Here is a 119764-nt window from a genome sequence, read left to right on the forward strand (position 1 = left end):
TGTAACCACAACTTTAACTTTTCTGCTGTTAATTTCCTTTACTTAGAGTCACGAGGTACAATGGGGTTATTCTCTGTTTCTCCGGTTCCCGTGTCCCATTAGGTTTATTCTTATGTAACGTCATGGGATCGCATGAGTGGTTTTAACATTCACTTTTCATTGTGCTGGTCTATTTTTAAAATTAACTTTCTGATCTGTTAAGTAAGTCACAAGACAAAACAACCATATTTTCACTAATATTTAGTCAATTCAAACTTTAAATTCCGTTTCTGAACATTTACATTTTTAGTAACATTCTTCGTCACATGGAGTGCGTCAGGCTTCGACAGCCGGCACAATTCCTATTCTCGCCACTAGATGGGGCTTTATTCCATTCCTATAATGTGTCTACTGAACTAAAATGAATATATAATATTATATATAACCAAATTTATTTAGAAGAAAGCGCAAACAGATAATTAAAAATTATCCGTATTGTTAAAAGTCTGTACTTTCTAAACCTGTGACTGCAGTTCGATAAATTCAGTACATTAAGAACATATTCCAAAATGTCCAGTGAAAGTTTCATACCTGTAGTGGTTTCTGAAATAATGGGAAGTAAATTAACAAAATTTAACACTGTCGATATGGGGCTCCGCCTCTGTGGTGTAGTGGTTAGCGTGATTAGCTGCCACCCCTGGAGGTCCGGGTTCGATTCCCAGCTCTGCCACGAAATTTGAGAAGTGGTACGAGGGCTGGAACGGGGTCCACTCAGCCTCGGGAGGTCAACTGAGTAGAGGTGGGTTCGATTCCCACCTCAGCCATCCTGGAAGTGGTTTTCCGTGGTTTCCCACTTCTCCTCCAGGCAAATGCCGGGATGATACCTAACTTAAGGCCACGGCCACTTCCTTCCCTCTTCCTTGCCTGTCCCATCCAATCTTCCCATCCCTCCACTAGGCCCTTGTTCAGCATAGCAGGTGAGGCCGCCTGGGCGAGTTACTGGTCATTCACCCCAGTTGTATCCCCCGACCCAAAGTCTGAATCTCCAGGACTCTGCCCTTGAGGCGGTAGAGGTGGGATCCCTCGCTGAGTCCGAGGGAAAAACCGACCCTGGAGGGTAAACAGATTACGAACGAACGATATGGGGCTTCTCAACTCCCCTTTAAGTGTACGAGAGAGATAGCCGTCCCTAACTTTGCCAAGGTAAATGTATTATCTGTCCATCTATCTACCATCAAAAGTAGAAAACAGTTGACTATTAACATTATATAAAGCAAGAACGATAACCTTGTAGTAAAATATGGAGGTATTTAAAAGAATTTTATTTCCTCATATCATAACCATAAGTCATAAGTAAGGCGAGGATTTTGTCATAAATGCCTATTTTTATCCTCAACCCAAAATTGTAGGCTCAAAGTACAAAAACTGTTTCAGATGATTTTTGGAGGAAGTACCTGGATTTTATAGTGCCAATAAATGAAGATATTTGCATGTTAAGTGCCGAAAACGCCAAATAGTAAGTTTCTAAACAGTTTTTTATCACCCATCTCTACTTTGTTAGTTTTCTTTACCAGATAGCCGCTGGAAAGAGGAATTCTTTGCAGGTAGCTACCAAAGACAGACACTTAAATGTGGTTAAAGGAGAACAGCATTCTTTCTGTCCTCTGATTCTGCTTGGAGCGAGCTGGCTTTGAATCTGCGCTCTGCACTGGCCAATCCCAAGTGGTCTCACGTACATTAATTTCTTCCAAGTTGGAACAGCTGCCTTCCACAACAAAGCCGCTACAAGAGAGAGAATTATCTCTTGTGAAGGCTGTAGGGATTGTTCTTGAGGTGGAGGCGACCATTGCTAACGTTAATGGAGCGATAGGAGTTGAGATCAGTGCCAAATTTCACAGTATAATGCAGAGGAATCCCGGCTGGAAAGATGCTTCGGCCATTGCTGCTCTTACACATACTTTTCCTAACCTCATGTGAAGTGGGAAGATCATTTTCTGAATTTAAAATATATATTGGCCGACAACAGGCAAAGTTTTACTGTACAAAATTTGGAACAATATCTGGTTGTCCATTGTAACGTGCTGACTAAGATTAATTTGACATAATTATTGTCTGGAGTATATTCAATTGTAGGAATAATAATAATAATAATAATAATAATAATAATAATAATAATAATAATAATAATAAATTTATTCAATTAGTTTTTAAGTCCATGTTACATCCAATGATTCTACGCATTTGTATACACACTTCTTGCACACCATTTACGGTACCAGGACCGCTTCCATCTGGTCCATCATTGTTTGCAAGTCCTCCGTCCACAACTCGTTATCCAAGTTGCCTCGTCTGAAGTCGATTAGCACACTCTCACATGTTCTTTTTAGTACAATGGTCTGTAGTTAGGCCTGTAGCTGTTTGCTCACTTCCAGTTTGTTCATGTGCTTCTTGAACAAGTTGGTAACTAGCCCGTCCCACGTTATTACCACAGGGACCATCGTCGCTTTGGCTCCAATGTACATAAGTGAGAGTTCGTTGGCTAGCATCTCGTACTTTCTTCCTTTAGTGGTTTCAGTCTGTTTTAGGATGTTTTTGTTTGTGATTCCAATTTCAATTAATAGGATTTCATTCTTTACAAGGTCATGTATCATCAGATCCGGTTTATTGTGTTCAATGCGAAGCTCAGTCTGTATGATGACGTCTGACTTTATTCTAATTCGCTGATTGGATATGACATTTTCCACTTTATAGTTCTTTATTTTCTTAGAATTATTCAGCCCATACTTTTTGGTGAACATGAAATGCAAGCATCTGACAACATCATTGTGGCGTTTCTTGTAATCCAAATTAAGCATTCGTCCACATTGTGTTGCCAGGTGATCTAGTGTCTTATTGCCCTGGTTGCAGTGTGGGCACCTCTGGAATATACTCCCATGACTAAAGAAGATGTTTCTGTCTTGTATCTTACAGAACATTCCTTCTTCCTGTGGAGATATATTCCCCCTCATTAGCCATAACGATGACTGTTTTACGTCAACAAATTTCTCCTGTTGTTCACGGAACAATGTGGAATGCATTGACTTAGCCATGATTCGATCCATTCGCATCTGTTTTTGTTTCTGTTTAACTACTTTTACCGTGACATCGTTTCCTTCCTCAATTAGGTACTTCCGTTTCAAATGTTCTTCAATCAGTCCAAGATGGGTTGCATTTCTTCTTTCACTTTCTGCGATAAACTTCGTTCTTGTGTTTGTTGCCAAATATTTACATAGTTCTAGTAAAATCAATTCGGCCTTCTCAGAAATATTTTGTAGTCCTCTTCCTAACTCATGTCTTTTCAGGTACAGTCGTTCCATATTACCTGCTGTTCTGACGATATTATGCTCTCTCAAGATTCCTCTCACCTTCAGATCAATGTTGTTAAATTCTTCGTGCTCGTACGGGATCAGGCCAATATAATAGTTAATAGTTGATAACGCGTACTCATTTATTGCTGCAAACAGGTTTCTCGCGTTCAACTTTGTTTGGCATACATTTGTTACCCGTGATTCGATCTTGTTGGCTATGATAACTTTATTCTCGGGTTTAATTACATTTCTCGAGTCTTCTAATATTCCTAGGTATTTGTATCCTTTCACGTCATTTACCTTCTCTCCAAAGATATGGTTCGAATTGATATTGTTCGCTGACTTTTGCTGATTGATTGTAAAACCCATGTTGTTGAGACATTGATTCGTCCACTGGCTCAGCTCGTTCAATGTCTGCACATCTTTGGCGAACAATTTAATGTCATCGATGAAAATGAGGTGGTTGCACTCAATTCTTCCATGTTCATCTGCTTGGATCGTCTCGCAGTTCTTATTTAGAATTCTGCTTAATGATTCCATATCAATTACGAACAACTTGGGTGATAGAGCATCTCCTTGTAATATTCCTCTATTTATTTTCACGCCACCGACCACTTTATTTCCACATATTAATGTTGTTCTCTGTTTGTCAAGTGTTCTATTGACAAATTTAATGATGTTTTCTGGCATATGTATCTTCCGTAGGCATTCAATTAGGTATTCATGTGACAACGAATCATATGCTTTCTGAATGTCCACCCAAGCAGTACACAATTTATTATTGTACTTTTCATTTATGGTTTTGCTTATAAGTGCTTGTTCCTTAGCGCCTTGACATCGGTTGCGTGTTCCCATTTGATTACTTGAGATAATATTGTTCACGTCACAGAAATCATTGACTATTACCGTGAACACTTTGCTGATTAATTTGAATAAATTTGAAAGGCATGTAATTGGCCTCAGGAGCTGCGGTATGTTTGCATTCGGGACTTTTGGAATCAAATATGTTATCCCAGCATAAAGCTCTTCATCGATCAAGTCTGGGTTTTGGATTATTTCGTGGATTAGTTGTTCTAACCTCTCATGTAGTGCATACATTCTCTTAATAAAGTAATTATATACAAAATCAGGTCCTGTTGCTTTCCAGTTCGCAAGGTACTTTATACAACTGGATATGACCTCTTTTATCTTATCTCTATCCATATCTACCTCCACTTCCGCTGGACTTAGTTCTTGGATCAGTTGTTCATAATCTTGTCTTTCATCATATTGCCAAATTGTAGTCCAAAAGCGTTTGGTTTCTTCAAGATTAATATCTTCACTTACTGTAAATCTGTCGCCTTCAAGGTCACGATAGAAGGTCTTCCTATTAAACTCAAACTTTCGGTTTGTGTTTCTAGATGCTATACGATTTTCAGCTATCACTGTCTTCTTCTTGTAAATAGCTATTTTCTCAAGAATCATATCACGCATCTTCTGAATATCACTACTCTTGTTTGAATGAATTCGATTTTCTCTACACATTCTAATCAACTCTTTACTTGCTCTTTCATTTGGGCGGTGGGCATCAATTATTTCCAATTTTCTATTCAATTTGTTGATCTTGGCTTCGATAGAGCTTTTTCAGACAGATGCCTTCTTTTCTTTAGCTGTCACCATCTCATACGTCTGTTGGCATGCATACAACACATCATTCATTTCGGCGATCGTGGTTATTTGCTGTTCTACTCGTTCCGATTTTATGATTACATTCATCATTTCGAATATTTCTTGATTTATTTCCTGGCTAAATATTTTCTTAGTTCTTGTTTTTGCCTCTTTCTTCTTACAGTATTCATCAATATTTGTCAATAACGTTCGTTTCACTTTGAGGAACAAGTCTGTGTTCTTCACCATAGATGGCATTTGTATTGCATTATTTTCTTTGAGGTTATCCGTTTCACATGCATTAATATTCTGACTCTTGTGTCTGAATCGATTGTATAAATTCCTGACATCAATTTGACGAGCTCCTTGGTCAAAGCGTTGTTGAAACTCTTTGGTTATTTTCGGCCACCATCCTCGGGGCATCCTGCTAAACCGTGCATCAATCATCTGCTGCAATCTTTCGATCCATTTTACTTTGTCGCATTCTTTAATCTCATTGACTAATGTTACAAATATAAGCTCTTTGTTTTGTACTTCTGCCGTCTCGACCATGTTTGGGTCATCTTCCCCCTCTCCTTCACCTTGTTCCACAGCTGTAGATAGGATAATTAGGTCGGTATCTCGCGAGGCATCGTTTGATTCTTTCAGTTTATTCGATGATTCGATGCTCGGAGTAACCATTTGATTTTGATCACGCGTGATTGTGTTAGTAGATGTTTCCATTTATCACCAGAACATTACGCGAACGACCCACATTAGCACTAGGTGTATAACTGCGCTCTAGTGTTGTTTCCTCACAACTCAAGTGATAGTACCACAAAATTATTGTTCCAATACGCCTTTAGCGGTGATCTTGTGAACTACTTATTACGTTTCGATGTTGTCTAAGCTTCGAACCTAACTCTTATTCGTTTAGGTTAAGTACCTTCATGCAACCGTAGTTCGTGATTCTTAACGACACTAAACATTTCACACAGACTCACCTTAACGTCCGTTGATCAGCGTTTGCTTCTTACACTCTTCACAACTAATACAGTCTGCATTGTGAAATATTGCTCTTATAAGTACCAATTCACTATCACTCGCAAACGATACGTCCTATCACACAGCCGCCATCATTGAATAATAATAATAATAATAATAATAATAATAATAATAATAATAATAATAATAATAATAATAATAATAATAATAATAATAATAATAATAATAATATAGTAATCAATCCAGAAAAATGAACTTGAGTTGGCCTTCCAAATAACAAAAGATACATACAACAAGAAATCCCTTTCAAGGGTGTCCAACATTAAACACTATAAAACAGTGATTAAACCAGAATCACTATGCGCAGCAGAAACAATAAACATGAATTGTAAAGGTCAGATGGAGAAACTCGAGATAAAATTGAAAGGGAAATTTTAAGAAAGATCATAGGACTAAAATTTCAGGTTAATCAAGAATGAAACACTCTACAAGAAAATTGAAAAACTCTCAGATACTATGCGGAAAAGAAGAACATATATTTTGCGGTCATCTTCTCAGAATGAACTCTAATAGATTAACCAAAAAAATATTTGACTTCTTCCGTAACCGCAAAACAAAAACCCAACTGGTTTAAAGAAACTGAAAAAGAGCTAGTAGAATTAAAAATTGCAGAAAATTCACTATTCCATCGAACAGCTAAAGTAATAAATAAAGACGAAGATATAAGGTTCCAAGAAAAATCTAAACTAGAAACTAAACTTATTATCTCGAAAGATGAGAGAAAACGAGGATCAGAAAGAATGAAGAAATAATGGGCATTAATAAAATAAGAACACACAGAGAAATGATTAATTCAATGTACCCCAAAGAATCAAACCTGAGGCTTTATAAGCAGGAGAACCTATAACTCTTCATGAAAAGGGCAAGCTGGAAAATATCCTAGAAGAAAAGCGAAAAATCATGAGGAAAATTTTAGGAGCAAGACACATGGAAGAAGGGTACCGCCTCCAAACCAGAAAATCCACAGAAAAATTATCTAAACATTGCGGCAGACCTCAGGAAAAGAAGAGTGAAATTTTATGGACATGTTAAGGGGTTTCCAGAAACCAGACTAACCCACCAAGTTCTTGAAAGAGTTGATAAACTGAAGAATTTCGCTTGGATACAACAAACAAAAGCAGACATGAAGAACACACAAATTCAACCTGAAGAACTTGTGAATCGAAATATATATAGAAAGAAAATTGACAAGTGAGAAGTTACTCCAGAGAATGAAGTATCAAAAAGGGCAGGTACCAAGTGCACGGAAGAAAGGAAGAGGATCTTTAGTCAACAGATGGAAGCATCCTGGATCCTCCGCGAACGAAATCATAAATAAAGCTTCGTGTGTTCCGAAAGGGACTATTCAAGTATAATAATAATAATAATAATAATAATAATAATAATAATAATAATAATAATAATAATAATAATAATAATAATTATAATAATAATAATAATAATAATAATAATAACAATAATAATAATAATAATAATAATAATAGTATTATGCAGCTGAATGTTTGAACGTGATAAAGGTAGGATTGGTCAAGAAGTTAGAACTGGTGGAGCGAAAAATTCTAAGGAAGATACTGGGAGCCCAAAGAACAGAGGACGGATCATACAGAAAGAAAGTAAACCAAGAACTGTACCGTAAGATAGAAAAGACCTCAGACACCATCCAAAAGAGGAGAGCCATGCTCTTTGGACACATCTACAGAATGGACCCGGGAATACTGACCAATCAGATAGTAAGGTTTTCTGAGACTAGGAAAACTGGAAGTGAAGAAGGATCTGACAGAAATGGGAATAAAAGGATCGGAAATAAGCAACAGGGAAACTTACAAGTCGAAAATAAAGAACACAAAGAGTTTCCAAAAAAAGTTATTTTGCGGTCCCAAACACCGTGGACGGAAGAGAGAAGAAGGTTGCAGAGTGAAAGAATGAAGGATTACTGGGCGCAGGTCAAAGCCCAGAAGCAGCTGAAATCGAATTAACGTGATCCAAACTTGGCCAAACCGAAAGGAAGAAAGAAAGAATAATTCCTTTTACCTTTTCCTGAATTTAGTGACCATTTTCCCTTTGGCGTAAAAACTTTAGCTGAGAACAAAGTGGCATGATTCACATATATCCAGTAATTTTAAATGCTATAGAGATGGCATATTCAGGTTGTTCTTTAGTGCCTATTTTTGGTATTTTAGTGCCTATAAATGCTCACCCTAGTTACAATAAAAGAAATACAGGAAAATTTTCGTACGTTTAATGCATCGATACTACTAAATCTTTTATGGATATTACATGTTTTTTACAGTTAGAAGCATGGGAAGATGAGGTGGAACAATGTGGAATTAAAATTAATTCCGAAAAAAAAAAGGAGCGAGATAGTGATCACAACGAGAAAGAAGGAAGACCTACGAGAGGAATAATGCTTGGAGGGGAACAGCTTAGGAAGGTAGAAAGAGTTTTAAGTACCGGGGAAGAATCACAGAGGAAAGTGGAAGAAATGATAAATAAATAATCGAGCGTGAAAGACAACGAGGAGCGTTCCTGAAGAGTGTCAGAAGTCACGTCACAAACTGATGGAAAGGAGACGAAAGAAAGTGTGAAAAACCGGAAAACAACTTTTTTCGGGGGACCGAAACTTAGGGGTCAGTAGCAAAAGTACCTAGCGCTCGGGATTTCTACACCCCTGTTCTAACCTGTTAGTGTCTAAAAAAATCATTAAATTTAGGATCTATCAGTCGATCATTCACCCAAGTGTCGGGTTCTACCCGAACAGTTCCCTTGTTCTCCATTCCAAGAACGCAGCAGGGCTAAGCCTCCAGGAAGTGCCGTGTGATCCTGTTAGTGTATGGATACATATTTTGTGGCGGCTAATAGTTTTACACGCTTATTACATTAGACGTGCTGTGGACTATATAAGAGGCAGCTTGAAGGGAGCCCCGTCGAGCCGCACCTCGCTAGAGGGATAAACAAGTACTTCTCGGCTTCACAGCAACAGCATCAATTATCCAGCAGTCTGAAGTAGTTCGTCTTGCTACGATTTTCTTCAGTTTTCTGTTGTTGTTGTTCCAACGAAAACAGGTAAGCAACTGATTTCTAGGTAGTGAATTGAAAAAAAAATCTGCACAGTTTTCCAGATTCAAACCGAAACTGGAAGGTTTACAGTCAAGCGGTGACAATACATCCAACAAAAACTTCATAACATATTGTTTATTAGGAAATTTGAATACTTTCGTGTATCCCTTTCAAACTGGATGGAACAGTTTTTACAAAGAACATTAATTTACTGTCACCCCAGTGCAACGAGGCGATGTTCAGAGACAACGCTAATTGTTAGAGCCAAACAACATCATCGTACATGCAAACGTTTTGTCTTTCATTGTGGGAAAAAGTGACAAATTACAAGAAAATTTAACGTAATCTTTTTTAAAACAAATTTACGACCTGCACATTCGTATACTGTGAGTTATAACATCAATTAATAAAGCCCGGATTTTCATGCCGTAACAGGTTAGATTGCAAACTAAATATGGTTAGTAAGAAGTGTTGGCCACCCGCTCTTCCATAATGCAGCAAGAGTAACATAAATTATAGGAGTTCTGATGGGCCGTACCCTTATGTTTATGCAAACCCCATAGTACAACCGTTGTGAAGGTTGACTACACTTGCTGCTCGCTTCAGAAACTTTGCATTCTAACCTATTAATGCATACAAATCCGGGCTCTATTAATTAATATTAATTTACACTGATTCATCTCCGTACATAAAACGAAGGCCCTTCGAGGGGTGGAAAGTAAAGGCTTTCACTACTTGTAACTTCGGCACCTGGTGGGGTAGATTTTGTTTACAAGTTGCGTTACGTCGCACCGACACAGGCAGGTGTTATAGCAACGATGGGACAGGAAAGGGTTAGCGGTAGAAAGGAAGCTGTCGTAGCCTTAATTAAGATACAGTCCAATAATTTGCCTGGTGTGAAAACGGGAAACCATGGAAAACCATCTTCAGGTCTGCCGACAGTGGGGTTCGAACTTACTATCTTCTGAATGAAAGATTCCAGCTACGGAACGCGAACCGCGTAGTCAATTCACTCGGTAGGAAGAGAGAGAGAGTAAACACTACACAAAGTCTGTCACAGGTTTGAAATAGGAATCCAGAAAGTAGCATGTCCCTAACCTTCATTTACATGTGTGGGAAGGGTTTGAAACGGGTATTCTGGACTCAGGGTTTATAGGTTCGAATCTCGGCATTTAAGGGTGTTTAATTGTGAGGAACAAATTTACATCAATCAAACATTTTCAGGATATTTTTTAAAGTACTCTTGGTCTCAGTTGAATCTTCTAATTATTGTAAGTGCGACACACCTTGATTTCATATTTATTTTCTGACCCCTGTTGGAATTAGATTTGCAAACGATCCCCCAAGATGTTTTGATTCCGTTTCTAATTTAGAGTTCGGCTGTGTGAGTCTTCATATCGTGTTACACTGATCTCAGTGTCTAACATATCCAACCCATCTTTGCCTCACAAATTGCTAAGTTGATAATATTCATCTAAATTCAAGAGGACAAATTGGGGCAAATATTCGTTTGTAGGAACGGGAGTTAGGGATTGGAATAACTTACCAAGGGAGATGTTCAATAAATTTCCAATTTCTTAGCAATCATTTAAGAAAAGGCTAGGAAAACAACAGATAAGGAATCTGCCACCTGGACGACTGCCTTAAATGCATATCAGTAGTGATTGGTTGAAAACGCTCATGTGCCTTCCAATATTTTGCTAAATAATGTCATCCCCTTCCTCATTCTGTGAGTTAAATTTTAAAATTCGTTTTTTCTAAATCGTGTCTTGCATTTAATTCGGTCTCTGGCGTCGCTAATGCTAGATGTATCCTCTCAAAGCAGACCCAGCCCCGCTTCTTTTATCGCCTTCTGAATCATCGTCCACCAGAGACTAAGCTAGAATGGATGTTTCTCAAAAGACAATGCATCCCAGTTTCCCTTCCTCATCTGTTCTGGTATGGAAGCGACTATGATGGTGTTACAATTATGGTCCGATGGTGTGATTCCTTCAGAGACCATCGTAGCATCCTAATTTTTATCTTTTTCTTTTCCACCTCCTGGAAGTCAGAATGTTAAATCTACATTTCTACACACTGCCTTCAATTCAGCGGTGGAAAAGCGAGCGTCTACACTACACATATTATCTCCTTCTCTCATGCTTTTCTGGATCACCGTCCATCAGATGCTAAGAACGAACAGATGTTACAAGAAGGACTTTTTATCTATTCGAACAATGCAATCTCCCCTGTCTCATCTTTTCTTGTATGGCGAGGACTGTGATGGTGAAACGGTTATGGTTCAGCGGAAGGGTTCCATCAGGGAACATAGTAACATTTGAATTGTATCGAGTATCAGTTGATGATCAGTAGGGCCCGGATTTTTATGCAGTAATAGGTTAGAATGCAAACTTACTGAAGCGAGTAACAAATAGAGTCTACCTGCACGACGGTAATGTTGTGAGGTTTGCATAAACATTAGGGAGTACTAATGGGCCGAACCCCTAATGTTTATGCAAACCTCACAACATTACCGTCGTGCAGGTAGACTCTATTTGTTACTCGCTCCAGTAAGTTTGCATTCTAACCTATTACTGCATAAACATCCGGGCCCTAATGATCAGCGTTCTCCTCTCTCGTGGAGGATGTGTGTGACGTAACACAACTGTAATCGATCATCCGAGAGTCTGATGCTGCCAAATGTCCCTTTCAATAAATAACTAACAATTTGTGTTAAGAAACTAAATTAATGTTGCAGTAACTGATATTAATTAAATATTGTTATACAAGTAACAAGATTCTGGATAGTCCCTGGTGCATCCTTAATCTTGGAAACATTGCCACTTCATAGTTGGTATCACGGGTTTAGAGGTTAAAACTAATCGTAATATTAAGTTCTGTATATAAAGGAGGAAGATGGTCATCTTAAGCAATGTGATAAACCTGCCTTCACTTAGGAAAATCAAATAATTTTTTTCGAAGTACTTTCAAGGGACAAATATTATTAAGTCTCATAGTTAAATTAGTGTCCATGAAGGATTATGATTTATCTGGGTTCTTTAATTTACTGATGTGGCTCAAGATGAGCTTGCCACTGAGGCATAGAAACAATATTTTATATTTTCAACATATTATAAGAAATAGTGTTGTTCCTTCTAGAGTAGTTCATATCTCAATATAGCTACCAAGTCATTTATAATGCTGTTTTGAATGCCACCTTGCACTTTACTTATCAATCTGCAGCGTCGTCGCCAATCCACGTCAAAACTAATATTGGCAATTCTCCTGCAATTCACGATTTCAAAACCCGTTCTCCTGGTGATCCTTACGTTGAATTCCATTCACAGAAGTTCATCCCACTATTCAAGGATATAGTTGCATTTAAAATTACCTTCATTAAATATTTCGAGGACCTAAACTAAACATTTAACATCTGAACCTCACATAGTTCATATTAATATTATAGAGAATGTATGTAGAAATCAACTGAAGTTTAAAACTAAAATATTTAGAATATCTGTCTCTGTAACATGAGATGATGAATCTGATGAACACTGGCAGTCTATTAGACTGATATTCAAAGCGTGGTTTATATACGAGTATTTTTTATTGATTCGTTATGCGCGTTTGAGCTTGTTAGCACATTTTTAGTTTTTCTTCTTCTCTTCCCAATATCTCCTCATTCTGTCGCTGTATTCCTTTTTACGTTTTACGTTCTTCACTCTATCCTGTATTTAGTCGGGTGGGCTTTACAGAAGTTTTGTGTTTATGAATTAAGGTTCGGAATTTTGTTTGTGAGCCTGTTATTATCCATTTTATGACCATCGTCCTTTCCTGATTGTATCTGTAACTTGATAGCTTTCATGTGGTTTCTTTTTCATCCAAATTCCGCTTTAGCATTTTGGTCCTAAGAGTTTCCTGAGGATTTTTCTTTTTTTTCTTCGATCATGTTTATTCGAAATTCACCACCAGATTCATAAAGTGCTTCTGTTTTAACTACTGCGTTATAATGTCCTAATTGGTAGTATTTAGGAAAGGAGGAAGACTCACTGAAGCAGAGAACATCAAATGCAATGGCAAACTACTCAAGAGGGCTAACAATTTTAAATATCTAGGTATAACAATTCAAACAATGGGAAAGAGTTTCAGTTTACATATAAGATCTAGAGCAGTGGCGGCCACTAGAGCTATGAATGAAATCAGAAACATCACACAACTATCGATTAGCACAGCTATGGACCTGTTTAGGTTAAAGATACTACCTGTTCTGACGTATGGCCTAGAATTAGTGGGAGAATAGCTCACGTACAAACAGCTGGAAGAATTGGAGCGAGTAAAGGCTAGATACCTGAAGAGAATTTTAGGAGTCCCGCAGAATGCAAGATCGAGGCTAGTGTATGAGCTTACCAGGGAGACCTTTCCAATAGAGGATCTGAGATGCGAGCTCATACTTCCAGCTAGTACCAGCTTCAAACAGCTTATACAAGATCTGCATGAGAAGAAAAACAACATACCAGAGGACTTCTATGCAACATCTGCTATGCAAGACAGGACCTGGATGGAAGCTAATCATGATATGCGACACGTGACGACGAGGTTGGCGATCCATGGTTTCCACCACAAGGTGTGCTGTAACAAATTATTTCACGAACCAAATAACGAATGTGTGTGTGAGTTGTGCTTGGAATTCTGTAATAGATACCATATTGTAAAATGCAGGAATAGACAGAAATCCATCGTAGCTTATATCAAAGAAAAGTAATGTGTATGTAATGTAAATGTAATGTAAATGTAATGTAATGGTATTCTGCACGGCATGTGCGCGTTTCCAATAATAATAATAATAATAATAATAATAATAATAATAATAATAATAATAATAATAATAATAATAATAATAATAATAATAATAATAATAATAATAATAATAATAATAATGTCCTAATTTTGCCCTGTTTTATATAGCTCTTTTATTGTATTGTATCTGTTCCAAGTAATTTTGTATGCTCTTTGAAGTTTTGCTATCCTTTTTATCTTGCTGATTTAACCCTGCTGGTTCAATAATTTCACCTAGATACGAGTATTTTGATATTCCGTAACTTTTTAACCCTGTCCAGGCCTATGATTCCAATTGGAATTACTAACTTTCATGCCTTCTCTGAATTTGCTAAATCAATCTTTCATATTCCCCAATGATTTCATTTGTAATCACCGAGCTCGATAGCTGCAATCGCTTAAGTGCGGCCAGTATCCAGTATTCGGGAGATAGTAGGTTCGAACTCCACTGTCGGCAGCCCTGAAAATGGTTTTCCGTGATTTCCCATTTTCACACCAGGCAAATGCTGGGGCTGTACCTTAATTAAGGCCACGGCCGCTTCCTTCCACTTCCTAGCCCTTCCCTGTCCCATCGTCGCCATAAGACCTATCTGTGTCGGTGCGACGTAAAGCAAGTAGCATTTGTAATCATGGTTCCATTTTCCTTATTTTAAGTAAAATTGTATGGCATTTTACACAGGAGCTTTCTTCTTCTTCTTCACAGTACCATATCAGGTCCCCCTGACGTTGGCAATCACTGTGGCGAATGCAGTACGATCTCTTGCTAGGTGGAAAAGTCTTTCAACACTGTGAATTCCAGTCCATTCTTTGATGTTTCCAAGCCATGATGTTCGCCTCCTCCCGACACTTCTTAGACCCTGTATTTTTCTTTGTACAATCCGCTGTAAGATGAGGTAACGGTCATTTCTAAGGATGTGGCCAAGGTAAGAGATCTTCCGGAGTTTTATTGTTTGAACGAGTTCCCGACTTGCTCTTGCCCTTCTGAGTACTTCTTGGTTCGTTAGTCGTGCAACCCACGAAATCCTGAGCATCCTACGGTGGATCCACATTTCAAAGGCTTCCAAGCGTTTCACTGATATGTTCTTCAGAGTCCATGTTTCCACACCATATAGCAAGGCTGACCATATATAGCACTTGACCATCCTCTGTCTAAGTTTTAAATTTAAGTAGTCATTGCAAAAGAAAGATTTCATTTTTGTAAATATTTTTCGTGCTATTGCTACCCTCTGTTTCACTTCTTTCTCGGGATCAAGTTGTTCAGTGACAATGGCACCCAGATATTTAAAAGTGGTTACTCTCTCAATCTGTCGGTTGTTTAGTTGTAAGATTGCCTCAGCATTGGCACGTCTGCTGAAGATCATGAACTTGGTCTTGTTTACATTTATTTTTAGTCCCATGTCCTCACTTACTGCACTGATATTATCGAGCAGGAGTTGGAGACCTTCAAAATTGTCACACAGGATGACTGTATCATCCGCATATCTTATGTTGTTAATTATGCCGCCATTTACTTTTATTCCATATTGTTGATTTTCTAAAGCTTTAATCAACCTATTTGAAGGGAATTTCCAAGAATTTTCTTCTTCATGTTTCAAATAAGTTTGGACTGGAGATGGAATGTCTGCGAAGACTGGTTAAATTACAACGTGGATTAGATATGTTCTGCAGACCGCCATCTGGGCATCACTAATCCACTGTACTCTTGTGAAAAACGATTTCTTCAGAGCGACATATTTAAAGTACATCAAATTTGTCTGAGTTAGCAGTGATGAATAATTCGCAGTGGAAGAGTGATTCTACAGATACCACATAGGGTAAGACTGTGTTTTTCTAAGAGAGGCTCCTATTGGCTGTAATGTTGATGATCTAATTAAATTAATTAAATTCAATTAAATTCAATAGAATAAGTAAAAATGACTTTAAAATATTGGCCAAACCGAATTCTGATGACTGTTTGACAATGGTATTACAAGCAATATCACTGTTCTATTCACAGCACAGCTTTTGTTTTTACAAACATAATTATCTCCTAATTTACTTTGAAGTGTGATGGTTTCACGTTTGATATTTTTCTTTTTTGCACAGAATTACTTGCTAGGATAGTTCTGTTCTGAAATGGAAAGTTATGTGATTGTTGTTTCCATTCCCTTCTCGTTTCCATTTGCGCTTGGCTTTGAGGTTCGCGGAGGTGAATGGCCGGCTGTAGCAGTGGGGGCGAAGGCTGGTACATTACTTGTGTTTGAGACATGTTAGGAAATACTTTAACCTAATTATTCATGTATTTATTTATTTAGTTATTTATTGTATGCAAATATACAGGCGTTAGCCCAATTACAATATTTGTTCATAACTTCTAACCTTATTAAACATGATTAGAAACATATTATTTCATTCTTTCTTTCTTTATCTTGTTACCCTCCAAAGTCGGTTTTTCCCTTGGACTCAACGAGAGATCCCACCTCTACCGCCTCAAGGGCAGTTTCCTGGAGCTTCAGATTTTTGGATCGTGGATACAACTGGGGAGAATGACTAGTACCTCGCCCAGGCGGCCTCACCTGCTATGCTGAACATGGGCCTTGTGAGGGGATGCGAAGACTGGAAAGGATAGACAAGGAAGAGGGAAGGAAGCGGCAGTGGCGTTAAGTTAGGTACCATCCCGGCATTTGCCTGGAGGAGAAGTGGGAAACCACGGAAAACCACTTCCAGGCAATTTTAAGTGTATAACTCCCTCTAAAACCTCAAATCCAGGATGGCTGAGGTGGGAGTCGAACCCACCTCTACTCAGTTGACCTCCCGAGGCTGAGTCGACCCCGTTCCAGACCTCGTACTACTTTTCAAATTTCGTGGCAGATCCGGGAATCGAACCCGGCCCTCCGGGGGTGGCAGCTAATCACGCTAACCACTACACCACAGAAGACAATTAGAAACATACACGAAACAAAATAGACACAAAATAGAGTATGAAATAAAAAATTTTACATAACTACAGTGTAACAGCAATAATAAAGATAAAGAACACAATAAAATGAAGAATAAAAACAAACCAAAAACAGGCATCATTCATCTAGCTAATTCTGTGTAATAAATGCTTCCAAGATTTCAAAAAGTCGGATTCCTTATTTTGAAATAAATCTATATCCATAGGATGTAATTTATTATACAGTGGCATCATTATGTATAGGAGTGAATTTACATGTTTGTTTGTGTTAACTCTCGGCTAGAAAAACAAATTCCTAAATTTACCTGCCGGTTTCCTAGGTTCATACAATAGGAGTTGACAAGTTAGATCAATACTGTCTATTTCATTGTTAACTAGCTTATAGAGAAAAATAATTGACTGGCATTTTCTTCTGATATCAAGCCTTTCAAAATCAAACATTTCAATCTTCTTATGATATGATAAATATTTAGGATATTTTCCGCTTTTCCTGAAGTATATATATTTCAAGGGTTCTATATTGTGTTTCTGCACATATCATGTAACCACAAGGCTCGCAGGTATAAATCCCTTCTTTACCCTTTCTTAATCACCAACAACTGATGGACGGTTTGCTTGGTCATGAAATCTAGATTATGGTTGGAAACAGCATAAACAGCGTATACGAGCGTTAGACGGTTGGTCATACTGATTGAAACATTACGACGATCAGCTACTGAAGTTAGCCAATAAGATCACTTCGCGGGCAAATTCGAACATAACTTACAGACGGCGTGAGCACGCACCCGACCCCCCCACCCCCCGCAATAATTGAAAATGGGCCCCCCGTTTCCTGATAAGGAAGGTTACAAGTTTATTTGGTAATACAGAGTTGTATATCATCATTACCATGAACAACAACGACGCAACGATAATAATAACAATAATAACAATAACTGCTATCGAGCCAAACTCTGACACTCTAATACCGTGGTGAAACCTGAATGCCTCTATACAGCAGAGACAAGTGCTAGAAATGGGATTACCGAAATAGAAAGAAAGTTTTTACGGCGACGATGGGACAGGAAAGAGCTAGGAGTGGGAAGGAAGCGGCCGTGGCCTTAATTAAGGTACAGCCCCAGCATTTGCCTGGTGTGAAAATGGGAAACCACTGAAAACCATTTTCAGGGCTGCCGACAGTGGGGTTCGAACCTACTATCTCCCGAATACTGGATACTGGCCGCACTTAAGCGACTGCAGCTATCGAGCTCGGTATAGAAAGAAAGAAAGAGCGTAAATTTCTGAGGAAAATTCTGGGACGCAAGAAAGCAACAACAAATGAGTTTACCTTCCGTTTGAGATCGAACAAAGAGCTGCGTGAAAAATATGAAAATATTTTAACCTCGACAAGAAAAAGGCGACTGACTTTCTGGACAGCGGAGAAGAATGGGACTGGAACACCTAGCAATTAAGATCCTCATCTTACAGGAAAGAAGAAAGACCCAAGAAAGAAAGAAAGAAAGAAAGAAAGAAAGAAAGAAAGAAAGAAAGAAAGATTCATCAGGATCTTAAAAAATGTGGCACTGAGGAGGAAAATTGTAGAGGTGACGGATCGGTTCGTAGAGAAACCCAGGAGAACAAAAAGGGTTTTCTCGGATGAGGAGCGTGCAAAAGCGAGTCAGAGAATGAAGGAGTATTGGCGTAAAAATAAAGAACATCAACAGTCAAGGAAGTTGTGTAATCGTAACCCACAGGAGGTTGAAACGATCCATAATAAAATAATAATAATAATAATAATAATAATAATAATAATAATAATAATAATAATTACATAATTTGGTTCTCAAATCCGAAGAAATTAAAATAATAGTCTACGCATCCATGGTACGAGCACACACACACACACAACAAATGCATATTTCCATGATAGTAACCAAAACACGCTGACCGTCACAATATTAAGAAATAATCTCATTCCTAGGACCGAATAATTTACAACTCAACAGTCCATCGTAGGGCTACTTAGCTACACTGACTGCCGAGTGTTATAAATAGGCTCGGCCGGCCTGAGTGGCTCAGACGGTTGAGGCGCTGGCCTTCTGACCCAAACTTGGCAGATTCGATCCTGGCTCAGTCCGGTGGTACTTGAAGGTGCTCAAAAACGTCAGTCTCGTGTCGGCAGATTTACTGGCACGTAAAAAGAACTCCTGCGAGACTAAATTCCGGCACCTCGGCGTCTCCGCAAACCGTAAAAAAATTAGTGGGACGAAAAGAAAATAGCATTATTATTATTATTATTATTATTATTATTATTATTATTATTATTACTATAAATAGGCTCGAAACTTCAGTATTTGGAGTTTAGATGAGGAGGATGTCTTTGTCATCGCATCTTCGCTGACTACTGGGTTCTAATTACTTCAAAAGCCTTGTTGATTGTTGTGAGTGGCAGCAAGGGATGGTTATTATTGGAACAGGTTGGGAAATCCACATTCTTTCAGAAATAACTACCGTACTCCTATTGACGAGAGAAGCTCTGCACAACGACGGCCTAAGTTTGGAATAACAATACAAATAATACTGTGTTGTGTGCTGTATCTTTATCAATATGTAAATTCACTCTTCAGCCATGGGACCGGGCGAGTTGGCCGTGCGGTTAGGGGCGCGCAGCAGTGAGCTTGCATCTGGGATATAGTGGGTTTAAACTCTACTGTCGGCAGCCCTGAAGGTGGTTTTCCGTGGTTTCTCATTTTAACACCATGCAAATGCTGGGGCTGTGCCATGATTAAGGCCACGGCCGCTTCTTTCCCACTCCTAGGCCTTTCCTGTCTCACCGTCGCCATAAGACCTATCTGTGTCGATGCGACGTTAAGCCAATCGTAAAAAACAAGCTATCCCCCCCCCCTTGACCAGTAGGGTTTGCGGGGCCCTTATCGCCGATGTCACGGAAGCGGTCCTGTCACGTCGGAGGTCTGTATTCTAGCTCTGCCCTCATGCCAGTCTTAAGTAACGTACAGGTTTAGCAACAGCGACGCCCAAAGCCCGCGAAGAGATCTGATTGGTTAAATTCAGCACCTGATTAACCTCTTCATGCACGAATTATTTTAAAATATCATTAAACAATTTTTTTTCAGTTTTTGGTTACCTATGGCCTTTTTTTTTCTTTGCGTTTAGGCCATCTGTGGACCACGGTGCTTGTGTTCTAGCTGTGTTTTTGTCGTCGTCTGCCCCTTTTAGCGTACTGGATTGTGTTCTTAGTGGCCTCTTGAGCCTTCCTGTTGGCCCAGTATTCCTTCATTTTCTCGCTGAATTCTTTCCTGCGCTCCTCTGATCAATCCCTGGCTCCTTTGTGGCTAGCTGATGTAAGGGATGTTAGGAAAGGTTTAGTTTTGACCATTAAACGGTATGCATTTCTGTCAGTAATGGCGGCTTGATTAATATTAAGCTCTGCAAGATCTTTGTCCACTTGTTTGGTCCAGGGGAATCCAGTAGCTTTGCCTTTGTTAGCAACCTTGAAGATCTCATGGGATAATCTATTAGGATCCATTCTGTATAGGTGTCCATAGAAAGTCAGACGTTTTCTCCTGATGGCATCTATGAGGCTTTCTTGATGCTGGTAGAGCTCATTGTTGGGTTTCTACCATCGCCTTCCATCTGGTAGGATCGTTGGCCCTATTATTCTTCTCAGAAATTTCCGTTCTTGCACTTCCAGGGCTCAGAGTGGGTTTTTTTTTAGTTAGGGATAGGCATTCTGCTGCGTAGAGGCCTTTTATAACACAACACAAAAATATATATATTTTTTTTGCTAGGGGCTTTACGTCGCACCGACACAGATAGGTCTTATGGCGTCTATGGGATAGGAAAGGCCTAGGAGTTGGAAGGAAGCGGCCGTGGCCTTAATTAAGGTACAGCCCTAGCATTTGCCTGGTGTGAAAATGGGAAACCACGGAAAACCATCTTCAGGGCTGCCGACAGTGGGATTCGAACCTACTATCTCCCGGATGCAAGGTCACAGCCGCGCGCCTCTATGCGCACGGCCAACTCGCCCGGTACAAAAATATTAATTTTGAATGTTCCGATGCCTAACATCCGTAAATACAGATGTGGCGTCATATGACACCTCCATGCAATAAGGGGTTATGCATAAAAGAAGACTCTTTCGTACGAAACATGATTTTTATTCCGAATAAAACAGTTAAACAATTTCTTTATTATATACTATAGGTAAATATTATCATGATTAATTTTTTTCATTTCATTTCTTCTTCTGCATCTGCTGCTGAAAATCCTTCTTTTCGAGTTCCAATAATACGGGAGATGGTTGGTTCGAACCCCACTGTCGGCAGCCCTGAAGATGGTTTCCTGTGTTTTCCCATTTTCCGTTTCATTTGTATCTATGCTAGTAGCTTCAACACTTTCACGATTGTTACACTGATATTCTTCTATTGTGCCCTACTGCACTTTAAAGTTCCGTCCAGGCGAAGGCCGGTCTCGAACCCAGAGTACAGTAGTGAACGAACTCTCACAGACGTGAGCTGGTGCACATAGTCTTACCTGAATACAGTCCTCTTCAATCAGCCGGGAGAGCGCTCTTCTCAGGGATAACATGGGTATAACGGGGCAACATAAAGATAATACACTAGGACATGTACCTACTCAGGTAAGAATTCGGCTAAATTAAAAATTTAAATATCTAACAGAAAACACCGCTGCATTCAAAGTTTAACAAATAGGGATTTATTACATAATCTTGAATTATTTACAAATGAAAGAGCTTTTCAATATGAGATGGTAAAATGACGCTGAGCCGATGACTACCAGTTTACTGCCTTCACGAAAACACGTGAGCTGCAACAAGCATGTTACAATAGTGTAAGTAACGAAGTTTAGAAAGATGGATATCTGCTTAATTACACAAAAACAATGATTCCCATAAAAATTTACAATGCCTCGCGCCGTCGAACCCCGGTGCAAACAAAAATCACCACAAAATTTACAATGACCTGACTCGGTCACGAACCCTAGTCCCATGACGAGTAAGGCGTCCAAGATACCTATGCACACAATATAAAAGGACCCAATCAACACATACATGGGTGTCAGGATAAAACGGGCCAGTGTTAAAATATTACGTAAAACAAATAGGACATAAAACAAATCTCTCTCTGCTCTCCAAAACATGAAGGTCGTTTCTTCCCCTCTCGGCATTCTTGACATACTGCAGACGACCAACCCACAAGCCTGTGACGTCAAGCTCAATGACCTCCACCCTCACCATTCCACTTGCGGCAGTCCCCTAATTTATGAGCTCAAACGGGGTGACAGGCTAAAGTCTTGCCTTTCAAAAGAACGCTTCACGTAGTCAGCTGCTAAAGCCCTCATTTAAATATACCGGGGCTATCTGCCCTCGTCTCAATACTTCCAGCAATCTCGCTCATCTTACTTATGCCTCTCATGGGCTAAATCCTGGTGCTACAAAACACTAATCATTAAGCGATCGTCACATGGCCATACTAGGCATTTCCAAAATATATTCAATAAACTTTCAATGGTTGGGCTCTCTCATGCCAACTGCAAATTTTACTTCTGCCTCTCATGGGCTCAAATCTCTTAAATATTTGGACTCGCTCGCTCTATCAGTGAATCTGGGTGAATTACTGGTCACGACTTGGTCACGACTTGGTCATAACGATACACTTCTACGTCTGCAGAAACAAATGCCTAAATGCGATCTAATCAAAGTACCTATCAGTAGACTACCTCCTATGCCTAAATGAGTTCGATCAGACCCTTACAAGAACACGTACGTTACAATAACGCAATCAAAATGAACTATAACTTCGCTAACAAGGACTCTACAAATAACATCTACCTTAAAGTACGGGGTTCGAGTTTGAGGCCTAGCTCTAAATTACAAGGGAAATTTTCCTACTACCACAAATATGTTGACTGACGGCCCCCATATTCCTATCTAAATTTAAATGAAATGCTTGAAACAGAATTGGAAAGCTCTGACCTTAATTTATCGGGGACATAGCGGAGCGGCCATCCCTGTGGACCACTGGATCTACCACATTCTGATAGACTGCAGAGCTGGCATCAGATAGTGTTGACCACTTGGAGACATTCTTGCTTGTGTGGCGTCTTCGTACAGCTCCCTCTGTAGTCGGAAGGTGTCCCCTTCGATGTTGTGCTGATCAGGTGCTCCCAACGTTCCTGGATCGATGCCCGTTGTTGCGTTGGCTTCAGCTCCTGGTTGTGGCTTCTTTGCAATGATGCTGTCAAACACTCGTTCTGACTTGATGCTGGGGTAATTCCTTGCAGAAATAGCAGTACGGGTAGTCGGTGTAGCTCGAAGACAAATCGTTGTTCTCAGTACCAACACGCAGTATGACGATTCGTTCACGCAGCCTCTCGGTCCACGAATGACTCTGATATGCCCTGGCGGCCTTAATTTATAATTCCGGGTAGCGTCATCACGCCGCTTGACTGCGTGCAATCTTAGCGCGCCCGGGAAACTTTCCCGCATAAATTATATCATGAGCTCAAATTAGCGAATGCATTAATGAATGCAGCTCTAATTTCTATCAAAATAAAGCAGAAATAATACAGGTTGCAATTCTTGTCTCAAATCCAATGCAACTCTTCCGTAACCAAAGATATTAATTTATTTCATTCTTCCCTCCTATAATAAGTTTAGCCGGGAACTGGAAAGCGTCCCCAATCTTCATCAAGAGGCTTGGCTTGGGACATAACTCCTTTTAATGAGTTCTGGAGATTTCTCATAATGACGCTCGCGCTCACTTCACATAAGAACGCTTCTTCTGGACCCCTTTATGACATATACTGTAAGACATCGGCTTCGTGGGTGGTCTTGTGTGATTCCAATATCCAATACTCAAATTAATACAATTGTTCCAATGAACAGAATGGTTCACTATAATGTGCTCCAACTCATCAATAGAAACGAGTTAATCATTTGAAAGGCTACAGTCATCAGCTTCATATTCTGAGGGGATGTCATCTTCGCACCTCAATTGATGTAAATATGTCTTAATTTTAAAGTTAAAGTCACCTAAAATAAACAAGCAAAATGTGTTTAGTCATACAACCTTAAAAATTAGGTGGGAACTTCTGTTTACCATAATTGCATGAAGGTATCATATGTCACCACACATATTTATAGACATGCACTACGTTTAGTGCAACATAAATCACTATTATTATTTCTGTTGCCTTTAATACTCTATATAGATGAACAAAATAATGTTTCTTACCAAAAAAATACGAACTGTTTGTGTTGCGAAGCAGCTTCAAACTACCTTGACAACAGTTACCATCAAGGAACATATTTCAGTTGGTAAAAATGAGGGAAACCATGACTGATTCAAGATATCTTTATGCCATTCGACACCATAATGCAAGAAGAGCCTAAATGATACCGCTGCGAGATATCGAATTACATTTTTCAAATTTTGTACCAGTATGACCAACCCTCTAAAGCTGATATAGCACCCTGTATTTAGCAAATGTTACCATATGTAACAAAAATGTATAATATTCAACGTTATCACGTTGAACTAACATGAGTCTGACAATAAAGAATACATGCATACATTTTTAAAAAGTGATCTAAAAATTCTTCAAAATACTATGGATTGACCTAAATCCTTTGTAAAATTTAAAATAATGACTAATCATCCGAAATCGGCAAAAGCATGCAAAAGAATGTAAAATGAAAATGTGCCATTATAGTTTGTTACTTCGCTGCATCGATTCCTACACTAATGAGCAAAGTCCTAATGCAAAGGGAAGAGAACATTTCAACAACATCCGTCCCTTAATAATGACAACACCGTTCAAGCACAAAGGGTAGTAAAAGTTATTTCTAAATGTTATTTTATTTTGTCTACAAGTATTCTGTTGATATGTTTCAGCCGCAAAAATGACTCTTATACATGAACCAAGTTTCAGCGCGTACTCATGGGGACAAAGCAGCATCAGCAACATGACCGTCGTGGACAAAGTGCCGCCGGAGATGCTGCATATGGTTGACAGCCACTGGTAAGTCTTTCTCCTCTCTATCCACAGATCTTTTTTTCCTCTCCTTCCTTCATTTCATATTGATTTGTTCAGATTCCCTAATGCTATCTTTCAATCTCGGCATTTCCAAATAATTTCCCCTTAGGAAAAACTAAATCCAACCATCTCGATAACAAGTAGGGAAAGAATTTTAACAATAATACGTTAGAATGCTGAAGTATTGCAACAAGGCGCAAAAGTTATCTACCCGCACAACAGTTCTGCAGTGAGATTTGCATAAATATGGGCGATCTTAACTAGTGATGGGATAATCGAATACTTTTAATAATCTAATAACCACCATCCGATTATTTAATTAATCGATTACATAATCGAATAAAATAATCGAATGACCAATTAATGAATAATTGAAAATTTAATCGAATGGGAAATATAATCGAATAAGCTATTATTTTGTATTCCATTATCCCATCAGTAATCCGAACCCCTAAAATTCATGCACCTCAAGCTACACAACTGTAGAGCGGCTAGCTGACACTTCCGCCTTGTTCAAATACTTTCTCATTCTAACATATTAGTGTCTAACAACCATTTCCCTAGTTATAAACCATGGATCAGTGGATGGTAAACTCGGCACTAGGTGAGATGGAGATTCTAGGATACTCCTCAGTCGTCTTTGTCCTCATGGAGTAATGGAAGGCAAAGACATCTAGGCAGTCCATTAGCCTCTTAAATACGTAAATTTGCAAGTCTCATTTTTCACAGTGCTGGCAACGTCCACTCGTGTCCCAAATCGTCTCCTGCGCAAAGGTTCTTTCATTTTCGAGACGAAGTCAAAATCGCACGGAGACATGTCCGGTGAATATGGCGGGTGTCCCCGTAATTGCTTCGTCACATCCTTTCTGTACGAAGCTTGACTCACTACTGCAGTCATATCGCCCTGTGCATGGTATCTATCAAATACACCGCCATCTCGTGCAGTGTCCATGTACTATGAGTGTCATGCTTTCCATGACATATGATCATTGTATGGTAACACAATGCACATGTGAGAAACAAAATAGTTGCCATGACTTATGCAGCAAGCATCGTATGTCTTTTGATAGTCCGTGACTTTATCAATGTCTGGGAGAACTGATTAGATGCTTACGTGGGTCAGATGTTGCTATTTTCTCCACGTCGCACCGACACAGATACGTCTTATAGCGACGAGGGGATAGGAAAGGCCTAGGAATGGGAAGGAAGCGGCCGTAACCTTAATTAAGGTACAGCCCTAGCATTTTCCTGATGTGAAAATGGGAAGCCACGAAAAACCACCTTCAGGGCTGCTGACAGTGGGGTTCGAACCCACTATCTCCCGAATGCAAGCTCATAGCTGCGCGCCCCTAATCGCACGGCCAACTCGCCCAGTCAGATGTGATCTGCGGACAACCAGCTGATCATCACTAATCTACTGTAGTGAATGTAGGCCTACTCTTCCAGAGAACGACTTCATAAAAATAATTCTAACAAATGTACTGTAAAAAAAGTTCATAAAATATTATAATTCTCAATATTTAAAAAATATAATTTCGACATTAATATTGGTATAAAATACTCAAGTATTTAAGGGGCATGCGGCAAAGGCTAAGCATTAAGTAGGGCACAATGGTTAATTCTGTGTCTTCATGGAATAATGGAATGTATAAAGATTACCACTGACCTTAATCTCGGCAGTAAGTGGGATACAGTAGTTAGTTCTGTATTCAATGAGTAGTGAAAGATAAAAATCACTACCACCCTAAACCAATTATCTTTCCTTGACGTAGCAGAGTCATCAAGTTTGTGGACTGCCGTGACAGTTCTTCGCTAGTCTCAACATTAGATAGTTGCGTGCATACAGTATAAGCAGAACTACGGTCTCTGTTGTGAAGGGTGGTTGAATGTCAGTGGCGGAATTTGTGAATGTAGTAGTTTGAGCAACGGGAAAATTTCAAGTTCTACTAAAAATTAGGCAAATCTTATAGCGAAACGTTTGAGGTGATCAAGTCGAAATCGCTCGGATCACCACGATGAGAAAAAGTCGCGAAAAGGCAGGTCAAAAAAAGACTGTGTGGTCTTTGAACTGTTAGCGACAGTCCACGAACATATTGACTGTAGTACACAGGTGAACACTGTGTTGCCTACACTGCAGGCGTCAGTCCACGAACATATTGACTGTAGTACACAGGTGAACACTGTGTTGCCTACACTGCAGGCACGAACATATTGACTGTAGTACATAGGTGTACACTGTGTTGCCTACACTGTAGGCGTCAGTCCACGAACATATTGACTGTAGTACATAGGTGTACACTGTGTTGCCTACACTGTAGGCGTCAGTCCACGAACATATTGACTGTAGTACATAGGTGTACACTGTGTTGCCTACACTTCAGGCGTCAGTCCACGAACATATTGACTGTAGTACACAGGTGAACACTGTGTTGCCTACACTGTAGGCGTCAGTCCACGAACATATTGACTGTAGTACATAGGTGTACATTGTGTTGCCTACACTGTAGGCGTCAGTCCACGAATATATTGACTGTAGTACACAGGTGAACACTGTGTTGCATACACTGTAGGCACCAGTCCAAGAAGTTATTGACTGTAGTATATGAGTGTACTCTGTAGGCGCCAATACACAAACTTATTCTCTTCTGGAACACTTTGTTGAATGGAATAGCATTCTTCTCACATAGTATCGATTCAATCCTCTGTTCAACTGTTTATTTTTCAGGTACCAGTTCCCTCCAATGAACCCTATGTGGCACGGCCTGTTGGGTTTCGTGATCGGGTGCCTAGGTGTCGTCTCTGTGATCGGTAATGGAATGGTAGTGTTCATCTTCTGTTCTACCAAGAGTCTGAGGTCACCATCCAACCTACTGGTCGTTAACCTCGCCTTCTCAGATATGCTCATGATGTTCACCATGTCTCCAGCTATGGTCATTAACTGCTACTACGAGACCTGGGTACTTGGTGAGTGAACATGTCTTTCAAAAACTCTCTTGCACTGCACGATCGCCTGCCATGTAATAACTTTCCAAGACACACGCAAAAAATTCACTGCAAAAGAAAGAATACACTTTTTAACCAAATTGTTTGACATAAATATGTCTTAGAGTTGTGAGTCATTTGTGTAAAGAAATAGTATCATGTAACAAATGTGTGCTGGAAGTGTAACCCAGCAACCGTGCAGTCTGTGATGTAAGGTATTGTTACCTAGCAACTGTGCAAGCTATGTCGTACGGCTGGCGGTCACCTGCAATTAGCAATCGTTGATGGATGACCATGAGCGAGATACATATTTTTGATCATTCGACTTTCCCGTTGGGAAATTTGACTCCATTTTTAAACATTTTCAAACAAAATCTGACTTGCTAAAGTAGTACATAAAATTCTGAATGTTTGAAAAATAAAATGTAACAAAAATATCTGATAAAAATTCAAGAATGGATTAATCTATACTAATATTATAAAGAGGAAAAATTTGTATGTTTGTTTGTAACGGATAGACTCAAAAACTACTGAACCGATTTTAACAATTTCTTCACCTATAGAAAGCTACATTGCAAGTGAGTAACATGGGATGTATTTTATTTTCAAAATAATTCGAGGTGGGGGCACGAGGGTGGGAGATATAAAAATAATAGTCTAATATAGGCAAAATATCGAATTTGTCGTATTAGGATGAGACAAAGCTCAATTTAATCCTCTTGACGCAAAGAAAAAACTCGGTAAGCCATACGGGCCCGAGAAACATGTTTTAAGGCCCTAAAACCAACCGTTACGGAGATATTGGCACCACACTACCCCTGCTCTAGGAATCGGATAAAAGAAATGAACTGCCGTAACCATGGTAACTTCAGCTCCAGGATTCTAGAGCAGCGAGATTATGCATGCACGTTTGGTCATAGCTGCCAACCAAAATTAGTACACGTAAGACTTACTATCTGGAAAATTCGAGCTTCCGTAAAGACGAAGTTTTACTCGAAAATTAAATAATCTAAAACTTGAAATCAAACACATCTAAATAATTCTAAAACTACATAATAGATCGTAACATATAAATCTGCAACTCAAAAAGGAATTCTATAAAAATTCATTTCACACATAACTAACTGGTAATGCAAATCTTAAAAGGCAAATATTCAGAAACTACCAAGAATACTTGACAAAATTTCTACAGTGGGTTCACCAAACATAATGAAGAAAAATGGGTCATATCAAACTATGCCCAGAAATGCTCAGTTTCTGAGTTATCCGTGTAACTTCTTTCATTTTAGAGTATTCGAGCAAGGGCATTCATTGGTGTCTGTTTGTTGCACTTCATATTTAGATTCCACACGTTACTACATCGCAGAAAGCTCTGAGAGTTTACAGGTGGATCTAAACGGTTATATGACTTTTCCACAATCGGTGTTGGCTTTAAGAGGAAATCTTTCTTTCTTTCTTAATACATTTACAGTCCAGTTTTGGTTTCTCCCCGTAATCAGCGAGCGATCCTACTTCTATCGCTTCAAGGGCAGTGTCCTGGAGCGTGAGACAATTGGTCAGGGATACAACTGAGGAGGAGGAACAGTACCTCGCCTAGGCTGATGTGGGATGGGAAGATTGGAAGGGATAAGCAAGGAAGAGGGAAGGAAGCGATTTTGGCCTTAAAATAGTAACCATCCCGGCATTTGCCTGGACAAGAAGTTCGTAGTCTCGATATTTTTATTAACGTATAATCATTTTTCAGGCCGTCTCTGTGGCGTAGTGGTTAGCGTGATCAGCTGCCACCCCCGGAGGCCCGGGTTCGATTCCCGGCTCTGCCACGAAATTTGAAAAGTGCTATGAGGGCTGGAACGGGGTCCACTCAGCCTCTGGAGGTCAACTGAGTAGAGATGGGTTCGATTCCCACCTCAGCCATCCTGGAAGTGGTTTTCCGTGGTTTCCCACTTCTCCTCCAGGCGAATGCCGGGATGGTACCTAACATAAGGCCACGGCCACTTCCTTCACTCTTCCTTGCCTACCCCTTCCAATCTTCCCATCCCTCCACAAGGCCCCTGTTCAGCATAGTAGGTGAGGCTGCCTGGGCGAGGTACTGGTCATTCTCCCCAGTTGTATCCGCGACCAAGAGTCTGAAGCTCTAGGACACTGCCCTTGAGGCGGTAGAGGTGGGATCCCTCGCTGTGTCCGAGGGAAAAGCCGACCCTGAAGGGTAAACAGATGATGATGATGATGATGATCATAATAATTTTAATTTGTTGGGATAGTGGTTGACTTACGAGACCTCAAAAAAAAAGACTTTACGTCCAAACCTTGTCCCGTTATGCCTTACATTTAAACATTGTTCTCTTCCAGGGCCCTTCATGTGTGAGCTGTACGGCTTTTTCGGTTCCCTCTTCGGCTGTGGCTCCATCTGGACTATGACCGTGATCGCTCTTGATAGGTACAACGTCATCGTCAAGGTAAGGCCCGTGATTTATAAAGTATCTTTCTCAATAAAGAACAACGATAGAAGTGTAACCTTACACGATGTGATTCCAGGGATTGTCCGGCACACCTCTGACGAACAAGAGAGCCTGCATGTGGCTTTTCCTCGTGTGGGCCATGGCGCTAGGCTGGACACTGGCTCCTCTCTTCGGCTGGAACAGGTGAGAATTCATTTTATAGAATTGTTGAGTAAATGACGTTAAAAATCATTTAAGATGAAAATAAAATTTTGCTTAGACCTGAAGATGTCTGCTACTATTGAGGGTGAAACATCGGCAAGAAGAAAAATTTATGGTCCCTGGATTTCTGACGCTAGTACTTGGCTATTAGAGTTGTCATGCTGGAAACGCAAAAAAGGAAACTTTTAAAACACCTGAAGATGTCTGCCACTATTGAGGGTGAAACATCGGCAAGAAGAAAAATTAATGGTATCTGGATTTCTGACGCTAGTACTTGGCTATTAGAGTTGTCATGCTGAAAACGCAAAAAGGAAGCTTCTAATACACCTGAAGATGTCTGTCACAGTTGTCGAAGAAATATCAGCAAGAAGTGGGACTGATAATTTCTAGCTTTCTCTTAGTGAAGTGTGACACAGGTAAGATAAAGAAGAACTGTGTGCACTGGGAAAGTTGGCCGTGCGGTTCGGGGCGCGCTGCTGTGAGCTTGCATCCGGGAGATAGTGGGTTCAGACCCCACTGTCGGCAGCCCTGAAGATGGTTTTCCGTGGTTTCCCAATTTCAAAATAGGCAAATGCTGGAGCTGTGCCTTAATTAAGGCCGTTTCCTTCCCACTCCTAGTCCTTTCCTTCCATCGTCGCCTTAAGACCTATTTGTGTCGGTGAGACGTAAAACAAATTGTAAAAAAAGAACTGTGTGCTCCTTCTTGCCGTAACACCGGTCTGCCAGTTTAGAACGGTTGTATTCCTAGCGACAGTAGTGGAAGAGATACAATCACGGATACGCATAAAAATGTTTTATATATACCTCCAAGTCCTGAATAAATAAATAAATAAATAAATAAATAAATAAATAAATAAATAAATAAATAAATAAATAAATAAATAAATAAATAAATAAATAAATCAACACTGAACTGCTTTTACCTAGTCTTTTCTTAAATAATCGCAAAGAATTGGGAAATTTATTGAACATCTCCCTTGGTAAATTATTCCAGTCCCTAACTCCCCTTCCTATTAAAAAATACATGCCTCAATTTGTCTTCTTGAATTCAAAATTCATCTTCATATTGTGATCTTTCCTACTTTTAAAAGCTCCACTCAAAATCATTCGTCTACTAACGTCATTCCACGTCAACTCTTCACTGTTCGTCTACTAACGGCATTCCACGCCATCTCTCCACTGTTCGTCTACTAACGGCATTCCACGCCATCTCTCCACTGTTCGTCTACTAATGTCATTCCACGCCATCCCTCCACTGTTCGTCTACTAATGTCATTCCACGCCATCTCTCCACTGTTCGTCTACTAATGTCATTCCACGCCATCTCTCCACTGTTCGTCTACTAACGTCATTCCACGCCATCTCTCCACTGTTCGTCTACTAACGGCATTCCACGCCATCTCTTCACTGTTCGTCTACTAATGTCATTCCACGCCATCTCTCCACTGTTCGTCTACTAACGTCATTCCACGCCATCTCTTCACTGTTCGTCTACTAACGTCATTCCACGCCATCTCTTCACTGTTCGTCTACTAACGTCATTCCACGCCATCTTTCCACTATTCGTCTACTAACGGCATTCCACGCCATCTCTCCACTGTTCTTCTACTAATGTCATTCCACGCCATCTCTCCACTGTTCTTCTACCAATGTCATTCCACGTCATCTCTCCACTGTTCGTCTACTAACGGCATTCCACGTCATCTCTCCACTGTTCGTCTACTAACGGCATTCCACGTCATCTCTCCACTGTTCGTCTACTAACGGCATTCCACGTCATCTCTCCACTGTTCGTCTACTAATGTCATTCCACGGCATCTCTCCACTGTTCGTCTACTAATGTCATTCAACGCCATCCCTCCACTGTTCGTCCACTAATGGCAGTCAACGCCATCTCTCCACTGTTCGTCTACTAATGTCATTCAACGCCATCTCTCCACTGTTCGCCTACTAATGTCATTCCACGTCATCTCTCCACTGTTCGTCTACTAACGTCATTCCACGTCATCTCTCCACTGTTCGTCTACTAACGGCATTCCACGTCATCTCTCCACTGTTCGTCTACTAATGTCATTCCACGGCATCTCTCCACTGTTCGTCTACTAATGTCATTCAACGCCATCCCTCCACTGTTCGTCCACTAATGGCAGTCAACGCCATCTCTCCACTGTTCGTCTACTAATGTCATTCAACGCCATCTCTCCACTGTTCGCCTACTAATGTCATTCCACGTCATCTCTCCACTGTTCGTCTACTAACGTCATTCCACGTCATCTCTCCACTGTTCGTCTACTAACGGCATTCCACGTCATCTCTCCACTGTTCGCCTACTAATGTCATTCCACGCCATCCCTTCACTGTTCGTCTACTAATATCAGTCAACGCCATCTCTCCACTGATAGCTCGGAACATTCCATAACATCTCTTCTGCGGACTGAAGGACAGAACTGGCGATATCGTGAGAATGAAACCGCGCTGATAGATTTAAAACGATGTTCTTAGCAATGGTAGTAGACCGACCATTGACTTGACTTATTCCCTTTAATTCCTAGGTGAAACATAGGGCCTTGACGAAATACCTCCAGTTTATTCTATCTACCGAAAATGCTTCACATCCCTCCATGTCTTGTTGACTCCAGCTGTCTCCCTGTCTATAGTTCTGTTCCAGGTCATCCTCGGTCTGCCATTAAATAGTTCTGAGGCCAATAAGTCGGACAGCATCAGTAGTTCTACTAGACTATGGCTCTGTTTCACTTCATTTAAAAAAAGAGTAGGCTAAATTCCTCCCACAAATAAAAGACATCATTCAGGTGAGACAAGTGTTTTCGTAATTACCATATTTACTTCATTTTTCCACCTTTTGCAACTTTCCCACAGTTTACAGCTTTAATGGTGTTGTACATTGTTCAGTAGATGATGTTAAAAATATCACACCGATGACTCAGAAGAAAATTTTTGAAAGACCTGAAGATGTCTGGCACCGCTGTGGACGAAACATCACCGAGATGAAAAATCTATTGATCATCGACGTTCTCGGAGGACTTCACACTTAAAGAAGAAGAAGAAGAAGAAGAAATAAATCTGCAGCAGTGAGGCATTATGTTGGCGAGTCAAAGGGCGTTTCAGTGAAACGCACTACTTCTGTGGGAACAAGAGACCGCAAATCAAGTAAGATGTTGTAAAATGTGATTTTCACTGTTTCCAGGTATGTACCAGAAGGCAACATGACCGCTTGTGGAACTGACTACTTGTCCAAGAACTGGCTCAGCCGCAGTTACATTCTCGTCTACTCCTTTTTCGTGTACTTCCTGCCTCTCTTCACCATCATCTACTCATACTATTTCATCGTCCAGGTACGGAGAAATGAGAGAGATATCAATCATGTTTATATTCCCCGTTTATTCTGGCTGAGTACTTTCACATTTCTCTTTGTTTTCCGCAGGCTGTTTGCGCTCACGAGAAGGGCATGAGGGAACAGGCCAAGAAAATGAACGTCGCTTCCCTGAGGTCGCAGGAGAACGCTAACACCAGCGCCGAATGCAAGCTGGCCAAGGTAAGAGCACAAGCCATTGACATCTTCTTTTTCTTCATAGAGAAATCGTTACCGATTGTAACTTTCGTTGACTGTAGTTTGAAGTAGTACTGTTCACCTCACTCCATACCAGGTCATGATATTGATATTTTGTGACGCAGGTTGCCCTGATGACCATTTCTCTGTGGTTCTTCGCCTGGACTCCATATCTGATCATCAACTGGGTTGGTATCTTCGAAGGTATGAAGATCAGCCCCCTGGCTACCATCTGGAGCTCTCTGTTCGCCAAGGCTAACGCCGTGTACAACCCGATCGTGTATGGCATCAGGTGAGTGATCATCCAGTGGACGGGGGATAGAATATGAATGATCCGTTTTATTATCAACTGGGGACAGTAATCACTAACTAAAGCTCCCGCTGTTCGTACGGATTTATAAGTAAGGATTGAAGTGGTTAAAAGAAGGTGACATCTTACAGCAGCTCTCGTAGAGGATATTTTCACCCTTCAGTTTCTGTTTCCTTCATATTTTGAAACTCGGGTTACAGGCAGTGCATGTCTTAGATCAATCAATCAATTGATACGGGTCGTGGGCAAGTCCGAGTTCGATAATAGAGTGCAAGAACGGAAATTCCTGAGAAGAATAATAGGGCCAAGGATCCTACCAGATGGAAGGCGATGGTACAAACCCAACAATGAGCTCTACCAGCATCAAGAAAACCCCATAGATGCCATCAGGAGAAAACGTCTGACTTTCTATGGACACCTATGCAGAATGGATCCTAATAGATTATCCCATAAGATCTTCAAGGTTGCTAACAAAGGCAAAGCTACTGGATTCCCCTGGACCAAACAAGTGGACAAAGATCTTGCAGAGCTTAATATTAATCAAGCCGCCATTACTGACAGAAATGCATACCGTTTAATGGTCAAAACTAAACCTTTTCTAACATCCCTTACATCAGCTAGCCACAAAGGAGCCGGGAATTGGTCAGAGGAGCGCAGGAAAGAATTCAGCGAGAAAATGAAGGAATACTGGGCCAACAGGAAGGCTCAAGAGGCCACTAAGAACACAATCCAGTATGCTAAAAGGGGCAGACGACGACAAAAACACAGCTAGAACACAAGCACCGTGGTCCACAGATGGCCTAAACGCAAAGAAAATAATAATAATAATAATAATAATAATAATAATAATAATAATAATAATAATAATAATAATAATAATAATAAAACCTTTGCTTCACGCATGAATAAAGTGGAAATGACTTACCATCTGACTAAAAATGTCTATAACAAAAGCCTACAGTATATCTCTGAATGCAAAAATCAAACACTATTGCACTGTTATCCGGCCAGAGGCTCTATATGCAGCGGAATGTCTCGTCATGAACAAAAAAGGTATGATGGAGAAATTGGAGGCCAAGGAAAGAAAGATTTTGAGGAAAATCTTAGGTCCAGTCAAATATAACGGCGAGTTTAGGAGACGGCACAACCAGGAGTTGTACTCGCATGTGGAGAAAAATAACCGACGTGAAGCGAGAAAGGAGGATTACTTTTTATGGATGGACAGATGGCCCGAATGAATTCAACACGGTTAACCGACCGCATTTTCACTTTCCTCCAAGAGAAAAAGGCAAAGGGGGCATGGTTCAGTGAGGTACAGAAAGATCTGCAGGAGATTGGGATCTCATTTGAAGATATTCCAGGAGCGTGTCCCACTTAGGAAAAAAATCCAAGAACATCAGAGTTTCCTACCAAAGCCGAAGCTGAGAACTGGAAAGGCATGGACGGAAGAACGAAAGGAGCAACACCGTATACGAATGAAGGAATACTGGACCAACATTAAAGCTCAAAGGAAACGGTTGAAATGGCGTGGTCCTTAGTTGGCCGAAACGAAATAATAATAATAATAATAATAATAATAATAATAATAATAATAATAATAATAATAATAATAATAATAATAATAATAATAATAATAATAATAATAATAATAATAATAATAATAATAATAATAATAATAATAATATAGTAAGAATACGCAGTGGAAAACAATAAGACCAGAGGGTTCCCGGAATGTAGAGAGTGACAACGATAAATGTGGTTAAAGGAAGTGATAGTTTCAATAATAACAGTTACTTTTACTTCAATAAATATACAGTGTACATTTCCGACAATTGCAGGAATAATTTCCGATGTTATACCGGGCGAGATGGCCGTGCGGTTAGGGGCGCGCAGATGTGAGCTTGCATCCGGGAGACAGTGGGTTCGAACCCCATTGTCGGCAGCCTTGAAGATGGTTTTCTGTGGTTTCCCATTTTCACACCAGGCAAATGCTGGGGCTGTACATTACTGAAGGTCACGGCCACTTCCTTCCCATTCCTAGGCGTTTCCTGTCCCATCGTCGCCATAAGACCTACCTGTGTCAGTGCGACGTAAAGCCACTAGCAAAAAAAATAAATCCGATGCGAGTTTAAGATAAGTTACACACAAATGTTAGCCCAAAATGCTTAGGTGGTTACACAATCAATCAATCAATTAATCACCAGTGATATGTGTGATATGTGTGTAGAAGGCGTACATCTGTTTGGAGCTTCTGTTGCACTCCGACCAGGTTGTCCAGCTTTACTTCACCGCTGCTGATCACACTAGCCATTGCCGATATGCAGACAGCAAATATAGTGCGACTGTACCATACCCGGCCTAGAACTATGCGGTCGAAAACGATGTTTACTGATGCAAGGGGTGCGTTAGACCGGTAGCGCTGAGTAACATGCTGACACTCCGTTTCTTATCTCTTCATATTCTGACGTAACCTGCCCGCTGGCAGTAGTTCCCCTGTGAAAATCAATTGGTAGACATCCCATTCATCATTTGTGCATGCGTGATATTTTTAAGTAGAAAGTACGGCGTTCGAGAGCCACCTGCTATATATATAGTGAGTAAAGAAGTAGAATCAGAGATAAGGCTTTCTACAGATGATGTTATTCTGTACAAAGTAATAAATAAGTTACAAGATTGTGAGCAACTCCAAAACGACCTCGATAGTGTTGTGAGATGGACAGTAGACAATGGTATGATGATAAACGGGGTTAAAAGTCAGGTCGTGAGTTTCACAAATAGGAAAAGTCCTCTCAGTTTTAATTACTGCGTTGATGTCCGGCTCCATGGCTAAATGGTTAGCGTGCTAGCCTTTGGCCACAGGGGTCCCGCGTTCGATTCCCGGCAGGGTCGGAAATTTTAACCATAATTGGTTAATTTGCTGGCACGGGGGCTGGGAGTATGTGTTGCTTCATCATCATTTCATCCTCATCACGACGCGCAGGTCACCTACTGGCGTCAAATAAAAAGACCTGCATCTGGCGAGCCGAACTTGTCCTCGGACACTCCCGGCACTAAAAGCCATACGTCATTTCATTTTTACTGCGTTGATGGGGGTGAAAATTCCTTATTAATGGGTATTAATAGAAGGAAAGATCTTCAAAGGGGTAATCACATAAATATAATTGTAAATAAAGGGTAAAGATCTCTGCACATGGTTATGAGGATATTTAGGGGTTGTAGTAAGGATGTAAAGGAGACGGCATATAAGTCTCTGGTAAGACCCCAACTAGAGAATGGTTCCAGCGTATGGGACCCTCACCAGGATTACTTGATTCAGGAACTGGGAAAAACCCAAAGAAAATCAGCTTGATTTGTTCTGTGTGATTTCCGACAAAAGAGTAGCGTTACAAACATGTTGCAAAGTTTGAGCTGGGAAGACTTGGGAACAAAGAGACGAGCTGCTCGATTAAGTGGTATGTTCCGAGCTGTCAGTGGAGAGGCGGCGTGGAATGATATTAGTAGACGAATAAGTTTGAGTGGTGTCTTTAAAAGTAGAAAAGATCACAATATGATGATAAAGCTGGAATTCAAGAGGACAAATTGGAGCAAATATTTCGTTTATAGGAAGCGGAGTTAGGGATTGGAATAACTTACCAACGGAGAAGTTCAATAAATTTCCAATTTCTTTGAAATCATTTAAGAAAAGGCTAGGAAAACAACAGATAGAGAATCTGCCACCTGGGCCACTCTCCTAAATGCAGATCAGTAGTTACTGATTGATTGATTGATGACGATGATTTAGCATTATTAATAATTATAATTTGTATGACGCTTTTCAAGGCACCGATTCTCTTATTAGTAGTTTTTCTTTTGGCTCAGATTTTGTGAATAATTTGGAAAGAAAACGTCTGCGGCTCTCGTAAGAGTACCGTGTTCGGTTCCAATTCCTCGCTGGTAATGAAGATGAGAAAGGAATTTGCAGGGCAGCCAACGTAGGATTTGAACCCGTAGTCTCCCGAATGTATTGATATAACCAGACAGCACACGAACTCTCTGACATGAGTGGGCTGAAGCTAATAGTGCTTTTTTTGCCACTTACTCCGATTTCGGATATGAACTGGGGAGTTGAGTGCTGAGATGAGATTCACACAGTAGGCTACAAGTTGTAGGTCGGTAAGCCTTTCCTTTGAGAATGGTGGTGAACTGGGTGAGTGGAGTGTATGGCCAGAATACAACTGGAAAACATCCTACGCTTTAAAAACAAAGTTGATATAGCAGTAGAGCCTTTAGTCTTATTGTGCTAATATGCATTCACTACTGTGTGTATCTGTGATGTTGTTATGTACGCAGATGAGGAGGGATGAAGAACGACAGATAACCTACTAACATCCAGTCTCTGAGCAAGAGGAACTTGCCACTCGCGACTGTGATCTTTCGAAAATCGAACTCAAGACAAGCTTCCGTTTTGACTAGCAAGAACTGCTTATGAACCGACTAGGAATCGAAACCGGGGTTCAGCGGTAAAACGACAGTGACTAAGCGCTTCACTAACGGAGATCACTCGAGGTAGCAACAACAATATCATTAATAATAAAAAATGACAATATGATATTGAATTGATTACTAATGAAATCCATAAGTGAGCCTTCAATCCAGTACCGTAACTGATTATGGTAACCAAAACACGCTGACCGTCACAATATTAAGAAATAATCTCGTTCCTAGAGCCAAATAATTTACTGCTATTTACAACTAAACCGTTCATCGTAGGCCTACTTAGCTACACTGACTGCCGAGAATTATAAACAGGCCCAAAACTTCAGTATTTAGGGTTTAGATAAGGAGGGTGTCTTTGTTATCGCATCTTCGCTGACTACTGGGTTCTCAGAACTGGCTAATTACTTCAAAAGCCTTGTTGATTGTTGTGAGTGGCAGCAAGGGATGGCTATTATTGGAACAGGTTTGGAAACCTACATCCTTTCAGAAATAACTACCATACTCCTATTGACAGAAAAAAGCTCTGCACTACGACGGCCTAAGTTTGGAATAACCGTCCATAATACAAATACACTAGTGTGCAAAAGTTAAGCATAAGTTACGAGTAAGCAGGGCAACAGGAAATAGACCGCAGATCGCACGACATATGCACCTACCAACATTACGTATAGGAAAGGAGTGTTCCCTGCTTTGACTAGCGACGTAACCCCAAGGTAAACACAGCCAGTGCCTGCGCCCCATATTACCTCAGTCGTGTTTGTCCTGTTATAGTGTGTGGAGTGTAGCCTCGTGGTGAACGTGACAACATGATGGCATAACGACGATATTTCGACGCCATTTTGCAGGGCAGAATACTCGACCGCCTGGAAGCAGGCCAGACACAGACCGAAGTCGCCGTATCCTTGAATGTGCCACAAAGTGTAATTTCTAGGCTTTGGAGACGATTTCGAGACACAGGAGATGTTAGTTGTAGGCCAGTACCAGGTCGACTAAGAGTAACCACCCCACAGCAGGACCGATACCTGGCCTTGACCGCCCGACGAAATCGGAGTGCATCTGCAAGACAATTGTCGGCGGAGCTTGCAGCCGTCTCAGGGGTGCCGTTTCCCGGCAAACTGTGTACCGGAGGCTTAGAACAGCAGGGCTGTTTTCCCGACGTCCAGCGGTGTGCGTCCCGCACACTCCAGCACAGAGATGGGCTCGTTTACTGTGGAGTCGTCAACATCGAAACTAACTATGAATGAATGCAGGCATGCGCTCTTCACAGATGAATCCCACCTCAGTTCGCAGAACGATTCCCGTCGCACATTAATCTGGAGAGAACCGGATGGCTTACGGGACCAATATGGTGGTGGTGGCGTCATGATGTGGGGGCGGCATCATGTTGAATGGCCGTATGGACCTACACATCTTCACGGGTGGTCCAAGGAACACTGTTAACGCTCGGAGATACAGGGATGAGGTACTGAGACCACATGTTCGACTCTTCAGAGGTGCGGTTGGTCCAGACTTCTTCTTAATGGACGATAATGCCCGACCGCACCGCGCTGCTCTGGTGGATTAATTTCTGACTGGAGAAGACATTCATCGCATGGAGTGGCCGGCGAGGTCTGCGGATCTGAATCCTAGGATGCATTGGGGAGGCGAATTGTATCCTGTCAGCCTCCACCAAGGACCCTCCAAGACCTTCGCATTGCCCTTTCGGAGGAATGGGATCGTCTTCCACAAGAGCTCTTGGACCATCTGATAGAGAGCATGCCTCGTCAGTGCGAAGCATGTGTGGCCTTATACACCCTATTAACAGCATATTATGTTATGGAAGACATTGCCAAGTTCTGTTAGTTGTTGTCAAAGGTGTACCTTAGCTATCAGAGCCTTTCTGACATTGTTTTTTAGACAAGTTGTGTGACATATTGTGTGTCATTCAGCTTCCATTTGTTCAGCAATCCGTCTGATATTCCTATCAGGCGGTATGGCCTCGTTTAGTGATTATGCTTAACTTTTGGACACTAGTGTAATACTGTTTTGTGTGCTATAGTTTTATCAATATGTAAAATCACTCTTCAGCTACTGACTTAAGAAACAGCCATGGGCCCCTCACAAGCCATGGGCCCCTCACAAGCCATGAGTCCCTCACAATCCATGGGCCCCCGCCCCGCGGCGTCTGCAGGGTCCTTAACGCCGCCAATACATGCATGCATGTGCAATACTCCAGGAATACATCCGCGTATCCGAGATTCAATGCAACGGCGAGTTGTAGAAAATGCGTTCTAACGTGGAAATGAAGCGTTTCCAGACCCATGTCCATATAACATAGTTTCTTCTTCTAAGTGTGCGGAATGTGTCCTGGAAATTACATATATATGGTAAACAGTATTTTAAAAGATTTAAAGTGACAATAATGGTAATTTACAGTCCCACAGTGCAGTTCGTAATGCTATCAAAAATCCTCTTCTCTAGCTTATTAATTACCAATGTTTTAACCCGTAAGTTTGATTATTCCTAGAGTTATTTAGACTAATTTGAATCTGGTTTTGTTCCAGCCATCCTAAGTACCGTGCTGCTCTCTACAAAAGGTTCCCCAGCCTCGCTTGCAGCGCTGGAACGGACGACAGCACCTCTGTCGCTTCCGGAGCCACTACAGCCAGTGAAGAGAAATCAAACGCATAAAGAACTCCATGAACGATGGATATTTGTGTATTAACGTAGCTGGACTGACAACAGAACTCAATCTTAAGAACAGATGCTTGCTTTTAACATAAACTGACTTCATTCGAAGTTGTTTGTTAAAAAAACAGAAAGCTTATTTTAATAGCATATTCTTACATTATATATATATCTCATTATAGTCAATTTATAAGATTTAGAAAAGAGCTTAGAATGTGATGTATATCAGATTGAGAATATCTCTGCGTTTTAAAAGTAAAAGACCAGCTTTATCAGTCCTAGCTTCAAACCTACGACCTATAACGGAATAAGTTTTAACTCAAATTAAAACATTACTTTTCTGAAACAATCACAAATAATCCATATCATCATCGACTTGGAAACAACAGAATCTCTGTCGGACAACGAAGTTGACGAACTGATTATCATGGCACACGGACGGGATTATGTTATAAGAAGAGGACATTCACAACACTGTGAAATGACGGTGATGCTTGTGTAGATATGTAACTCCATTTTTGTACAATAAACCTTACCTAGCATGCTACAAAAGTCTATTAGTTTTTAATTTAACATACAATCATTCCCAATCCTCTTAATTTCGTCTGAGGCATACTCATATCCAGGGGCAGTGCGGGGTATTGTTGCAGCGTTGCACAATTCCCAATAATTTTACACTTCATTTATCGTCTTTTCTTCTATTGTTTCAGTTTAATAAATCTAGCATGTATTCTAAAACATGTTTAAATCAACAATCTTTGGTTGTCCGCTGTACTAATGCTTCGTAACGGACCAATGAACGCTGCTGGCTTGGAATCAAGCTCAGGGGGTTCGCTTTCCTACGGCAACTCCCTAGCGGCCAGCGCGGCGCAATGTACCACAGCAGGGACGAGTCTAAGCCTGCATAGCATCAGGTAGGACGTTCGTCAGTATTGCTCTCAGTCAGGGAGTTGCACGGGACTAGCAAGTCCCCTACCGAGAAACAGTTCCAAATGTCCCCGTTAGATTGCTCCACTCTGTAGAGATCACTTCATTCCTACTTTCTCTCCTCTCGCAAAGGCAATTTCATTCCCAATTTTTTACATTTACAATTTTTGCTTTACATTGCACCGACGCAGATACGTCTTACGGCGACGATGGGCGTAGGAGCTGGAAAGAAGCGACCGTGGCTTTAATTAAGGCACAGCCACAGCATTTGCCTGGTGTGAAAATGGGAAACCGCGGAAAACCATCTTCAGGGCTTCGGACAGTGGTGTTCGAACCCACTATACCCCGAATGCAAGCTCATAGCTGCGCGACCAACTTGCTGGGTAATTTCTTTTCCACGCCATACCAGACCGCCCACAATATTACCAAACATCTTGCTTCAATGAAAAACAGGAGGACAAATTTTCAGTTCAAGTGAGGCAAAAGTAACGGTGCCAGGCTGAGTAGCTCAGACGGTTGAGGCGCTGGCCTTCTGACCCCAACGTGGCAGGTGCGATCCTGACTCAGTCCGGTGGTATTTGAAGGTGGTACGTCAGCCTCGTGTCAGTAGATTTACTGGCATGTAAAAGAACTCTTGCGGGACTAAATTCCGGCACCTCGGCGTCTCCGAAAACGGTAAAAAGTCGTTAGTGGGACGTAAAGCTAAAAACATTATTATTAAGAGTAACTGTAATAAGAGTAAGTGTATAATTAGCCTCTTATTCCCTGGGTTGAAATTGCCAGATATATTACAGTTTTAGTAGGAATGTAGTTCATTATTTAACGATAACAGAGTTTCTTGTTGTTTCTCTAAGCTATAAAAATGTGACACTGAAAATTTGGTGCAACACCCAGCTTCAGACACCACCAGCCGCCACTGCTCAGATCCATCCAGTGGCGACCTACAAGGTGAAGCTAAGGAAGTGCCTCTTCACCTATTTATAAAAATGTTGTTGTTTGAGTCTTCAGACCACGCTGGTGGTGGTGATGACTATTGTTCTAAGAGGAAGTACAACTAGGCAACCATCCTCTATATAACACTAATCAGAGAGAAAAAAACGGAAGGGATCCGACACTTCGAAAAATGAAGGTAACGTCCAATGGAAGGCAAGGGCCACGAAGGGCGTGAAAATGAAAGACTCCCTAGGGCTCGAGTGCTCTAACACTGTCGGGTTCGGAAAAGAACAAGAGTTGACTAAGGGAGGTCGGATAGGATAGATGAAACTGAGGAGCCTGGCACAAGGAAGTGGAAGCAATGCCAGGACTCAGCTGAAGACCCCGTGGTCGCCAAACCACGCTCCCAAGTTTAAAGCCACTGGGGTCCCTCTTAGTCGTCTCTTACGACAGGCAGGGGACACCGTGGGTGTTATTGTACCGCCCCCACCCATAGGGGGCATCAGCCCATGGTTTGGTTTGATGCAGCTCTCCATGCCACCCTATCCTGTGCTAACCTTTTCATTTCTACGTAACTGCTACATCCTACATGTGCTCTAATATGCTTGTCATATTCATACCTTGGTCTACCCCTACCGTTCTTACCGCCTACACTTCCCTCAAAAACCAACTGAACAAGACCTGGGTGTCTTAAGATGTGTCCTATCATTCGATTTCTTCTTCTCGTCAAATTTAGCCAAATCTATTTCCTCTCACCAATTCGATTCAGTATCCCTTTATTCATGATTCGAGCTATTCATCTCATCTCCAGCATTATTCTGTAACACCACATTTCAAAAGCTTCTATTCTCTTTCTTTCTGAGCTAGTTATCGTCCATGTTTCACTCCCATACAATGCCACGCTCCACACGAAAGTCTTCAAAAACATCTTTCTAATTCCTATATCAGTGTTTGCAGTGAGCAAATTTCATTTCTTAAGAAAGCCTTTCCTTGCTTGTGCTAGTCTGCACTTTATGTCCTCCTTACTTCTGCCATCGTTAGTTATTTCACTACCCAAGTAATAATATTCATCTACTTCCTTTAAGACTTAATTTCCTAATTTAATTGCTATCCAATGAGGAAATGCTGCCAGCGTTATGGGCACGTTTCCGGTTAACGCTTCACTGGACGAAGTCTTTTATCTTACATCTTACTTAGCCGGAGCGAACCAACAAGGAAACCTTGTTCGAATTATCTCATTTTGTAAACAAATGTAATAATATTTACTGTTATACAATCATTTTGAGATGAAATTTCCTGATCTAATATTAACTTACCTGCATATTTAGCTACATAGCCCACTTAAAAGATTGAGTAGTATTAATAATACCGGGCGAGTTGGCCGTACGGTTAGGGGCGCGCAGCTGTGAGCTTGCATCCGGGAGATAGTGGGTTCGAGCCCCACTGTCGGCAGCTCTGAAGATGGTTTTCCGTGTTTTCCCATTTTCATACCAGGCTGTACCTTAATTACGGCCACGGCCGCTTCCTTCCCACTCCTAGGCCCTTCCTATCCCATCGTCGCCATAAGACCTACCTGTGTCGGTGAGACGTAAAGCCAATTCTAACGCTACAATATTAATAATAATGTTATTTGCTTTACGTCCCACTAACTACATTTTTACGGTTTTCGGAGACGCCGAGGTGCCGAAATTTAGTCCCACGGGAGTACTTTTACGCGCCAATAAATCTACCGACACGAGGCTGACGTATTTGAGCACGTTCAAATTACCACCGGGCTGAGCCAGGATCGAACCTGCCAAATTGGGGTCAAAAGGTCAGCGCCTCAACTGTCCGAGCCACTCAGACCGGCAGCGTAATATTAATTAAGTAGCCTGTGTCTTAACCAAAGCTATCCGCTATAAGCCTGACAAATTTAAGCTTCATCAGTCAGGTAGATTTTACGTGAAACAAAACAAAACAAAACAAAACAAAACAAAACAAAACAAAAAGCACAGGTTTGCAAACGTACACATTTTGAGATTTATTAATGCTGCCTTTCTTTCCTTAAATCACGTTTCTCGCGGGAATGAGTTGATATTCCGGGATGATACATAGCCTAAGTTACCCGGAATTATATTACTGTATCTTTCAAATGGCGAAAGAAATGTTAACATCGGTCCGGGAGTTTCTGAGATTACGTATAAACAACCTCACAGTCTATTAGTATAGATTCACACGCATTGTCCACAGAACTGGTCATATCACTTCACACTTATACTGTTGCAATATTATTGGTCTTCTTCTAAGCCGGCGATAGATAACCAATTTCTGGAAGTTACCCAGAATTTAAAGAGAACAGACGCAAGTTTCTTTCATCTAACGCGTGTAGCGGATGTAACGGGAAATGCTATCGTGTCGGAGACCATGAATGGTGAGTAGTACATTCGCCTTATCTAAACCGCATTGAGGTGGCTTTGGTTATCACGGAACACTTGATACCTCTTAACCAAGAGGTGTCGTCCCACTTGCGATCAGTCTCATTTGCGATCACTCTTATCAGTGGCATACAAACAGTCAGGTACAGGTTGCTGTGAGGGAATTCCCTACTGAAGAACTGGTACAGGAAGACATCCCTCTAGTAACTGGCGAAACTACAGTACCGGTACCTTACATACTAGGATTCTTACGAATCGTATGTTGAAACTGATTAAATTACTTATACGTACCGTTTGGGACTGATGCATCAATATCGGGACTAACAGAGAATAAACAGGACTCAAATGAACCTTTTATTTAAGAGTTGCCATATGGCTGTGGATGTAAAGGTGGTTAAATGAGTTTTAAGAAGTAGGACCAAAAATGGGCGTATTAAAACCGTTCAATTTTACACTTCCCAATTTCCAAACAAAGTACAGTATTTTGCTGTAACACTTTGCTTCTTCGATCGTGCTATCCTTTTTGAAGCAATTTTAGCTCGTCTCAAACTTGACAGTTAACTTACACTTTCTTATACAATAGGGGATACTATTAAATTACTGCTTATATAATGCTCAAACTGTTCGATTATTCATCTGTCTGTTAGGTCATCAGCCCAGAGGCTGGTTGGATCCTCAAATAGCATCACCAAAGGCTATGCAGTTATAGGGAAACCACAAAAACCAATGGCAGAGCCCAAATGAGGCGTACTATGCAACATGAGGAGTGAGGTAGTTTGCTATTGCTTTCCTCACTGGGCCAGACAGTGCTATTGTAGCACAACTAACCCTATGAGCAACACCTTTCATGACACTCAGACACACTGGTTGTGCTCTGAATGTCATTAATCAGCACCACCCATACCCCAGCAGCTTCTATATTGTCACAGCCATGGATGAGACTGGGACTTCGGTGGAAGCTACACTTTACTCTGACCTGTGTCAAGAGATGGATGCAAAAGTACTGTATCCATCAAGAAATGGCAGCAGGCAGTCGATTATTCATACTGACACGTTAAGTAAGCAGCTGCTCAAAATATAATTAGCCTACTTTCATCTATCTGTATGTACGTCTACCACTTAGTCTCGTTTCTTGATACTGGGTCAGGATGAGATGAGATTAATTTATTGAAGATTAAGTGTGTTATGGTAAGGGGTGGGAGGACACAGCTCTGGCCTACGGATACGAACTGTACCGGCATTTACCTGGAAGTGAAAACATTAAAGCACAGAAAACCATTAGGAGAACAGCCGACGGTGCGGTTCAAACCCACGTGTTTCCCGAATGCAGAACTTGGCTCCATAGCCGTGGCGCGTTAAAACGCACCGCCACTCAGCCTACTTTCACCTACACAAATAAAATTATAATTTTTGTTTATACGCACGGATTAGATGTACAAGATTCCAGAACTTAATGTTAAGAAAATGTTTAGATTAAAATAAGTTAGAAAAATTATAATTCCATAATGATAGCGCGAAAAGGTGAGATTACATTCGGGAAATAGCGGTTCAAATCCCATTATCGGTAGCCCTGAAGATGGTTTTCCATGGTTTCCTATTTCCACAACAAGCAAATGCTGGGGCTGTACCTTAACTAAGGCCACGGCCGCTTCCTTCCCACTCCTAGCCCTTTCCTATCCCATTGTCGCCATAAGACCTATCTGTGTCGGTGCGACGTAAAACAAACCTTCAAGAGAGAGGTTGTGTGGAGTACGCCCTAATTAGCAGTCCCCTTGCTGCATGGACGTTGGAAAACCCTGATAGGCTGCTGATAATTTTACAGTGTCTGCAAATGGAACACGAACTGGTCTTTTTTCACATTCTTGTTTTCCACTGTAATGGGAGTGATCGCAAATGGGACACAACCAACCAAGACCGACTCCAGTGAAGTCGGTCTTGTCTTAACAAATGACCAAAGCCTTAGATAAACGAACGATATAGCGATACAAATCGAAGCTCATAGTTAGTGTAACCCACAGAACACCAATATGTAACCTTTTCGGGGAAATGAATTTTTTATTCAGTGCTTGATTATAAATATTATTAGGTACCCACCTCGGTTTCGCGCTGGAGCAATTATGAATTTAAGGCGATAGGTTGCTTCTGACCGAGGACTTATAAGATTGTATACAAGATTAGGCGTATTCCTTCCAGAATGGACATTGAAAGATTTTGTTTTGATACAACGCACGAAAGGGTCACGTGAAGCTGTCCATGAGATAAATCCATAGAATGCTCCTAGTCCTTCAGGCAAGCAAGTCAATGTTGAAAACATCCTAGGGATATGAGCTACGAATTTTAGGTAAATAAAATATAATAAAGTATGAGAATATATTGTGTGTCAATCTATTGTTTCACTTAAGCACCACTACGAGCGCTAATGTGAGTCAATGAATTGTTTCACTTAAGCACCACTACGAGCGCTAATGTGAGTCAACGTATTGTTTCACTTAAGCACCACTACGAGCGCTAATGTGAGTCAATGAATTGTTTCACTTAAGCACCACTACGAGCGCTAATGTGAGTCAATGTATTGTTTCATTTAAGCACCACTACGAGCGCTAATGTGAGTCAGTGTATTGTTTCCCTTAAGCACCACTACGAGCGCTAATGTGAGTCAATGAATTGTTTCACTTAAGCACCACTACGAGCGCTAATGTGAGTCAGTGTATTGTTTCACTTGAGCACCACTACGAGCGCTAATGTGAGTCAGTGTATTGTTTCACTTGAGCACCACTACGAGCGCTAATGTGAGTCAGTGTATTGTTTCACTTGAGCACCACCACGAGCGCTACTGTGAGTCAATGCATTGTTTCACTTGAGCACCACTACGAGCGCTAATGTGAGTCAGTGTATTGTTTCACTTGAGCACCACTACGAGCGCTACTGTGAGTCAATGCATTGTTTCACTTGAGCACCACTACGAGCGCTAATGTGAGTCAATGTATCGTTTCACTTAAGCACCACTACGAGCGCTACTGTGAATCAATGTATTGTTTCACTTAAGCACCACTACGAGCGCTAATGTGAGTCAATGTATTGTTTCACTTAAGCACCACTACGAGCGCTAATGTGAGTCAACGTATTGTTTCACTTAAGCACCACTACGAGCGCTAATGTGAGTCAATGAATTGTTTCCCTTAAGCACCACTACGAGCGCTAATGTGAGTCAATGAATTGTTTCCCTTAAGCACCACTACGAGCGCTAATGTGAGTCAATGAATTGTTTCACTTAAGCACCACTACGAGCGCCAATGTGAATGTAGAGAAATGCATTTCTATTCATAGAGTTAAACTCTATGTTTCTATTCGTCCTGGTTTCACAATTTTCAAAAAAAATAAAAAAAATAATCAGAAAACGCTGAAGGCATTAAACGAAATAACACATTATAGAAAGAATTGTGTAAAAAAAGTTAATATTGCTAGGATTTGAATAAAAATGAAAACGAGTAAAGAAACAAGCAATTTTAGGCTGTTTTTTCGGACCGCTTTTAGGGCGGAAGCGATTTTCGATTTTTTTTTTTTTTAATAGCTTGATAGAGCTTTCCAAGACTCACAATTTGAAACCTTTCCGGGCCCTTTAGCCCCTCAACTTTCTCTGATATGAAATGTTTTCAACACTGAAACATACTCTACTGAGATCAACTCCAGCCATGCTGTGTCTAACTCTGTGCTTTGTTAATTGTCATAATTTCCATGCCAAAGCAAAATATTACCGGGAATTTGACTCGTTTGAAATCAAAGAGGCAAATCTGAAGAAACATACGGATTGTCGTTATTAAGACGGCTTCTCTTGTTCCACAGGCAGTTAAATTACTAGCTATAATCAATCAGCCAACGGCCGTAGCCGTGTTGAAACTCCGGATCCCGTGAGATCTCCGAAGTTAAGCAACACTGGGCGTGGTCAGGAGTTGGATGGGTTGCCACGCGCTGTTGGTGGGGGGTAAGGGAATGGAGGAGCGGAAAGGAACTGGCCACCCTGCCGCACGTAAACTCCGGCTCAGGAACACCTCTGCGGAGGTTCGGACCTGCCTTCGGGCAGAATAACCCTTACCTTACCTTAATCAATCAGTGTTTCAAAATTGTCATTCCTAATCGCGTCCCATTGCATAACTATGGTGAGTGTACATTCTTCTTCTTTTGCTACCGCTTTTCCCACACCTGTGGGGTCGCGGGTGTGAACTGTGTCGCACATGTGGATTTAGCCCTGTTTTACGTCCGGATGCCCTTCCTGACGCCAACCCTATATGGAGGGATGTAATCACTATTGCGTGTTTCTGTGGTGGTTGGTAGTGTGGTGTGTTGTCTGAATATGAAGAGGAGAGTGTTGGGACAAACACGAACGTCCACACAATCAATCAAAGGCGATAAAAATTTCTAACCCAGCCGGCAATCGAACCCGGGGCCCTCTGAACCGAAGGCCTCAACGCCAATGAGTCGGACGATGAGTGATTTCTTTGAAATCATTTCGGAAAAGGCTAGGAAAGCAACAGATAGGGAATCTGCCACCTGGGCGACTGCCCTAAATGCAGATCAGTATTGATTGGATTGATTGGATTGCAGATACGTAATAACATAATAGGCAACCTCCACTTTCAAAATCAGTTTGTTGGGTGGCAAGCCGGAAAAGTGTGAAGAAATCAGAAATTCTGTAGGGTAATGAACAGCTTCTTCACTGTGTATACTGAGTAATATACTTGAACCTGGGTAGTGAATTGCCTGCCTCTTACCCGGAGACCCCGGGTTCGATTCCCGGCCAGGTCAGGGATTTTTACCTCCATCTGAGGGCTAGTTCGAGGTACACTCAGCGTACGTGATTACAATCGAGGAGCTGTCTGACGGTGAGATGGCGACCCCGGTCTAGAAAGCCAAGAATAACGGCCGAGAGGATACGTCGTGCTGACCACACGACACCTCGTAATCTGCAGGCCTTCGGGTTGAGCAGCGGTCGCTTGGTAGACCATGACCCTTCGGGGCTGTTGTCGCATGGGTTTGGTTTTTTAGGTAGTGAATTTGGAGAAAGATGACTCCCTTCGTCTTTGTGAAGTAATTTTTCTCTGTTCTGAGACCTTCGAGAATTCCTTTATTGGTCAGTTTAATTGTTACGTGATAAACACACTGTCTCGAATGCAATGTACTAGGCCTACGACCTACAGTATATTGGCTTTCCGTGTCGGTAGGATGGGCCATCATAGATTCTATATAGATAACGAAAAATCTCTGGCAAACGATCAGCTTGTAACATGTTCAACGATTGCTGGTGAAATCGGCGATAGCTCGCGCGCAGGTTTGCAATCTACTCAATCGCTCTAAAGATGGTCATTTATATTTCCTTATTTCAGAATGGAGATTGGGCGAAAAGAAGTAAACGACGATACCTCCGAATGTATACATGAAAATTACATCTGGAAATTACATTTTAATCTGCATTAATTCTTCTTTCTTTCTTTCTTTCTTAATCTGTTTACCCTCCAGGGTTGGCTTTTTTCCTCGGACTCAGCGAGGGATTCCACCTCTACCGCCTCAAGGGCAGTGTCCTGGAGCGTGAGACATTGGGTCGGGGAATACAACTGGGGAGGAGGACCATTACCTCGCCCAGATGGCCTGGTGGTGGTGATTACTGTCTTAAGAGGAAGTACAACTAGGCAACCATCCTCTATATAACACTAATCAGAGAGAAAAAAATGGAAGGGAACTGACACTTCGAAAAATGAAGGTATCGGCCAAAGAAAGGCAAGGGCCATGAAGGGCGTGAAAATGAAAGACTCCCTAGGCCTCGGGAACCTAATAACGTTGGGGTCGGAAAAGAGCAAGAGTTTGCCAAGGAAGGTTGAATAGAATAGATGAAAGTGAGAAGCCTAGCACAAGTAAGTGGAAGCAATGCCAGGACTCAGCTAAGGGACCCATGGTCACACCAGCCCACGCTCCAAAGCTCAGAGCCACTGGGTGCCCTTTTAGTCACCTCTTACGACAGGCACTGGATACCATGGGTGTTATTCTACCGCCCCCCCCCCCCTACACGGGGACCAGATGGCCTCATCTGCTATGCTGAACAGGGGCCTTGCGAGGGGATGGGAAGATCAGAAGGGATAAACAAGGAAAGGGGAAGGAAGCAGCCGTGGCCTTAAGTTAGGTAGCATCCCGGCATTTGCCTGGAGAAGTGGAAAACCACTTTGAGGATGGATGAGAAGGGAATCGAACCCCCATCTACTCAGTTGACCTCCCGAAGCTGAGTGGAGCCTATTCCAGCCCTCCTACCACTTTTCAAATTTTGTGGTAGAGTGGAATCCAAACCGGGCCTCTGGGGGTGACAGCTAATCACACTGACCAATCTGCATTAGTTACTTCAGGGTAATAAACAATTTATTTTGATAAGGATTAACTAATTAATAAATTTTAAAAGTTTTTTTTTTTTTTTTAATTTCATGGCCTTACCTGCAAACTAACATAAAAACAGTCGAGGAGTGTCTGTTGGAAAGATGCTTTTTCGACTTACAATTTTTTTAAAAAATCCATATACATTGAAGTAGTTGAATATTATTGAACGCCATGAGCAAACCAGACCAAAAAGATGTAATCCCTTAAAGTAGTACCATGCCTAGGGTTGTCACTTTTTTATATAAGAAATAAGAGACATTTACCTAAAAATACAGGATTTTTCCCAAAAATAAGGGATAGTTCATAAGTAGAAGAAAATCAAACGTTATGTACCAATTTCAATTAGATTATAATTAGTTTCATTAACAGAATAAGATATTTCTTGAAATTCGTGACTTTTGAAAAGTGTCACCACACTCCTTCTGTGAGTATATCTATCTAAATCATACACACTGCCTTTATTCCAATCATTCTTTTCTGATGAAAATAGAATACATAACCAACAGTACAGTTTATTCATTTTTGCACAACCACATAACCAATCCAGATCTATGTACCACATACCATGAAAATATTGTACTTTTCTTTTCGATTCCTTGACTAAATTTGTAAGAGAAGGCTTGGGTTTACCTTTTTCAATTATTTTAACTTATTTTCGAGGTGGAAGCGACAGCACTCATTTTAATGTTGAATACGTTATAGGCTATCCTTACCTAACATAAATTCACACTGTAACAAGAAAAGGTCACATCGTATTATAATAGAAAACAATAACAATAATATAACAATGCACTGTTGAGAATGGCAGAAAGAACGGACAGAACAGCTCAGCACCAACGTTATAAGCTACAGTATTGTTTTCACTTTCCATTGTGGTAAGACGGCAAGAGAATGTAGCAGGATACATCTCAATGTCGAGGGGAGAGGGGTCTTGCTTGGTGTAGGCGCAGTAATACTCGCCTAGTTGTAAGAAGAGATTCAAAGCATAACCACTGCATGGTGTTGGTAACAACCTCTTGCTCAGCTTTGATGGCGATGATTTACTGCAATAGAGTTCCAGGCGAAGAAACAAGAATATTAAATATTAGTAAGTATTAAAGAATACTTGATTGTAATACCTTCAAACTGTTACCAGTGGTAACAGAGGATACTAGCACGCTTCGCCACTGTATACAGTATAATGAATCTGATGTCTTCAATGAACTTTGGTAACTTCACAATTTACATAGATTTAGTCTCAAACAGCATGAACAACATGTTGGAAATTTGAATGGAAGACCTACGGAAGTAGGGGGCAGAAGACAAGGTAAATAACACAGCATTTTCCTCCTCCCCGTGAACTTGGATGTTCACAACACCACCAAGAAAATTTGCTTTAATACTGAAAAGGTTTTCAGAATATCCCCTCCACCTGTCCAGTGATTCCTTGGGATCTACTGAGTTCACCTGAATTACCCAAAATAATGTTCATTTCCTTTTTCCCTCTCTTCCTAAGATTCTTTATTACTGTCCAGAAAGGTCTCTCTGCTGCTTGACATAGCATAGACTTCTTTTTGTATTCAACAACTATTTGTTTCACTCTGTTTCTTTCATCTATGTACAATTTCTTATCTGCATTAGCTCTTGTTTGGAGCCATTTCTGATAGGCCTTCATTTTACATTTACAAGCTACTCTCACTTCATCATTCCACCAAGATGCTCACTTTTTTCCATCTTTACACACAGTTGTTCCTAGGCTTTCCCTAGCTGTTCTACTAGAGCATCCCTGTATCCTAACCATTCTCTTTCTATATCCTGAACTTGCTTACTGTCCACTGTTCAGAATTTTTCCCTAATCATATCCATGTACTTTAGTGTAATTTCTTTGTCCTGGAGATTTTCTACCTGTATTCATTTGCAGACAGATTTCACTTTCACTATCCTAGGCCTAGAGATAAGAAAAAAAAAAAGATATTTGTTTGTGGTGTCGACCTCTAGAGATATTTTGCCGCTACTTGCACCATATGATATGAACCTGCGTGTAATTGGAATTGCAGAAGTGTAGAGTGTTAGGAAAGGAACATTAAGGACAAAACAAAAACCCAGTCCCCAAGCCAGGGATATTAATAATTTACAATTAAAAACCCCTGACCCAGCCGGAAATCGAACCCGGGGCCGCCGGGTGACAGGCGGAAGCATTGCCCCCTACACCGCGGGGCCAGACAAGGTCTAAGGTAAGGGTTATTCTGCTCAAAGGCAGGTCCGAACCTCCGCAGAGGTGTTCCTAGGCCGGAGTTTACGTGCGGTAGGGTGGCCAGTTCCTTTCCGCTCCTCCATTCCCTTACCCCCACCAACAGCACGTGGCAACCCATCCAAATCCTGACCACGCCCAATGTTGCTTAACTTCGGAGATCTCACGAGATCCGGTGTTTCAACATGGCTAAGGCCGTTGGCAGACAAGGTCTGGAGATACTTAATTCACTACAGATCAGAGTGGTCTGTATCATCACAAAATCCCTGGAAAACTCATATATTCCTAACAGATTCCTGAATTTGAAGTCGGTTAAGACATAGTCTATTATGGATCTGGTACCCCTAGCCTCCCATGTGTAGCGGTGAATAGCCTTATGCTTGAAGAATGTATTTGTAACTGCTAAACCCATACTAGCACAGAAGTCCAGCAAACACTTCCCATTCCTGTTAGCTTTCATATCTTCCCCAAATTTACCAATCACCCTTTCGTAACCTTCAGTTCTACTTCCAACTTCAGCACTGAAATTGCCTATTAGCACTCTCTTATCCTTGCTGTTGACCCTGACTACGATGTCACTCTATGCTTCATAAAACTTGTCAACTTCATACTCATCTGCACCCTCACATGGTGAATACACTGAGATAATTCCTGTCCTAATTCCTCCAACTGCCAAATCTACCCACATCATTCACTAATTTACGTGCCTAACAGAAACTATGTTGTGTTCAATAGTATTCCTGATGAACAGCCCTACCCCACACTCTGCCCTTCCATTTTTAACACCCGTCAAGTACACTTTCTAATCTCCTGTCTCTTCCTCGTTATCTCCCCTTACCCGAATATCATTTACTCCTAGCACATCCAGATGGATCCTCTTTGCTGACTGAATCAGTTCTACTTTCTTTCTTCCATAAGCCCCATTAATATTAATAGCTCCCGATCAAATTCCATTTTGTTCACCAAGTTGAACTGCTACAACAAATAACACCTCCAAAATTTTTAGAATTATACGTGACTCCGTCAAGTGCACAATTAAAACATGCATTTAAACAGGCTTACTGATGTTAAAAAAAAGTATTAGTAGTTAAAATGTCATATCTTCAGAAATTATATAATGTTAAAATACAAGGTTCTTTAACAGACCCTGTGAAATGCCCAATAAAAAACTTTGATTGATAGTCCAACATTTGTCTGGCTGAATGTTCTAATGTTTTAAAAGTTCAGATGAAACTTCCTCACGAGCCAGACTGAGTGGCTCAGGTGGTTGAAGCACTGGCCTTCTGAACCCAACTTGGCAGGTTCCATCCTGACTCAGTCCGGAGGTGCTCAAATACGTCAGTCTCGTGTTGGCAGATTTACTGGCACATACAAGAACTCCTGCTGGACTAAATTCCAGCACCTTGGCATCTCCGAAAACTATAAAAGTAGTTAGTGGGACGTAAAGCCAATAAAATTATTATTATTATTACTTCCTCAAGATGCAGGCTGAGTTGCCGGATAGGTTTTATGAATCTGTGTATTATGGAGAAAATTTCGAATAAGGACCTCTCTCTCTGGCCCGGCTGACATGCATGCAGCCTTGTGTTAGACTACCCTTTCCTGAAAAGGGAATATATTATTTTTTTAAAGTATTGTAAAGGTGGAGTTTACTCAAACTCTTTTAAAACTTGCACTTCACAGAGATCTCAGGACTGGCATGTGTTTAATTAGATCACACATCCCACAATGCAAAAAACTACTCCAAGCTGTAGTAAAATGTTTATCTTCCTGTCATCTATCGAAAACGCACATCTGAATAGAAAAATTTGGCACGAATTCAAATCCAACTAAGATCGGATATGGTATTTTAACCTAATCAAACCATGGTTTTATATGGGAGAAAATGTGTTAGGATACTGGAAACTACGAGAGGTTGAAGCCACAGGTAGGAGAAGACAAGAAATAAAACACTCATATTTCATGCTGGGAAAATCTCATATATTTTATGTTTAAGGCCATATGGGTTTCATTTTTATAAAAATTAATATTACAAGCAACTTCAAAACAATCTGTTTATCCTAAGGTGATACATTAAATCCATTACAGTCTGTCAAGATGTACGATGACAGAATATGTGTAATTTTATACAAGATGAAAAGAAATCCATATTGTCAATATTAACACTACTCATGCCTGACTTCATAAATAGCACCATGATATTCAGGAATACCACATGAAAAGTAATAATACTAGGCCTATGTATGTTAATAACAGAAACTTCACGTTTTCTGCATTTTTCAAGCCTTCATTTCACAGAAATACATTTCCTCCATCTTCATACTAAAGGAAAATATGTTGGTGAATTTTAACTTCTTGTACCTATCCTTCAAATTGTTGAATTAACTATATGCGACATACCTAGCAGATACATTTTTTTAATATTTGAATGTTACCATAAGTTATTTCAAAAATTCTAAATAATGTACATATTTTTCCTCAATTTAATAATCAGTCTCAAGCCACAAAAGTTGCACAATAATCCACAAGCTCTTTTAGGGGAATGGACTCAGTTTGCTGCAAACAGGTTGGACGAAGACAGAGCAGTACAATAATTGTGGAAATATTCATATTTTGTTTAAAATTGCAAATTAAATCCATGTGTTGTTATGTCTATATGTCTGCTATCCCCTATCTCGCATCTGCTGGACAGATAGCAACACAAGATCATGTTAAAGTCCATTTCTAGGAATGTCAGTTGACATCTTCTGTGCTAGTGTCTTGTTTGGAAAGTTTCCCCTATTGTCTTCACAAGGCAAGACCAGCTTTTAGACAGACTCTCAAACTGTCTATGGCTTGGTGCTTAATAGGGGATGTGAAAATTAGCTCTTGATGAAGGCAAAGGTGGTATTTTTTTTTTTTTCAATTTGCTTTAGGTCGCACAGACACAGACAGGTCTTATGGAGACAATGGGACAGGAAAGGGCTAGGAGTATAAAGGAAGTGGTCATGGCCTTAATTTACCTTAATTAAATCAGCATTTGCCTGGTTTGAAAATGGGAAACCACGGAAAACCATCTTCAGGGCTGCCGGCAGTGGGGTTCGAACCCACTATCTCCCGACTGCAAGCTCACAGCTGCGTGACCCTAACCGCATGACCAACTCGCTTGGTAAAGGCGGTATCATCAGCACCAACCTCAGCAGTAGATGGAGGAAATCAGTCTGGTTTTTGTTTAGACTGAGTGACCGGGAGTTTCTCAAAGGCAGAGAACAGTTCTTACATCCCTCAAAGGTTACACGTCAGTCTCTTTCTTAGGACGTTAACCGCTGAGATGATAGGCTCAAATTAGACCTTTCTTACTCCTTTCCTCTAACCTGAACATAGGCTAATTCCTTTCCCCTCCATATCAACTTCTGCTGGGCAGTGAGACTCCAGTTGCTTCCTGCATGGCACTGGATGTCATTCTTCCAACAAGCAGGTGGACTAACTTCGTTTCGGTGTTTTCCAAATTTGTACGTTCCTCATCGCCAGATGTTTCATTCCAGGCTTGTATCTATGTCATGCTTTCACATGTACGTACTCCTGTTGTTATGTGACTCCCTCTCAAACTGATTCTGATGGTTCCGTCAGCTTCTGCTTTGAACGCTAGCACTGTACCATGTCCGGTGAGCCATCTGGTGATGAATGAACGTACCACTCCCATGTCTATTATAACGTCTAAATTCAAGCCTTATTCGTTGAAAAGCCTTTCTTGTGAACAGTCAAAATTTTCTTCTGATAAGGCACAACAAAGTTCTCTGCAAAACGTAAAGAATTTCACCTTATTTTCTTGACACTGCATAAGCCCAAAACCCTATGTCATGTCAATAATAAATGTATTGAAAAGGTGGGAAAGCCCTCAATTACAATTGATTTAACGTCAATACAGGTTCTTGACAATGAAGTTTATAAATTACAGTACATCTCAACTTCGGCGAATGAAGTTCTCCTCCTGATATCCTCATCTTGGATCCATTCTCTCAGGCTGATTTCACTCTCTGAGAGACAGTGAAAGTAACAGTTTCAAGAATTACTGGTGGTGGCATTCCACTGCAGTCAGCCACTTCAGGATAGCCTTTCCGCTTGCGAGAAAATGCCAATGCTGTCCGTCAGACAAACAGGAGGAAATGAAGAGCTTGACTTCAAAACAACATGCACTTGCAATTATACTCTGTACGTGCAGCATTTTTATTTTTCAAAACCCCCTCCTTCCTATGGAAATATTGAAGTTTAATATGGATGTACCCTGGGCAAGTAGAGCTGGAAAAACACACTAACGACAAAAACTTTGTTACACAGAACTTTGAAACCTAATCTAAGTCTATCAGAAAAAATTTTACTACTTGGCATAGAGAAAGAACTTTAGAGTATCCACAGCAAATCCCACCCTATTCTCGACTTGGGGATAATTATAATGAGTTTTGACTTATTATGACCATGCAGTTCTTCATTGCTATTTGCTTTACGTCGCACCGACACAGATATGTCTTACGGCGATGATGGGATAGGAAAGGCCTAGGAATTGGAAGGAAGCGGCCGTGGCCTTAATTAAGGTACAGCCCCGGCATTTGCCTGGTGTGAAAATGGGAAACCACGGAAAACCATCTTCAGGGCTGCCGACAGTGAGCTCGAACCCACGATCTCCCGATTACTGGATACTGGCCGCACTTAAGCGACTGCAGCTATCGAGCTTGGTATGCAGTTCTTCAGTTCATCGAAACTGATTCAGGGTAAAATAAATATAGAAATACGTGAAAAAGAAAACATTTATTAGCAGATTTATCCTGAAAAAGACACCATTAATTTGAATTAATCTGAATTACACTGAATTAGTTACAACTGATATCGATGCAGATGTCAAGCACCGCATCAGTGCTGGTTGGATGAAATGGCAATGTGTGATAAGCGGATGCCAGTCAAATTAAAGGCAAAGTGTACAAAACCACTATCCAGTCTGCCCTCATGTATGGCTCCAAATGTTGGGTAAGACAGAAGAAGAATAACCAGTGAACGCACGTCACAGAGATGCGTCACTCTGCATGACAAAGTTGTGCCCATCAGTGACAAAATGGAGGAAAATCAGCTCCGCTGGTACGGTCACGTCAGAAGATGTGATGAACACTACTTAGTACAGAAAGTTCTTGCCATTGAAGAGCCAAAGAGGGGAAGAGGGCGTCCTGAGGCAACGTAGAAACGAACTGCTGAGGCTGCCTTAAGGAAAAGTGAAGTGCCGTTAGGTCTGGTATATGAACGTTGGACCTACTCTCTCCAAGTCAGATGAACCGAACGTCCATTTTATGGGTGAATATAGGCCAGTAAAGAAGAAGAAATAGTAGAAGAAGTAGAAGAAGAAATTTCAATAATAATAATAATAATGTTATTTATTTTACGTCCCACTACGTACTTTTTACGATTTTCGGAGACGCCGAGGTGCCGGAATTTAGTCCCGCAGGAGTTTTTTCACGTGCCAGTAAATTTACCGACACGAGGCTGTCGTATTTGAGCACCTTCAAATACCACCGGACTGAGCCAGGATCGAACCTGCCAAGTTGGGTTCAGAAGGCCAGCGCCTCAACCGTCTGAGCCACTCAGCCCGGCAGAAGAAGTTTCAATAGACTGATGAACCTCACAGTTAAAAACTGAGGATTATAGGAGGCATACGGTGAATGTGATGACATTCTCAGTCATTAACATTAAATTTTAGGCCAGAGACAATCTGTCTCATATCAAGAAGCTTCCAGCTTGTGATCAACTCCAAATCTCCTGCCAGTCTTAAATATGGTGTCAACCAGGTTCTTCTACAGTTTTGAGTGGATATTACAGACGTATGGAGGCAGACCTTCCCGAGAGGGAGGGCAGCATCTTCTGTGTATAAGAAACAGTGTAATTGTGTGTTGCGAGTTGAAGGATTGTTGAGGATAACCAAGTCATGGAATTTAACTGTCTATGATTAAAATCCCACCACCCAGCTAGGAATCAAACCCAAGCCAGTGACACCTGCAGGCCTAGACCCTAACCACACAGCCAGTGAACCAAACAACTAAGTTTTGAATGTGAGTTAGACTTTGTCAATGCTGACCAGAAGACTATAGTGACTAAAGATTCTGAATCACAATGTAAACAATAGACAAGAAAGAAGTTAATAGTCAGTGCTTCTAAAATTATAAAATGTGATCCTTCAATGTATCATCATTCTGGTATGGTCTGGAGATACAGGATGTCCACAGTTAAACTGACGGTGTTCAGCACGGCGCAGACAAGCTGAAATGATAGGAGTAGTCTGAAATTTTGTGGATATGCCAACTAAGCAATACGTTCGCGAATTATGCCCAAAAAAAATTAGTTCCATGTCTTGCCACCAGGTGAAAATATAGTGCTGTTATCAATTAGAGTTGCAGAAAAAGGCAAGAAAGATCAAACATATGATAACGGTGTTAGGATTTATGGTTACAAACACTGTTTTATATGGCCTCCCAAGTCGGCAACATGCTGCATCCGTAATACGGCATGGTTGACATTTGCCAGTGAAATCAGAGTGACTGTCATTGTCAGGCTAGTTTTTCGATCAGGCAGAGACCGGATATGTCCCTGACAGACAAGATCCGAGAAGCAGAAGCCACATGGACTTAGGTCGGGGGAAATTGATGGTCATCGTGCATCTGGAAAATGCCCAGAGATGATGGGGTCATTACTGACGGTTTCTCGCAGCAAATCTTTCCACCTGGCAAGTGACATGTAGTATTTCCTCATTTTGCATGAAAATAACTGCAGTCGCAGTTGCTGGAATTACGTGCTGCACAAGGAGATCCCTATAACATGCAGGTGTCACTGTACACCTAACAGGCTCATGAGGCATCATCTCCTCAAAGAAAAATGGACCAAGAATGAAGGAGCTTGTAAAACCTCACCAAACAGTCACGTAAGCTGAAGGCAATGGTCGTTCCTGCAACAACCAATGAACTGACACAATGCAATTCCACCGGAACAACATTCTGACATCAGAGTTACGGAAAATTGAATGTTCCGACTGCTGGCAGTGTCATATTTTTGCCCAGTGGCAATACTTGGAACTAATAATTTTTGTGGCATAATTCATGAGCACATTGCTTAGTTGACATGTCTACGAAATTTCAGACTCTTACAATCATAACAGCCCGTGCTGTGCCGCACTGAACACTGTCACTTTAATTGTGGACACCCGCTATTATGTGATCTCGCATTTGAGTCTTCAGGTTGGCAAGGATTTCATCAGATCGAGCATACACAATATTTCAAAATGTATGCGTTACACTAGAAATGATATCCAATGTATCAGAGCAGAATAAACAGAAGAGAACATTCCAGACGACGTAGCAGGGGTCGACGTACGTAGCAGCAGATACAGACGAGCTGACCTATGCCTTCTCCGGTGCTATGGTAGTGGTGGTACCGGCAGATCCAGTCGATTGATTGTCAGCACTTTCACCTTCCCCACAAACGAGGCAAGGAAGCTTCTCCTTCAAGGCAGCGCGGTATTTGGGATGGCTGTACCGGTAAAACAGAAAATGCTTTCTAGTGATTTGCATTGACAAGATTATGCAATATTGGGGGTAAAAAATGGGGAATCAACTAATATATTGTGCACAAATTAAAAATGATAGATAAACTTAAAACAAAAACTGTTGAAATGACAGTTGTTGTTTGAGTCATCAGTCCATAGACTGGTTTGATGCAGCTCTCCATGCCACCCTATCCTGTGCTAAGCTTTTCATTTCTATGTAACTACTACATCCTACGTTTGCTCTAATCTGTTTGTCATATTCATATCTTGGTCTACCCCTACCTTTCTTACTGCCTACATTTCATTCAGAAACCAACTGAACAAGTCTGGGTGTCTTAATATGTGTCTTATCATTCTATCTCTTCTTCTCATCAAAAATTTAGCCAAACTGATCTCCTCTCATCAACTCGATCCAGTATTTCTTCATTTGTGATTCGATCTATCCATCTCACCTTCAGCATTCTTCTGTAACACCACATTTCAAAAAAACTTCTATTCTCCTTTTATCTGAGCTAGTTATCATCGATGTTTCACTTCTATACAATGCCAGGCTTCAGATGAAAGTCTTCAAAAACATCTAATTCCTATATCAATGTTGGAAGTGAGCAAATTTCTTTTGTTAAGAAAGCTCTTCCTTGCTTGTCTGCATTTTATGTCCTCCTTAATTCTGCCATCGTTAGTTATTTTACTGCCCAAGTAACAATATTCATCTACTTCCTTTAAGACTTCATTTCCAAATCTAATATTACCTGCATCAGCTGACTTCCTTCAACTGCACTCCATTATTTTTGTTTTGTCCGACTCGTTGGTTGAACGGTCAGCATACTGGCCTTCGGTTCAGAGGGTCCCGGGTTTGATTCCCGGCCGGGTAGGGGATTTTAACCTTAATTGGTTAATTCCAATGGCACGGGGGCTGGGTGTATGTGTTGTCTTCATCATCATTTCACCCTCATCACGACATGCAGGTTGCCTATGGGAGTCAAATAGAAAGACCAGCACCTGGCGAGCCGAACCAGTCCTGGGATATCCCGGCACCAAAAGCCATACGACATTTCATTTTTGTTTTGGACTTATTATTTTCAACTTGTACTCCACCTGCAAGACTCTGTCCATACCAGATAAAATAACAATATCATCGGCAGATCTCAGGGTTTTAATTTTCTCTCCTTAGATTGTAATTCCCTTCCCAAATTCCTCTTTGATTTCCTATACTGCCTGTTCTTCTTGTTTCATTGAGGCCTCGTGGACCACGTGGTTTCTAACTATGGTGTTCCTTCATCTTTGCGCCGTGCATTACTCTCCTTTCCTGAGTCAACATCACTCCCACTCCAGGAAGCAATGTTTTAGCTCGCAGTAGAGAGTGTCAGATTTTCTGATATATACACTGAAAAGGAAGGGGAAACAAACTACAGCCTTGCCTCACTCCTTTTCAGATCGCCGCTTCATTTTCAAAGCCCCTCTATTCTTATCACTGCAGACTGATTTTTGTAAAAGCTGTAGATAATTCTTCTTTCACGGTAACTGATCTCGATCACCTTCAGAATTACATATTACAAATTTCATGTTTGGTCCGTATTGAAATGTACATCAGTTTAAGATATTACCAAAATTTATTAGGATCAACCTATTCAATACAATTGAATTTCCAAAGTTAGGACTTACATCCTATTACACTAAAATTTGAAGGGACATGTTTCACCCTTTATAAGGGCATCATGAGCCTTTTTACACTCATACTTCAGAGATATAAATCAGGATCCCGATTGTCATGGTAAAAAATATAAAAATGAGAATATAAGATTGGAAATGAGTATTATACAATGTGAGAAATTGTTATGAGTTCTTAAATAATAATTTACAATTGAAATTAAATTTTAAATGTTTGCGAAGAAAAGGTTGAAGTTGGTATGATATTACACTAGTCATTTTAAAATATTTTATAAAATAGACAAACTAGGCCTTATCCACATAATAACATGAAGGTCTATGGCTAAAGTTGTCATATCAAAGTTCGAGTGAAATTCGGCTGAAGCCACTTAAGATGACACTGAAGGTCCATTAACCTTCTCTTCAACATGTAAATCAAGTTGCTTTCAGCCGAATTTCACTCGAACTTTGATACAGCAACCTTAGCCATAGACCTTCTTGTTATTATGTGGATAAGGCCTAGTTTGTCTATTTTATAAAATATTTTAAAATTACTAGTGTAATATCATACCAACTTCAACCTTTTCTTCGCAAACATTTTAAATGAAGTTTCAATTGTAAATTATTATTTAAGAACTCGTAACAATTTCTCACGTTGTATAATAGTCATTTCCAATCTTATATTCTCATTTTTATATTTTTTACCATGACAATCAGGATCTTGATTTCTATCTTTGAAGTATGAGTGTAAAAAGGCTGATGATGGCCTTATAAAGGGCGAAACATGTCCCTTCAAATTTTAGTGTAATAGGATGTAAGTCCTAACTTTGGAAATTCAATTGTATTGAATAGGTTGATCCTAATAAATTTTGGTAATATCTTAAACACCTTCAGAATCTCAAATAGCTTTGTCCAATCAACATTATCGAATGCCTTTTCTAGATCCATGAACACCATGTAAGTGAGTCTGCACTTCTCCATGACTATCAACAGAAAAGGCGTAGATTCAAATATTTTTCTGGAGAGAAATCAGCTACAATCTCTTTCTAACTTTAAATAACTTGGAAAACTAATTTCAAAAGATAACACAATAAACCAAGAAATACTTAATAGGACTCGGAAATCTTCTCAATTTTATTTTAAAATGAGAAATCTACTTACGAGATGATAAAATATGCCAGACAGCAAAAGTGACCAATTCCTACTTCATTCCAATTCCCACCAACTGTATGTACTTGAATCATGTACCCTATATAACAGGGGTGGCCACTAACTTAATTTTGGGAGCCGCAAATTTAGGAGACAAAACTGGGAGCATGTTTGGAAAATAGTTTATAAAATGAAGAGGTGTTTTTTGTTTTATAACAAATGAAGGAACCTTCATTTTCTACACTACACACAACGTTATTGTTCAGGTACACATCAAAGAATGAAATTTTACCTTTGAGAAGTGCTTTTTTGAGTGTTCATTTTTGCTGTTAGTTTTTTGAAATCTGGCTGATAATTGGTAAGCCCAGTTCGCACAAGATAACTTAAATGTTCATCAGTTAGTTAAGATCGGTATTTAGATTTAATGAATTTAAGCGTTGAGTACAGTGATTCACACACACACATGTAGTCCCAAAGATTGAGATAAGTCTCTTAGCACACTCTTTTGTTAGTGGGTATTTTTCTTCTGGAGCATTCTTCCAAACGTCTATGGTAGAAACGCCACTTCATTTGAGTCCTTTTACTCCTTCGTCCTCTTGCATTTCTAGTAGCTCCAACTCTACAGCTGCTGTATCCTTTGTTATTGGTGATGAAACAGGACAGCCATCGCCCACAACATCAACAGCAAAAGGACTTTTCAGGAATGAAAAAGAACTTTTAAATGATCTCAAATCATGAAATAACGTTAAGCCGCACATCGCTGCTACTGATTGCCGCCGGCCACGAGATGTTGTTAGTTTCCATGAATTATATAAATTAATTTTACTCTAAGCTTGGTGTCAAGAGCTGCACGAGACTGACTCAAGTGCCGCATGCGGCTCGCGAGCCTCGTTGTGGCCAGCCCTGCTATATAACAAGGCTAACAATAAAATCTAGTCAACAGAAATTAAATTCACCAGAACAATGAAAATATTTGTCCGACTCATTGGATGAATGGTCAGCGTTCAGGCCTTCGGTTCAGAGGTACCAGGTTCAATTCCCGGCTGGGTCGGGGATTTTAATCGCGTCTGATTAACTCTTCTGGCCCGGGGACTGGGTGTTTTTGTGTTTGTGTTTGTCCCAACACTTTCCTCTTCATATTCAGATAATACACTACACTACCAGCCACCACAGAAACACGCAATAGTGATTACATCCCTCCATATCGGGTGGCGTCAGGAGGGACATCCAGCCATAAAACATGGCCAAATCCACATGTGCGACACAGTTCGCACCCGCGACCCCACGGATGTGGGAAAAGCGGAGGAAGAAGAAGAAAAATGAATTTTTTTTTAATTTTCATTTTTTTTTTACAATTTGATTTACGTCACACCGACATAGATAGGTCTTATGCTGACAATGGGATAGGAAAGGCCTAGGAGTGGGAAGGAAGCGGCCGTAACTTTTTTTTCAAAATGATATTTGTTCATGGCGTCGAACTCTGTAGATCTTTTCCCACTACTTGCACCATATGATTTGAACCTGCATGTAATAGGGATGTATCACGCAAAATTTGTCCGCTAGGCAGCGTAATGGTAATACCCGGTATGCTCTTTCCGCTGCTCGAATGTTTTACATGAGACTTATTATAGAGTATTCCTACATTTGTGATCATCGAAACGAAAGTTTCTCTTTAAATGCATTAAAATGGGGTTACATATTCTGTTAATGTTTTTAACAAGACGGGAAATGGTATAGGTGCAATGACGATTGCGGACTTGGAAGCAGAATTAAAGAAAAGGCGCAAAAAAAATATCCGAAAAAAATGGAAGAGTTGATTGAAAGGTAAGGAATAAATGCAGCAACTCTTTCTTATAGCGTTTTAGTTAAGATTGAATTCTTAAAGTACAAATAGCATTTTGAAAACATTCCTAATACGGTATTTTTCTTCTCTTTGCAGGTTATAGGCGTACATAAGGCTTGACATTGGTGTGACAGCAGTGCCTGCGGCTACATCCAGTACGATTGAGCTTCATTTCCCTGCAGCGCACGAGTTTCAGGATCTTGTTTCGGACCATAAGACAAATATAAAGATTTCAAATGTGGAAGTAATGAATTATTTCCTGTTCAGGTAGTCTGAAATTGATGGTGCTCCAGTGTCACATTATAGGTCACGATGTGATTCAGCGTACCGTACCGCACACGGTGTTATGGCTGTTTTCGTACTTCTATATCTTCTTGCTCTCTGAGTTATTTCCAAGGTACCAGTGCCACACCATGAATATATCCTTAAGTCTTCGTCTTTCGCCTAAAATTATTGAAATAGGTCATATTAACTCTTCAGAATGTCACTACCATATTATTATAAAATTACTTCTTAATTAGTACTATTTAGCTTACTTGCCAGTTTCAGTAATGACATAATCTTCATTTCGAGCAGACTTTGATATCAGGAGTCATATTTTTATTTCGTAGGTCCTGCCTACGAATCGCATGCAACCACTTTTTACGGAAAGGATCTCGCTTAGGAAATTGATGGTATGAGTACGGTCGACCTTGATTTTGGTACATTAGGGCACAGCAATAGTCAGGCATCACAATTTCCTTGTTGTCTTTTTTGTCATAACGATATATTAAATCTTTAACTTCATCGTTTAACTCGGTAACTTCCATTAAAAACACATACAAACAAATGACGATCGACAAGCGCATACCGGGTATTACACGTGAGACATCTATCGGTAGTGTTTCAGTACATCCCTATTGTAATTGTGGAAGTGTAGAGTGTTGAATGTGAGGAAAGGAGCATTAAAGACGACACAAACACCCAGTCCTCAGGCCACAGATATTAAGGCCGTGGCCTTAATTAAGGAACAGCCTCAGGATTTGCCTGGTGTGAAAATGGGAAACCATGGAAAACCATTTTCAGGGTTGCCGACAATGGGATTTGAACCCACTATCTCCCAGATGCACGGCCAGCTCGCCCGGTGAACAATGAGCCAAAAGACCAGGAAGGACGGTATTAGAAACGAAGCAAACAGGAAGGAATTATGGCAGAAGTGAAAGGGGAGAGGCCAAGGAATCGACAGACAGACACAGTGAAATCAAAGGTCACCAAGAGGAATGTCAAGGGAGAGGACATACAGGAACAGAAATTATACTTCGACAGAAGTGGGAAGAGCTTGTACACCACACCCGGGAAACTGGAGCTGGAAAATAATGATGATGATGATGATGATGATGATGATGATGATGTAAAAGTCTTGTTGCTGAAAGTTAGTGAAGTTTTTTAAAGCACACTAATTACAAACTAAGATCTGTTGATATAGGTGTTGATTCCCATAGGGACCCTGAAATATACATCCCGAATGAGTAAATTTATAATACCAATATAGTTGGTCCGTTATTGGACATTGTAAATTTTCCAGCTAACTGATTCCTGGTTGCCAGCATTTTGCCCCAGTGTGCTAAGTTGGGCTCATCAGTTGGTACCTAGCACACCTACCAAGACGCATGGCTAGTACATACCGCGGAGACCCCTGTGTAAGGTACTTAGAGCCACCGGCAGTGCCAATGCACTATGTTAAATACAAATAATGTCCTAGAATTTACAGTGCACGATGTCTTCTGGTATGGGCTACATCAAATTTGTTGCTTTCATTGATCTGTCTCATTCTCACTCTTAGCTTTGACGATATGAATGTGACTGAGGTACGAGCACTGTCATTCCTTATGTAACCAGTCCCTGTTATGAACGGTGTGAAAATGTCGCTCATTTCAGGTTCCCTATGGGAATCAACATCCGTATCATCTGATGGCCAGGCAGGCATCAATGTTTGGAAATGAGACAAAGTCTCTCATAGTGCATTGGCACTGCCAGTGGCTTCAAGTAGCCTACGCAGTGGCCTCCACGGTATGCACTAGCCATGCGTCTTGGTGGGTGTGCTATTTACCAACTGATGAGCCCGATTTAATGCACTGGAGCGGAACGCAGGGCAACCAGGATTGAGCTAACTGGAAAATTTATAATGTCCAATAACAGACCAACTACATTGGTATTATAAATTTACTCATTCGGGACAAATATTTCAGGTTCCCTATAGGAATCAACACCTATATCACAAGTTTTTAAGTCAGAAATTTCTCTGCCTCCCCAAACATCGGCCTCCTTCAATATTTCCTGCGATAAAATGACGTGTGGCCTCGGAAGAGGCCTGATGAAGATCTTTTGTGTTGACGCCGTATATGCGACCTGCGCGTCTTTGAGAATGGGGCCTACCATTAATGAATTCTAATGCTGATGACGGTACTCCCACTCAGCCCCCAAGCCATTGGAATTAACCAATCAGGATTAAAATCTCCGATCTGGTCGAGAATCGAACCTGGGAACCCCTGCACCAAACACCAAAATGCTAACAATTTAGCCACAGAGCCGGACTTCCCCCCAATGATGAACTGTTCACATTGCTCACCTCTCATGATGTGTCAGATGTACCTCAGCTTTCACTGCTTGACGGTTGTTAAAAGCTCTTTTTATAATAACAAGTTGCAAAAAAGAAGGATAAAATGTTATGGTCATCTTCTCAGAATGAACTCTAATTGATTAAGCAAAGAAATCTTGGACTTTTTTCATAACAGCAAAGCTAAACCCAACTGATTTAAAGACACTAAAAAAGACCTAGTAGAATTAAAAATTACAGAAAATTCACTATTCGATTGAACAGCTAAAGTAATAACTAGAGACGAAAACATCAAGTTCCAAGACAAATCTACATTAAAAACCACACGTATTTATCTCGGAAGATGAAAGGAAACGAAGATCAGAAATAATGGGCACAAAGAAAAGAACAACACTCAGAGAAATGATTGATTCAATGTACCCCAAAGAGGGTGAAACGAAAGAAGAAAGAAAAGAGACCATTTTTACACAACATCTGTAGAACATGAGAAAACATTAAATAACTACTAGCAGACCCATGATGCTCCGCATCATTTGATATAAACAGATCAAATAATGTGTCTTGATATAAAATTTCTCCATGCGCTGCCTGGGTACTTTTATTAATATTTACTTTTAGGATTTGTATTACCTATTAAACACGTGTCGAGTGAACTTTTGTAGATTACTTTACTGTGACGGTGATTCATATTTTATGATCTATTTTGTAGCTTTAAAGTTATTGTTGTGTGTTTAAATTAAAGGAACTTCGTCCTTGCTGCAGCCCATGTTGTATGGAAAGCAGCTGATCCTTTCAAACCTTCTAATATATAAAAATGAATATTTGTTTGTTCGTCCCGAATGGACTCAAAAACTACTAGACCGATTTTGCTGAAAATTTCATAATTTTTTTCTTAGTCCTCCTGAGAGGTTTTAGAAAGTTGTTTGAACAAAATCCTGTAAGTAGGTTTTTTTAAGTTGAGTAATTTTATGTAATTAATGTAATTGCACAAGATGTGGATCCACCTTGATGGGCAGATTGCCGCTAGGCGACAGCAATTTACTCTCCACCGTGACAGTCCGTCTGCCTCCATAGACTAACGGTTAGTGTTATTAGCTGCTGTCCTCGGAGGCCCAGGTTCGATTCCCATTACTGCCAGAAATTTAGGAATGGCAGGAGGGCTGGTAATTATTACTTTATTACATGCAGCTCACCTCCATTGCGGTGAACCTGAAAAGAACCTTAGGATGAGGACACGAGTTTAGTCTGCTTCCATGGCTAAATGGTTAGCGTCCTGGCCTTTGGTCACAGAGGTTCCTGGTTTGATTCCCGGCAGGGTCGGGAATTTTAACCATAATTGGTTAATTTCGCTGACACAGGGGCTGGATGTATGTGTCGTCTTCATCATAATTTCATCCTCATCATGATGTGCAGGTCGCCTACGGGAGTCAATCAAAAGACCTGCATCTGGCGAGCCGAACTTGTCCTCGGACACTCCCAGCAATAAAAGCCATACGCCATTTCATTTCATGACAGTCCAGTAAGAAGGATACAGCAGAAGGATGGGAACACACTGCCATGTTTTATGAAGTACCTTTACGCATCTCCTACTAAACCACTGGAGCAATTTCACTCAAACTTGGTAGCCTACACTTATGACTTACTATCTGGAGACAAACACTGTGGATATGAGAAGAAAATGTCTAAAAATGACCGAGATTATGGATGAATGTGTATATGTTTCAGCGTAGCTCTCAATGAAACTTGGTGCAAGTATGACTTACTATCTGGAAAAAAATACTGTGGGTGTAAGACACCCCTAGGAGATGAGCTGATATGTACAAGTAAGAGGAAACAACCGATATTAGTGTCGAATCCATAGTTTTTGCGGTCTCTACGATGAAATGTGACACTCAGGATGAAGTGTAAGTCAAAGTCAAAGTCAAAGAAAATGCCAAAAATGACTGAGATTATGGATGAATGAGTGTATGTTCCAGCAAAGCTCTCAACCAAACTTGTTACGTACATGACTTACTATCTGGAAAAATACTGTGAGGGTAAGACACCCCTAGCACCCATAGAAGATGAGCTGATATGTAAAAATAATTGAAAACAACCAATATTAGTGTCGAATCCATGACTTCCAGGGTCGCTGAGCACCGTCCCCTTGTATCATGCATTTCTCCTGCATTTAAGCTTTTTGGGCTTTCTTTCTACTGGACAGAAGCATCACAAGTATACTGTAGTATCTGAGAATGTTGACATGTAAGAATTTTAAACCATATCAATATCCACACCGTTTTGAAAGCTCTTTATTTACACTGATGAGTACAGTAGAGGGAGCTTTCTTCCAAACAGCTGAGATTTGAACATGCTCTGCATGCTGCAGTGATTCTCTTGCAGACGGTAGCGCTGGTGCTATCTTTAGTGGATTATTTACTAACTCTATGATCTCAGCATCAAAACTAGTTCCAAGTAAATGTTATAACTTGTTTAGTTTAATATTAGTATTGAAAAGGTGGATTTTTAATTTTACTTATCTACCAGGGTAATCCCAAAAATAAGGTCTCCTATTTTTTTTATAAATACAGAACTCTGTTCGTGTGGCTGTTGGTCACATTATTATGAAGAGTGTTTCCCGCGCTTGCATATAAACATGCGCACGCCACACTGAGGCACTCAGTCTTGACTTGGCTGCCGTTGAGAATGTAGCTCCCATTGGATGTTACCGCCAAGTGCGAAGTGTGCGCAGTTATTCGTATTTTGAATGCAAAAGGTACTGAACCGATCAAAATCCATCACCAATTGAAGAACAAAGGAGCGGGAGACCGTCGATTTCTGTCGAGATAGTTGCGAAGTTTGAAAAATCATGCGTGAAGATCGGCAAATCACCCTGGATGATCTCTCCACTTTTATTTCTGAGGTTTCCTGAAGCACCGCTCACAGAATTTTAACGGAAACGTTGAAATGCCGGAAGGTGCGCAAGATGGGTGCCACACATGCTGACTGAAGACCACACTTGTTGAACAGCATCGCGCCGAGCTGGTATGACATGGGTATACAAAAACTGTCACAGCGTCTATAAAATTGGTGATTACGTAGAAAAATAGCTAAATGTTCAAGCTGTAAGATGAAGTAAACCATTGTAGAAATAAACAGGTCTATGTATTTATAAAAAATAGGAGACTTTATTTTTGGGATTACCTTCGTATTACAGGTTCTCCAAAACAGGCAAGTAGGTCAGCTATGCTGTAAAGCGTGCAGTTCATACAGAACCTTATGGGCAAATCTTAGCCACCTCTCGGAGAAAGCTATAGTTAAGTGTGTTCTCATGCTTTCGACCTAATGTTCTGTTGTTCAAGGTTGACAGATCACCAGTATCTGAATGGGTATCGATCCTTGGCTCGATAACGACACACAGTATGAAGGATAGGATCACTCATCGCTGTGTGTTATGTATTTAATTCTTGTGGTTCTGCAGCTCTGCTGTTTGTATTATGAAGCTGCGCCCAGTAAAGACATTGCTCCTTAACCGTGTGCAACCCACTAAGTACCGAATGTATTGCGGGTTAGGGTAAGCCTTCGCCTGCTAGTATTGGAGTGGTCATTTAGCGACTTGATTTTAGGATCACTCAAAGTTAACCGAGCTTAGAGACTTATCAGTGCCTGACGATTCACCGGCAGGTATTTTTGCAGAGAATAAAACACAAGTGAAGCGAATCGGTCTAGTAGAACGGACAGAAGGACAGGTCAGATCTGATTTTAGTAAACCTTTTTAATACAGTTATAATGACAATTTTTATCTGTCCCTTCAACAGTCCTATATAAAACTATTTATTATCCTTTGGTTACAGCGAGAGCCCTATCACGGACGCATCCGTTATCACGAGCGATTAAGCATGCACGATTTTTTCCATTACCGACGTTTATGCACACTGCATGCGATACATCATCTTTGGCATCGTTTCCTCACTATGTTCACTAGCGAGCTCTCTCGTCGATATTCGAAGGTGATGTTGGAGTTGATTAGTAATACCCGTCGACTGCTGTTCCGTAAGGAAAATGGAAATGAAAGAGAAGAACATGTATTCGTAATAAATGCGTAAACAACGTGTTAAATTTCGGAAAGGCTGTTCACATGTAAATTTGTAGCGAGGAGGTTATCGTTTCTATACGTGCGCTTGAAATGCGTTTTCATGATTCATATACGGTTAGATTAGGTGATGCTGTTTGAAAAAGAAAACTGGAACATTTGCCACAGAGGCCTGTGGAGTGATACTATAATTTTTTCAGAATGAAATTAAACGTACATTTTCATGTAGTACTGGATTTCTAAAAATAAAAAAAGAGCAAGCCATAGTGTAGATATCACCCGCGAAAACGCTTTAAACAAACTCATTGCCGTTTCATACTGATTTTAATGTGTATGGGGTTTTTCCTGGCGTTTATAAAAAATCATATATAACGACAATCCGTTATAGCAAGTAAATTTCTTGCTGCTATGCATTCGCACTAAACAGACTTCTGTAAACCATCAGTTGACCGAATGTTTTTGAAATCATACAAGTCTTAAAACCAGCCGCACAATGGGTATGGTGAAAATATTTACGAGGTTTTGGCTTGTAATTTTACGTCGCACTGTCACCGATAGGTCTTATAGCGATGATGGGATAGGAAAGGGCTAGGAGTGGGAAGGAAGCGGCCGTGGCCTTAATAAGATACGGCCCCATCATTTGCCTGATGTGAAAATGGGAAACCACAGAAAACTATCTTCATGGCTGGCAACAGTGGGATTCGAACCCACTATCTCCCAAATACTGGATACTGGCTACATTTAAGCCACTGCAGCTACCGAGCTTAGTGTCAAATATTTTTTTACATTCATCTCATGATGGGAGGAAAAAACATTAACAAAGAAACGCAAAAGCTAAGAAAGTAAACTCATGTCCTCGTCTGAGGAGATGCAGCACTTTCAGAGAAACCCTAATGGAAGTGAGGTGCACGTGCCCTTTAAACCACACACCAATCCTCCTATTCTTGAATTTCCGACAGAATCAGGAGCCAAACATGGACCACAGAGGGCAACAGCTCTTCCTGCTATGCTGCAAAGGCGGACAAACGACAGCGATAAACCATTGATAAGGTCTTCAGGTGACCTGAAATTATTCCCACTTAATTCCAAAAGGTCAAAAGTACAAACTGCCTCTACAATATTCTTTATCTACACATAGTTATTAAAGTCTCTCACCTGATCCCATACACAATAGGATTGTAGACGGCATTTGCTTTGGCAAACAGAGAACCCCAAATAGTGGCTAAGGGAGTAATCTTAGCACCTTCAAAGATTCCAATAAAATTGATGAGCAAGTATGGAGTCCAGGCAAAGAACCAAAGTGAAATGGTCATCAGTGCAATCTGGAAGAAAGAATAATAAATATACTGTACCTGAATTTTTAGAAAAGAAATTGCTGTTAACAAACAACGATGATGAATAAATCTGATGTTAACATCAGTTCTTCTACTGGCTACTAATTGGAGATGTAAAAAATTCTCATAATTTCAAGGACAAATCAAGTTACAGTAAAAACTCATTAAGACGTTTTTGCAGGGGACAAGGAAAAAGAACGTGTTAAGTGAGAAAATGTACTACTGAATATATAAATAAAAACTATCAAACAGGGATATGGAAACACTAGATACCATTTATTCCGACCATACGTGCTTTGAGGACCTTATCGTCTTCTTTCCCAGTGTTTTTTTTTTTTTTTTTTTTTTCACACTACCAAATATCTCTTGGACCTCTTTACTTATCATTCAACACCTAACACCAAAGTTCTAAACATCTCTTCACTGAATCTAACATGTGTCATAAATAAAATATATCATAAATGTCACAAAAGAACACTAAACTACACTATTCTATTTACTATCTACTTAAAATGTCATCCTTGTCTATTACTTAAAAATATAATCAATTTATTAAAAATAGCGTTTCTGAAAATTTTACTAAAATCTTTCAATTCAGAGATCACGTCAGTTAAATGTTGCTGGTATTTCCATCTGTCCTTGAACACTCCCTAGAGTGGTAGCTCTTCACTCCAACCTAAATGAATATGCTGTTTTTCATACATAAACACAATTGGCATTGGGCAACATGGCTGTCAGTAGAACATCGATATCAGGATCAATATCTTTCTCCTCCGTTAGCAAATTGGAGACTGATTATTTTGACACCCGAATCTGAAACTCTGTCAGTTGTTCTATTTAAAGTTTAGTGCATTCACTTTGCCCTTGACCTCTGTTGGTTGTCATCTCAATCAAAAGAAACATGAACCTGAAGATAAAACACAATGGTTAAGTTAATAAACTAAAAATGAGGGCATTTTATGTCATGTATCTGCGGTTACAGTGAAAACTATATCTACCATTTCTAAAGATGAGAGGAAGTATTAAAAGGTGTGAAAAACACGAGAAAACAAATATGAAAACATTTGCATGGGGGCCAATAAAAATATCAAAGTACGTGTATTATTGCAGATCACATTCTTTCTAAAACAAATGTTAGTACACTGGACCAGTGGGTTATTGAACATTATTTTTTTGGTCAGACTCTTAGACAATGAATTGGAGGTTACAGTCGACCATGTGTGACTGTAAGGAATTACTTAGGCCGCCATTTTGAATTTGACAAAACTTTGACCATCTTGAGGGATCGAGTCAAAACTTTGAAAGTGCAACTTTCAACCGAGATAAACAACAATATTTTAGTTAGTCTTATTTCAAGATTCCCCGTGGTGTAGGGGTAGCGTGCCTGTCTCTTACCCGGAGGCCCCGGGTTCGATTCCCGGCCAGGTCAGGGATTTTTTACCTGGACCTGAGGGCTGGTTCGAGGTCCACTCAGCCTACATGATTAGAATTGAGGAGCTATCTGACAGTGAGATAGCGGCCCCGGTCTAGAAAGCCAAGAATAACGGCCGAGAGGATTCGTCGTGCTGACCACATGACAACTCATACTCTGCAGGCCTTCGGACCGAGCAGCGGTTGCTTGGTAGGCCAAGGCCCTTCAAGGGCTGTAGTGCCATGGGGTTTGGCGGTTTTCTTTGTTTCAAGATTTGCGCCACCTTGAAGATGCGGATGCCAGTCCACTTTCTGACAGATCTTAATTTTGTCTTCATTAATAAGGAATTTCACGACTCTTTCCGAATCCATAACTAGGCTGTCACAAGACAAATATGCACTGCGCTAGTCAACTTCACACGATTATGTTCCTAATCCAGATATAGGCTATCATGTGACAAATATTTGCTACACTTCACTGCACCACTCAACAAAAAATAAATTTCTAACTTTTGAATGGAATGCAAAATACAAGCACAAACAGGCTCACTGTATTATTCAGCAATCTCACTGCAATATGGCAAGTAAAACTGAACGTCCTGTGGCTAACAGCTTGCTCCCGGAAAGTGCAACTTATCCTGAGAAGTACAGGAATTCAAGGCCTTTTCCTGTAATCACACAACTGTGGCAATGGCTGTTACCCAAGTTGGAAATCACGTTTCTTTCACAAAGGATGATCCATAACATTTTCAGGGCTAGAAAAAATGTGATCGTATTAAGCGGTAATAGCGAAAATTTGTGGTGCGATAAGTGAGGTATTTTTATATAGATTTAATACTATGAGAACTGGGACTTCAAATTTATGACGTACTAAGTGGGAAAACGTGTTAATGAGGAACACTAACAAGATTTCACTGTACATAGGAAATACTGTCACAGGCTACTTTTTGATTAACTAGAATATGGTTTGATATTTTTCATTAGGAGTGAATACTTTTAAAGTGCATTAGAATTTATCAAGCAGTAAGTCTAGCTTGCTCTCGTGTTGCCTGGCCAGCGGGAAGTGATAGCTTGCCTTAGCTGAGGTTCTGTGTTAATTGGATGACCCTTTACAAAGGAGGTAGATGCTTTCTCTCATGACTAATGATGACATGGCCTTATACTCCCTCAGCTTAAATGACCATAACCACCAATTTCTGTTGCCCACATTGACATAACATTGTGCACCTACCAATTCAAAGCTTCACTGACTACCTCCCCAAGACAGACGTACGTCATACCTTAGCCAGCTTGCACTCAGCACTCGTGTTAGCCTGCTCAGATGATCTCAGAGATGCAACGTTCATCTTCTTGGCTTGTTCTCTCATGCCTCGCTCGTGAGCAGCCACTGCCTGGAACACAACATTAGCATAACGTGAGCTCATTTTCAAGGGAAACTCTATAAAATAATAACATATAAGTCAAGATGACATGATGATTTATATCAAGTTAAGCAGGGATTATTATTATTATTATTATTATTATTATTATTATTATTATTATTATTATTATTATTATTATTATTATTATTATTATTATTATTATTATTATTATTTGTTTTTCCTTCTAGTTTCGGTCTTCTATGGACCACGCTATTTCAACTGCTTTCTCCTACTATCTTTCACACTTGCCCGGTGTTCCTGCATTCTTCTACTCTTCCTCGATGAGCATCCCTCCATTCTTCCATCCACTTCTTGCCAGTTTTCATTTTGGGTTTTGGCTGAAAACTTCGTACTTTCCCAAGTTTCTTCTTCAAAGAGTCACAATCCAAGATGTCCTCATGTGACATCCCCAGTCCTTGTAGGTCGTTTTCCACCTCTATAAACCAGATCCCTTCAGCTTTCCTTCGCGCAAAGTAGGCACAGATTCTCCTTTTGTGTATGGTGTCCGTTATCTTCTCCATGTGTAGATACAGTTCATCATTGTGTCATCTTCTGTCCTGCTCTTGTTCTTTGACCGGGCCCAAGATTTTTCTTAAAATCTTCCTCTCTTTGGCTTCCAGTTGTTCTGCCAGGTCTTTTCTATTCATCGCAAGGCATCTTGATGCATATAGCGCCTCCGGTCAAAGAACGGTACAGTAGTGCCTGAGTTTGGCCTTGAGGGACACTGATCGTTTATTGTAGGTGTGTGATATTATTATTATTATTATTATTATTATTATTATTATTATTATTATTATTATTATTATTATTATTATTATCATCATCATTGTTTGTTGTTTGTCTACTCCTTAGATCTGTTCCTGATATGGGGTTGGGGATGACGCGAGAAGAATGTAGGTATATGTCATGTTTTACGGCTGGATGCCCTTCCTGACATCAACCTCAGTTGAGGAGCTAATGAAGATGGAAAAAATGATGGTGAATGAAACTGGGTAAGGCTGTAGAGGGAATCAACTGTAGCCTATGAACAAGACCTGTCCTGGCAGTGAAAATGGGAAACCACAGAAAACCAGCTGACGGTGGGGCTCAAATCCAGTATCTCCTGAATTCAAGCTGATAGCTACTTAAACAATGTAGTGAGATGGACAGCAGACAATGGTATGAAGAGTCAAGTTGTAAGTTACACCAAGAGGAACAGTCCTCTCAGTTTTAATTATTGTGTTGATGGGATGATAGTATCTCATGGGGAACAGTGTAAGTACCAAGGTGTTAATATAAGGAATGATCTTCATTAGGGTAATCATATTAATCAGGTAATTAAGAAAGGTAACATGTCTCTTCACATGGTTATGAGAATATTTAGGATAATTAATTAATGTATTTATTATATTATAATTAACTAATAATAATTATTATGATAATTATAATAATTATTATTATAATAATAATTAACACTATATAAACAGTATTTCATAGCAATTGTAACATACGGACTAGAAACGCTGGTAACTAATAAGAGACAAGATAGTAAGATCCAAGCAGTGGAAATTAAATTTTTAATATTCTCGGTTAAGAAGAGATAGAATTCAAAATATTAAAATCAGAGAAGAGCTAAATATAGAACTGTTAGTACAGAAGATACAGAAAGCAAGACTGAGATGGTTCGGACATGTAAAAAGAAAGGGAAAGGAATGGGTAGCAAGAAGGGAATTGGAAAGAGAAGTTAAGGGAAAGAGACCAGTTGGAAGACTGAGAAGAAGGTGGATGATCAGATTTGGAAGGACATTAGAGAAGCTGGATTGGATGTGGCAGAAGTAATGGAGCAGGAAAAGTGGAAGGACAGAAAGGAGTGGAGGAGGCTTGTTAACTACACCCAGGCAACTGGAGTGGGACATTGATGATGATGATGATGATGATGATGATGATGATGATGATGATGATGATGAATAAGGATGTAAAGGAGAGGGCGTGTAAATCTCTGGTAACACCGCACTTACAGTATGGGACCCTCACCAGGAATAGTTGATATGAGAACTGGGAAAAATTCAAAGGAAAGCAGCAAGATTTGTTCTTGGAGATTTCTGACAAAGAAGTAGTGTTACTAAAATATTGCAAACTTCGGGGTGGGAAGACTTGGGAGTAAGAAGACGAGCTGTTCGACTATGTGGTATGTTACACGTTATAATTCTCGTGTTAGGTCCATATTGAAATGTATATAAATACAAAGTATGTTACAAATGTTACTTTTTACTGATCAGGATCCTGATTTTTCACCATACAGGTTTGAGTTTGAGGCTGATGATGCCCTTAATATGGGCGAAACATGTCCCGTAACATTTTATAGTAATATTTAATTCTTTAAAAAAAAAATCGTCCGCCTCTGTGGTGTAGTGGTTAGCGTGATTAGCTGCCACCCCCGGGGGCCCGGGTTCGATTCCCGGCTCTGCCACGAAAGTTGAAAAGTGGTACGAGGGCTGGAACGGGGTCCACTCAGCCTCAGGAGGTCAAATGAGTAGAGGTGGGTTCAATTCCCACCTCAGCCACCCTGGAAGTGGTTTTCCATGGTTTCCCACTTCTCCTCCAGGCGAATGCCGGGATGGTACCTAACTTAAGGCCACGGCTGCTTCCTTCCCTCTTCCTTACCTATCCCTTCCAATCTTCCCATCCCTCCAGAAGGCCCCTGTTCAGCATAGCAGGTGAGGCCGCCTGGGCGAGGTACTGGTCATACTCCTCAGTTGTATCCCCCGACCAAGAGTCTGAAGCTCCAGGACACTGCCCTTGAGGCGGTAGAGGTGGGATCCCTCGCTAAGTCCGAGGGAAAAACCGAACCTGGAGGGTAAACAGGTGATGATGATGATGATAAAAAAAATCTCTTTGTATTGAATAGGTGGATATTAACAAAATAACATTTGTAACATACTTTGTATTTATGTGGTATGTTCCGAGCAGTCAGTGGTGAGATGGCGTGGAATTACATAAGTAGATGAATAAGCTTGAGTGGAGCTTTAAAAGTAGGAAGATTCTTATATGAAGATAAAGTTGGAATTCAAGAGGACAAATCAGGGCAAATTATTTTTTATAGGACGAGAAGTAAGCGAATGGAATAAATAAATTTCCAAGTTCTTTGAAAACGTTTAAGGACAAGCTAGGCAAAAACAACTGACAGGGAATCTTCCCCCTGGGTGACAGCCCCAAACGCACATCACTGATGACTGATTAATTGACAGAAGAACTAATTTACAATATTACATAAGTGGAATCTTCATTTCATTTCCATGTATCATGGATTCTGTTCGAATTACCTGAAATTTCTGAGTTGCGGGTTTAAGATCACCAGTTTTCTACTTGCACTTCGTTCGGAATTACCTGCACAATGAACGTGTACGAATATATGATGAGAAACAGCGGCACAAAGTAGACGAAGACGGAGTACACCAGAATGTAACTGCGGCTCAACCAGTCCTTACTGAGGTAGTCAGTGCCGCAGGCGGTCATGTTGCCCTCAGGAACATATCTGGAAGAAGAAAATTACTTAACACTATTACACAGTCCTCACAAAACTTATGTACATCACTTTGTTTGGATTAAATTCCTGGAACTGCCATAAGTTACTTATGTTGCTTCCATTTCCTAATCAAACTCTGAGACAAACCCTGATCATTTCCATGACATTATAAGGAGCAGTCAAAAAGTTTCTGTCCGACGGCCATACAGTCCTGAATCGGGACGCCAATCAGGCAAATTGCCATAAGCATTGAGGCACTCATCTCACCGATGCAGAAGGTGTGGTAACCCTTTCAGACCGAGTACGCACAATTGTGCGGGTTCGTATTTTAGTTATCCCTGGCCGTATTTGATGTTTTTTCGGCGCTAGACCAGACTGCAGTGATTGTGCGGGACTCGTGGCATATATTTCAATTGCTTTTAGTATGCGCTTGACCGCCAGGGCGAAGGAAGAAGAGTTTAAAAAGCACAGTTGATCGGCGAGATGACGGGAAGCAGTAGTGCCAAAATTAAGTATTTATTTATTCCATGTATATTAATCTAGAAGCTTTACTGAATACCGGAATATATTCAATGAAGTGTGTACATTGGTTAGTGAATGTAAATTTTGCAGATACATCATCGTATGTGATACAACGAGGTTTTGAATTTTGATACGCACAATTGTGTGGGTCCTGCTTTTCGGATGTTAGTTTTTATTTTGTAAAATAAACTATCAATATGTGTACTGAGGAGCATTTTAGTAAGTTTTTGACATACAAACAAAAATTCACACCTCCAGTTTTCTTACAGGTCTGAAAGGGGTAAAACACCATGTCCAGCTGCATGAAGAAGTCCGTAACTGTTTGCTGCACATCCTCATCCAACAGGAAACGCCGACCCTTCAAGGCCTTTTTGAGGGGACCAAGGGCACGATAAACATGTGGGGACAGATCAGGACTACAGGCCCCATCCACCGCCCGCTTGTTGTTGTCCGTAATGGATGAGGCTCGCCTCCCAGATCGACCGGCATCACGTGTCAAAACGCGACTCGCACGTAACTTGGTGCACCATACCACAATGGTGGTTTTTGACAGACATGCTGCCCCATACACGTTCTCATTCTCCGACGGATGTCCACCGGTGTTTGTCCTTCGGCGGCCAAGAACAGAATAACAGCACAATGGTCGTGTTTGGACGCATTTGGTAATAACGTCGCAATAGTTCACGTGACCACATTTTATTTTTATTTTTTTTTGCTAGGGGCTTTACGTCGCACCGACACAGATAGGTCTTATGGCGACGATGGGACAGGAAAGGCCTAGGAGTTGGAAGGAAGCGGCCGTGGCCTTAATTAAGGTACAGCCCCAGCATTTGCCTGGTGTGAAAATGGGAAACCACGGAAAGACCACATTTTAAACACACACCTCGGCACGACACGACTGCCTACATGTCCGTGCTTATATACCCGCATCTGAGTCGCGCTACGTTGCATGTCCACTGCAGCAACGCCCTCAAATCAAAACTTTATTATCACGCCTTATATGATGCAAAATCCTATGACACATGCTTCTGGAGGCAAGTTGTTTCAATTGCCCTAAGCTGGGATGATGAGCCCCATTCCTTAGCAGTAAAACAATAAAAGTTACTTTAACCCAAAGCGGGTCACAGCGCAATACATTGCGTGTCAAACTTCCAAGTGTCATATCTTTGCTTCTCTATGTTTTTCAGCAATGATTCAACAACACGTGCTATATGCCATCTATTGGCTTCAGTACTGAAGCTTGCACTTGTTCGTATCCTCACAGGAAGTTCTGTAAGCTCAGTCTTTGTATGTGAATGTCTACGGCATTTGGAAATCAACTACAAGCTGACGAACATGGCTGCTCACAGTTGGGCCAAAACAAAATACTGAAGACTTCTTCTTATTATTATTTGTTTTCTTCTTCTTCCATTCCCTTTTCTAGATCTCTGGGTAGGGTAGTGTACCAAAGCCCTCCACCTTACTCCATCTTTTCACCATTCCTCTTCTGGTACTTTATTGCTACCGACTCCTCTATTTGCAATACAGTCCACAACAGACCTCCTCCATCTCATTCTAAGCCGTCCCCTAGGCCTCTTTCCAGTCTCTGTATCCATGAATGTTCTTTTTGGTATTCTCTCTCCTGACATTCTCATCATGTATCCAAACCATTTTAGCTTTGCTATATCAATCTCTTCTTGAAGTTTACACACTCCCACGCTTCTCCTTATTTCCTCATTTCGTATTCTATCTCGTCTTGTCTTTCCCTGTATGCTTCTCAAGAACCTCATTTCAGCTGCTTGTATCTTACCCTGGTTCTGCTTAGTCAATGTCCAGGCTGCTGAAGCATAGGTCAGTATAGGTTTATAATAGGATGAGTATAAAACCTTCTTGCACTTCATTGGCACATCTTTGTTCCATACAATACATCTCACACACTGGTAGAAACTTGCAGACTGCTGTATTCTTAAATCAATTTCCATCTTGTGACATCACGCTGCCCAAATATTAAAAAATTTTCACTACTTCAAGAGGTTCATTTCCTATTTTTATCACTCCCCTGGATTTTCTGTTACCTTTCATCATGATCAATCTAATCTTCATTCCAAAATTTCTTATCTCCTCATTCCATAAATCAACTTGTGTCTGTACTTCCTCTTCATTATCTCCCCAAACTACAATATCTACTTTACTTGCTCGCCCATCATCTTCTCCTTGATATTATGTAGAATTCTATCCATAATGATAATGAAGAGTAAGGGAGACAATACACTTCCCTGTCTTAAGCCTGTCTCAACTCTGAACCATTCAGTTTGACCCACTTTGGTAGTAACACAGCTTTTGCAATTTTGGTACAATGCTATTACCATCTGCATTGTTTAATTCCCAATCTGTGGTTCTGTCAATGTTTTCCATACCAAATTCCCTGGAACACTCTCATATGCCTTTTCAATATCTAGAAATGTTACTACCATATGGGTCAAATGTGGACCTACCTCTTCGGAATCCATACTGGTGTTCTGCCAATTTTCCCTGTACTCTGTCTCTTTTTGTTTATCAGTGTCACTCCTCTGTAATTTTCACATTGCTTCCTGTCTCCTTTCTTTCTTTTTTTTTTTTTTTTTGCTAGGGCTTTACGTCGCACCGACACAGATAGGTCTTATGGCGACGATGGGATAGGAAAGGCCTAGGAGTTGGAAGGAAGCGGCCGTGGCCTTAATTAAGGTACAGCCCCAGCATTTGCCTGGTGTGAAAATGGGAAACCACGGAAAACCATCTTCAGGGCTGCCGATAGTGGGATTCGAACCTACTATCTCCCGGATGCAAGCTCACAGCCGCGCGCCTCTACGCGCACGGCCAACTCGCCCGGTGTTTCATTCTTTTAGTGGCCCACTTAATCTCTGCCATGGACACCTCGTTTTCCTTATCTTCCATCTGCACTAAATCTGGTTCTTCGATTTCTCCTTGTACCGAGGTACAAGACTATAGCTACTATTTACGCTGTTAATGGATAATTATTTACTGAAAGAACATAAATTAGATGTATTAAAGTTCACAGAATCATTTCAAGATACTTCACTCATCAGTGTCACTATTCACTGTCTCAGAAGTAGGCCACTGAAGAATCTCGTCATAAAATGAGCTGTGTTTTTCAGGCACATAGTGTTTGACCTTGGAAATGTCCTGCAGCTTCCTAGAATTGAGAGGGACTTTTCCATCATATGCTTTGTCTTTCAAGAGCACCACATCTTCCTGCAGGTGGCTTAAAGTTAGATCTTCTAACAAAAATGTTTCTTTTGCCATAACATAAACTAGTCGAGGCAGCGTGTATTTTGATAAGCCCATAGTTCTTTCCAAGAATCTGGCTTTTAGAGCCTCGATATCTTCCACTTGTTTTACAGTCAGGTGTTCTCAGATGATCTCTATTCTGTATGTTAACATGGGTAGTTATTTTGGTATCGAACAACTTCAAGGCAGTTTCCAGGGAGAGAAGCTGTAGATTTTTAATTTTGTTAATTGCTTTAACTGACGTGATCAGTCTTTCCCTGAGGTGTACTGAGAAAGATTTTGCAGTCATCTATATTGTGATTCCTTGGAATTCCTCAAGGCAGTATTATCGGACCTTTATGTTTTCTTATATATATAAATGATATGAGTAAAGGAGTGGAATCGGAGGTAAGGCTTTTTGCGGATGATGTTATTCTCTATAGAGTGATAAATAAGTTACAAGATTGTGAGCAACTGCAACGTGACCTCGAAAATGTTGTGAGATGGACAGCAAGCAATGGTATGTTGATAAACGGGGTTAAAAGTCAGGTTGTGAGTTTCACAAATAGGAAAAGTCCTCTCAGTTTTAATTACTGCGTTGATGGGGTGAAAGTTCCTTTTGGGGATCATTGTAAGTATCTAGGTGTTAATATAAGGAAAGATCTTCATTGGGGTAATCACATAAATGGGATTGTAAATAAAGGGTACAGATCTCTGCACATGGTTATGAGGGTGTTTAGGGGTTGTAGTAAGGATGTAAAGGAGAGGGCATATAAGTCTCTGGTAAGACTCCAACTAGAGTATGGTTCCAGTGTATGGGACCCTCACCAGGATTACCTGATTCAAGAACTGGAAAAAATCCAAAGGAAAGCAGCTCGATTTGTTCTGGGCGATTTCCGACAAAAGAGTAGCGTTACAAAAATGTTACAATGTTTGGGTTGGGAAGAATTGAGAGAAAGAAGAAGAGCTGCTCGACTAAGTGGTATGTTCCGGGCTGTCCGCGGAGAGATGGCGTGGAATGACATTAGTAGACGAATAAGTTTGAATGGCGTTTATAAAAGTAGGAAAGATCACAATATGAAGATAAAGTTGGAATTCAAGAGGACAAACTGGGGCAAATATTCATTTATAGGAAGGGGAGTTAGGGATTGGAATAACTTACCAAGGGAGATGTTCAATAAATTTCCAATTTCTTTGAAATCATTTAGGAAAAGGCTAGGAAAACAACAAATAGGGAATCTGCCACCTGGGCGACTGCCCTAAATGCAGATCAGTATTGATTGATTGATAAATATTTGTACATGCTCTTCTTTTCAAGCGGTAAACCTTTGCAGAAGATTTCATCGTTCGAGGCTAGTCTTCCTGCTTTCCTGAAAATTAGTAGCTCCGTTTTGTCTCGATTAATCTGTAGTTTGTTCGTTTCTATCCATTCTACTAAGGAGTCTAGTCCTCTTTGAGGCTCTTCCCTGTTGTTCGACGACAGGGCCATATCGTCTGCTCGTGATCCCTTATCAACTGCAGCTACTACAGCGTGAGTTCTGTTCTGTTTAAAGAATATAATTGTAAATGTTATTCGGATGAAATTCAAGTTGTCCCTATCACCAGGCTTTGCAATACAGTATTTCCTTTGCGGTTTGATGTGAAAAGTATTCTATTCTTTTGATATTTTGGTGCTATACTATTCTTAACATGTTGTGTCTTGTGTTGCAACACATCTATTTTTCTTCACCTGAACTTGATAATTCTTGTCCATCCCCTAGTGTCCTTGTATATTCCCCGACTGCTTTTGCATTGCTATTCAAATCTTCTCCCTTTGTACCATCCATGATTTATCTCTTGTTGCCCAGCACTTGAATATGATGCTTCCACGATCCCTTTTTATCTGTAATAGACAAGAAATATGTTCCAGCGATCAATACATTTATTGTGAATGAATTATTGCACTAGTACCGGTTTCGGCCTATCTTGGCCATCATCAGCTAGCACACAAATTTACAGTCATTAGACAAAATTACAAAGATGTTACGTTAGAGCATTGGGATGTCTAATGAAAAATGGAAGTAAAATATATTGCAGTATGTTGCGTTAAAATATCTCTGATTAAAAGTGGTGATGGTTATAATAAACTAAAACCTATTGATTGAGCATGGACATGAGTACATAAACACATTAAAATATATATGCCACATCATAAGACACTAAAAAATATAGTACATTAAACACATTAAGACATGGTATATTTTAAAAACGTCTATTAAAATATGAGTTCATGTTGCGTTGCATTCGTTCTTCAATCCTCTTGTAGTTCTTGTGTTGATTAAGTTGTATTAGGTGAATATCGAGAATGTTCTATGGCTGATATACTTTGTATTGGTATGTTATAAGAACTATTGTCATTAAAATTTGAAAATTGAGTACTGTGCAATTCAACTGTTGATGTAGTCAGGTAAGATTTATATATACAGCAAGATAAGGTTTAATTTTAGAGCAGTTGGTGGTGACACCTCTCTCGTCTATGTACGTTATATGGTTGTTATTGTTGTTGCTGTGGAGGTTGTGTACCGATATGTTTGGAGATTTGTTGTGTTCTGCTACGAGTACGTCATATATATTTGAATGTGTTTATGTACTCATATCCATGCTCAATCAATAGGTTTTAGTTTATTATAACCATCACCACTTTTAATCAGAGATATTTTAACGCAACATACTGCAATATATTTTACTTCCATTTTTCATTAGACATCCGGATGCTCTAACGTAACATCTTTGTAATTTTGTCTAATGACTGTAAATTTGTGTGCTAGCTGATGATGGCCAAGATAGGCCGAAACCGGTACTAGTGCAATAATTCATTCACAATAAATGTATTGATCGGTGGAACATTTTTCTTGTCTATTACATTGAATCCAATCAATACGGAATATGAAACTTATAAATAATAAAACCCTTTTTATCTTTCGCAAAAAAAAAATCATAATAATAATAAGAACCAACCCACCACAGTTTCAATGTTTTCCTCTCATGTCAATAAGCGACTGCTTACCCTCTGAAAGCTTGTTTAAACATTTCACTTTATTGGAGACAGCATGCAAACTAACACAGGCTTTACGACAAACTTCAACCTGATTGGATCCTTTTATCTGAGGGATGATGTGTTTTCTTTGGAATTTTCTGTAGTTGGCCAATGTCTAGAAACACCATGTGTCTTTCTATCAATCCTAACAAATATACGTCTTTTTAATTTTTCAGGCATCCATTATACAAACTATCAATCAAAGCACTGAAACCAGCCATACACTTCTTACGACATCCACAATCTGGACCAGTTCTTTTAGCTCCAAGAAATAACCCTTGCTTGTGGCAAATTCTTCACCCCTTTGTCTGGCTAGTTTCTCCATTTCCTTTGACAAAATTAAAATCAGGCTCTAGATGCAAGAATGTTAGAATTTTTTTAACACCTTTTAACGTCATTTGTGTGTGTTTGTACAGTTTTGCATTAAGGTTGATGATGGCCAACCAAGGCTGAAACTAGTTCCTAGATTAGAAATGTAATGTAAACATTGCATAACATAGTATCGAAAAGGAGGACTATTATGACATAACTTTAGTTATTATTGTGATCACAATTCAATATGGATCAAAACCACGAAGTTTATATCCTGCAGGGTGCAGGCTGACCAGAGTGCAAACCCCCATTCCACTTTCCCTACACCTGTCTCATCCGTTCGGCCTGTCTTCGCCTTCTCCACCTTCCCCGCTGATCCTCCCCTCACCGCGAAATGTTTATGTGCGGTGAGCGGTGACACTGTTGCATGGGACAATGTTGCCGGTGTTAAAACACTTCTTTCAATTTGTTTTGAGCAGACAGTTTCATCTTCTTTTCCTTTGTCTTTGCAATGATATGAGTTATGCCTGGAACAAGGGACCGGCTGACAGCAATCTGAGAGCCTTCTTTAAATTACAATTAGAAATAGGCCTACTCGCACGCAATGTTTTCGTACAAGTCAAAGCAGGAAAAAATACCTTTCACATATGCATGTGGAACCAAACATAGAAATAATCTTAGCTGCTTCTCAATGCAGCTTAGGAAAAATCTTCCTTCGACAAATTCTCGTAGAATTTGAGCAAAGCCTTTGTATTGGAAAATAGATCTTTTTGATTAACTTATCACATAATTATTGTCCCACGGATTAAGCATTTGGCTTTATCGTCACGACTGACAAAGATATACGAAAGTTCCCAGTTCGACTGAAATGGACTTTCGGAAGTCTTTGCTTTCTTTGAAACAGGTTGCTCCATTATTATGTTGTTGTCTTGCGCTTATCTATTTCACTAATAAACAAGCCGTCTATCACCGAACGCTTCGTCGCTCTCAGCGCACTACACCATCCGAGTCAAGCCGAGTTGAGCCGACTGGGAACGATGCACAGTGCACGGAGTCTCTGCGCCTCGATATGCACGAGTGAGATTTTGAGCGTTTGAGAGGCCTTGCTCTAGACATTAAACTTTTTATCTAGTTAAGGACAAGTTGTTTTTAATATTGTTTTAGCTATGTTATTTGTGTTTTTTGTGTGTATATTTTAATTATCATTCAAGATCACAGCTGAAGATGGAAAACAAAACATGTACCAATGGAAAAAAAAATTTAAAAATAAATTAGTGTTATTGTAATCTGAGAAAATCGTAAGATTTTAAAGTGGTGCAACTTCCCATACAATTTGGAACTAAAATGTTTCCCGTCGCTGAAGGGTTAAAGGAAATAAGTCAAATATGGCATGTCAAACTTCTGGCACGTTTCCTGTATCCTTTCCAAACCAAACTTCTTCTCTGAGCAGACAATCAAAGAAATTTTGTATACAATATTACCCATAGCTATTTTACACATTATGGCAGCCTACCTGTTCCATCCAAACATTGGCATGATAGTCCATGCAAGAGCAAAAAGCCAGATGAACACAATCCTGAATAAAGCTGTCTTGACTGTCATTGGTTTGCCTGAGAGTCCCTGAAAAAGATAATACATTATTTACATTAATAGTAGGTACAATGACAGAAGTGGAATGGGCAGTCAAAAAGATGAAGACAGGAATAGATGAAGCAGCCATAGAAATGATCAAGGCTGCAGGATCAGCAGAACTCCACTGGACTAACAGAATACTCAAAAGTGCCTGAGGATTTGGAAAAGGGGGTTTATAATACCAATATCCAAGAAAGGAGATAAGAAGATATGCAGTAACTACCAAGGAATCACCATCAATCCCATGTTGAAAAGATAATGGAAAGGATGTTGGAAAGAAGAATTAGAGAAAAATTTACAAGAGGAACAATTTGGACTCAGAAGGGGAAGATATGGGAATCCCTGAGAAAAAAGGATGTGCCAGAGGGTGGTGAGGAAAGTTCAGATGCTGTAAGAGAACTTTACCAGCTGTGTGCGATTGGGTGACGGACATTGATCCTGGTTCAAGACCAAAAGTGGAGTCCAGCAAGGCAGTGCACTATCCCCATTATTGTATATCACCATCATGGATGATATAATGAAGAATATCAAGAAAACCTCTGGTGAACTAAATGCAATGGCCTTCATTGATGATGTTATGATCTGGGGAGAAACTTAGGAAGAAGTACAGTCGACGCTCAATGAATGGAAGGTTAAGTTCCAGGAGTTCAATCTCAAGATAAGCGAACCTAAAACAGTAGTGATGGCAATAAACAGAGAGGGACGACCAGCAAACAGGATGCTAGGAAACCATCCACTAGAAAGTGTGGAAAGCTCTACATACCTTGGCAGTGCAGTGCAAATACACTATCCACAAAGGTGCAAATAGAGTGCAGAAGAGCTCTCACTTTTACCAGCAAGTATGAACACTCCTCTGGGATCCCAAAGTTCCAACAAAATCAAAGAAAAACTCATCAAGGTTGCAGGCATCTGAGATGAAGTTCCTAAGGTCCACAATTCAAAAAACCAAACTGGACAAGTTACAGAATGATGTGCTTAGGAAGGAAGATGGGATTGTTACATCACTGTTAGATCAGGTCAGCATGTTCAGATTGAGGTGGTTTGGGCACGTAATGAGGATGGAGCCAACAAGGCCAGCATATATTAACTTGGAGAGACATGTGGCGGGAAAACAGAGGGTGGGAAGACCAAGAACCCACTGGATGGACATTGTAAAGATGGGATTGGGGAAGGACACTGGAGGATGTCATTAACAACAGAACGTATCTCAATAAGACAGAGTGGAAGAGGCTCGCCAACAATACCCGGGAAACTGGAACTATAAAACGATGATGATGATGATGATGATGATGATGATGATGATGATGATGAAGTGGAAGGTCAATAGTAGAACCAATTTTCATTCTGAGACAGATCACGGAAAAGAGCTGGGAATAGACAAAAGATATAGTAATGAATTTTATAGACTTAGAAAAGGCATACAACCACCGGTCTGACTCTTCAGCAGGCTTTAAGGGAAGCTGAACATCGTCAAAGTTTTTTTTTTTTGCAAGTTGCTTTACGTCGCACCGACACAGACAGGTCTTATGGCGAGGATGGGACAGGAAAGAGCTAGGAGTGGGAAGGAAGCGGCCGTGGCCTTAATTAGGTACAGCCCCAGCATTTGCCTGGTGTGAAAATGGGAAACCACGGAAAACCATCTTCAGGGCTGCCGACAGTGGGGCTCGAACCCACTATCTCCGGAATACTGGATACTGGCCGCAATTAAGCGACTGCAGCTATCGAGCTCGGTATATCGTCAAAGTTGGTGCTGCTTAATGAAGAATATTGTGTGAAGTCAAGTGGGGTCACGACGCTCAGTAATGAGTTACACGAGTCATGATGACTCATCATCTCCCAGAACATAGCTATGGCATGGTGGAATTCACAGGTGGATGGTATCATGTGATTTTCCCCAACCACCTTCAGTGCTCGATGGTCCCTGTCAGTCAACACACGCAGACTAAATGGTTTTGTAAATTTTTTATTATTACAATTCATATAAAATGCACTTTAGAACAAATTACCTTAACGATGACATTGTAGCGGTCTTGAGCAATCATTGTCATGGTCCAAATCGAAGCACAACCAAAGAGTGATCCGCACATTCCATAGATCTCGCATAGTAGAGGTCCTGAAGAAGGAGAAGAGGCATTTTTATGTTACACTAAGGAAAATGATATGTAAATGAGGTAACCCTACAGAAAAAGATAGAAAAATCAAGGCTGCAGTGGTATGGACATGTTAAGAGAATGGGAGAAGAGAGGATACCAAGAAAGATGTTAGAAATGGAATTTAAGGGAAGCCTGAGGAACAGATGGTTGTAACGTGTAAAGAAGAGCATCGAGGTAAGAGGAGGTAACTGGACGACGGTGACAGGAGAGATCATTAGAGTTCAATTGAGACTAGCTTCTTTTGTTGCTTTCTACACATCTGTCTCTTTCTGTACAGCTTACCCTCCTAATTCACATAAATATATATTTCTAAGAAAGATAATTGTAAGAAATTACAGACAACAATTAGGAGATGTGAAAAATACCAATATAAATGGTCCATTATTGGACATTATAAATTTTCCATTCCTGGTTTATAATACCAATGTCCAATAATGGACCATTTATATTGGTATTATAAATTTACTCATTCAGGACAAATATTTCAGATTCCCTACGGGAATCAACATCTATATCATCTGATAGCCAAGCAGGCATTAATTTTTGGTAATGCGACAAATTCTCTCATAGTGCATTGGTACTGCCGGTGGCTCCAAGTAGCCTACGCAATGGCCTCCACGGTATGCACTAGACAGCATCTTGGTAGGTGTGCTAAGTACCAACTGATGAGCCCAACCTAGCACATGGGGGCAAAACGCTGGCAACCAGGAATGAGTTAGCTGGAAAATTTATAATGTTCAATAATGGACCATTTATACTGGTATTATAAATTTACTCATTCGGGACAAATATTTCAGATTCCCTATGGGAATCAACATCTATATCACGTGTGAAAAATTCATACTTGAGACAACTGCAAGCAGGTATGAGAAAATGGAATAAAAAATATAAAAATATGACAAAAATACGAAAATTCATTGGGACATAAGACCATAATACGAAAAATTACCAAAAATGTTAAAAATGATGTTATATGACCTGTGAAAATTGCATAATTTTAGTCACCGTAGAAAAATTCATGCTTAACTAGTATTTTCCATTGCAATAATATAAAGGAAAAAAATATGACAAGTCATAAACATCCGGGCCCTGATGATGATGATGATGATGATGATGATGATGATATACAAATTAATATTAAAAAAGAAAAAAGGTGAAAGCAAGTCATATAGAGATGATATTATTATTGTACGTCCAACTCTTGTCCTATTTCTCTGCGGGGTCGAGTATGAAGTGAAATGAATCTTCTTAGCGAATTTTTACGACCGGATGTCTTTCCTGACGACAATCTCATCCGAGGAGTTAATGAAATGAAATAAATGGTATTCAATTCGATTTCCGGTCAGGTCAGGGATTTTTACCTGGATCTGATGGCTGGTTCGAGGTCCACTCACCCTACGTGATTACAAGTGAGGAGCTACCTGACAGTTAGATGGCGGCCCTGGTCAAGGAAGCCAAGAATAATGGCCGAGAAGATTCGTCGTGCTGACCACACGATACTTCATAATCTGCAGGCCTCTAGGCTGAGCAGCGGTCACTTGGTAGGCCAAGGCCCTTCGGGGCTATTGCGCCATGAGGTTTGGCTTTGTTTTCTTTACAAATACAGTTCCTCAGAATAAAAATAGATCCTCTTAATGAAGTGAGAGCAACTGGAGTTAGCAGTTCCTTGTCCAAACATTGGCTCATCCAAAGCCAGTGTAACAGTTTCGGCACCGTTCCCCACACATGAAATACGAGTCCTTTAGTGCTTGACAGACTGAAGAACTTGAAAGTTACATCCATAATCATGACTCAATGAGTGTTGCTGTGATTTCTGACTTGTTGATGGGAGGCAATGCTCATAATTAAAATGACAATTTTACTTCAAATCCCTTCCTTTACATTTCTCTGCTCAATAAAAAATTAGAATCTTTGAGACTCACCCAACACCCACGTTTCATACATGCAGTTGATCAGCATCGGCGGGCACATGACAATCATCATGAGGAAGTCGGAGAATGCCAAGTTGACCACCAGGAGATTTGACGGTGTCCTCAGCGACTTGGTGGTGGAAAAGACATAGATAACAACACCGTTACCAATCCAGGAGATGAACCCAAGGATTCCGATAGCAAAGCCAAGAATCCCATGCCACAGAGGGTTGATGGGCGGAAATTGATACCTACAAGACAAAGAGTTCAGCATTGTAAAACATACATGTAATTAATCTCATAATAGAACCGTACTGAAGATGATACATTAAAATTATAAAATTCTTTTATCTATAACCACCTATTCAATACAATACAATACACTCATTGAATTATTAAATAATCATGAAGTGTCTTAAATAATGGGACATGTTTCATTTGGCATAGCAAACATCATCAGCTGTTAATGTACAAAGACTAGGTCAGGGCCCTGAGTTTAAAAATGATTAAAATAGTGTCCTCATATTAAAAGAATAACAATGTCATAATAAAAAAGTGATAATATAACATTAGACTTAGATTGTAACAAAATATGTACAGATTAACAGCGAGAATTTGTCATGGAATGCATTAAATGATGGTAATCTGTGAAGTTAGAAACAATCATGGGGTTGTTAAAGAAAAACAATAGATATTGTGGACATTAAAATATACGTCAATACGTGAAGCGTGGATTAATTATTGAGGATGGAGTTCCTTCAAATTACATAAAAACAAGAGTTGAAATAGAGTTCATTAAATATCACGAGTCCAAACTGAACCAGTCGAAAGGCGCATAACGAACAAACTAAGATTGATATATGACGTGAACTTCAATAGTTGCGAATTTCATAGGAGAGATGATCTTGATGCCAGAAGGAAATACAAGTTAAACTAATCACTATTCACGTGCTAGCAATAAAACCAAAACTGTATGTAACGTAGAACACCAATCATGGACTCATTAAAGAGTAACGACGATCTTGAATATAGGGAGAGTTCTAGCAATCCTTCAGTGAAATAGAGCAGATTATGGCACAAATTGGAGTTTGGAATCCCCTGGGACTAGTGTGAGGTGTCCACTAGCATTGGCTGCGTGAAGCAAACTGCAAACTTCACCTGTTGTTAGGAGCTGAATCGATGGCCTCTTAGAGCTAACGTACATATGGTTTGCCATCTTCATTCAGGATCATATCACGTACTTGTTCAATATTGGCATCAGATATGGCTGCATATGGACGCCCGGATCTTTCCTTATCCTTCATGCTCGTACGACCCCTTTTGAACTGTTCACTCCACTGGTAAACACTTCGCTATGGCAAAACATTGTCCCTGTATTGTGCTGAAAGTCTTCTATGAATTTCCCCTCCTGGTACACCCTCAGACCACAAGAAAAAAGAAAGGATTATGGAACGCTGTTCTTCCCTAGTGCAAACAGAGAGTGGTGTGGCCATCCTTACGTCACAACAGCGCAAGCTGTACTGATCTGATAATGCTGAAACCTACCACAGACCTAGACAAAAGTGATATCTAGTGGCTGGTGAGTACACAACGCCATAGAGCCAACCTAAAGACAATCCGAGCAAAATTACAGATACTTATTGACTTGCCTACGTACAATCTCTCTATACACTTTCTTACTCCAGACAAGTTTTCTCACATTCTGGTGGAATGCATTGCCCTGTTGCACCCTATGTCTGGCTAATTTCCATGTCCAGCCTTGTATTCTGCATTAACTCACTCTCCAGATATTTGAAACTGTCCACAATTTATTTATTTTATTTGTTTCAACCTTTAGGATCTCGAGTCACTTGTTCAGTACGTCTTCATTCTTTCACGCCTCCTATTTCTCTCCGCTTCTGTGATTTGGATCTTGATCTTAGTGTCGGTCCATTTGTGACTTTCGACGAGCTGTTTGTAAACAGATCTATCGTGCACAGACATTAGTAGATATTTATCTATTATGCCAATAACCTTTCAATCCTCCCTAACTTCTTTCATCCAGTTATTTCCCATTAAGCATGTCGCGTTCCATATCTTCTTTGTTAACCTGTTGTCATCCATCCTCATCAAACGTCCCACAAAACTCAACCTTCTTTTCCTTAATACACTTGAAATTGGTTCTACTTTCTTGTATATCTCCTGCCTTGATCTCATCATCAACCATCTCCAGTTGCCCGGATGTGGTGTACGAGCCCCCTCCATCTTTGTCTGTCTATGAACCACTGTTCTCTCATCATCTTCTCCCAATCTTGTCCTCTCTCCTCGATATCTTTCTTCACCATATCTGTCCATTTGCCTTTGGGTCTGCCCACTGGTCTTTTTCCTTCTACTTTTCTTTCATATTCTCTTCTTGCAGTTCTCCTTGCACTCATCCTTTTTACATGGCCAAACCACTTCAGTCTTGTTTTCTGGATCCTATGAAGTAGGGAGTCTCCTATTCCCATCTCCTCTCAGACCTTTTCATTCCTGAACTTGTCCTTCCTGGTCTTCTGTACATGGTGTGTAGGAACTTCATTTCTGCAGCCGGGAGTTCTGAGTTGTCTTGTCTCGTTAACGTGGTGGTTTCCAAGCTATACGTGAGGATGGGTGTATAATATGATTTACATGATGTCATCTTTGCACCGATATTTCACCCTGCTGTTTGGTACCTCATATATCTCTCAGGATTTTTCTTTCTTCCTTTTCCAATCAAATATAAGCTCTTTTCCCAAATGTCATGGTCTCAGTAGCATACAACGCAGCGTGCCGGATGGTCATCGTATAGCATCGCAGTTTTGGCGTTTCTCGATAAGTCATCTTGGCTGTGAATCGTAGTTTCTGTAGGAGTTGTGCTTTGTCTCCCACACTCTTACTATTCTGTAGTTTGCCTGTTACATTCTCACCTAGGTAATGGCTATAACTGCAAAGCTTCGACCACCAATTTTCACACTGCATACCTGCCAACTTTTAGAAATCAAAAATAGGAAGAATTTTTAATTCTTGGATTTCATCACATATATTGCGTCACAGTCTAGGTGAAAAAAGGACGTGATAAAAGGCATATATCTACAGTTACAATGGAAAGTGACCATTAAATTTAAAATCTTAAACTAAGATAACATCAAAATGGTTACAAGAAAATGTACCTAATCTTCTCATTTATGATACATACATATATCACACCGACGCATGCAACAAAATGTATTATTAGATGGCAAAATGAATGGATATTTATAGGTATCTCTGAACACTTGCAGATAACGTTTGTTATATATTTTTAGGCCATAACACGAAGAGAAAATATCAGAAACTGTCATTGACACAACTCCCTGAAATACATGCAACTCATTAAAATTATGCATGAAATACATGAAACTACCACATTCAAAACAATTCAGTATGTCTCATACGTTATTAACATACGACTTTGACAAGGAGGAAAGCACAGAAATGTAAGAAGAAACACGTGGCCTACAACTCGAATGAAACTACGCACAGAAACGAGTGAACCACACAATAACAAACTCATTCTTTTGTCCCAATTAACTGAGTCGCTAGCGCGTGCTAGCCTCTCTTGGTTGTCAGACAATTGCCTTCCCAAATCTCCAGGTGTAGTCTAAAGCACACATGCGGCTGTGGTGAGCAGGAAACACGATACACTAATGCGACAGAAGATACATTCGTGAAATAAACAATTCAGTATGTCTCATATGTTATTAACGTACGAAAATGGTTGAAAATGAGGTTGTTAAAATACACAAGCACATAAGAATTTATCCTTTATCTAGTGGAAGAGTATTGACCATACGGGAGGTTATATTGGTCAAAAATAGGAAAAAGGAAAAATAAATTGGAAAATCGGAAGATGAGTTAAAAACCGGAAAGTTTCCGGGTAAATCAGAAGGGTTGGTAGGTATGCATTGTCTTTCCCTTGTCTTTCTCCTCTTGATATCCATCTCAAATCTACAGTCTAATGAATGAAAGGGAAATATTAAAATTACAAAACAACATAAGAGAACTAACCAATGAGAATCCACAAGGTGGAGCATGTCCTGGGGTACGCTGTCCACCACAGTCAGGTTGGTAAAGCCCTGATGCCAGGCAGCAGGCATCTTGGGTTCCATTAAGAGGGCAGCTGCTGTAACCATCTGGAACAGATAAGAAATGACCATGTAGGAAACCTAACTGACAAGGGCAACTTGCCGAGTGTAATAACCCGGATATCCCAGAAACTTCGCTCAGCGAAAGAGCGGACGAAATAAGCAAACACATGTTTCGGCTTATCCATAGACGCTCGACCGTTTCTGAGAAAATTATGGTCGAAGTTTCCGACGAGCTGTACTACACGAATGTCTCTTATCCCGCCTCTGTGGTGTAGTGGTTAGTGTGATTAGCTGCCATCCCCAGAGGCCCGGGTTTGATTCCCGAAGCTGCCACGAAATTTGAAAAGTGATACGGGGGCTGGAGGTAGAGGTGAGACAGTAAACGGATTAAAGAAAGAAAGAAAGAAAGAAAGAATGTCACTCGGGAAAGAAACGTTAACATTACTGAAGATTTCACATGTTAGCATTAAGTTTGCGACACACCATGCGTAACAGATCATTTTTGAATTTTTATTGCATGACGTCTAGTTGTGACGTCCCTTTGCTGTTCAATGAGTGTAAAACTATTTACAGGGTCTTTATTTATGCTGGGCAAGGACTTTCTCGCTCGACCGTGGCCGCCAGTGACGGTTCAGTTGCCGGCTACCGCGCGTGCGTATGTACGGCAGAATACGGTGCATATCATGCATTTTACTCACCATTTTTACAGTTTATGCTGAAAATGTCCCCCATGCGCAGCCAAACATAATCAGCATCTCCTAATGAAGTTTTCGGTTACTCTACCAAGTTCTTCAGCACTGATGGATGCAATTGCAGCTCTTATATTGTCTTTAAGTTCATCTAGTGTGTGAGGGTTGTTCCCATAAACTACTTTTTTTTTTAACATTCCCCAGAAAAAAAAAATCACAAGCTGTTAAATCTGTGCTATGAGGGGGCGACAGATTTTCACTTATGATCCTCGTACCAAACACGGTTCAGTAAGGAGAAAACGACCTTTACATCTATTTTTATTGTTTAGTGAACCTGTAGGTTTGAATCTCTTGGCCAGTCGTTTTATTGTCCGATTGATAGAAATGGGTCTCCCTGGAAATTTCACTCGAAACTTTTGTCTTGTCCTAGCGCATGATTTTCTGCACTTAATGTGAGTATTGTGCAGATATACACGTTCACCTAACGAGTAGTTCATATACATTACAGCACTATACACAATCACAATAAAACACTATACAATATGACATACAGTACGCAGTAGCTTCAATGAACACCCTACTATCTCGGAGCTCAGCTCTCAGCAACTGCAGAAGTGCCGGAAACTGCGCACACCAACGGCCGGTAGCGGCCTGTCCTTGGCGGCCAAGTTTGGGTGATAAAGTCCCTGCCAAGCATAAATAAAGACCCTGTATATTTTACAATTCATTTACCAGGCAGAACATTAACAGACAAAAAAAGAACAATGATATTGAACACAACCATTCGTGTAGTAATCCTCAATAAACAAAAGTAAAAATAAATGATTTCTTTTTTTAAATCATCGGGATTTGAACACGGGGCGCAAAAGTGTGAAGTTGCAGAAAAAGGCAAAAGCCACTGCACCACCGCAGTGGTTGAACTTGCTACCTGCTAATAGGCATGTAATGCACGTCGAAACTTCGACTGTCATTTTCTCGGAAATGGTCAAGTGTCTACGAATAATCCGAATCATGTTTTCGCTTATTTCGGCTCTTCTTTTACCGAACAAAGTTTCTGGCAAATCAGGTTGTTACCCATGGCGGGTTCCCCTTGTGAGAGACATACAGTAACTAATGGGAAGGGAAGTTATTTTTTTTACAAGCTGCTTTACGTCGCAACGACACAGACAGATTTTATGGCAACAATGGGACAGGAAAGCGCTAGGAGTGGGAAGCAAACATCCGTGGCGTTAATTAAGGTACAAAACGGGAAACCATGGAAAACCATCCTCAGGGCTGCCGACAGTGGGCTTCGAACCCACTGTCTCCCGAATACTGGATACTGGCCGCACTTAAGCGACTGCAGCTACCGAGCTTCTTGGGGAAGGGAAGAAAGAAGTGTCAAATAAAATCAAATGTATAAAGAGAAGAGCAAGGATAGGAATGCATTCTAAAATTCTAGATGCTGAGATGCCAGAATTTTGTCCCACAGGAGTTATTTTACATGACAGTAAATCTACCGACACGAAGCTGACATATTTGAGCATCTTCAAATACCACCTGTCAGGATCAGAAGGCCAATGCCTCAACCGTCTTGACATTCTAGGATTAAGACACTGACAGGTCAGTATTGGAGAAAGACAAACAAGTGTAAAATTAGAGACAGAGGAATATTTCTAATCACTACACTGTGTACCAAAAGCCTGGATTAAATTCCAAACCTATCTGCAGTGCTCATATGGAGTGAGGACATATTATGATGCTGTTGATAGTGAATCGTCCATCAGATAGGGAGATAAAGCCTTAAGCAGGCCCCTTGGTGCTATTCAACTGGAGTAGGCTATGTGCCAGCACCAGGTTTCACCCTCTCCCTTCCTACTATCATATATCTTGTCATTCATTTCATCTCATTAACTCCTCTAATGAGGTTGACGGCAGGAAAGGCATCCGCTCATAAAATCTTGCTGCGAAGATTCATCTCACTACATACCCTACCCCGTAGAGAAACGGGGAAAACATATATGCATAGAGACCACAAGAAATGAACTTCATCAGTAATCTGTATTGTCAACCTTTAAATAAGTTATCTAGTTGTTCTTTTATTTTAGTAAATCTACCTTTGCTGTACTTGTAGCACTTTATTCCTATTTTTGTTTATAAAAGGGACACGTTTGTTCTCCAAGTAGGAGACATCCTCAGCCTAAAGACAAATATGGTAATAATGCCTAGCGTTCCTAATGAACTCTTATAAACAAGTGACAGAACTGTAAGTTCTTAGAGTTAGACCATGAAGAATATTCATCATGGTTAGACATAACTCAGTCAAACAGGTCAATAAAAATATACACATGGATAAGTCTGCATATGTTAAAAATTGAAAGTTAGAAATTTCATTTAGATTAAAGTTCGATGAGTTTGATTTTTCATGCCATGCTCAACACACATCCCCGTCAGTTATCCCCACTACCCCACCCCTCAGCTCCACCTTAGTGCCATTCCCCTGTTGCTACTCCTCCTTTTAATCCTCCTCTCGCCGTCGCTTGGCCTCTGTTCCCGCACTCTTTCAGAAGCTCAGCTCCACTCCATTCACAAACTGCTCCAACACGCTGTTCAAGGTGAGTTAGAACATTTTCCTACTCTTCTTTCCGCGTTTGTAATTCCAACATGCCTAATTTAGCTTTCATTATTTTATCAGATTTCCATGGTCCCATACTGACCATAAAGGATGAAATGCTCTCTCGTTGGAATGAACTGTGGTTAGCAAGCAAAAATGGATCAGTAACCAAAGACTTATTTTTTCCAAATGTATATAGTAAGCTGGGATGTAAATATATAGTGTGCAACTTTTATTTAACTCTAGTGCTATCAGGTCATGGTAAATTCAATGCTTACTTTGAGTGATTCAAAATTCCAACACAAAATGGCTCACAGTGTTTCTGCACTGAAGACATTCAAACTGTAGAACACATTCTATGCAACTGCCCTGCTTATGAGAGAGCACGTTTTGAACTTAAGATGCATTTGTTAACTTGCAGTTGCTATTTCGAAAAACCACTAAATTTCATATTTTATAAAAAAAAATGCTGCACTTTTCAATTTTCAGAATTTATTGATTATGTATTCAAACATATATAATTTGATATTGTCTGCTTATAAGCTGTTTAACATATGTATTTTATATTATGATCTGGTATTTTAAATATTAGTACTAAGGATTGTATATATCACACTTTTTTCTCTCCAATTCTGTTCATGTCTATTTTGCTGTTTATGTATTGAATTTTATCAGAGAAATTGTATATTCCTAACATACCTTATGGTAAAATAGGGTTCTTTCTAGCTTTCTAATCTGTACAGCGGAGTGTCCCATCATGAGCTGATCGAAGTGAAGATTACCCAGTGTTGCCAAATAGTGACTGCAGGTCAGTTATCGCCTGGCTGTCACGGAAGACGTTTCCATTAAACCAGCACTGAACTATTCTACCTCCGTGCTTTGTCGTCACAGCGCACCAAAATGTCAACTATGGTAGAATGGAGTTTCCCCAGACAAATATATGTCCTTCTAATATATTAAAAGTAAGCAACAACAGTATGTTAAGGGGTTTCTATGCACAAAAATAGGATAAAATATACCATTTTACTCAGGGTTGTAGTGGAAACAGAAATAGGTTTCAGACTCACTCGTGAAATGTAATATGAACATCTGTGTAACGGGTTGGTTGAAAGAGCTTTGGACAAATTAAAACAGGAGATAATTGTATTAAATTAGTTGTAGGTACCATATTTATGTGTCTCAATACCTCTGCTTATTTGAAGAAAATGCAAAATCAGAAGGCCAAGGAAACTGCACACCACTACTATAGCAAAACATTAATGAAAATGATGTGCTTTGTTAGCTTAACTCAATGGGTTTTGTAAGTTCTAATTGGTTTCTATATTGAGACATATTTACCACTAGCACTATCAATTACTTATTATACATCTTACTTTTTTTTTAGAGTATCTGGTAAATAAATAAATAAATTAACCAATAATAATAATAATAATAATAATAATAATAATAATAATAACATACATACATTATCATTATAGACTGTTACGCCTTTCAGCATTCAGTCTGCAAGCCTCTGAGAATTTACTAAACGTCGCCACAATCCTTGATTTGCAACTAGTGTTGTGGCCTCATAATAATAATAATAATAATAATAATAATAATAATAATAATAATAATAATAATAATGAAACATTAATGAAGATGTTTTTCAAGATTTTCGAAAATGTTTTAAAATGACTTTTACCGTCTATGTCAATTTTAGATCATTCATTAGCTGACGATGTCTCATATGCAGGACTAAACATTTCCTAAAGTCCAGCTCCATGGCTAAATGGTTAACGTGCTGGTCTTTGGTCACAGGGGTCCCAGGTTCAATTCCCGGCAGGGTCAGGAATTTTAACCATAATTGGTTAATTTCGCTGGCACTGGGGCTGGGTGTATGCGATATCTTCATCATCATTTCATCCTCATCACGACACGCAGGTCAACTACGGGCGTCAAATCAAAAGACCTGCATGTGGCGAGCCGAACTTGTCCTCGGACACTCCCGGCACTAAAACCCATACGCCATTTATATTTCAACATGTCCCAAACTAATTTAGTGTGTTACTCCTAGGTACATGCAGGGCAAATAAAGTACTGAAAAGATGGAAACTCTCAATTAAAGTTGCTTTAATACAGTCAGAAAAGAACAAGAGTTGACCAAGGGAGGTTGGACAGGATAGATCAAAGTGAGGAGCCTTGCACAGCAAACTGGGGGAAAAAATGCCAGGTCTCACTAAGGGCCCCGTGGTTGCCAACCCACGCTCCCAAGTTGAGAGCCCCTTTAAATCACCTCTTACGACAGGCAGGGGATACCGTGGGTATTATTCTACACCCCCTATCTGCAGGGGGCAAGAGAGGAGGAATCAAGTGAAAGGGCAAATGGAACAGATATCCCAACTAACAAATTCTTGGTTCATTTATCCAACAAGGTGAGGAAGGCATAAAAATACAGTCCACGTGGTAGAAGTGGAGGAACATGTCCGGTCTGTTGAGTGACAGAAAAGTGTGAGATAAAAGAAAAAAAAAAAAAGTTCCACGAGAAGAGAATGGGCTGATAAAATGGATCGGCCAGGTATTACGGTCAGATGACTATCGCAAGTACACGCCACGGGGCTTCTCCCTTCGGTAAGTAGGAGTGCATATACCATGGCCAATCCGATGATTTCACCCTCCCCTCCAAAATGCCTGTGAACACCTTGCTTGTTATACTGGTCAGCACAATACCTCGATAGTTGTTGCAGTTCTTGCTGTTCCCTTGCTTACAGAGAGGCGTAATTACTGCTTTCATCCGATCAGAAGATGCTAATATATAATGGTAATCCTATTGTACAGAAAAACTAAAGTTGATGAATTTGGGACTTACCTTAAATCACAATTCAGTTGTTGGATAAGTGAAGGGAGTAATGTGGATACACTTTGGGCTAAATTCAAAGGAATCGTTTGGGAAGGAGAGAAGAGATTTGTACCTGTTAAGAAGGGTAAAATGACCTCAGACCCTGTTTATTATACAAGGGAAATAAGAAAATTAAAAAGAAAATGTAGATTAGTAAACAGGAAAATCAAAGAAGGTAGGGAGAGTAGAGAAAGTAGAAAACAGCTAATGAGGGAACTGAATAGAGTGAAAAAGGAAGCAAAGGAGAATTATATGAATGGCATTCATCAAGAGCGTAATGACCACACAGGGAAATGGAAAAAGCTGTATTCATACATCAGGAATCAAAAAGGAAAAGGAATCCAAATTCCTACAATGGTGGGAGAAGGGGGTGAACACTATGTAACAGATACTGAGAAAGCAAACCTCTTTAGTAGGGAATTTAGAGATTCAGTAGATGATTATCAGGAGTTGGAAACCGAAACAGAAGTTACAGAGGGACAGACACAGAGGGAAACAAGAAGCTTTTCGTTCACAAATGAAGATATTTTCAGAGAAATCCAACTGCTTCAGCAAGGAAAAGCAGCAGGAAGTGATCAAATTACTGGGGAGGTGATAAAGACAATGGGGTGGTACATAGTGCCTTATTTAAGGTTTCTCTTTGACTATGTCATAAATAATAGTATAATACCAAAGGAATGGAAGGAATCTATAATAATACCAATTTATAAAGGAAAGGGTGATAAAAGGAAGAACTACAGACCAATCAGCCTGACCAGCATAGTTTGTAAAATACTGGAGAGTTTAATATCAAAGTACATAAGAGGGATATGTGATGATAAAAATTGGTTCATGAGGAGCCAGTATGGATTTAGAAAGAAATTTTCTTGTGAGGCACAACTGGTGGGATTTCAGCAGGACATATCAGATCACTTAGATTCAGGAGGCCAGTTAGATTGCATAGCCATAGATCTTTCCAAAGCCTTTGATAGAGTGGAACATGGAATATTATTAAAGAAATTGGAGGGAATAGGATTGGACGTAAGGGTTACACGTTGGATAAAAACATTTCTAAATTCAAGGGTTCAGAAAGTCAAAGTAGGAATTAACGTATCGCAGGAAGAGAAAGTTTGGAAGGGAATTGCACAGGGTAGTATAATCGGTCCGTTACTTTTCTTAATATACGTAAATGATTTAGGGAACAATATAACATCAAAAATAAGATTGTATGCAGATGACATAATTGTTTATAGGGAAATAAACAACATTGAGGATTGTTCAGAATTACAAAGGGACCTTGAGAGTATCCAACAATGGGTTGAAGAGAATAATATGAAGGTTAATGGAGGCAAATCAACTGTTACAACATTTACAAACAGGAGTTTTAAAACTGAATTTGAATATACTTTGGATGGGGTAGTTATCCCAAAAGATGGCAAGTGCAAATACTTAGGTGTAAGATTTGAAAGTAATTTGCACTGGAAGGTTCATGTGGATGACATCGTTGGGAAAGCATACAGATCGTTACATGTCATACTGAGGCTACTTAAAGGATGCAACAAAAAGAGAAAAGTTACTTAAGTATGGTTCGTCCATTATTGGAATATGCAAACAGTGTTTGGGATCCTCACCAAGAATACCTAATAAAAGAAATAGATAGTGTGCAGAGGAAAGCAGCAAGATTTGTAACAGGGGACTTCAGGAGAAAGAGTAGTGTGTCAGAAATGTTAAAGAAACTAGGGTGAGAAACTTTAAGTAAGAGAAGGATAGATAGATAACTCTTTATTGCCACCCTAGTTTGCACCATCGGTTACAGACAATAAAGAGCATAAAATACACATGAACCCAAAAAACCAAACAAAACAATATAAACCAAACAAAACAATATAAACTAACATACTATTATATATAATATAAAGCTCTAACTATCTACACTAAAACTATTAACTAAGAACCCAAAAAAAACGCACAAAATAATATAAACCAAACAAAACAATTACTATCTACTCTACTTATTTAGCGGTGTCCATGTCGGCGGAATCCAGCCTAACACTGCACCAACTTGACTAAAACTATTGAGATGCCTCTGGTATGCGAGGAACTCCTCCGCATGTAAGGGCATCCCCTACCTTAATTCTAATGTACTAACCCATATCTACTCTCTACAACTAACTAAACATAAAGAGAAAAAAAAAAAAACCTTGGCTGCATGCGGCATTCCCTGTGAGGAGAGAGCCATCCCACCCTGGCCACTATCAGCCACTCCTCCCAGGTTAGATATTACCCCCACCTATAACTCGTACTTCTCTCCTCATTTTACGTGGCGAATCATAGAGGCGGTTTCCGGTCCATCATACGATCCGTCACGCATTTATCTACTGCTCCGCCTATAATCGTGTCGTCTTACTTTCCTGCCACCATCTTGATTCACTTGTTATTCTGTGAGCGGACATGTTTCCTCTTTCACCTAGGGATGGGACTGCACCATCCCACCCGTCTGTCTCTTATACCCCTCCCCCCTTCCATTCCCCTCTTACTCTTCCTTGCCTCTGCCCATCTCTCTTATAATACTTATTTGCTAACTTTTACAGATAATCATAATATTTATACACTATATACAAACGCACTTGATGACAATTTCCAGTTCCTTATTCTTGCGACTCTTAGACTAAAGCTACTTCGTAATTGCATTTTTTTTTTTTTTTTTTAATAGTTTAACTTACATATTAAACCACCGAATTGCCACAAATCAAATCTGTCTTTTCCTTTTGTTTCCTCACATCACTTATCAATCCTTTCCATCACTAAACAGTCCAACAGTTCCTCTTCCTCACGGCCACTCATTACTTATTAAAATTTTTAAGCCAGAGTTTAAAATTATCTACTATTATATTATCCAAACACCTTTTCTTGTCCACTAACCCTATCATTCATATTCAAACACTGTTTACAAATGTATTTGTTGCCAATTCTCTAGCTCCTACAACTCTTAGACTAAAACTAAAAACTACTCTCTATTTTTTTTTTTTCTAACATTAACTACCACCTCCGTTCTCTCACACGTGCAATCCTCTCCAAATATATACAAATCTTCTTTTCATCATACAATCAGATTGTACTTCGAACTCCTCTTATTGTCTTAAATTTTTATATAACCTAGCAGTTTCGTCTACCTCCTTCCTCTCCTTCCTCTGTAACCCTCTTTTACCCCTTATTCTCTTAATTTCTTTATAAATCTCATTCTAACCATATTTAAATATTTCAAAATATTTGTTCCTCTTCCCCATTCTCTGGCCAGCCAAACCGTCATCTTTTCAATTTTTTCTACTTTTTCTATCTCTTTTTTACTCAACGCTTTCTTTTTTCAACTCTTCTAACTCCCTACATTCGATGAATATATGTAGGTCCGACCATTTTTCTCCACACAGAATACATCTACCTGCATTTTCTGTACCTATCCACCCTCTGTTTCTAGGAGTTCCAAAAATCCACCAGTATAAACCTCTCTTGCCCTTCCGGTCCTCCACTTCGATTTTCGGGTTCATGATTTCTAACAATTTATTTAATACTGATAGTGAGGCTCTTTCTCTACATTCCATTATTAAACTCTGTCTCTCTATATCGGCAACTCTCCTTATAACCCTTCTCCATACCCATTCTTTCTTCTCTCTCCACCTCTCATATCCTATATCTCCTAACCCCAGTTTTCGTAATTTATTTTTGCACTTATTTACCCAATACCTCTCGTTCTCCATATTTTTCTGGAACCTATATGTGTCTTCCAATCTCATCCAATACTTCATCACCCTCTTGGCTATAGTAGTGTCTATCGATTCTTTACATACTAATCTAGCCCCCACATTTGCAGTACAGTTTGGGACTCCCATAATAATCTTACTAAATTTTGCCACCACCTGGTTTAGTTCTTTTCTATTTTCCTCTAATCCCCATATAACATTTTTCCTTTGACCATTGATTGGAACACCAATCTCTGTATTTTGTACTTTATATCCGGAAATTTATTTTCTAATATCCCCACTACTGCCAGTGCTCCCCTCCCTTTATATCTGGCTCTTCTAATCTGATTTTCCCACGTACCGTTACTACTAATTATAACTCCTAAATACTCCATTTTTTTTTCTGGTCTGATTTCTTGCTGCTCGACTGTCCAGAATTTCTTTTCTTTCTTGGCTTTCCTCTTCCTACATATCATTATCTGCGTCTTCCGTACATTTATCTTGAGTGCCCATCTTCTAGTATATTCCACTACCTCATTTAGTCCTCCTTGCAATCCCTTTGCTGTTAATGCCAAGATCAAGAGATCGTCTGCAAATAGCAGCCCCGGTATCTCCCTCTTCCCAATCCAAGGGCATTGCCATCTCTCGCCTCCATGTCTATCCAATATATTATTTATAAACAGTAGAAATAATATGGGTGATAGCTTACAACCCTGTCTCACACCCCTTTTCGATTCCATACACTTACTCAACCCACCCCCTTTTAGTTTAATCATCACCAATACTTTCTCATATATTCCTTCTATTGCCAGCCTCATTTTTTCCGATAACCCAACCTCTCTTAATCTAGTAAATAACGCCTCTCTATTCACTGCATCGAAGGCTTTCGCTAAATCTACTGCTGTTACATATAATCTCTTCCCTGCTATTTTCACATACTTCGTAATTAAAGTATCCAAAATCCATATATTATCCACAGTATTTTTCTCTTTTCGAAATCCATTTTGATAGTCCGAAATCCTTCCATATTTCTCTGCCCAATTTATAATCCTATTAGCTAAAATTCCTGTATATACCTTCGACAGCGAGTCCAGGAGTGTTATTCCTCTATAGTTGTTTGGATCACTTCGACTTCCTTTGTTCTTATATATAGGACAAAGTACTCCTTTTCTCCACTCGCTAGGGAATTTATTCGTTTCCCATATCTTGTTAAAAAATTTCACCATCACTTTCAACATTACTTCATTTGCTCCTACTTCCTTCCATATCCTGTTAGTAATACCATTTGCCCCACCCGCTGTTTTGGTTTTTACTTTACTTAACACCCTAACTATTTTATGACTTGTTATCTCCTCATCTAGTAACTGTACTCCTGTTTGTACTTCCTTTACAATATACGTCTTTTCCATACCCCCCTGACCTTCTCCCCTCCCACCCAAAAGCTCTGCAAAATATCCTATCCACTCATCTTCTGTTATCATTGTTCCTCCCCCTGTCGATCTAGTTCTCTTTATCTTATTTATAGTTTCCCAAACCCTATCAAATCTTTTCTCTTTGCAATACCTGTTCACTCTCTCAGCTTCCGCCTCTTTCCAGCACTTTTTTTTCTCATTTAGTAACTTCTTGTAATCTCTTCTTAATTTACAATATTCCTCTCTTTTCCCTTGTTCCCCTCCTTTCTTGAAGTCCGCTAGAGCTGTCATTACAACCATTAAGTAAGAGAAGGGAGAAAACTAGACTTATAGGTTTATATAGAGCCTATACAGGAGAAGCAGCATGGGGAGATATCCGCGAGAGGCTTCAGTTGGAAAATAATTATATCGGCAGGACTGACCACAAATATAAAATTAGAAGGAATTTTAGCAGAAGCGATTGGGGTAAATTTTCATTCATTGGGAAGGGTGTGAAGGAGTGGAACAGTTTACCAGGGGTAGTGTTTGATCCTTTTCCAAAATCTGTACAGATATTCAAGAAGAGAATAAACAGCAACGGAGAAAATAAATGAAATGTTAGAGGGCATTCGACCAGTGCAGGTTAATGTAAATAAAAAATGTATGTGAATAAATTAATTCCATCCCCTGGTCTAAGGAGTTTGGACAGCCAAAGTAGGGGACTGCCTGTAGGGATGAAGTACAGTGGGGACTTCGAGGGCCCTGGGACCGCTACGGTAGCTGTGAAGGCCCTTCAGGAACTCTGAAAAGTGGTGGTAAAAGGGGCTCTGGTTAAGACGCAGCAGGTCATGCTACTTAGGTTCCAGAATGGGTAAAGAAAAGAAAAAGTAAATAAATGCAATGTAAATTTTAATCTTATACCAGTTGTACAGTATCATTTGAAGTAATTCCACGTACTGTATATCAGATGACTGTATTTGTAAGTAGTACAGGAGATATAAGTAGAATTTTGTAAACAAGGTAAATTTATTAAAGATGAGCTGTGTGTTTAATAGAAAAAATTGTTAGCGTAAATTATATAATATTGTATTATAGGAAAATTTTATTCTCTTGTTAATTTAATATTTAGTGCTTGACAATAATGTATTTTAGTGTACCATTTGCCACCGAGGTAAACACCTCATTTGCAAATAAAGAGATTTTGATTCTTTGATTTGAATGAATAATTTTATTAAACACAGTGTGTACAAGAAAAAGAAACATTTAATATGTACAGAAAATGTTCGTAGTTTCCATAAAAACTCAGGGGAAATGTTCTTTTGGTGCAGTCCAGCAGGTGACAGAGCGAGCAGTGCGCACAGTGAACGAAAGCAGAGGGGATCCACATTGTGCCTATCATGTCCCAGGAAAATTCTGTAATGGCCGTTCTTGTGCATTGATGGCGGAGTTGCAAATTCTGACTTTCCACACTCCGGTAGTCCTGGCTGGAGTTGAGTAGAAAGCTGGAAGTATTTCCTTCTTTTTCCTTGTATTCTACTCTACGAGTTCCTGACTTGCTTTTGTATGGTTGATGTGTTATAACATCAGCTGTTCAACGGATGACGGAGTTACAATTAAGGCATAGACTAAACGTGATGGAGTGAATTTTGAAACTCTGAGGGATCTTTAAAAAATTGGCAGTCTTGACTCTGTTAAGTCTTGCCATATTTCTGTTGGTCAGAAAAGGCCACACTGTCTTGATGGCATACGAAGCAATGGGGGCTATCTTTTAAAAAAAAAGCACAGGCCATTTATAATGATAATAGGTTGAGTTTCTTAACAGCCTGTGTGGCAGATACTACTTTTCAGTCTGTTGAACACAAAAGTTCAAATATTACACTATAACATCCTGGTTTAAAAAAAAAACCTATTAAACAAAGGATGACATGATTCGTTCTTAAAAGAACTTGATGGTGACGTTCTAGTACAGTCGGAAGAGAACAAGAGTTGACCAATGGAGGTCAGATACGATAGATGAAAGTGGGGAGCCCTGCACAAGAGGAACCAATGCCAGGACTCAGCGAAGGGCGCCGTGGTGGTCATCCGATGTTCCCAAGTTGAGAGCCCCTAGGGCCCCTTTTAGTCGCCTCTTACAAAAGGCAGGAGATACCATAGGTATTAATTCTACCGTCCCCACCCAAAGCAGGTGAGAGAAGGAGAATCAAGTGTAAGGGTGAATGGAACAGAGATTCCAACAGCTAACAAATTCATGTACCTTACTTGCTTACAGATGAGTACTACTTGAGTAGCAAGAACTTGATGGTGATGTTTTTTTTAAATGTTCGAGTCTACTACTCCTAATAAATTCATCCTCACTCTCACCAAAACAACTTCTACCCTTCCTCATAGCACAAGCAGTCTCCACTATTTGCTGTGGCGCTATACAAATCAATTAGCTGGGACGAAGGACATTTTGTGCGTATTTTCGCTAATTTTATTAATGATTAAAGAAAACAAAGAAAAGAATTATCTGATAAGACAACAGGGCTTGTACAAATGGCTTTAAAAACAAAAAAATTCCTAGTTTCAGTCGGACAAAATGGAAACAAAATGTAATATTTTCTCCAAAAAGTTGACGATGGTGATGATTAGGGCCAGGATGTTTATGCAGTAATAGGTTAGAATGCAAACTTACTGAAGCGAGTAATAAGTAGTGTGTACCTGCATGATGGTAATGCTGTGAGGTTTGCATAAACATTAGGGGTTCGGCCCATTACAACCCCTAGAATTCATGTTACTCCCGCTACATTAGACTCTACTTATTACTCGCTTCAGTAAGTTTGCATTCTAACCTATTACAGCATAAAAATCCGGGCCCTAATGATGATGCTTGTTGTTTAAAGGGGATTAACATCTCAGCTCATCGGCCCTCTCCAAAAAGTGGGGGGCGATCACCCTCCCCCTAATTGCCGCTATTGATCTCTCCAGTGGTTCCCAACAATCTACAATGAATTATTAATTTCCCTTTACCTCCCCTTTTTATCCCTCCTTTTTTTCTTTAACATTTGCTTTATGTCGCACCAACACAGATAGGTCTTGTGGCGACGATGGTACAGGAAAGGATAGGAGTGGGAAGAAAGCAGCCATGGCCTTATTTAAGGTACAGCCTGGTGTGAAAATGAGAAACCATGGAAAACCATCTTCAGGGCTGCCAACAGTGGGGTTCAAACCCACTATCTCCCGGATACAATTACCTCCCTTTGTAAGTCTCCCTTCATCCTCTTTTTTTTTCTTTTTTCTTTTTTTATGCTAGCAGTTTAACGTCTCACTAACACATTGAAGATTTTTCTCGCTATTTGTTTTACGTTGCACCAACACAGATTGGTCTTATGGCGACGATGGGATAGGAAAGGCCTAGGAATGGGAAGGAAGCGGCCGTGGCCTTAATTAAGGAACAACCCCAACATTTCCCTGGAGTGAAAATGGGAAACCATGGAAAACCATATTCAGGGCCGCCGACAGTGGGGTTCGAAACCACTATCTCCCGGATGCAAGCTCACAGCACATTGAAGATTTACAGCAACACAAGGATGGGAAAGGGTTAAGACTGCAAAGGAAGCAGCCATGCCCTTAATTAAGGAACAGCCCCAGCATTTGCCTGGTGTAAAAATGGGAAACCATGGAATACCATCTTCAGGGGTGCCAATGGTGGAATAATAATCCACCATTTCCCAAATGCAAGCTACGTGAACTTAAATTCACGAGCAACTTGCTCGGTCTAAGACTCTTGAACGTAACTGAATTCTTGGTCTTCAGAAGCCTCGTAGTGCAGGAAGAAGAAGAAAGGTATGTTTAATACGTACCTTTATAATGCTGAGGTGTAAAGCTGGAAGTGACCTGGCTGTGGTGTGTAGAGTGCCACTCAACAAGGAGGCTCACTCGTACAGATGTGTCACTCAGCAGTTCGTTCTTATATAGCATGAATATCAATCCATGCAAGTGCTACCACGTAGGGCTTCCAAAATTAATCACATCAATATCTCATGAATACTGCATAAAAGCAGGTCTACTACTATGAATAAAAAAAGCTAATCCAAATATCCCCAGCAATAGTTCTATATGTCTTTCTCTGCAGTCAAAATCCTTTAAGTAATAAAACTGTAAGGATCCTTTTCACATTATTGTGTTTGACCTCTATTCCTATTCTTTACCTAGCTGCAAATCATCACTGGTTGATTGATTGACCAGAAGGGTTCTATCAACTAAGGTTCAGTATTTCATAAACTAAAGGGTCTCTCATATAAAGCCAGACTGACTCACAATTACAGAGTTTTCTTACGTTCCCACCTAATCAATAACTCTTTCTTCTTTATTTGTGTCAGAATACCAACTTTACACACACATAATAAAAATTTAAAAAAACATGATTTCTACATTCTTATTATACAATCACAGATAAAGCAACAATTTGAGAGCTAGATGATTAATAATACCAATATAAACGGTCTGTTATTGGACATAAATTTTCCAGCTAACTCATTCCTGGTTGCTAGCGTTTCGCCCGTGTGCTAGGTTGGGCTCATCAGTTGGTGCCTAGCATACCTAACAAGATGCTGGCTACAGCACACCGTGGAGGCCACTGCGTAGGCTACTTGGAGCCACCGGCAGTGCCAATGCACTATGAGACACTGTCTCACTACCAAAAATTGATGCCTAGCTTGGCTATCAGATGATATAGATGTTGATTCCCATAGGGAATCTGAAATATTTGTCCCGAATGAGTAAATTCCCTATGGGAATCAATATCTATATCAACTAGATGATTCTTGGCCAGTATTGAGCGACGTCAATAGTGTTTGGGGAGGTTGCAATCAAGTCTTTCATAATGCACATTGAAGAACAAGTTTGAAAATGTAAAGATCCAGATATGCCCTAATGGTCAAAGCACAGTAAATGAAATGTCGTATGGCTTTTAGTGCCGGGATATCCCAGGACGGGTTCGGCTCGCCAGGTGCAGGTCTTTCTATTTGACTCCCGTAGGCGACCTGCGCGTCGTGATGAGAATGAAATGATGATGAAGACAACACATACACCCAGCCCCTGTGCCAGTGGAATTAACCGATGAAGGTTAAAATCCCCGACCTGGCCGGGAATCAAACCCGGGACCCTCTGAACCGAAGGCCAGTACGCTGACCGTTCAGCCAACGAGTCGGACGTCAAAGCACAGTGCAAAGAAGTGTTATGAACTACATAACAAATGAATCAGTTATTATGTACCGGTATCAAATGTTCATAAAACTATTGAAAAGGTCAAGCAAAACAATATGACTACAAGAGGCATATCAAGACAAGTTACCTGACCTGTCCACTAATTATGAAAGTTTAGGTGCAATTTTTGAGGTTTCAAAATGAAAAAAGTAGAATTTGTAACATTATTGCCAATTTTGCCTCTTAAGTTTCTCTCTAATTATAAATATGATTCTAATGTGCATTTAATAACAAATAACTATTAAAATATGAGTTTCAGAATAATTTTGAGGTTATTAAATTTGTTCATGAGCTTTAATTTACTCATTTAAACCAACAATCTTACTTTAATTTTTCCTTATATACTATTGTTTCCTTTAATCTGATAAGCATTTTGCCAATTTTGCAACACATTACAATTCCTGTAACAGGTGTTACATTCAAAATAGCAAAATAACCACACAAAAAAGTGATTGTCCTTTTTTTAAAATTACATGTTTAGTTCTTCTAGAGTTTCTTTGGTCTGCAATAAAATTTGCAAGTTGCCATTAGCTGGCATCTCAGAGAGAGTTTATTGATTTTCACCATCCATCTCAACAAGAGCCTCCTTGGCTCCGGTGGCAGCGCATCGGCCTCTCACCGCCGGGTTCTGTGGTTCAAATCTCTGTCACTCCGTGTGAAATTTGTGTCGGACAAAGTGGAGACGGGACAGGTTTTCCTCCAGGTACTTCGGTTTTTCCTGTCATCTTTCATTCCAGCAACACTCTCCAATATCATTTCATTTGTCATTCATTAATCATTGCCCCAGAGGAGTGTGACAGGCTTCGACAGCCGGCACAATCCTCATTCTCGCCTCTAGATTGGGGCCCGATTCCTTCCATTCCTGACCTGGTCCAACGACTGGAAATAGGCTATGGATTTTCATCTACCTCAACAAGTGGGTTGCATTTGTGTAACAACCGTCACAGTTTTTTTTTTTTTCTTTAAATATTTAAAATACAGGTAAAAGTTTTATTTCAGAAAATAATAGCCCGTAGTACACATAAAAGTAAGAGCTATCTTTTGCAATTGATGAGATCTTGATAATTTCATTCTCCAAATATGTCTTTTTAACTGTTCAGATGTAACACCCATTACAATGGAATGCCTGTGAAGCGGCAAGGATAGGAATTGTGCCAGCTGTCGAAGCCTATTGCACTCCTCTGGGGTGATGATTAATGAATGACAGATGAAATGATATTGGAGAGTGTTGCTGGAATGAAAGTTGACAATGAAAACCGAAGTACCTTGAGAAAAGCCTGTTCTACTTCCACTGTGTTCACCATAAATCTCACATGGAGTGACTGGATTAAAGGAAAGAAACCTATTCAAATAATAGTTTGTAACAGTATTTATGGCTAGACTACTGTATGTACTTGGAACATAACTAAGTTGGTACCAAATCATCGTCATGTGGAGCAGTTTCCAACCACTGGCTCTGCTTGGAACATAAGCCTCTCCATCGTTTTCTGTCCATCCACTACTTTTCTCTCACTCTTATCCAGTTCCCTTCTCTTGTCTCGATGCTCTTCTTTACACCTTTCAGCTACCTGTCCCTCGGTCTTCCTCTATGTCTCCTTCCCTTCAACTCCATTTCTGACATCTTTCTTGGTATTGTCTCTTCTCTCATTCTCTTAACCTGTCCACACCACAGCAACCTTGATTTTTCTATCTTTTCCTGTAAGGGTACCTCGTTTACTATCCCATTTCTTACTCTGTCTGATCTTGTTAAACCTACTCGACACCTATGAAACTTCATTTCCACTGCTTATATTCTACTTTTATCCCTCTCCTTCTTCACCCGCTTTTCTGATCCACACGTCAAAATTGCCACAAAATATGACTTTTAGATCATTCTTTTACATCTCTATGATACATCCCTGTTCCATATCAATCCTCCCACATTCTTAAAGAATTCATTTGCACACCTTCCTCTTTCATTTATTTCCATCCTGTTTCCTCCATTTTCTTCAATTACACTTCCCAGGAATTTAAAGCTTTCAGCTCTTTTCAAGTGCTTCCCCCCTAATGTCATGCCATGAAATGAAATGGCGTATGGCTTTTAGTGCCAGGATGTGTCCGAGGACTTCGGCTCGCCAGGTGCAGGTCTTTTGATTTGACTCCCGTAGGCGACCTGCGCGTCATGATGAGGATAAAATGATGATGAAGATGACGCATACACCCAGTCCCCGTGCCAAGAGAATAAACCAATTATGGTTAAAATTCCCAACCCTGTCAGGAATCGAACCCGGGACGCCTGTGACCAAAGGCCAGCACGCTAACCATTTAGCCATAGAGCCGGACATGTCATGCCATCATACGTTCGGTCCTTGTTTCGTGTCGTTACCAGCACTTCATTCAGCAAGATCACAACTTCCTCCCATACATTTAGCATTTCATTAATTTAATACACACCTGCTGTTATCATACATACATACATACATACGTACATACATCTTCATTATCGACTGTTATGTCTTTCAGCATTCAGTCTGCAAGTCTCTGTGAATTTACTAACTGCTGCCACAATCCTGCATTTGAAACTAAGTTAGTTTCGTGGCCTCGTTTACTGTAGTTCCATATCTCTTATCTTTAAGCAGTCAGAATCTGAGTCAAACCACCATCATCTTGGTCTTCCTCTACTTCTCTTACCCTCCATAACTCCATTATTCTCCGCAGTAACCTATCCTCTTCAATTCACCTCACGTGACCGCACCACTGTAGCCAGTACAGCTTGAGTAATAAAACTACAGACTACCTAAAAAATAAAAATAAAAAAGGTAACAGAACAAGCCCTTGTACATGGCGTTCATAGATCTAGAAAAGGCATTTGATAATGTTAATTGGACCAAGCTATTTGTGATTCTGAACGTGATCGGGATCAGATGCCGAGAACGAAGAATTATCTACACTCATGTTCATAAAAACTAGAACACCTTGAAAGACTAGAGATAGGAAATTCATATTCACAGGACATGCAATAGTATGTTCTGAAGAAATGATTAGCATGAACCATGTCGGCCCTCAGGTTCGAGGTCCACATCGATATCTCTGTGCACCACCACCGACTGGTAAAATGTGCCTGAGGCTCTCGTTGTCCGTATAAACCAAAGGTAATGGATCAGTGTGACTTGAGCAGATGTGCAGGATGCCTTGCAGATGTATGTAAGAACTGTACCGTCAAACGTGATACATCCATCCGGGAAATTGCTGCTCGTGTGGGACGAAGTGTGTCAGCAGTGCAACGGGTGTGTACAGAATGGTTCACAGAAGGCCGCAGAACACGACGAGATGGGCCTGGTGGCACCACCCAGACCAATCCCCGAGAAGATAGACACCTCATCTGAATGGCAATTCATGACAGATCTGCGTCCTCCTCAGCTCTGGTGCAACAATAGAACACATCGTACACTACCAGGAGTGAGAGTCCGTCGCTGTTTATTACGGTATGGGTTACCGGCACGTCGTCCACTTCTCCACCTACCTTTGACTAATGTGCATAAACATGCTAGACTGCAATGGTGTATGGAACGACGTCACTGGTGACAGGAATGGCAGCAGATAGTATTTTCGGATGAATCCCGGTTCTGTTTGTTTGAAAATGATGGCTGCGTTTTGGTTCACCGCACATAGGGGGAAAGGCATCGCAATGACTGCATTCGCACAAGACACACAGCGCCAACTCAAGGCCTTATGGTGTGGGGTGCTATTGGGTACAATCACAAATAACAGCTGGTGCGTGTCCAGGGCACTGTGACCAGTTTAACCTACGTGAATGACATCCTGCGACCCGTAGCCACACCCTTACTGAACGACACCCCAGACGCCATATTTCAGCAGGACAATGCGCGACAACATGTTGCTGCACGAACACGTGCCTTCTTGTTGTCACAGGATTTTAGACTGTTGCCCTGGCCCGCCCTATCGCCGGACTTGTTACCAATTGAAAATGTGCGGGATACGGTGAAACGACGGGTGCAGCGATGTGAACCAATGCCAAGCACCAAAGATGAACTGTGGAACCGGGTGAATGCAGCATGGTTGGCTATATCCCAGGACGCCATTCGCGCCTTATACGCGTTGATGCCATCACGCATGGAACAAGTTATCAGCGCCCATGGAGGACCCAGTGCCTACTAGGCAACAGGACACACGTTGAACCTAGGTGACTGAAATGCTAATCGTTTCTGCAGAACATACTAATGAACATGTCCTGTGAAACTTCCTATTTCTAGTCTTTGAAGGTGTTCTGTTTTTTATGAACATGAGTGTACAATCTGGATAAAAATCAGTCTGCTGTGCTAAAAATCAATGGCTTTGAAAAAGAAACAGCAATCCAGCATGGAGTGAGGCAAGGCTGCAGTTTGTCCCCCCCCCCCCCTTCTTTTCACTGTTTATATAGAGCAGGCAGTAAAGGAAATCAAAGAGAAATTTGGATAGGGAATCACAATCTAAGGAGAGGAAATCAAAACCCTGAGATTTGCTGATTATATTGTTATTTTATCTGAGACTGCAGGAAATCTGGAGAAATTGCTGAATGGTATGGATGGAGTCTTGGGTATGGAGTACAAGATTAAAATAAATAAGTCTAAAACAAAAGTAATGGAGTGCAGCGAACGAAGTCAGGTGATGCAGAAAATATTATATTAGGAATTGAAGTCTTAAAGGAAGTAGATGAATACTGTTACTTGGGTAGTAAAATAACTAATGACAGCAGAAGAAAGGAGGACACAAAATGCACACTAGCACAAGCAAGGAAAAGCATTTTTAAGAAAAGAAATTTTCTCACTTCGAACATTGATACAGCGATTAGAAAGATGTTCTTGAAGACTTTCGTAAAACATGGACGATAACTAGCTCAGAAAGAAAGAGAATAGAAGCATCTGAAATGTGGTGTTACAGAATTATGCTGAAGGTGAGATGGGCTGATCGAATCACGAATGAAGAGAAACTAAATCGAATTGGTGAGAGGAGATCGATTTGGCAGGAATTTGACAAGAAGAGACAGAATGATAGGACACGCCTTAAGACACGCAGGACTTGTTCAGTTGGTTTTTGAGGGAAGTGTAGGTGGTAAGGGTAGACCTGGGTGTGAATACGACAAGCAGATTAGAGCAAATGTAGGATGCAGTAGTTACAAAGAAATGAAAAGGTTAACACAGGATAGGGTGGAATGGAGAGTTGCATGACATTTTTGGTTCTTGAAAGAACATCATCAGATTCTATCAAATCACACTCAAATTATTTAGAAAT

General features: G+C 40.2%; 2 protein-coding genes across 2 annotated transcripts; one reads left to right on the forward strand and one right to left on the reverse strand.

The window, feature by feature from the left end:
* Positions 1-8946: 8946 nt before the first annotated feature.
* Rh6 (Rhodopsin 6) lies at positions 8947-42103 on the forward strand. The gene is made up of 9 exons (XM_067158310.2): positions 8947-9080; positions 24744-24870; positions 27611-27849; positions 30217-30323; positions 30403-30509; positions 33733-33880; positions 33970-34080; positions 34221-34387; positions 41425-42103. Exons 2-9 carry the CDS (start codon positions 24752-24754, stop codon positions 41549-41551), a joined length of 1125 nt encoding a protein of 374 aa, XP_067014411.1. The 5' UTR covers positions 8947-9080; positions 24744-24751; the 3' UTR covers positions 41552-42103.
* Positions 42104-61731: 19628 nt separating this feature from the next.
* LOC136885316 (opsin-1) lies at positions 61732-118575 on the reverse strand. Its single transcript, XM_068230295.1, has 9 exons — positions 118390-118575; positions 97900-98024; positions 93868-94106; positions 91799-91905; positions 89674-89780; positions 80866-81013; positions 77359-77469; positions 74490-74656; positions 61732-62011 (listed from the first exon to the last, which is right to left on the reverse strand). The coding sequence occupies exons 1-9, from the start codon at positions 118573-118575 to the stop codon at positions 61882-61884; spliced, it is 1320 nt and encodes a 439-aa protein (XP_068086396.1). The 3' UTR covers positions 61732-61881.
* Between the last annotated feature and the right edge of the window lie 1189 nt (positions 118576-119764).

Source organism: Anabrus simplex, chromosome 14 (genome assembly GCF_040414725.1).
Source record: "Anabrus simplex isolate iqAnaSimp1 chromosome 14, ASM4041472v1, whole genome shotgun sequence".
NCBI lineage: Eukaryota > Metazoa > Arthropoda > Insecta > Orthoptera > Tettigoniidae > Anabrus > Anabrus simplex.

Excerpts from the sequence above, each read along its gene's own strand:
- LOC136885316 (XM_068230295.1), bottom strand. The coding sequence starts at position 118,575 with ATGGCGTCCTGGGATATAGCCAACCATGCTGCATTCACCCGGTTCCAC. Across the intron at positions 91,906-93,867 it reads GTATGAAACGTGGGTGTTGG|GACCTCTACTATGCGAGATC; the intron begins GTGAGTCTCAAA and ends CTCCTTCTTCAG. Across the intron at positions 81,014-89,673 it reads CCAATGTTTGGATGGAACAG|ATATGTTCCTGAGGGCAACA; the intron begins GTAGGCTGCCAT and ends TTCTTCTTCCAG.
- Rh6 (XM_067158310.2), top strand. The coding sequence starts at position 24,752 with ATGACTCTTATACATGAACCAAGTTTCAGCGCGTACTCATGGGGACAA. Across the intron at positions 27,850-30,216 it reads CTACGAGACCTGGGTACTTG|GGCCCTTCATGTGTGAGCTG; the intron begins GTGAGTGAACAT and ends GTTCTCTTCCAG. Across the intron at positions 30,324-30,402 it reads GGTACAACGTCATCGTCAAG|GGATTGTCCGGCACACCTCT; the intron begins GTAAGGCCCGTG and ends ATGTGATTCCAG.